At 32.4% G+C, this 144,179-nt stretch overlaps 4 protein-coding genes and 1 long non-coding RNA gene across 7 annotated transcripts; 3 read left to right on the forward strand and 2 right to left on the reverse strand.

The window, feature by feature from the left end:
• Positions 1–3,994: 3,994 nt before the first annotated feature.
• On the reverse strand, positions 3,995–64,059 carry LOC134680818 (WSCD family member GA21586-like). Its single transcript, XM_063540056.1, has 9 exons — positions 63,819–64,059; positions 60,855–61,193; positions 59,945–60,184; positions 59,025–59,351; positions 18,132–19,917; positions 7,301–7,384; positions 5,936–6,037; positions 5,146–5,247; positions 3,995–4,096 (listed from the first exon to the last, which is right to left on the reverse strand). The coding sequence occupies exons 2-5, from the start codon at positions 61,138–61,140 to the stop codon at positions 19,904–19,906; spliced, it is 867 nt and encodes a 288-aa protein (XP_063396126.1). The 5' UTR covers positions 61,141–61,193; positions 63,819–64,059; the 3' UTR covers positions 3,995–4,096; positions 5,146–5,247; positions 5,936–6,037; positions 7,301–7,384; positions 18,132–19,903.
• LOC134680815 (uncharacterized) lies at positions 21,996–26,750 on the forward strand. The gene is made up of 2 exons (XR_010100519.1): positions 21,996–22,574; positions 25,893–26,750. It is a non-coding gene; the product is annotated as an uncharacterized LOC134680815 (long non-coding RNA).
• On the forward strand, positions 26,787–46,350 carry LOC134680816 (G2/M phase-specific E3 ubiquitin-protein ligase-like). Its single transcript, XM_063540052.1, has 11 exons — positions 26,787–27,255; positions 28,593–28,691; positions 31,346–31,408; positions 32,018–32,098; positions 32,878–32,981; positions 34,771–34,854; positions 36,156–36,460; positions 37,596–37,771; positions 38,797–38,969; positions 41,359–41,579; positions 45,733–46,350. Exons 1-11 carry the CDS (start codon positions 26,929–26,931, stop codon positions 45,972–45,974), a joined length of 1,875 nt encoding a protein of 624 aa, XP_063396122.1. The 5' UTR covers positions 26,787–26,928; the 3' UTR covers positions 45,975–46,350.
• Positions 50,468–56,353, reverse strand: LOC134680817 (uncharacterized). Of its 3 annotated transcripts, none has more exons than XM_063540054.1 (2): positions 56,141–56,353; positions 50,468–52,030 (listed from the first exon to the last, which is right to left on the reverse strand). In XM_063540054.1, the coding sequence occupies exon 2, from the start codon at positions 52,025–52,027 to the stop codon at positions 50,501–50,503; it is 1,527 nt and encodes a 508-aa protein (XP_063396124.1). In that variant the 5' UTR covers positions 52,028–52,030; positions 56,141–56,353; the 3' UTR covers positions 50,468–50,500. The 3 variants fall into 3 exon arrangements, with proteins under 3 accessions (XP_063396124.1, XP_063396123.1, XP_063396125.1); XM_063540053.1 differs by lacking the exon at positions 56,141–56,353 and adding an exon at positions 55,605–56,123; XM_063540055.1 differs by lacking the exon at positions 56,141–56,353 and adding an exon at positions 55,548–56,122.
• Positions 64,060–93,741: 29,682 nt separating the features above from the next.
• LOC134727585 (uncharacterized) lies at positions 93,742–126,314 on the forward strand. The gene is made up of 29 exons (XM_063591964.1): positions 93,742–93,831; positions 97,685–97,858; positions 99,093–99,254; positions 99,888–100,070; positions 100,453–100,626; positions 101,868–102,029; positions 102,483–102,659; positions 103,314–104,835; positions 105,315–105,496; positions 105,839–106,012; positions 106,878–107,018; positions 107,526–107,650; positions 108,283–108,480; positions 109,587–109,751; positions 110,164–110,301; positions 110,844–110,946; positions 112,193–112,413; positions 112,873–113,103; positions 113,417–113,870; positions 114,380–114,516; positions 115,850–116,083; positions 117,784–117,972; positions 118,949–119,109; positions 120,157–120,790; positions 121,762–121,894; positions 122,710–122,963; positions 123,435–123,609; positions 124,981–125,436; positions 125,998–126,314. The coding sequence occupies exons 1-29, from the start codon at positions 93,765–93,767 to the stop codon at positions 126,312–126,314; spliced, it is 7,443 nt and encodes a 2,480-aa protein (XP_063448034.1). The 5' UTR covers positions 93,742–93,764.
• The last annotated feature ends 17,865 nt before the right edge of the window (positions 126,315–144,179 follow it).

Genomic DNA, 144,179 nt, shown 5'->3' on the forward strand with positions numbered 1-144,179 from the left:
ATAAATCTTTACTCATGCCAAGTATTATTTTACTTGAAACAAAGATAAATTCTGCACAGTTTTTTCAAAAGTGCAAATTTATAAAGACTATTAGGAGAAATCAATAGTGGTATACCACATTATTTGACCATTCAAAACTTGTTTATCTTTGATTATGGAACGCAAAAACTGTCTAGTAATTACTATTTTCATTATATGATTTGCATTTACCTTTAAATGATGTATACTTGTTTTGATCCTTCTCTTAATTATCAATATGAACTTTAAGCAAGGTAAACCAGTAAAGTCAATCGAATATAGATTCCGAACGTGAATAGCAATACTGAAGTTTGTCCCGCATTTAGATATACTCTTCTGTCTAGGACAAGCTATCAATTCTACATCACATTCCTCTAGCCGCCTCAATCTTTCCTACAAACTGAGACAACCGATAGATACCGATATGTGTTACGTAATAATTTCAAGATGGCGTAAATATCGTAATGACGTTACGCACGATATTGTGTGTCAAATGGTGACGTCAAATTCGTACGTTTTACGACGATTAGTGATTATTTGGGATATTTTGTTTATTTCGCTTACATTTTTTGTTTTGTACATCAATATGGATATTCTTAATGTTTGGTTGAACTGATTATGCATGAAATATTTCCCACTGAAAGTAACGTAAGCAACAAACAACAAAATATATCGTATTTGGGTAATCCATTAATCTATATGAAATGAGATATATTTGTATGATGAGTGCCAATGACACAACTTTCCCACAGAGACCAATTGACATAAGTCGAAATTTCAAGATTTTAGGAGTCAAAATTTCAAAATAAGAAAAGTAAAAATTTTGAGTTAAAGTCGAAATTTTAAGATTTGAAATGTTAAAATTTCGACCTTCACTGCCAATTTGATTTTTATATACCACTTATACGCTTCCGTAGAATGCAGAAAAAATACCAAGCCACGCCAAAAGTCTATACCAGAAAAGGTTAATGATCATGATATAAGATGCAAAGGCAAAGAACACTTGATTAATTGGAAACACAACGTCAGTACTATGACTATACTTCAAGACCAGCATCTATATTACTTGCGTTGATACGGACAATTTGTTAACACGGTCTTTGTAACTTCCGATGAACTTTTTGCGAAAAAAAAAGGCGAGAGTATTTTTGACATATCCTTGTTCATCAACTTCTTCTCAGACGATTATAAAATCTCAGTAGCTGAAGCAAGCTCTTTAATACCGAATAATTACATTAGAAGTATGCTTCACATCTCGCGTTATTCCTAAGTCAATTGCATTATACAATAAAATTATCATTCATGATGACACGAGGTCCCACAATAAAGTGCACAGGAATATATATAAAGAATTGATAATAATCGTGTTTTCATGATCCTAGCTAAAAAATGTAATTATAAGTATTGACTTCTTCTTTTTGTAACTTCATAGGGTTGAAAAGCGTTGACCGTGCACATATTTTTAGAATGAAGCGCGGAAGCGCTTCAAACAAATGGTACTTCGGTCAACGCTTTTTCAACCCAATGAAGTTACAAAAATAAACATTCAATTCTTAAGTGAACGGGGAAATGTATATTATTTATGCAGGCGTTTTTATATTCCTTTTAAAATAGAAATAAATTTATGATTTCTAAATAAAAATCATCTCGTTTGTCATAGATTCTGGTATTGCGACGACTCTGGTAACAAATTCGACCCAAGCAATGCAATTATACACAAAATGTTGAAACAGTAAGACAGTATATAAACGAAAAATAACAAATCCAAACTATTTAAAACACTGCACCAATCCACTAAATTGAGTAACTTTAATGCAGAAGAAATGTATACAAAAATCGCAATATCTCTGCAACTGATTTTACAGGGTTTTTGCTAATGATCTGCTGTATTTCTTATGAACCAGATGTGTGTAATGCGCGACCCTTCATGTGGTTATCTTTGGCTGGGGTTTGTCATATTTTGGTTTATGACCCGAGGACGCTTTACTGTGATAACAGTATGACCGGGTTGTTGGTCACCTCTGTCATAATTATTACTTTCGGGGAAAACTAGTGATAGCTCAGATAAAGTCATATTTGTTTCACGTCCATATATTTCAAACATTAAAACATAACAGAATATCAACATAAAAACAAATATAAAATACAAACTCAAAAGACTGATTGACGAGCGGAAAATGATCCAATCAAATATCTTTTTATTAAATAAGATTAATTCGCGTTTTGCCGAAAGCGGGCATTACGGATTAAAACATGCTTCATATAAGTTTGTCAAGAATGGCTTTCGGTAGTTATCACGTTGTGTCAAGTTATCTATATTCAATGTTACAGAATCTTTTATTATAAAGACGGATGTAAATCTTTGATAATTAAACTGAATGAAAGGATTATAGTTAAGTTTAACATACAAGTAACTTTTGAATAGCGTAAAATAAATACACTAATAAATTATTAAAAACCAATGAGGACTCGGAATAATATTGAATCGCAAATTTATTAAAATATACAAAATCTTAAATGTGAACTTTGAATGACTAATTGCGGGTCATAGCAGCATTCATGATGTCACTAATATTTTAAATAAAATCTGATTGGACTTAATTACGGAATTGTACAAAATTTAAGAGATAAACATAACTAATACAACAAAAGGAAACAATACAGACATAAAATCAAACCAAAAGTTCAAATTATTCAGACGAAGAATATAAATGAAAGTAAAAAAGGTGTCATCATCACTTAAGGAAAGTGTTTGGATTTTGTTGGCGAACATTTGATATATAAGGAGGTAAATCTCACCATAAGTCCATTGTATCTACCATTGAAGCTAAAAAATATCATGTAGGCTATTTAACACTGAAGCGCATTGAGAGTACCACATTAAATCAGGGCACATACAAGAGCAGACGAAAACTTCCAATGCATATTCATAATCTCAAAAAGTACAAAACCTCATACTTGAGATAAAGAAAATCAAAACAAATATTTATAGAAATATTTGTTTACTTGCCATAAGCAGTATTTGCGTTTGACATTTAAACTCTGTAATTCAGTCGAGTCTTAGAAATAGAAAACAACTTGTTCCGTGTTTTTTTTTTTAGTCGTTTAAGACATTTCTTTGATATCTTCGAATGTGGCTTTATCATCTGTTGTAAATAGTTATCAAAGGTACCCGGATTATAATTTAGTACGCCAGACGCGCGTTTCGTCTACCTAAGATTCATCAGTGACGCTCATATCAAAATATTCATCAAGCCAAACAAGAACGATGTTGAAGAGCATTGAGGATCCAAAATTTCAAAAAGTTGTGCCAAATACGGCTAAGGTAATCTATTCCTGGGATAAGAAAATCCTTAGTTTTTCGAAAATTCGAAGTTTTATATTCAGAAAATTTATAAAAATGACCACACAATTGATATTCATGTCAAGATATACAATTACTGACTCTTCACCTTATTGCACCAAGAGTTCTTTGAAGGGTGTCAATAGTGGGAAGGACTAAAACCTGAGGTCATCACAGTTTTTGCTGTTTCTCGATTTGTTCCTTTTGGTTTTCTTCCTGATCATTAGTCATATATTGTTATTGGATGCCCCTGGTATCTACAATTTTGTTTGACTGTCTTAATGTACTTATTTTGTTGAGGTATTTTATTTTTGTGTAAGTAATAGACGATGACGTCATCAATGCAATACTGTCTTTTTAGTACTCTACTAAACGATTCATGTACGTGTTGGATTATACATACAAAGTATATTTTGATTTGTGAAAATAAATCGAAGTTATTGTTTAAGAAAAGATTTGACTACACAATCATTATGTTTAATTCAAATTTGAAAGAATGCCCAATGTTTTTTGCAACGATAATGATAAAGTGAAAACAGTCTGCGCTAAAGGGGATTTTTCAACACATTCAGACGAATATTATTTCATAATACATGCACATATCTCAGTCTGTGGTTAATTAAAAAAATCAAAAGTGGTTACATATATTTTATTGTTAAATTATGTAAGCCTCGTTGCTGTCCATGTTTCCATAACCTGTCTATCTCCTTAGTACTCCTACTCCCCTAGGGTAAACTGCAGTAAAAAAATCATGAATTAATGAATATAAAACATGTACAAAATAGTTAATATCATTGATATAGGTTGAAATAGACTACCATTTGGTTGTCAAGTGTAACTTTGCAACATAGAAAACGACAGATGCCACTTGGGGAGCAGGGTCTGCTGTTTCAAAAAAAAAAATGACACAAAAAAAACCAACAGTGTACAAAACTAAACATAAAAACTAAAGATTAAAATCGGGGATGATATCAGGTGTTCCAGAAGTGTTAGCAGTTCTATGCCGAATGTGACGACTTATTGGTACACATAAATAAAGACGTTGATAAACTGTATCAACTGACTGCTCATCACATAATAGGGTATTTGCAAATGAGTTTTATATAACACTATGACGTCAAATATTGTTAACTAAGCAATCAGTCATATAAAACTAAAATCCTGCAACTGGACTTGAAAATGAAGTAAAATAAAGGGAAGACAATACCTCTAGCGGAATACACAACAGAGACTTTGAAAAAACTTCAGAATTAAAAACTACAATTACAACTACAGCAAAAACAGGAGCCCCTTGAAAACTAGGGATGATGTCACATGCTGGTGTATGGTAAGTAGATTCTACTTCACATGTGGCACCTGTCGAGTTGCTCTTTAAAACAACCATAAGTAACTTAAACAGAACAGCAATTAAAAGCAAAAAGGATTAATATGGAACAAAAAATAAATGACACCCCTGCCAAATATGACAACTCGATAGCGCGGCTGACAAGACAATTATATAATTATCTCTGTCTAACAGATGAATTTTCGAAAATTGAAACATCTATATATATTTTTGTTATATTGTTAAACAAATAACGACTTAGGTAAATAATAAATCTTTAGATAGTTTCATTCCAATATTTTTTAAATTTTTTTTATGGAATATTGCTGATTTAAAATACATGCGAAACAATTAGCAATGCAAAATTCAAAAATGAAAGTACACGAGAAAAAAAGTACATATACAGTAAGTTGATGAAAATTTGGTATCCGTTAAAAAAAACGAAGAAATAAATACTCACGATTGCAACTTTCACAACATCTTGATTGCATGTAATTCGGGTTCTTAAAGCATTCTCCACGTTTAGCCCAGGAACGACAATCTAGGTTCTGGTCGATACAACCTACGATATCAATGTGCAAGCATCTTTATAAGTAGCTTAACCAACAATAGCAATGTTACAAGTATCTTTCAAAAGTAACTAAACCATCAATATCAATGTAAAGACATCTTTAATAAGTATCTAAAATTACATATTAGGCGTTAAACAGTTGCCAGAATAATTAATATAACTAAATGCATCGAGATAATTGTGATTTGTCAGTTGTCGTCCAGCACATAAGAAATGATATACAGCGTGCTAGTAAGGGGTGAAGCAATCATATAGTGTGTCCGTCTGTTGGTAGCCTTTCAAATGAATTTCTTCAACATTCATAATTTGTATACAATTCGAACAATGTCCACAACATTTTGCATCAATCTAACGAAATTTGATGAGACTGCCATTAAAGTGAGAGGGTTAGCGCTATATAACCAGGTTCAATCCAGTACCAAGTGAATAATATGACAATTCTTGTCCATTCGTATTTGATGCGGTTTGTTTTTTTGATTTTGCCATGTGATAATGGACTTTCCGAATTGATTTTCCTCTAAGTTCAGTATTTTTGTGATTTTACTTTTTTTTTATAATATGCTTACATTTTTTAAAACGTCGAATGGAAATACAGACTTCTTGCAAGCAAGTAGTGCGATCACAAAATATCGTTTAACTATGACGTATTCTCCTACATACGATTGTAAACTGTACTTACTATTACAACTTTTACAACAGCTGACACGCATATAACCAGGGTTATTATCGCATTCTCCAATACTGGTCCAGTAACTACATTTTCTGTCCTTGTCTCTACAGTCTACAAAAGCGATAATACAACGGACATCTTGATAAAAACTGTTTACTACCAGTATGGCCTTGCAGTTTGGTACATACGATGGTCAAAGACACTTAGTACACTATGGCATTGACCAATTTACTTCAAAAGAAGGGTTATGGTTTTTTCTTAAAAACAATATTCTGATCTCCAATTTTATTAGAAAAATAAATATATTGTTGTCAAGCAGATGACAAACTACTGTTCTGATTTCTAATTTCCGAATATTGTATAATGCTGACTTCGGAAAAAATATTTTGGTGATAGCGTTGTAAATCTAAATTTGATTTTAATCGGAAAAATAGACATACCCGCTTTTTGAAGCCAAATAATAGGTCTATAAATGTTATTTTTTTTCAATACATGGACAGGGACAGTATTCTGCTGGACCCGCATGCATAAAAAAAACCTGAGTTACTAAATTCAATCGCAGTACTAATTATCAATTTAATGGCATTTGATGCGACTGTCATACAAGTGAGAGGTTTATCTAGCTATAAAACCAGGTTAAAAACGACATTTTTTTCACATGATAATGCCTGTACAAGTCAGGAATATGACAGTTGTTATCCGTTCCTTTGATGTGTTTGAGCTTTTGATTTTGCAATTTGATAAAGGTCTTTTCGTTTTTATTTTTTCTCGGAGTTCATTTATTTTTGTGGTTTTACTTTTTATCGTATGACCTGAAGTAGAATTTGTTCGTTCGGAGCAAATGATAACTTAAGTAGCTTTATGCATATGGGCAATTCTGTTTGTGTCCATATATTGAAAAAGGCAGCAGTTTTTGAAAAATATCATTCAACTTATGTCTCCAATTTTTTTTTTATAAACTGCGATTGAATCATAATGTGACACGTGACAAATCCTTATCAACACTATCAAAGACAGGAATCAAATCGGCTTTAAAATCTTTTTTTTTAATCCAAAATATATGCGTTTATGTGCAATAACAAGAAATTTATTATTTTTCATAACAGGTTATTGACAAATGAAAGAGGAAATTCATTTTTTATACACTTATATTGTAATTGAATTCATATATATCAAGTTCATATATTCGTGATCATAGCTTTCTAGAAACGGCAGATACAAAACAAAGGTTACGAAAAAAAATCAATTGGGAAATAAACTGCCATATAGTTCTTTTGCACTTTACCGTTAACCCCTTATCTGTTTCAATACCCAACCTCAATACCGTACAGTTCACCACTTTATCAATTCCATAATCACACATTAACTCCTTACCTTTACCAAGCGTAGTACCGTTAACAGCACTGCATACAACTACTACGAATAGAACAACAACAAACAATTGCATCTTGTGTATTCCTGAAACGATAGTATGCAGTACATCAATAACCGCCTTGATTTTCGAACTACAAAATCATTCACATATAGTTAAAGTACAACATCAAATCAAACAGATATGGGTTTTAACCGATGATAATATCAAATGATAAATCACTTCACATCTGTCAGTCAAAGGGAGAGAGAAAATAGAAAACAAGCGAAAATTCCATTTGCTGATCTCTTTAGGGATCCGAATACATGACATGTATATACAAAGTTTCAATAAATAATCGACTTTTCTTATATTTAAAAATACTAATTGAACTCATACTGCCGACGCTACATGCTTGAGATGGTAATGTTAACCTATGAATGAATTATATATTAAAATATATATATAAAGACATCTAAATGAATGGATGAAAACAATTTTTGAGTACTTAAATGTACGCGTTTACAAAAAACTATTCTTTGGCTTTAAAAAGACAACAATTGATTGTTTTCATTTTGACCAAATAACAAAAAAAACCAACACTGAAAGCTAAATAAGTCTTCAACACAGCGTGAAAATTCCGCACCCAAGATCGTGCCTTATCTGGTTCTTTAAGAACTAGAGGCTCCAAAGAGCCTGTGTCGCTCACCTTGGTCTATGTGAATATTAAACAAAGGAAGCAGATGGATTCATGACAAAATTGTGTTTTGGTGATGGTGATGTGTTTGTAAATCTTACTTTACTAGTCTTGCTGCTTACATTTATCTCTATCTATAATGAACTTGGCCCAGTAGTTTCAGTGGAAAATGTTAATAAAAATTTACAAATTTTATGAAAATTGTTAAAAATTGACTATAAAGGACAATAACTCCTTAGGGGGTCAATTGACAATTTCGGTCATGTTGACTTATTTGTAAATCTTACTTTGCTGAACATAATTGCTGTTTACAGTTTATCTCTATCTATAATAAAATTTAAGATAATAACCAAAAACAGCAAAATTTCCTTAAAATTACCGATTCAGGGGCAGCAACCCAACAACGGGTTGTCAGATTCATCTGAAAATTATAGGGCAGATAGATCTTGATCTGAGTAATAATTTTACCCCGTGTTGGATTTGCTCTAAATGCTTTGGTTTTTGAGTTATAAGCCAAAAACTGCATTTTACCCCTATGTTCTATTTTTAGCTGTGGCGGCCATCTTGATTTGAAAGTCGGGTCACCGGACACATTTTTAAAACAAGATACCCCAAAGATGATGATTGCCAAGTCTGGATTAATTTGGCCCAGTAGTTTCAGAGGAGAAGATTTTTGTAAAAGATAACTAAGATTTACGAAAAAGGGTTAAAAATTGACTATAAAGGGCAATAACTCCTAAACGGGTCAACTGACCATTTCCGTCATGTTGACTTATTTGTAAATCCTACTTTACTAAACATTATTGCTGTTTACAGTTTATCTCTATCTATAATAATATTCAAGATAATAACCAAAAACTGCAAAATTTCCACAAAATTACCAATTCAGGGGCAGCAACCCAACAACGGGTTGACCGATTCATCTGAAAATTTCAGGGCAGATAGATCTTGACCTGATAAACATTTTTACCCTGTCAGATTTCCTCTAAATGCTTTGGTTTTTGAGTTATAAGCCAAAAACTGCATTTTACCCCTATGTTCTATTTTTTGCCGTGGCGGCCATCTTGGTTGGTTGACAGATTCACGCCACACATTTATTAAACTAGATACCCCAATGATGATTGTGGCCAAGTTTGGTTCAATTTGGCCCAGTAGTTTCAGAGGAGAAGATTTTTGTAAAAGATAACTAAGATTTACGAAAAATGGTTAAAAATTGACTATAAAGGGCAATAACTCCTAAACGGGTCAACTGACCTTTCGGTCATGTTGACTTATTTGTAAATCCTACTTTACTAAACATTATTGCTGTTTACAGTTTATCTTTATCTATAATAATATTCAAGATAATAACCAAAAACTGCAAAATTTCCACAAAATTACCAATTCAGGGGCAGCAACCCAACAACGGGTTGACCGATTCATCTGAAAATTTCAGGGCAGATAGATTTTGACCTGATAAACATTTTTACCCCATGTCAGATTTCCTCTAAATGCTTTGGTTTTTGAGTTATAAGCCAAAAACTGCAGTTTACCCCTATGTTCTATTTTTAGCCGTGGCTGCCATCTTGGTTGGTTGACTGGGTCACGCCACACATTTTTTAAACTAGATACCCCAATGATGATTGTGGCCAAGTTTGGATTAATTTGGCCAAGTAGTTTCAGAGGAGAAGATTTTTGTAAAAGATTACTTTAATTTACGAAAAATGGTTAAAAATTGACTATAAAGGGCAATAACTCCTAAACGGGTCAACTGACCATTTTGGTCATGTTGACTTATTTGTAGATCTTACTTTGCTGAACATTATTGCTGTTTACAGTTTATCTCTATCTATAATAATATTCAAGATAATAACCAAAAACTGCAAAATTTCCACAAAATTACCAATTCAGGGGCAGCAACCCAACAACGGGTTGACCGATTCATCTGAAAATTTCAGGGCAGATAGATCTTGCCCTGATAAACATTTTTACCTCATGTCAGATTTCCTCTAAATGCTTTGGTTTTTGAGTTATAAGCCAAAAACTGCATTTTACCCCTATGTTCTATTTTTAGCCATGGCGGCCATCTTGGTTAGTTGGCCGGGTCACCGGACACATTTTTTAAACTAGATACCCCAATAATGATAGTGGCCAAGTTTGGTTTAATTTGGCCCAGTAGTTTCAGAGGAGAAGATTTTTGTAAAAGTTAACAACGACGACGGACGACGGACGACGACGGACGCCGGACGCAAAGTGATGGGAAAAGCTCACTTGGCCCTTCGGGCCAGGTGAGATAAAAATGAGTACTTGTTCCTGTTGATATTGGACATGATTATCTCGAAAACATAAAGATGAACTAATACTAAAAATCATACAAGACTAACAAAGGCCAGATGCTCCTTACATGGGACAGGTGCCAAAATGTGGCGGGATTAATCATGTTTTGAAAGATCTTAACCCTCCTCTATACATCTATCCAATGTAGAAAAACAAACACACAGCAATACGTACAGTAAACTCATTTTAAAACAAGGCCGAGTCCGATTTTAGAATAGGTAACAAAAGAAAAGAAAGCAAAACTACAATGATACATAGATAAACATAATAGATTTTTAACGTTGTTAAACAAAAACGGATGTCGCATTTGCGTTTACATTCCAAGATAACTAAGATGTCCTTTAACGAATAAGAAATTAAAGAGAGATGAAAACCATAGCATTTCATCGCAACACAATATAAACATTTCAAAAAATCATTCTTATTTTTTCTCACCTTTTTTTATCGATAGAGATTTATTGCAGGGCACTTTTTATTTTTCAAATCATATGTATTATAAGCCTGCAGTTAATATGAACTCTAAAACCTTAGGCTCTTAGGCTGATATTAAACCTTTTGATAATAATACATCTGATATATTTTTTTTATACTTTTTGTTAAATAAGTTGCTAAAGTAATAAGGTACAAAAATTAACGGATGTGATAATCTCGCTCATCGATAGAAAATTCAATGTTACAAAATTAAGGCAGGCACTCAAAGAGGGGTTTCCAAAAATAGCGAGAGAGGGAAGCAAAGTAGTCATTTTTTCAGACTTTTTGTTTTGTTTGTTTCTTTTAAAGATTTTGCAATCAAAGTCGTACACACGCTTTGATTTGGTTATTTTTGAAAAAATCAAAAATCAAAAATAAATGAGAGAAAAACAAAAAGGAATTTAGTCAGAATGATAACCGTGTTCAATCTTCTTTGAAGTGTTTCATATAATTTCCCTTTTTTTAGTATGCTTGCGTTGTAAACGATTTGAAGTATAAAGATCAATAGTATTACAAAGTAAAAGAAAGACTAGTACTACTGTTTCTGGAATACATTTAAAATTTTCAGCAGGGATAATTTCTTAATTATCAAATTATGAAAAGACAAACTTAAAGTGAAAGTTGAATATGTACAAATGCAATCATTCTAACATAATTTGTAGAAAATTTTAAATTTCAAACTGTCTACTGTTTCTGGAATACATTTAAAATTTTCAGCAGGGATCATTTCTTAATGATCAAATTATGAAAAGACAAAACTTAAAGTGAAAGTTGAATATGTACAAATGCAATCATTTAAACATAATTTGTAAAAAAAAAATTTAAAAAAAAAATTGTAAAAAGTTTAAAAAAAGAATTTGTAAAAAAATTAAAAATTAAATTTCAAACTGTCTTGGATTCTATGTTAAAACATCATTCGTCTTAACTCGGCCGATTCCGTACCCTAGAGTAGCGGATTCTACCGAGGTTTGCCGAATGTTAAAAACATATGTACGAGAAAATAGAACTTACCTTGTTTGGTCTGACTGAATTCAGTTACTTAACTAAACTTTCAGATGTTTATATATACAATTTGGTTCAGTTATTATATGCAATATCTACCATCATAAGATACTTCATGATATAATAATATTAATTATATGCTATATATATCTGTAATTAGTACATAATACCTAATTTTATGACAGTCATTTTCGTTTCGTAACATAAATGACAATCATTTTAAATGTTTGTCTCCTTACATGTTACTTAGTGATATTTTGTAATTAAGAAAATTAGAATTGCAGTTTATGACAGGTTGTTGACAAATAATTTTGATAATATTTTGGTCTAGGTGATTCTCGTTCGCACGATTTTGACATTTCAGCAACGTGTTTTGAGACTTTATATTAGATACAGAAATCTACTTCAGATATTACACCTACAAGCACCACTACTGGAATAACCATGAATACTTAAATATTACCACTACTGTCGACAATACAGAAGAGTACAGGTATGCATAAAAACTAGAGGCTCTAAAGAGCCTGTGTCGCTCACCTTGGTCTATGTGAATATTAAACAAAGGAAGCAGATTGAAAATTGACTACAAAGGTCAATAACTGCTACAGGGGTCAATTGACCATTTCGTTCATGTTGACTTATTTGTAGATCTTACTTTGCTGAACATTATTGCTGTTTACAGTTTACCTATATCTATAATAATATTCAATATAATAACCAAAAACAGCAAAATTTCCTTAAAATTACCAATTCAGGGGCCGCAACCCAAAAACAGGTTGTCCAATTCATCTGAAAATTTCAGGGCAGATAGATCTTGACCTGATTAACAATTTTACTTCATGTCAGATTTTCTCTAAATTATTTGGTTTTTGAGTTATAAGCCAAAAACTGCATTTTACCCCTATGTTCTATTTTTAGCCGTGGCGGCCATCTTGGTTTGATGGCCAGGTCACCGGACACAATTTTTAAACTAGATACCCCAATGATGATTGTGGCCAAGTTTCAAATAATTTGGCCCAGCAGTTTCAGGGGAGAAGATTTTTCTAAAAGATTACTAAGATTTACGAAAAATGGTTAAAAATTGACTATAAAGGGCAATAACTCCTAAAGTGGTCAAATGATCATTTTGGTCATGTTGACTTTTTTGTAGATCTTACTTTGCTGAACATTATTGCTCTTTACAGTTTATCTCTATCGAAAATAATATTCAAGATAATAACCAAAAACAACAAAATTTCCTTAAAATTACCAATTCAGGGGCAGCAACCTAACAACGGAATGTCAGATGCATCTGAAAATTTCAGGGCAGATAGATCTTAACCTGATTAACAATATTACCCCAGGTCAGATTTGCCCTAAATGCTTTGGTTTTTGAGTTATAAGCCAAAAACTGCATTTTACCCCTATGTTCTATTTATAGCCATGGCGGCCATCTTGGTTAGTTGGCGGGGTCACCGGACACAATTTTTAAACTAGATACCCAAATGATGATTGTGGCCAAGTTTGGTTAAATTTGGCCTAATAGTTTTAGAGGAGAAGATTTTTGTAAAAGTTAACGCCGGACGCAGGACGACGACGACGACGGACGACGACGACGGACGCCAGACGCCAAGTGATGAGAAAAGCTCACTTGGCCCTTCGGCCCAGGTGAGCTAAAAAGGCTGTGATGATTTATATTTGACACATATTCCTACTTTAGTTATTTATCCTACTATCAACACTACAGGAATACAGATTTTAAATTATTCAGAGATCACTACTACTAGCAGCACTACACGAATACAGATATCTACTTTAGATATCACCGCTACTAGCAACACTACACGGATACAGATATCTACTTTAGATATCACCGCTACTAGCAGCACTAAACGAATACAGATATCTACTTTAGATATCACCGCTACTAGCAACACTACACGGGTACAGATATCTACTTTAGATATCACCGCTACTAGCAGCACTACACGAATACAGATATCTACTTTAGATATCACCGCTACTAGCAACAATACACGAATACAGATATCTACTTTAGATATCACCGCTACGAGCAGCACTAATCGGATACAGATATCTACTTCAGATATCACCGCTACTAGCAGCACTACACGAATACAGATATCTACTTTAGATATCACCGCTACTAGCAACACAACACGGATATAGATATCTACTTTAGATATCACCGCTACTAGCAGCACTACACGAATACAGATATCTACTTTAGATATCACCGCTACTAGCAGCACTACACGGATACAGATATCTACTTTAGATATCCCCGCTACTAGCAGCACTACACGAATACAGATATCTACTTTAGATATCACCGCTACTAGCAACACTACACAAATACAGATATCTACTTTAGATATCACCGCTACTAGCAGCACTACACGGATACAGATATCTACTTTAGATATCACCGCTACTAGCAGCACTACACGAATACAGATATCTACTTTAGATATCACCGCTACTAGCAGCACTACACGAATACAGATATCTACTTTAGATATCACCGCTACTAGCAACACAACACGGATATAGATATCTACTTTAGATATCACCGCTACTAGCAGCACTACACGGATACAGATATCTACTTTAGATATCCCCGCTACTAGCAGCACTACACGAATACAGATATCTACTTTAGATATCCCCGCTACTAGCAACACTACACAAATACAGATATCTACTTTAGATATCACCGCTACTAGCAACAATACACGAATACAGATATCTACTTTAGATATCACCGCTACTAGCAACACTACACGGATACAGATATCTACTTTAGATATCACCGCTACTAGCAGCACTACACGAATACAGATATCTACTTTAGATATCACCGCTACTAGCAACACAACACGGATATAGATATCTACTTTAGATATCACCGCTTATAGCAACACTACACGAATACAGATATCTACTTTAGATATCACCGCTACTAGCAGCACTACACGGATACAGATATCTACTTTAGATATCCCCGCTACTAGCAGCACTACACGAATACAGATATCTACTTCAGATATCACCGCTACTAGCAACACTACACAAATACAGATATCTTCTTTAGATATCACCGCTACTAGCAGCACTACACGGATACATATATCTACTTTAGATATCACCGCTACTAGCAGCACTACACGAATACAGATATCTACTTTAGATATCACCGCTACTAGCAACAATACACGAATACAGATATCTACTTTAGATATCACCGCTACTAGCAACACTACACGGATACAGATATCTACTTTAGATATCACCGCTACTAGCAACACTTCACGAATACAGATATCTACTTTAGATATCACCGCTACTAGCAACACTATACGAATACAGATATCTACTTTAGATATCACCGCTTATAGCAACACTACACGAATACAGATATCTACTTTAGATATCACCGCTAGTTTAGTTTAAGAAGTTTAAACATATTTATTCATAGTGGATAAGGAAACAAGTTTTCCCTTTCGACTTTGCGGTTACCGCACTTTGCGGTCACTGCTACTAGCAACACTACAGAAATACAGATTAATAGGCAGTTCTTTTCTACAAAAGACACATCACTAACGCTCGAATAAAAAAACTAATAAAGTACCATGTTGAAGAGAATCGATTTACCAAAATCTTCAAAGGCTTTGCGAAAAACTGGTATCATGGTTATATTTTCTGTGGGTAGGAAATCCTTAGTCTTTCGAAAAATTCAGTGTTGTTAACAGTTAGTTATGACTATATCAATTATAACTCATGTCTATACAAAAATAAGACAACACTTTGTTGAATATCTGTATAATCTTAAAGAAAAATATCAAATATATGAAAGTCATATAATATTGCATTATATTGAAAACAATATGTGAGCAACACAAACAGACATAATGAATAACAATGTTCAAAATTAGGATAGAGCAGTCATCATTGTGTTTTAATCTTAATCATTACAAAACAATGAAAAAATAATGGCATATTGTCAGGAACCTCATGTTCAGGTGTTGTCATTTGTTGATGTACATTTGTAGTTCCTAAAGGTTTCTTCTTTATATATATATACAACTCGTCTAAACATCAACCCAACAATGTTAGATCTGTAAATTTGCTTTCGCAAATTTTTGGTTCTTCCCTCGCCGGGATTCGAACCCATGCTACTGTGATATCGTGACACCAAATCGCCTGCACTGCAGCCGTCCCGCCGCTAGACCACACGACCACCTGGGCTCTCAAAAAAGAGCTTACGGTGGGCACGTGTTACCTTTCCACGTCAGTTTTAATCTAGCGGCGTACTACAGTACATGATATATAAGGCATGAAGATGTTATTGTTTACAGATCAGCTAAATTATCTATAGTAAAGGATCCTACAAATTAATGTAAGATACAGTCACAGAAAATAATTATATTCATAAGTACGTCTGAGTCAGTGACAACCCTACAACAGATATATATATATATATATATACAACGAAATTTGTTTGACATGCACACGTATAAAAATTGCATTTTTTATCCAACGCAGTCATAGGTTTGAACGTAGTTTTCAATTTAGACTCGTTTATATTTTTTGTTTGGGCATGTATCATATTTTCCCTCCGGTTTATATGATCCGTTCATCCTATATATTGACTCTTAAAATTCAAGAGTTAATCTAAAAATGAGGGTACTTTCTCCAAAAATGAGGGTACTTTTTATATGGCCTTCCAAATACCGTTTCGATCCCTAACATCACTGAAGAGACATTTATTGTCGAAATCCGGATATGGTGTACTAAAGAAATATTGACACCGAATGTTTGTGGCACAACATCCTGTCCACAAGTTAACAATTTTTTTTCTTTCTGTGACGTATTAAATTTATATTAAGGTCCATTTTGTTACATCTTGTGATCAATTTTATTTGGCAATCGCCAATGGCAGTCAGCAGGGTTAAAGAACATCAGTTGTTCGACCTGTTAGTCAAAAGCGTTTTGTTTAAATATACTTTTTCACTCTTTTGGTCTTTTGGAAAATGTTGTTTGTGCTGTTTTTAGACCCTTCTACAACGAAATTTGTTTGACATGCACACGTATAAAAATTGCGGTTTTTATCCAACGCAGTCATAGGTTTGAACGTAGTTTTCAATTAAGACTCGTTTATATATATATAAATATATAACGCAATCATAGGTTTGAACGTAGTTTTCAATTAATATTATAATAAAATTATTTCGGAGGAATAGTTATAGTGTAGGGTTGAATCCAAGTTGTATTTATTGGCTACAGACATTTTATCTTATTTGCTTTAGGCTTGACATGCTTATTTTTGTAACTGTTGAAACATGTTTGCAATTGCTTGTGTCCATTTATATGAAAGTGCATGCTACATTAGGCCTTTGGTCTTGGTATCGTCCGAGGAACAAGGGATGGGACGTTCTTTGACAAAACCTTGGTTCATTAACTTTCTGCTAAGATACTTGGGTCCTTTTATAATGTCTGAGTAGCAGCTGTTTGCTCTTAAACACCGACAAATTATACATAAATACTTGTTCGGCTTTATATCTTTTTTTTATCTGAGCGTCACTGATGAGTCTTATGTAGACGAAACGCGCCGTATTAAATTATAATCATGGTACCTTTGATAACTAATGGCACAGTATCAATGACAAAATCATAATGATTAAAAACAGACAACGACAATCCCAACAATTGTTCAATTTTAATATAAAATGAACCTCTCTAGCTGAATTTACGGGGTTTTTTTTCTTATGAAATGATGTAATATACCAGATAAAAAGAATCATTTTCAAACATGTTTTATCACGCCACGTTTTAATGTGAATGTCTCTATGAACGATTTTGTTTTATGTGGTTTGCTGTAGCTACTGTCTCTCATATTTTAGTGACTTAGTCAGTAATTATTTTAGTGTGTGACCTAGGGACGCTTTACTGTATATAATATGATCGATTGGACGAAAATATGGAACTGAACAAATCAGAAAAAACGTTACATGCTACATTTAAAGGAAACAAAAAAGACATGAAATCAAACTTAAAAAAGTAATTCTCCAAATAAGTATAATAAATTCAAGTAAAGAAGGTGTCATTATATCATCCGTGTCAAATTGTTTGGATTTTGTAGGCTAAGTTGTTAATACATGAGCAAGTTAAAATCACTGACAGGTTTCATTATATCTTACATTGAAGCTAATTATGATAAATTATGCTATTAGTAGCTCGAGTGCTGTAAACGTGTGTTATCGACTGAGTGTAACTGGAAATGCAGTCTAAAACTTCCAATGGGGAAAGTAGACACAGTATTATGCTTGATATAAAGAATGGCAAAAGAAATATATCGCAAAAATTACCTGTCAACAAGTGGGAGGTTCAGCGCTATAAAACCAGGTTCAATCCACCATTTCCAACATTTGAACATGCCTTTACCAGGAATATAACAGTCGTTGTCCATTCGTTTAATGTGTTTTCCCATTCGATTTTGCCATGCGAGTAGGTACTTTCCGATTAAATTTTCCTCGGAGTTCAGTATTTTTGTAATTTTACTTTATACTCAATTTTTAGAACCATCAGTCTTTAGCAGTCAAATTGTGTGCATTATTTTTAGCTATGATAAAAAAAACTGATACATGGTTAGTTTTTAACTCTGTGCTTACGTCTGAATGCAACAGATATCCTGTTGAAGGACAGTATTGATTGTAGTTGTTTATCATGATTCAGACTAATGTGTTTCTAATTTTTTTTTTTTTTAAATTTGTCAGTTCAAAACCTAACCTTTACGGGTTTTGTCTATTTTTGATGGTCGTAATAAGGTAACACAGTTGTCCTGTTGTTTCTAGCGGATAATCATTTAATTGGCAGTAACTCAGCATTCCATTCTGTTTATACTAAATGTTTTTTTTATACATATACGTCTAAAAGCTATAGGAATCTTTCAATTTTTTTTTCTTTCAGATTATGAGACGTTTGGATCATATATAACTTCAGTCATTTCTTTTTTTTACCATTAAACTGCTCGACCCTTGCTGTTATAGCGAAACATCAGATTGTGGCTGTTTTCATTTGTATCAAAATTATAATCAGAGTACTTGTTTTCCTCTAATAATTGATAAGTTTCCCTCGGTTTTAGTTTGAAACCCGGACTTGTTCTCTCTCAATGGATTCAAAACTTTTGAATAGCGCTATACTACTGTTGCCTTTATTTAATGGTGACAACATATAACTTTTATACATTGTACATATATATACGGAGACGTGGTATGAAAGTCAATTCGAAAACTCTCAATCCAGGTCAACATCTGTACAAGTAAACCATTATAATTCAAAGTAAGATATTCAACACGGAGCCCGGGCTCTCACCGCACAGCAGTTGTTTTTCCCGTTAGAATGGTTTTCACAAGAAATTTTAATGGTCCTTTATAACTTGCTGTTCGGTGTGAGCCTAGGCTCCGTGTTAAAAACCGCACCTTGACCTATAATGGTCTACTTTTATAAATTGCGACTTGGATGGAGAGTTGTCTCATTGGCACTCATACCACATATATCTATATCTATAACATATAAAGATCCTCAATGCTCTTCAGCTTTCTATTTGTTTGGCTTTATAAATAGTTTGATATGAGCGTCACTGATGAGTCTTGTGTAGACGAAACGCGCGTCTGGAGTACTGAATTATAATCCTATTACTTTGATAACTATATAAAGAATAGAGAAACATAGTACCAAACATTTAAAGAATGGTGAGGTTCTAGAGTATAAAGAATATAGATTGATGGACAGAACGTTTAAAGGATAGATACAAATGGCATAATTGTTTTTACAAAATACAAAAATGGTAACTTGCCCCTCGTGTAAATGTTTGAAACAAATTACTTCAAAATTCATGGATAGGTCAATTATTGAAGTCGAATTTTGAACTTCGTGAAATTGTTCTGGAAATATTTTCTACCCAGTTAGTCGTCCGAAATATGTATGACGTTACGCAATGAACAATCAACCAGTCTCTAGTTATCAAACTCTGAAGACAGTTTAAACATTTAAAGTATTTGAGATGCATTTATCATAGTCAATGCATTTTATTGATCCGTACGTCTCTCCGTCCGCCTTGCCGTCAGGCATGTTCTTGTTATCGCAACTTCTCTGAAACCACACAACAGAATGTCATGAAACTTTGTAGATAATAAGGACATACTATGTAGATGTGAATATCGACAGAAAATTATGATTCAATTTCGTTTCTTGGAGGTACGCCCCTTTGAACTTATTTGTCTTAATATTCTATTGTAATAGTGTGTCATCGCAACTCCTCTTAAAATACACAAAAGAAATTCATGAAACTTTGTAGATAATAAGGACATACTATGTTAATGTGCATTCTTCGGTTATTTAAGTTTTAAAGTAAATTTTTGCTTGTTCGTCTTTCGCGTGTTTGCACTAATTGTACTTTTTCCACCAATGATTTTTTTTTACATTTGGAATTTTTTCTTATATACTATTAAAACTTTATCCATATTGAAGTTTCAATATTGAAATTGAAATATCCCCTTTTGTCACAGAAGCGAAGAGTGTATTTTAAGAAAACCTATTGAATTTCAATTAAAAGTCAAATTAGAACTTATCTCAGTTTTAACAAAATTAAAGACAAAATGGTTCATATACTTTGAAATTGAAAAAATAAATAAATATATCAATATGTCAAAACCAATCGACGCTATTTAATTCACTTTATCTCTATATACTAATATAAACCAAACTCCATAAATTGGAGATGGGACCATTTCCAACTTAAAATTTTAAAACCCCTTTGACCCGTTTGATTATCAAACATGAAAGTTAAAATTGTTTAGCCAAATTACCCTGTTTGCCTTTCACTACAGCTTGTCACTTATTAGTATTCACAATCAAAAGAGTATCCCCAGTAAGACCTCTTTTTGTCCCAAACTTTTACATAGTTGTTATTTTTTATAAAACATAAACCACTTTTAATTAGCTATTCATCGGAAAGAAGAATGCGCTTGTTACAGACATATTTCCCGGATGTTTACATAACAATACACATGCGTCAGATATTACTAGCACTATTAACTCATAATTAATGAAATCTTCACCTTTTAGCTTTGTACTAATTTTATTATGTTTTTGTTGTTGTTTAAAATGGAAGCTTGGAAAAGAGCGTCTTTAATGATCAAATAAGTTCAAATCTTTTAAATAAACTAATACACTAGTTCAGGGAAACAATGCGCATGTGCAAGATTGATCGGGATTTTGCGTTATCGACTAATTAGATACGAGATTTGACGAACTGGGGGCATTATCAGTAGATCGGCATCGTTATTACTGTAGTCAGATTAATGAATACTTTATTTCAAGAAGCATATACATGCTATGGAAAACGAAAATATATAATATATGACAAAAAAAAAAGACAGCAGAGAACAGAAGTTACAGAGTATACAATAATATTATGACAATATATGTGATCTAATTTTCCAAGCTGCATTTAAACAGAGACATATAGTATATTTCAAAACCAAATACTAGTTTATATATAAAGTTTGTCACATTTTGTAAAGCTGAAGATTACGCTGACATATTAAAACAGAATATTTTGACCGTTGTGTTAATTAATCTTAAAAACAAAAGGAACGGTTTGATGTCACCTGACTTTGAGTGTTACCTTCACGCAAAAATGGACAGATTCATGCTGTGATGTTCACAATGGTTCACTTAGCAGATTGTCTATATATTCAAGAAGGTACGGGTGCTATATCTGAAGCACTGATCAATCAACACCTAGGGCATATGGTATCATAAAGTTTTACCTTAAACTATTAATCTCACCAGGCGACAGTTAGCCTATGATACAATTACTATACCCTTATAATCATAATTATGTTCTGACAATTAGGTACCATTAAAATATATGTTCAAAATATATAAAGCTCTGATTGCATGCTTGTATTGAATTTACTTAAAGTTTATTGTGCTTAATTCCGAAATGCATCAAATATTGACAATTTTTTATAGGAGGGGGGTCCGGGTCGTTCATCATTTTATTTTGACATATTGTAAAGCATATATAATATTGTATACAGAATGTCTAATTAATTTCAAACAGAATAAAAGATCATTTATATTTTTTTGTTGTTTCTCAAGTTCAGAAAGTAAATTTTCACACATATATATAGTTTGGCATTTGATTATGGCATGGTATTGGTTGCAAAAATTTGATATTTTTCATTCAAATGCAATATTTTTCATTTAATTGGTATATTTTTTCATTTATATGCAATATTTTTTCATTTATATGCAATATTTTTTCATTTGTATGGTATATTTTTTCATTTATATGCAATATTTTTTCATTTATATGCAATATTTTTTCATTTATATGCAATATTTTTCATTTGTATGGTATATTTTTTCATTTAAATGGTATAATTTTTCATTTATATGCAATATTTTTTATTTTAATGGTATAATTTTTCATTCAAATGGTATAATTTGTCATTCAAATGCAATATTTTTTATTCAATTTGTATAACTTGTCATTGTAATGCAATATTTTTCATTCAATTGGTATAATTGTCGTTTTTTTATTTATATGCAATAATTTTTATTTATATGCAATAATTGCATTATGGGAAATTGTTTGACGTCACAAGGTCAAATTTGCAACAACGTTTGTGATTGGTCGATATAGTCGGGCAGCCCCTGCTTGACTCGCATGTTGAAGTTGGCACGTTCTCTATGAACTCCCCTGGTTTGATTAGCTGTTGATATCTATATATGAGAAGGTAACGTTTTGTATAACTGTTTGCATTCCCCCTTTCTTTCTCAACACGAATGCATGACCAAGAATTAAAAAAACGCGTCGCCCCACTAACTAAATCTTGCGTTCATGCGAGTACGGCATTGCAGGCTGATACTGTTAGTGTTACTGTTAGGATTATGTACCCTTGTGTTGATTCAATACTAAACATATGGAAAGTTTATAGAAAATCCATAGTCCAAATAATTATGACGTCTGGCAAGGCTATTTTGATTTTTTTCTTGGACGCCTTCCTGCGACCAAAATAGCCTTGCCAGACGTCATAATTATTTAGACTAGAACATGGATCCACAGCCTTTTCTTTTTAATCTTGTTCCCTCAAATAAGGCAATTTAATGACTGATAGATATCGGAGTATTGCTCGAAATTTCCTCAAAACAAGTTTATTACTGTAGTTATAATAATGGTTAAAACAAATAAAAATTTAGCTCAAATTAAGTAGTGCACCTTTTAGGGTGCACTTGACTGGCTCAGCACCAGATGTTTGGGAATTTATAGGTTGCTTATATTTTTTTGTAAACAATTAATAAACACAAGGATTTATATAGTAGTCCTACTATATAAATCCTTGATAAACACAAGCACATTTTAGAAAAGCAAGTGAGTAATCTATGTTTGAAATTTTGTGGATTTTCTATAGAAATCTTGGTTTATTTGCCACAAAGTGCTCGCTTTGTTTATAAAAAATCCGCAAACCAGAACTGGAAGTTGACAGCAGGTTCATCAGATGGAAACACTTGTTGGAAACAGTTGGGGTACATCTAATAACCAATGTAAAAAAGTGCCGAAATATGCACCACAATGGCCGTTTATGGAAAAATTGGAATGTGTTCTAGTTCCCATCTCTGAATCCCCGAAGTAGATTTTTTTTCAACGCCCCACTGTGGTTAATAATTACTATATGTCTTTGCATATTTCAAAACATATTTTTCTTCAGGAATTGTTAGCTCTCTAGAACTTTTATTTGTCAGCATATTTTGTTCATATTTATACACGAGCTATATATTATTCATAGCCTCTCATAGGACAATTTTGAATTTCAGCCAGATTCACTTTTATTTCAAGGAGAAATTGCCCTTTATATGATTGAAAATTTGTCGTTTCCAACTTGTTAGCACTGATTAGGATTATACCCCGCTTTAAAAAAGGGGGGGGGGGGTATACTGTTTTAACTCTGTCTGTCCATCCATCAGTCCGTCCCATGAATATTTTTGCATTTTTACTCAGGAACTACAATACAATGATTTCTGAAATTCTGTTTCAGGGTTTATGTAATACAGCTATACCGTTTGATGTGTTTTCAGATTCATCACTCAACAACTTCCTGTTTACCGAATACTTGTATGATTTTACACATGTCTTTGATAGCCAAGTTGAAAATTTTCATCACATTTTTTCAGGAACTACAATACAATGATTTCTGAAATTTGGTTTCAGGGTTTATATAAGTCAGCTATACTGTGTGATGTGTTTTCAGATTCATCACTCAACAACTTCCTGTTTACCGAACACTTGCATATTTTTACACTATTAATATTATCCACTTGCGGCGGGGGTATCATCAGTGAGCAGTAGCTTGTAGTTTCACTTGTTTTATATTTTGAATGGATTAAATTTATATTTACATTAGGAAAATGGGGAAGGGGAGGGGGGAATTAGTCCTTTAATATACAAGTAAATATTCCAAATTGTATGTTGAATGTGTCACCATCTTGTTGGTGTTTTGTTCTCCATCCATTGATTTTCTCTCTTTATGGCACCTCGGTATGGATACTTTTGCTTAAAATGCATAAGCCCAAGAACAGGATTTATGGCTCTTTGTTTGACAGAAAAGTGTCATTTTTAACGCCTGTCTAATACTGGACATTTTATTGTATACCATTGTCTGTAACTTTCAATTGGTGAATTGTTTATAACACATTCTGTTTCAACTTGTCAATATTCTGATTTTGTCAAATAGGGAGAGTATGCAAGAATCTGCTTAATAACACCTCCTTAAAATTTAGATAACTGAGGTTTCTCCCCATATCTTAGAAGAATTTGACTCCTGTTGATGCAAATCGTTGTCTTTAAGTATTTTCAGCTATTTTGTGAGAAGTACACGATTGCAAATGTACATATACTATTTTTTTAGTCTGAGGATTTCAGTCCCTTTTTTAATATATAAGGCACAATGGGTACTTGCTTCCATTTGTGTAATCTGAAGCTGGATATACTATTTTTTTTTTAAATAGGACCATGCAGTAACATATATGCAAGAAGCCAGAGAAAACAGTACAACAATATTTTATTTAGCATGTTCAAAAACAAAATAAATGAGAATTTACGTTTTATTCAAACTGTTAAATTGTGACTAATTTTTGATGAAAATCTATTTGTCCCAGTTATCTGTATACCAAAGTCATGACTGAATTCAGTCATCTTGCACTACAACTTTCATCTTAATTTATTAATTGAATATTCAATTGATAATACATTAAAAATTGGAGATTGCCATCGGGGTCACCCCTACCCCATCATGTTTGAACATATTTTAAATGGTTGAGATCCCCACCCCTAAACCATTTATTCTTGTATGTGACAATAAAACAAATAAAACGAAATATTACATGTAGGGGATGTCTATGGGGAGCACCCCCATCCCCTTATGTTTGTTAAATTGTAAATGGTCAAGATCCCCACCCCTTAACCATATTCTTGCATGGGATAACAATGCAATTCAAATGAAATATAGGTAAAGTCTGTGAGGGTCACCCCCGCCCCCTCATGTTTGATAAATTGTAAACGATCAAGATCTTTGTACCTAGACCATATATATGTTCTTGTATGGGACAATAAAACAAATCAAATGAATATGTGACCATAGGAATTGCAAATTAAGGGAGCTTTGTTTGGGAGACTTCGTAAGTTCGTAACAGCATCTTGTTACAATTACTTCTTGTTATAAATGCCATTATGGGTTTCTTGGGCACTCAGATACATTGTAACACAGGCCCGTGGTTGCTAATTTTTATAAAAATGGACTATTCTTACTTCCCTGTATATCTGGCTGGGAACCCAAGTGCCTGTGAAATATAAATAGAGAGGAGAGGATAGGGATATACATGTATTAGAAAAAATATTCAAAATCAATGCCAATGGAAACCAGTATTATATGCACAAGTGAGTTAAAATAGTCCAGTTGTGTTCCCAAATTTCAAATATTTGGTGGCAATAGTCATGATATTTTAGGTGAACGATTCAGGCTCTGATCAATAATTGGTTTCCATATTTCTGTTTTTAGGTTTATATGATGTCAGGTCATATAAAGGTTTCACATAGTGAACTTTGTTATGATGCTGAGGTCTTATTGCCACTTAAAGAAGATGTTTTGGAGAGGGAGACACTCAAATCACAGTTTCCTTCAGCAGTGGGTTTGAGGTACCATGTAGGAGGGGTGTTGAAAGCTGTTGCAGCTGATACAAGAGGGTTTTCTTCTCCAGATGGAGGTTGGGGAACAAGAAGATATATTGTTGTAACAACAGCAGAATGTGCTGGTATGTACATTCATGGTTGGTAGAAAAATCAATTATTTTTTTGTACAACAGAACTACAGGATGTACAGGTGCTGAGCTCTTTGTATTGATGAAACTCAACAAAAAACCTAATAGCTTGGCAAAGATCAGTTGCCCACTTTTGTTGCAGATTGATGAAAAAAAAGTTCAATGAATTATGTCTCGAACAGGCTCTTTTTAAACCTATATATTTTGAGCAAATTCTCATGAATTTTTTTTGCAATACTATCGAAGGATTTAAAAGTATTAGTTGATTGTTCTTTAGGAACTTTGAAAATAAGATATCTGAGTACTATACGACGACTGTGAGTGATTTTGAGCTTTCTACTGTTTTGGAAAATAAGGGTTGAAACAGATGATAAAAAGGGTGAAAGGATTTTTGATACCTAATTTAAACTTCAGTACTTTTAGTTGAGTACATGACGGCCAAAAAATGTGTTGAAAAATTATGGTATGATACCGTCTTCATCTGTGTCTTTAAGTTGGGATACATGTACCTGAAGTAATATCTTTCCAAATAATTGTTTAGTTTAAAATTTTGTCATGATAATCGCCAACTGCTTTAATTTTATCTTTTTAATTTTACTATGATAATATTTACTTAATATAGGACAAGTAAGAGATATCATTGGCAACAGGCCAAGTACAAGTGGATTGGCTCAGCAGATTACTTCTGTGTTTAAGTCGTCAAAAGCCACTTCACACCCAAGGACACATTTCTCACCAATACAGGGAGCTGCCTCCAGAAAAGACATTAGACAACAAATGAAAAAGAAGAAGAAGTTATTTGAAAAGTCATATAAAGTTGTTTTTATTGGAAATATAAAATTGCCAGGCATTCTGTGTGCAGATATTATCCTAGAAGAAGGATTAATTAACATAAGTTCGGAGGATACAGAGGACACTATTAAAAACAAACTACTTGACATATTTGACAGCACTGACAAAGATCCCACCAAGATCATTTTTTTATCGTGCTCACACAAAAAATTATCCAAACCAAATGTACCATCAACATTCAAATTTGATGGAATAGGGCTGAAGGCTCTGATTGGTCAAGGGAAGCTTTATGTTCTCGTCGAGGGCCCTGAGGTTTGTACATTGTATTTTATCATTCATTGTACAATATTTCCAAAAAAATGGAATTAGAAAAATTCTGGTAGATTCAACACAAGAAATGAATATTGATATACAAAAAATAGTGTCCTGTGAAAATATGGAACAAGTGAAAAACTACAGACTTTGATTAAGAATATTACATGCAACTTTAATTCAGAATTACTGGAAAATAACATGAACAGTTTAAAGGAAAATAACAAACTCTTTCTTTTATACAAAAATATTAAAGTCAAACAAGACCAAAAATTTTATCTTCATCCAAATTTTTGAAACAAACTAGACATTTATTTACAAAAAGTTAGAATTAGTTACCATAATTTGATCATTGAAGGGCAGATAATCTAAACATACCTCAAAACAATAGAACGTTACGTCGTGTCCAACTTGTAAAACCTTAGATGAAAATCACTTTCTCCTCCACTGTCAAATCAATAATGCTTTACATATAAAACCTTTTAATGCCATGGCAATAGATAATGCTATGTTTCCAAATCTATCTGATACTGAAAAACTAGTAGTCCTACTAAATCCGTCAAATATAAACCAAGTGTCAGAAAAAACAGGTTCCTTTATTATGTTTTTAACAACAGTCTTTTAAGAACTGAGGACAGGGAACTCTTAGTTAGTTTTACTTGTGTATATTTAGATATGTGTGTGTTCCACTCAGTTATTTTATTGTTGTTGTTATTTTTGTTTATGTTAAAAGTATAATGTTACTTATATGACAAATACAGTTTAATATTGTATAACTATACATGAAGGACAACTACACATAAGCATTGATCACAAAGTTAACTGTTACCTGAGAAAGTAAACAGTAAAACACCTACTTATAGTTGTATGACAAAATATGGGCCGCAAAATATTTATTAAAGAATTAATAACATCAAAGAGGGGGGGGGGGGGGGGGGGGGGCAAGAGGGGGTCCAATAAAAGTTAACAAAAAATACATTCTCACAATAACAGATAACAAAAAAAGTAAAAGTCCTATAACAGCAACAGAAATAGTCAATAACAGATAACAGCATTTTTTTTCTTCAGAATAACAGATAACAAAGATTCAAATTGGCCCATAACAGCATAACAGTTATACCCCTTGCCCCCCCTCATCAAAATGTATTATGAGTCTTGAGGGAGTTGCAATATCCATTTAAAGGAAAGAAATATAATTTAATGTAATGTTCTTATTTTAGGTGCAGATTTTTACAATGTTCGTTAACACACATAAAAAGTTTTCTAATTAGTGACATAGTATATTACTGCAAAAATATTGATAGCTAGTTGTTTTACAAGTATGAATTCATTTTTAGTTTGAAAATGATAAGGACATGATGGATCAAAACAAATTAGATGACACAGACATGACAGACGAGGAACTTCCAGTATTCGGCAAGACACACTCTTTACAGGTAATTATGCAGCATCATAACATTTTAGAGCTCAAAACCATAGAACACAGGATATAACACATGTAGTTTTAATCGACAATAAATCAAACGTTTCTTAGTGGTGGTCGCACTATAGTAATCAGTCTACAGCTGCCACTCAAAACAAAATCATGTCTAGCATGTACCTAAAATTTGTGATTTAGGCTTTTATTATTTTGCATGTGGATAGATCACATGAAGGTGATAAAATCTGCTCTTGCTACATGTAGGATGATGGTCTTTTACCTTCAAGTTAGATTAATGATTTTTGGCTGGATTTTGCGAGTTGAAAAATCAGCTGAATTATAATATGTGAATGTTGGTCGCAGGGAAATACTGTATTTTTAATATTTATCTCAGGAACTAAAAATCGCAGGCTCTTCATATTTGGTATGCAGCTTCTGTATGGGCTCTCACATCAATGAGATGTGATTTCAGAGTGAGGTTTGTAACTCTTCTTCTTGTTTTAACAAAAACTGGCCCTTTCTGTCTTTGACCCATTTCAATTTTACATGATTCATGCTTTCCTATATGATGTGTTCACTGTTCATATGGAATCATTTTTTTTAAGAATGTCTTTCTGTAATTCTGTTTTGTATGAAAAAATAATTTGTACATTTTATAAATACAGGATAAAAACAATATTTGTACAGTGGCAGAAAATTGTATTCGTACTCGACACACAACAGGTATGAAATGCTTGGTAATCCTATCATACTCACTCTATGTACCTATAGATTAATATTCTTATCCAAGTGCACTTCATGTATATACTGATACATATAATATATTTTTATGTCGCCTGTTTTTTATATAGGGGTCACTTTGACAAAATCCATCTTTCCAAAACCTTTGCTGCATGCACCGCAATGTTGTCACACATTTTCATTGCAGTTTTCTTAACTACATGCAGCAGACTTTTAATATTTTGGAGAATGCTTTATCTGGAAGTACTATGACGCGTAAAGCATTTTCATGGCTTTGCTTAATTCCTATTTAATACCAAAAACTTTGATATTTAAGGCATGCTGGTCAAATATGTATGCAAAATTTCATTGCAGTTTTCTTTACAACTACATGCAGTACAGACATTTGATATTTTGCATCTCTATGCTTTATCCTTTAGAATTGTTTTTCATTGCACTGTCACTCAACTACATCCTGTTTATCAAAAACTTTGAAATTACACATGGTGGACTGCGGACATAAATAATGTGTGCAATGCTATCAATAAAATGCAGGCGACATACAGGTTCCCTTGAAGACAGTACAGTCTAGTTTGTAATTAACAATTGTGCATGTAACACTAAATAGCAATCTTGTGACACATTCAGATAAATGGACCATCATGATGATGTTAACGTTAAGCTTTTCATGAAATAAATTTTATATCTTTTGCCCCTACAACAATTTTTTTTTATATAGATCGATTGACTCGCTGACGTTCATTCTTTTATAAAACATATTTTCATGACCACACTTTGTTAGCTAAATTCATGCATTTTTAAAAATGATTTTTTAGTTTGTTTATGGTTGTGACATTTACCATATTAACACTTTTCAGAAGAAAAATGACACCTTTGCATTAAAATTATGAGGGGGGATGTCTAGGAAAGGGAAAGAAAAAATATTGAGTATCCAAATTGTCTGAAAATGAGCAAACAACATAGGGCCATGTGAGCTATTGTTGTCACTGAGCGTCCGTCCTTGTCATAAATTTAAATAAAAATCTTCTCCCACTCTGATAATAACTGAACAGATTGGGACCAAACTTGGCAAAAACATTATCAGGGTTTCTATTTAAAATTGTAAGGAAAATTTTGATTCGTCAAAAACATGACTGCCATGGCTAAAAATAGACCATGGCATCCAACACCTGGGTTTTGCATGTATTTACTTAAAAACTGTTACAGATATCAAAATTCTAGTATAAGATTAAATTGATAAGTACATAATAAGATCTACCCATACAGACATTTTAAAGTCAATCTGATATTAACCAGTCCAGGTGGTATGGCCTTTTATTTAATTTTTCTCTTTTGTGCACTTGAAAACTGCAAAATGAAAATTGCAAATTGTTCAGCTCATTAAGATCTACAAAAAAGTTAGCAGGGGCAAAATTGTCAGTTTTATTGTACATGTACATGATGTGTACATGTACATGATGTACATGATGTATCTCACTTTAAATACTTCAAGTTTTGTATTCTTCGCATATTTTTGCTTATGACTCTGGAAAACGGTACATTAGCTAGATCCAAAAAATTGCAAATTGTTCAGTTGATTTAGGGCTACAATGAAATCATCAGGGGCAAAACTGTCAGAATTTCACATGTTTTTGCTTGTATCTTGAAAACCATTACACAGTTTTATAAGCACTAAATTAATGTTGAGCTCATCTACTAGAGCTTTAAAAAGTCCTCACAACAAAAAATGAAAAAATAACAAACAATAGGTCTTAGCAGTGGGGTACAGAACAAAATAAAGGGGTCAATATGCATTTATTTGCTTATTTTTGCATGTAAACTATTGTATCAAAGTCAAAAGCATATGAAAGCTATTTTAATGGTAAACATGATATTCCGAGTTGAATTGCAATTAAATGTACACTTCTTTTTTCATGTGTTAATATGCAGATACCCCAAGCAGACACAAATGCAAGTATGAACAGTGACCAGGAAAATACAGGCTCATCCGCAGTTAGTATTTATGATTTAAGTTTTAGACTTTTTGTTGTTGTTTTTTTGTGATGAAATGAATAAACACTCATGGAAATATACAATATGGTTATTGTTGGGCTCCACAACATATGCTTTATTTAAAAAAAAAATGGCATTTGCTTCAATGACAGTGTTTATGTTTAATGTAAATCCAATTGCAAACAGCATTCCATGATGTGCTATAAGTTTTAAGTGTACAGTATGAAACTACTTCCCGAACAGCTCTTTGTACATGTTGTATGCAATAAATTGAATTAGTGTTCAGAGAGAGTCATATCTCTTGCACGTAAAAGACACCCTTGTAGATTTCGAAAAAAAGAGCAGGGTAATGCCGCTACAAGCAGCACTAGCACCTGCAAGTGGAAAGGGATTAATATAAGATGAAAAACTTGTTTCCCAATCCAGTATAATTAAATATGTTTAAACTAATAAATTATTATATGCAGTATTCTATGAATTTAGTGCTAAATATTACTTCAATATTTTGAAGTGTATGTTTCTGGTGTGTATTTTTGACACACTCCTGTAGGATAATAATCCTGAAGGAATTTATTGAACTAGGATAATATAGTTTTATGAATATTGTAGAAACCACAAACAGACATCACCAAAACTGTGCAAAGTCAAGATATAGTGGAAGGTGATCCGGAAGATACAGGCACACCGACAGTTAGTATTTACATGTAACTTAGCTATTCCATTAGAATGGATGTGAAAAGGTTTTATTATGAAATGTGTGTCATGCATCTTTTTAACAAACTCATTACATTATAAGTCTTTATCATGACCTCAAATGTTATTGCTTTTTTAAGATCCTAGATTGATTGTCATATGCAAACAGAACTTCAAAATTTTCAGTTTGTTTCATCCTTGTGAGCACTGTGGATTTAATATATTTCAATGGACTTTGATTAAACTAGTTACAGAGTATTCTACATGTTCTAGGAGGCACTATTACAAAATTTGCATTTTACATACAACAAGTACTGAAAATTTGTTATTGCATTAAAAGAAAGGCCCCAAATTTATTTCAATCTCTTGTTCTAAATAGCTCTTTACGCCACAGGTGATCAATTTTGATTTAAATCTACCAGTATCAGTTCTGAACTGAGTTTCTGTAATCTTTAGTAATGGACAATTCAGATATTTCAATGCCTGCCGAAACTATTATTAAAGAAATGTCAAAAAGAAAACAAAAGTGGCTAGGGAGATTTCATTTCAGAAAAATGGCAGTATTAACTGAATCTGTAAATAGTGAGCAGTAGGTCTTAGAAAGTGAAACCTGATTTAGATGACAAGCAGTATACATTTGTTAAAAAATCAAAATGAATTAAAATAACATGCATGTATGATACGTTGAAATGCTATATGTGCTGACCAAGAATACTCTGCAATTGTTTTACAATTTGAAATTGGTTAATTTTAAGACGGATTACCCTGTTTTATAGATAACATTTCATCCATCGTGCTTAGAACGTAGAGAGCGTAGATCTCGATTAAGCTTGCGGTCATCTACTGGTAATGATGCTCTGGCATGTCCTTCAACTTACAGGTATTTTATTTGTAGATAATCTGGACACAATTTCTTGATATAATGAATCACTGTTACCTATATTTTTTACTTGACCAGTCAGGGCTACTTCTTAAACAAGTGATTTCAGGATCACCTTTAAAAGTGATTTCGCTATTGAAAAATGAAAAATGTTTACAAAATTAGAAACAGACTTTTTAAAATCACTGAAATAAGTGATTTGAGATGTAAACATTAAATCACTTATGAAAGTGATTATAACATTTTCTTGATAATTTATCCACAAGCTAGATCTACATTGGGTTTAAAAAACAACTATTCTATTGAAAAAACAACTGAATACATACAAAAATGCTCTTTTGCTAAATTAGTATGTCAGTTTTAACAATTTATTTGGATTATGCTTAAACTGGAATAATCTGTAGATAAGGTCAAAACCTTGAAGTAAATCATTCTAATTATAAAGAAAACAAATCAGGTTACATAAATGTGTTGACTTTTATGTTATTGATAGAGTAGTTAATGAAAATTTGATTACAGAAAAATTCCCAAGGGTTCTTTTAAAAGCTTCAGCACACTAACTTACTGCCCCAGCGCACTGATGAAATTGATATATCAAGATTAAGATATTTGATCTATGTAGACAAATTACAGAAAAAATTGCCATTTTATGGAAAATTAGTGAAATCAGCATTTGAAGATCAAAGAAAACACCAAAATCACTTAAATAAGTGATTACTGAAATTTGAAAATCACTGAAATAAGCGATAATGAAATCACTTGTTTGAGTCATACCCCTGACTGTTGACTGACTTACATTTAAGTTTACTTCAAAGTTCACATCTTTCTTAGTAATACCAATTCACATACAGAATTTTTTTCTTATAAATGCTCACAAATCTACAAATTTTTTGTCATTCACAGCAAGCATTGGAATTTAACTCTTAAAACAACTCTTATACATTCTGCTGATCCCTGATTTGACATGTCAAATAATTTTCAACAAATGGCTGATTGTTTTTAGATAACTTCATTCGTAAATAGCTCGCCATCCAGTCTTAGTCATTTGTAAAGCATTGTTAACTTAATGTAACAACACAAACACTATTCTTAAAGAATGGTGAAAAGTCTTTTGTGTGTAATTGAATACGATTGCTTTATGAATCAATTACAAATGATTGAGTATAGTTTATAATTGGTTGGCCACAAGTTTAGGAATAAATTTAAATACTTTCTTGATGTATATGAATATACATTTCCGATTGTTTTGGGATATATTCGAGTACTTTGCAAATGTATTTGATATTGATTTAAGATTTAGGTTTGATTGATTGGTTAAGGTTTAATGCCCTATCAGCAGCTTGTGAAAGTTTTATGAATCTGGTAAAGTTTTGAGATTCGTAAGCAATCGTAAGAAAAATTTGTGTATGTGAAGTGTTATAACTATACATGGTAGATTCATCTAACCTTGTATTTGCATGCATCCTAGATAGTAGATTATCATCTAGGCAAAGTCATGTGTTTCGCAGTTGAACACTCAGACAATATTAAGAACAAGACAAACTAAGTGATAGTTGATTATTTATATTTTTGTCAAAGATTTGATACAAAAATCCAGCATACTTTATATGTATTTTTTCAATTGAATATCCGTATTGGTGACAAGTACCTAACCTGGAGGTTTCAACGTAAGTTGTGTCATAAATGTCTAACTTCATATAAACATTACAGACATAAAAAATAGCATTGAGTAAAAAGGAAAACAGAATGAATAATAGGTTAATCAAACCAAGATTTATTTATTACTTAGGTCATATGTCCAGCTGTTTGAAACTGAAATAGTAACAGTTGATGACTCCGATGATGAAGGTGACAAAACCATACCAATGGATGGGTACGTATTTGAAGATTTCATGTTTATTTATGTATACTTAAATTGCACTAAAATTGGGATTGATTTTGGGAGTTTTGGTCCCAACAGTTTAGGAATTGGGGGCTAAAAAGGGCCCAAATAAGCATATTTTTTTATTTTCGCACTATAATTTAAGTTTAAGTAAATAGAAATCTATGAAATTTTGATACAAGGTTTATGACCACAAAAGAAAGGTTGGGATGAGTTTGGGAGTTTTGGTCCCAACAGTTTAGGAATTAGGGGCCAAAAAGGGGCCCAAATAAGCATTTATCTTGGTTTTCGCACAATAACTTTAGTATAAGTAAATAGAAATCTATGAAATTTAAACACAAGGTTTATGACCACAAAAGGAAGGTTGGGATTGACTTTGGGAGTTTTGGTCCCAACAGTTTAGGAATAAAGGGCCCAAAGGGTCCAAAATTAAACTTTGTTTGATTTCATCAAAAATTAAATAATTGGTGTTCTTTGATATGCCTAATCTAACTGTGTATGTAGATTCTTAATTTTTGGTCCTGTTTTCAAATTGGTCTACATTAAGGTCCAACGGGTCCAAAATTAAACTAAGTTTGATTTTAACAAAAAATGAATCCTTGGGGTTATTTGATATATGCTGAATCTAAAAATGTACTTAGATTTTCTATTATGGGCCCAGTTTTCAAGTTGGTTCAAATTGTGGTCCAAAATTTAACTTTGTTTGATATCAACAAAAATTGAATCCCTTGGGTTCTTTGATATGCTGAACCTAAACATGTATTAAATTTTTGATTTTAGGCCAAATTTTCAAGTTGGTCCAAATTGGGGTCCAAAATTAATCTTTGTTTGATTTCAACAAAAACTGTATATATGGGGTTCTTTGATATATGCTTAATCTAACCATGTATTTAGATTTTTGATGTTTGGGCCCGGTTATCAAACTGGTCCACATTGAGGTCTAAAGGGTCCAAAATTGAACTTTATTTGATTTCGTGAAAAATTGAATTCTTGGGGTCCTTTGATATGCTGAATCTAACCATGTATTTTGATTTTGGATATTGGACCATAATAGGTAATGTCCAATTTAAAGTTTTTAAGTTTAAGTTCTTAGACCACATTCATTATGTGTCAGAAACCTCTGTTGTGTCAACTATTTAATCAGAATCCAAATTCAGAGCTGTATCAAGCTTGAATGTTGTGTCCATACTTGCCCCAATGTTCAGGGTTCGAACTGTGCAGTCGTATAAAGCTGCGCCCTGAGGAGCATCTGGTTATCCCTTTCATTGGTGATACTTTTTTGTTCATTTTAGTGATATCAGTTTGCCAGAGTTATTAATAAAGTTACAGTCACAGGTTGACCTGGAGAAGATAACGAAATTCAATATCAACAGAAACCTTGTTTTAGATGGTGCTCGGAGAGCCATCAAAAGGAAATCCTTCTGTGCTAAAAGCAAGATAAGTGTGAAGTTTACGGACGATGTAGGAATCGCAGAAGGTGCCGTAGATGAAGGTGGACCAAAAAGAGAGTTCTTGAGAATGCTGATGAAAAAGATCCAATACCTGCACATTTTTGAAGGTCCTGAAAACAGAAGAATTTTGGCCTATAGTACATCAGGTGAATTTATATTGTCTCATCTTGGTGAAAGATTAAAAAAGGAATTTCATGTATTCTCTATACAGTTACATTTTTATGTCTCCCACTTTATAGGGATGGAGAGGTATTTTGTCATGTTTAATTATCAGTCATCTGGGTGAAGGTTTGCAATTGTTTCTCCATAGGCCGTAATGGTAACGTTTTCTTCTGTTGCTCAGTCCATATCGTTAACTTGGATATATATGATGGCTCGTTTTGAAGCTGAGAATTTCTTATTTGTGGTTAAATTTTCAGGGTACGAAGTGAGATTACTTTTTCTGTAAATTAGCAAACCCAGAGTATTCTTTTGTGATGCGGCTCCTTGTGGTCAAAAATCCCTGTTTTAACACAATAAGTTCTTTGAACTTTTAATAGCTCCATAGTTTTTACACATTTATTCTATGTCCCTCTACTTTCCTTATCACCACAAATGGTTAAGCTCAATCATTTGTAAAAAATAGAAACATGTCCAATATCAATACACAGAGATTTCTTGTACACATTACTTGGGGTTCCTCATCTAGAGCTGGTGCATTAGGGATCTTGACCCATCTCTCACAATAACCCTCACACCATTTACAATAGGGGACACTTTGGGGATCTAGACACTTGTTACGGTTTTAAAGGGAAGGACCATTTTTATGCCTCATTTATGGGCATTATGTTTTCTGGTCTGTTCGTTCATTTGTTCTTCCGTCTGTCTGTCCGGCTTCAGGTTAAAGTTTTTGGTTGAGTTAGTTTTTGATGAAGTTGAGGAAACTTAGTATACTTGTACCTTATGATATTATCTTTCAAATGTTAATGCCAAATAAGAGTTTTTACCCCATTTTCACGGTCCACTAGACAGAAAATTATAATGCAGATGGTGCATCCATGTATTAGGGACACATTCTTGTTTCCCTCATTTTGGTTCTGATTTCTGGAAGGTCTGTGAAACACAAAACAAACATGATATATATTATATCACTGAATCAGGGATTGATAATATATAGTTATGAATAGTAAAATTTATTCTTTGACATCTATCATGTCTATTAAGGCCTCTAAATGTTAAATTTAATATATCTTAAATCTTTTATCACATTTTAGCAAAATATTTAGTTTTGTTTTATTGTAGCCCTAGAAGACAATCTGTACAGAGATGTTGGATTATTCTTTTCCCTATCCATTGTACACGGAGGACCATCACCAAAATTCCTTTCTCCAGTTATGTACAATGCGTTGGTAGGACAAGCTGGAGAAAGGAATATTGAAGATATAGCAGATGGTGACTTGAGAGGAGAAGTTCAAAAGGTAGTATTTAGAAAGTATTGGATTGATAATAAGAATTGTTATAGAAAATAGGGGTAGAATGCAGTTTTTGGCTTATAACTCAAAAACCAAAGCATTTAGAGCAAATCTGACGAGATTAAATTGTTAATTAGGTTAAGATCTATCTCCCTGAAATTTTCAGATGGATCGGACAACCGGTTGTTGGGTTGCTGCCCCTGAATTGGTCATTTAAGGAAATTTTGCCGTTTTTTGTTATAATCTTGAATATTATTATAGATAGAGATAAACTGTAAACAGCAATAATGTACAGCTAAGTAAGACCTCGAAGGCTAGAAATAAGGCAACATTTGACCAACATGGTCAATTGACCCCATAAGGACTTACTGTCCTTTATAGTCAATTTTTAACAATTTTCATAAAATTTGTAAATTTTTAATAACATTTTCCACTGAAACTACTTGGGCCAAGTTCATTATAGATAGAGATAATTGTAAGCAGCAAGAATGTTCAGTAAAGTAAGATGTACAAACACATCACCATCACCAAAATGCAATTTTGCCATGAATTCATCTGCTTCCTTTGTTTAATATTCACATAGACCAAGGTGAGCGACACAGGCTCATTAGAGCCTCTAGTTTTGTTAATTAGCTTGAAGATATTGATTTGATTATTGGTTACAGATCAAGATCAAATGTTGTTCTGGTTTGATGAGATGTTGAGCACAGTTATGGTCGTTGGATAGTTTAAACTTTTTTATTCTTCAAGCTTGAAGAATTTGACTTGATGCTTGTTATATACTTTACACTGTTACAAGTTATAGATCATGATCGCATATTGTTCCAATAAAATGAATTTTTAACTGACTGTATAATGTCATGCAATACTCACAGAATGCCTGTTTTAACCCAATTTAAACAAATTAGCAGATAATTCTATTTTCTAAATATATATATATGTAGTTCTTGCTGGCTATATACCTATGTGCTAAATGTCACCTGACACTTAGATTGTTGATAGAGTTTTAATAACCTGTTTTTCTTTTTTAGTTAAAAGATGCATCAAGTTTGCAAGACTTGAACAAACAAATGAATGCAATGTCAACCCTGTTGATAACAGCGGGATGTTTCAGGCCTATATTGAACATGCAACAAAAAGATAAATTAATCATGGATATTGTCAGATTTTTGGTCCTGGAAAGAACCAGTACTCCTCTTCACCAGTGAGTAATATTTTATTTTTGATTGGAAAACTGGGGCCCTTTATAGGTTATTGTTCCGTGTTGAAGGGTGTACATTGACCTCTAACGGTTTACTTTTTTAAATTGTTATTTGGATGAAGAGTTATCAGTTGGTTATGTCATTGGCACTCATACATCATCTTCCTAAGTATTGTATGGTATTAGAGAGACAGGACTGACACTTCCATTCAACAGAAAATGAAATACTCTGGACTGAGTGCCCTTATGGAAATATAAGCCCTCTGGCACATAGTTGCGGCAGCAGTATGGCTATGCTGCGGCTTTGTTGCTGCAAACTGTTGCAGCTTCGATGCAGCGATAGCATATTTCGTATGCAAATTAGTTTTCTGGCACCATAATTGCGGCTATATTCTGGTACCGTTGCGGCAATATTCTGGCATCATGTTGCGGCACTGATGCGGCTATAGCGTATTTCGTATGCAAATTAGTTTTCTGGCATTATTATTGTGGCGCTGTTGCGGCGCTAATACGGCTATATTCTTGCATCATTTTAGTGACAAAACATGTGAATAGGCCGTGCTTTGTATAAAATGTATTGTGCCAGCAAAAACAAGTTGTCAATGCATATATATGACATGCATTCATGCATTATAAATTTTCATGCACAGGCACATAAAATAAATGTCAGCGGTATCTGCATAAAAAATAATGAAAATTTTTAATGTGCCCTAAGTTTAGCATATAATATTGTGTTATTTACCAAACTACAAGTATGCATTTGAACTGCTGCAAAAAAAACAACCACAAACTTCACCGATACATGTATAGTGAACTCAGATGAGGCCATATTATTGAAATACACAATGCAAGATTGATCTTTTCTATACATGCAATTACTTGATATGTGTTTACTTACAAGTCTTCAAATCTTCCAAAAAAAAAACCCAGCTAGAACACAAAATTCTTCAATACAGTTATAATCACAAGCAACATGGTTGATTTCTAACACACTAGTACAGGGAATAGCTTCAAACGCAGGAAATGACATCATCAAATTTTCTGGCTATATTGTGGTGCTAATTAATTTTGAAAGAAATTAGTGTCGCAATGATGCCAGAACAATGCCGCTAGCAGCATCATCCGGCACTACTCCGGCAACAATCCTCTGGCAACCTGATTAGGTTGCAGCTATAAAGCCGCAACGCTACGGCAATGCTGCAGCAACATTTTCAATTTCATAAGGGTGGGTAAATTATAGATTAATATCTCCTTAAAGGAAAATGTCATCAATACATGCAATGACATGAAAAGTGGAGGGTATTAAGTATAAACTCTTTTTAAAAGTCATCAATGAGAAGTTTTTCACATGCAATCATTTCTGTTGAACTTGAATGTATTACAAAGCATCCTTAACCTGATAACCTGTTTCATCTAAAAGACCCTGCTGAAAATGGAAATGGTGACCTGAAGATGTTTGTAAACTATATAGCTATTATGAAACTTTTAACTTAGGTTTTTTCAACAACATTAAAGTCTTGTTGCAGGATATAATGTGTAATTCTTTTGTGAACAGTTAATATAGATGTCTCTCTTTCAAAGAATGAAGACATATTATTTAAGTGTGAATTCCTCATACAAAATTTTATCCATGTCATGACTTTTTATGCCCCATGTTTTCTGGTCTGTGCATTTGTTCATTCGTTCGTTTGTGCATCCGTCCGTTTGTCCCACTTCAGGTTAAAGTTTTGGTTAAAGTTTTTGGTCGAGGTAGTTTTTGATGAAGTTGAAGTCCTTATGATATGATCTTTCTAATTTTAATGCAAAATTAGCAATTATCCCCCATTTTAACGGTACACTGAACATAGAAAATGATAGTGCGGATGGGGCATCCGTGTACTGGGGACACATTCTTGTTTCTCTTTTGAAGTAGATATCTATAATTTGGTACATGGGTGCATCATGTCGAGGACATGTGTTGCTAACTAGAGTCAGTAACGAATCACAGTAACCTTTGACCTCGAAGTCAAATACATTCAAAAATTTGTCTAGGCTATAGGCTTTTGGTATTTTGTATGTGAGTATATATCACCTAATTTAAAAAAATTAGTGACCTTGACCTTTGACTTTAAGGTCAAATAATTAAATGAAGTCTATTTATGTCCCCAACATCTTCAAGTGCAACACAAAAGGGATATATGCATTTTCTTCCACCAAACAAATAGTGAGATGAGGTGAATTGTCTGTCGTGTCTTTCACTTATCATTCTCAAGATTGCCATTTAAAGATTATCACAAATATTATTCTTCTAATAGGTTCTATTTTTGTTTAATTCAGCTGAATACAATGCATATCTTAAATATGTTTACATGGTTGATATGTTGGTGTTTAATAAACTGGTATACAATTACAGGTTGCGTGATGGGTTACAGACACTTGATGTATTAACGTACATTCAAGAGCATTATAAAGCATTTAAGGATTTGTTTGTCTGTCAAGGAAATGAAAAATTGACCGCTGAAATGATGGAGGTGGTGTTTATGGATATCAAAATGTCAGTTCCAGGCAGCAACAGAAGACGGGACGAGGAGAACATTGTTGGATATTGGAGAGATTTTTTAATTGACTTGCAAGGTACTTGTAAAATATATGCCTCACATCTTCTTTTTATTATATAAACATAAAATTTGATTCAACACCACCACTTCTGGAAGCACATATTCTGATCTGGAATTTTAATTTTTCTATATGAAGGCTTAATTTAAAACATAAGAATGCTCTTGATCTTTAATACATGTATATTTTAATTCTTAACCAAAATTAGAGTTTCCTGCATTGCAATATTGTAAGGGACAGTCATTAGAAAGAAACTTATGAAACCAAGCATTATCAGAAACAGAAGAAAGTAAATATTGTTTGTTTGGATATATAGGGTAAAACTACCCAAAAGGACTGAATAGCATTCTTATATTTTCTATACATGTATGCCCTTTTACAAGACTTATGGTATAACGTTTACCGTCCGTCTTCAACATTTCCGACATTATCTCAAATACGCTTTAACCACTATGCATAAAACTGTATTGAATTGTTATATCTTTTGATTTGAGCTCCCTTTTGTTTTTTTACAAATTTCAAATTTACGTTTTCCAAGTATTGGGAGTTTTACTAAAGGGGTGATTTTCCAGTTTTTGGACAAGAACTTGAAAAAAAAATCACCAACTTACTAGAAACTGTTTAATTCTATTCACATGTGCTCCCTTTTGATTTTTATACGACTGCAAAAAATTTGCGTTCGTATATTGCTATCACGTCTTCGTCGTCGTTGTCGTCGTCCGTAGACAGATTGGTTTCCGGACAATAACTTCAGTTTAAGTGAATGGATCTCTGTGAAACTTAACCAAAAGGTTCAATACCACAAAAGGAAGGTTGGGATTGTTTTTGGGGGTAATGATCCCAACCGTTCAGGAATTATGGGCCAAAAACAAGCATTTTTCTAGTTTCCGGACAATAACTTGTGAATAAATTTTTGATTGCTCTGAAATTGTACCACAAGGTTCAATACCACAAGTAGAAGGTTGGGATTGATTTTGGGGGTATTTGCCAAAACCGTTTAGGAATGAAGGGCCAAAAAGGGGCCCAAATCAAGTATTTTTCTAGTTTTCAGACTAACTTGTGTTAAAGTTTATGGATATCTCTGAAATTGTACCACATTTTACAAAAATAAAATTTCTTAACATTTTTTTTTTGTGGGGGGGGGGGGGGGGGGTAAAAAAAAAATATTTGGGGGGGGGGGGATTTTTTTTTCTTCAAGATTAACGAAATTACCCTTTTTTTGGAAAAAAAATTTGGGGGGGGGGGTGGGCAATTTTTTTTTTTTAATTTTAGGATTTCTCACAATTTATTTTGCTTTTTTTTTGTCTATAGTCTAAACACAGGTATTGCACAACAGCAGTGTATTGCGCAACAGCAAATTGTATTGCGCAACAGCATGAAATCTTCAATTGAAAATAAATTCAAATCATTTAACCAATTTTAAGTTCTTTGACTACATTTATTCTGTGACAGAAAACTATTATGTGTCAAATATTTAATTAAAATCCAAATTCAGCCTCTATCTCACAATGCATGTTAATATACCGAAGGCAACCAAGTTGCGAAGGAAATGATGTTTTTGACTTGTCCACAGTCAATCCCAACTTTTTTTCAAAAATTTGCAGATAAAAGTATACCATTCTTTCTGCTCTGCTGATTTGACTGAAATTATGTGCCTTCAACTTTGAAACTTCACCAATTTCACAGTCCATTGAACATGGAAAATGATAATGCGAGTAGGGCATCCCTGTACTTAGGACACATTCTTGTCATTGTTTTTATCTTTAAAAAAATTAGGGACCAGTGATATAATAAACCATGTAAAGACAGACTTTGTTTTTTTAAAGCAATTGCCAGGCAAGTTGCTTTATTCTTATGGGACATAGCCATTTTGACCTACATTACATAGTATAATCCCGTATAATCAAGCCTATCAAGATCAAGATCAAGCCAAATTTTAAACAGATTTTTCATTAAATATTCTGACAAAATCCTACTTGTCTTCTTCTTACATACATAAAGACAAACATAGACAAACAACCGTTGTTTTGTGAAGTTACAAAATATTTTCATGAAGATGCATTTTAACATTTAAGTTGCCATTTGTTTTCTCTAATTATTTTGAAAGTCCGCATGGAAAAAGTGCGTTTTTTACCCCTGATATTTCGTTCTCATTATGTTTCATATAAATTTTAAATCATTTTTGTTGTTGAGTTAATATTGATTATTTCAATGAATTATTCCTTATACGATTTTATTTTGATTGTTTCGTGTTTTTATTTGCATGTAGTAAATTTTCTCTTTTTCATTCATAAAACTATGGTTCATTCATAAAATTGTTTTAAATTATTACGCACGTTATAGTAAAGAAACCGATGGTTATTCACTGTTAAAGAAGCACAATGTTCCCGTTTTGATTACATTGACACTGAATTTACTAACCTAATTGTTCAATTTCATCTTAGGGGTCGTTAAAATAGCCCCAAAACACGATTTGTTCAAATCAACTCCCACGAAAATATAAATAGATTAACACGGTCTCACTAATTAGAGACAAGAAGCGTCAACAAGCGACTAGGAAGGGCAAATAAGCAACAATGAAATGAAATTGGCGACAAGAAAATGGAAATAAGTTACAAGATTGCAAACATATTTTCAACTCGATTGACCCTTGATTTGATTTCTTGTTGCTTATTTTCCCCTTTGGTATCGCTAATTTAATTTCCTTGTCGCCCTTTTTTTAATTTCAAAAATCGCCTTTTTAGTCGCTTGTTGACGCTTTTTGTTTCTAATTAGTGAGACCGCTTTCATCATAGATCTGTGAATCACCGATTTGCCGAGATTTTGAAATGAATCCTCTGTTTGCACGTCGGAAATATATCAAACCCTGATTTTGGTGGACGAATTTCAAGTTGCAGGATGTCCCTTGCGTCTCATTTGATTGGAATTCGTGGTGAAATTACGACTTTTGAGGAAAAACGATTTCGTCAATTATGAGGGTCTTGATGGGGGGGGGGGGGTCTGTTATTCTGTAAACATTTAATTTTTACCCTTTTTTTCTCTAATCTTCAAAAAATTAGTCTATTCTTCAAAAGTGATTTTTTTACGCATTATTCTCTAATTTTTTCCCCAGTTTTCTTTGATAGAAGTATCGGAAACCAGTTCACATTGACTGAATCCTATAGTCTGTTATCACGAAACCAAAAAAAGTTTACAGAGTTTGTTTTCACTTTTATATTTTTACAAATTTCTTTAAATTTTAAGAAGGGAAAATTCTGTAAACACTTAACTTTTAGCGTTTTCTTTTATTAATTATTCAATATTCATTATATTTTTAGACCACACATTTCTCTAATCTTCATTTTTTTGCCCGTTATTCTCTAATCTTCATTTTTTAAGGGCATTATTCTATAATCATTTAACCCCATCCAAACCCTCAATTATGCCTTTGCAAAACTTAGCCGACAACGGAATGTGAAATGTAGTTGACACAGACAGTTGGAGCTTAATGTGTTTTTTTTCTATGCATAAAAGAACATTGCAATTTCTTCACGAGAAAGGAGAAGTTGCGATCGGGGCACGTTCAAAACTCTGTCACAGTAACTTTGACGCACGGTCCGAAGTCGTACGTGGACGTAAACAATTAGCTAAACATAGGCGGATCCAGGGAGGGACCCTGGGGGTCCGGCCCCCCTTTCGTGGGAAACATTTGGTTGATTATATAGGGAATCACTGAAGCATGACTGGAGCTCCCCCCTTTATGAAAAATTCTGGATCCGCCACTGCTAAAACAAGGAAACTGTCAATAAGATGTTTAAAAAAATGTTAACTACTACTAGTATACAGCAATTGCTTTTACAGCCTTTAAGGCTTTGATTTCATATTGGGACCTCATTGAGATGTGAAGCATAAAAAATATTGTTCATGTAGTAATATGAAAGTTTATTGAGTGAGGTTGTTTAGCTTTTATAGCCAACTAAAGTTCAACTTTGTTACATAACATTTAATGAATCAGTTATCCTCTTTGATTTTTGTATAATTATGACTATATGGACATTCCCTGTGATCAATCTACTACCAGCTTGGCTGTTGGTTTTGGTCGATCAATTACTTACCTGGTTTGTATAAACATGAGTAAACCTCAACTGAAGTCAACATTTTGTATAAAGTTTTAATATTTGTCTTATTTCAGAAGATGAGGATGGTGAAATTACCTTAGGTGATGTTTTATCATTTGCAACTGGAGCAGACTGTGTACCTCCATTAGGATTTGATCCATCACCATCTATTACTTTTCTTCATGACTCAGGATTGTTTCCAAAAGCAAACACATGCTCAATGGAGTTGAAGCTTCCAGTTTCAGAAGATTTTAATACATTCAAAAAAAACATGACTTTTGGAATTGCAAACTCACCAGGCTTTGGACTGGCATAAACCATTCATGGGAGTCTTTAATTTTAATACTCTTCCATACTTCATCTTCATTTTTTGTCTTGCCTGGTACAAAGGTTGTTACAAATACAAATTTGAATATTTCTGTATAAATATATTGATTATATAAATTCTTATACAAATGGTATCATGTTGTCGTTGTCCATAGACATTTGGTTTTCACACAATAACTTAAGTATAAGTAAATAAAAGTCTATGAAATTTAAACACATGTTTTTTTTACCACAAAAGGAAGGTTGGGATTGATATTTGGAGTTTGGTCCTAACAGTTTAGGAGGAAGAGGCCAAAAGGGTAAAATGTTAACTCTTTTTTTTTTTTTTTTATTGATTTCATCAAAAATTGAATTATTTGGGTTCTTTGATACATGTGTATGTCTATTCTAATCGTGTATTTGGATTCTTAATTTTTGGTCCTGTTTTCAAATTGGTCTACATTAAGATCCAAAGGGTCCAAAATTAAACTTAGTTGATTTTAACAAAAAAATAATTCTTGGGGTTGTTTGATATGCTGAATCTGAAAATGTATGAATTTTTATTATGGGCCCAGTTTTCAAGTTGGTCCAAATAGGGGTTCAAATTAAACTTTTGTTTGATTTCAACCAAAATTGAATATAAGGGGTTCGTTCTTTGACATGCTCAATCTAACCATGTATTTAGATTTTTGATATTTGGTCCCCATTATCAAATTGGTCCACATTATGGTCTAAAGGGTCCAAAATTGGAACTTTATTTGATTTCATCAAAAATTGAGTTCTTGTGGTTCTTTGATACGCTGAATCTAACCATGTATTTAAATTTTGGAAAATGGACCATAAAAAGTGAATGTCCAATTTAAAACTTTTCAGCTTTTAGACCCCATTCATTCTGTGTCAGAAACCTATGCAGTGTCAACTTTTTAATCACAATCCAAATTCAGAGCTGTATGAAACTCGAATGTTGTGTCCATATTTGCTCCCCATTTTCAGGGTTCCACTTCTGCGGTCGTGTCAAGCTGTGCCCTGCCAAACATTTTATTATGTTATAGTTTTGAACAAGTTCCAAAAAGAAACTTGGGTGCTTTATATGTTAAATTGTTGTTTGACTCAAACTGCACAGACATCTGAGTTTGATTATTTTGTAAAACATGTATAACAGTTAGGGAAACTGATGAGTTGTTGAAAATAAAATATTTAGATCTAATGTTATCATAATACTATGAACTTTTGTTTTGCAATTTATGGAGAACATAACTGTCAGGTTTATTTTCATTAAAATGTTTTATTAAAGTATGTGTTATGTGTATATATAGGTCCAAGTGCAAAAACCCACATTCTTACATGTATGTTTTTGGAAATTTATAATAAATTTTGAAGATTTTCATAAACACTTTTTAGCTCACCTAAGTAAAAGTCCAATTGCCATCAAGTTATGACCATCATTTGTCATAAAGTTTTCACATTTTCATTCTCTGAAACCTCTTGACAGATTTTAAGTAAAAATCGCATGAATGGTCAGTGCAAGGTCCTTAACAAATGACCCTACTTTGTTCTAGTCCAATGAAAAACATGTCCGCTAGAGCAAATCTTAGATTCTGTTTGGCCAATTTTCAAAGATTGTCTCTGAAACTACTAGACAAAATGGTTTGAAACTTTACATAAATCCTTATTTTGTTCTGGTCTGACGAAAAATGGCCACAGCCAGGGTTCAAAGTTTACATAGAAACCCTACGGGAAATCATATTTTTCCAATTTCTCAAGTACAAAGTAGCTGATATATGAACAAATTAAACCATACATATATTTGAATATTATAAAGCTCTTAAGATAGACCAAAAAAGGATTGCCAAAAGGGCTACACATGCAGGGTCATTGTGAGCCTCCAATTTTCAAAAATCTTGAAACTTAAGAGTCATGATCTATGACATGTCCTGAACAAATGGTCTTCGTTTTTCTCTGGTACGGAAGTACTGTAAAGGTGAAAATGTACAACTGGCAAGTGTCATCTGTCCTTTTTTTTTTTTTTTTTTTTTTGGTGTTTTTACGCCTTTTTTAAGCACCCCTTTTGGACTATTTCGTGGCGGTCAGTTTTTATTGGTGGAGGAAGCCGGAGTGCCTGGAGAAAACCACCGACCTTCGATAGGAAAACTGACAATCTGATCTTGACCTTATTTTCATGGTTCAGTTGTTATTTTTTTGTTGTCTTTTTTCTTTTACTATATGGAATGATTGTAAGGTGTCATCTGACTTTTACCTCATTTTCATGGCTCAGAGATAAAAAAAATTATTATTTTTTAGTTTTAGTCTTTTTGTAATATTTAATTGTATATGCAATAGGTCAACTATATTTGATGCATAGAAATATTTTATGATCTATGTGTCGGTCTCACAGGTTTTATTTGACCTTTACCTCATTTTCACTGTTCATTGCAAGGTGTTTTGGTGTAAAACTATAAGCAATAGGTCAAATATGTCTGTTGTATGGAAGTATAGTAGGCTGTAATTGTCTGCCAAGTATCGTTCATGTGACCTTGACCTCATTTTCATCGTTCATTGTTTAGTTTCCATAGTTCAGTCTGTTTCTTTGAAGCTATTTATAAGCAATAGGTCAACTTACTATATTTAGTGTATAGAATGATTGTAACATGTACACGACATAACAAGAGGCTCTCAAGAGCCTGAATCGCTCACCTTAAATTATTTGCTTAAATCTTTCATCAATGATTATTTTGGCTTTTCAATTTATATAAATATTCTTGAATCTGGTCATATCTTCTTCAAAAGCAAAAAAATGCATTTTACCCCTATGTTCTATTTTAGCCATACAGGCTTTCTTGATGACAAGGAAATAAAATATAAAATTTATACTTGATACTCTGAAACTCATTCAGCCTAAGTTTGGTGAAATTGATTCAGCAGTTTCAAAGGAGAAGATTTTTTAAAGTAAGCTAACAAGTAAAACAAATTAAGTAAAATGTCTTTAAAGGGCAATAAGTCCTTTAAAGGTCAATTGACAATTTTGGTCATATTGACTTATTTGTAGATCTTACTTTGCTTAACAGTTTTGCTGTTTACAGTTTCTCTTTATCTATAATAATATTCAAGATAATGAGCAAAAACTGCAAAATTTCCTTAAAATTACCTATTAAGTGGCATCAACCCAACAATAGGTTGTTTGATTCCTCTGAACATTTCAGGGCTGATAGATCTTGACCTAATGAACAAATTCACCCAATGTCAGATTTGCTCTTTATGCTTTAGTTTTTGAGATATAAGCCAAAAACTGCATTTTACCCTATGTTCTATTTTTAGCCATGACGGCCATCTTTTTTGAGGAAACAGAAAATAAAACACAAACTTTATTCTAGACACCCTAATGATCATTTACCTTAAGTTTGGTTGAAATTGGTTCAGTAGTTTCAGAGGAGAAGATTTTTTAAAGTTAGCAAATATGATGAACAAATTGTGTAAAATTTTCTTTAAAGGACAATAACTCCTTAAGGGGTCAATTGACAATTTTGGTCAAATTGACTTATTTGTAGATCTTACTTTGCTGAACATTTTTACTGTTTACAGTTTCTCTTTATCTATAATAATATTCAAGATAATGACCAAAAACTGCAAAATTTCCTTAAAATTACCAATTAAGTGGCAGCAACCCAACAATGGGTTTTTTGATTCCTCTGAAAATTTCAGGGCTGATAAATCTTGACCTGATGAACAATTTTACCCCATGTCAGATTTGCTCTAAATGCTTTAGTTTTTGAGATATAAGCCAAAAACTGCATTTTACCCCTATGTTCTATTTTTAGCCATAGCGGCCATGTTTTTTGAAGAAATGGAAAATAAAACACAAATTTTATTCTAGATACCCTAAGGATCGGTTGGAATTGGTTCAGTAGTTTCAGAGAAGAAGATCTTTGAAATAGTTTACGACGACGACGGACAACGGACAACGGACGACGACAGACAACGACGACGGACGCCAAGTAATGGCAAAAGCTCACATTTCCTTTCAGGAAAGGTGAGCTAAAAATGAGAATGGAAATGGGGAATGTGTCAAAGAGACAACAACCCGACCATAGAAAAAACAACAGCAGGTCACCAACAGGTCTTCAATGTAGAGAGAAATTCCCACAGCCGGAGACATCCTTCATCTGTATTTCTTGATTGGTTTATATGACCTCATTTTCTTGGATCATGTGTGATAGTTATAGTTAAGCTTTATATTTAGGACTTTCAACATAATATCAGTGAAAAGTAAAGCAGGTGAGACGTTTCAGTGTGTACTCTCTTGTTGTACATTTTATGTTTTGTATTTATCTTTTTATTTCACATTTTGTAAAGGTTTGTTGTCTCATACAATGTATTCAAATGTACATGTATGTTATACATTTAAAGTAATTTTGACTTCACAAATATAATTTAACATGAATAACATCATCTTAACATGGGCAAGTACAGGGTCAGTGTACAATAATCTACATGTACCAGTGAAAATAAAAAAAAACAGAGTTTTATTTTTATCTAATTCTACACATCATCATGTCGTACAATCTCTCTTGCAGCAAGATAAACATCAACTCCATGTTCATTACTTGGAATAAGAGGGTCAACCTGACTCAACAAGTTATCCACATCTACAATTACATGATCTGGTTGCATATTCAGCATGTCCAATGAGCCAATATCTTCACCATGTGTTTGAACATCATTAACTTGAGGGTCTATTCCATACTGCTCAATTCCATCAATTAAAATATTTTCACTATTCAGTTCAGCTGAATGAATGTTTTTTTGAATCATGCTGTTCACCCAGATCTTTTGTGGTGACCAACAACGTTCTGTTCTTAACCCATGACTATTATATGCCACTACGAATTGAGAGAGTGCTTCGTTGATACGAGGTATAAACACATAATGTAAACACAGCAGATCCTTTTGATTATCAACATCTAGCAGATCATTTCCTTCTAGATAGTAAAACAATGAATAGAATGTTTGAATTACAGCATAATAAACATCTCTCCAAAGCCTTTCAATTCTGCTATTGTGCACAGATTTTCCTGCTATAAAACTACCACGATCAGAGCCTCGCCTTTCTTCCATATATCTAGCAACTAAAACATTTTCACTTCCTTGATCACCTCTGACTCGAGATGGTAATGAGTACGATTCAACTGCTTTCAAAAACGAGTTCAAAACAGTGACCGCCAAGTTGTTGTTCGAGCATTTTAAGAACACTATTAATCGCGAAAAACCATCAATACCTCCATGTGTTACTAATTTCCAGCGGATCAGCGCATGGTGTCCATCAATATGCCATAGGTCATTAGGCCCTGCAACTGAGTATTTCCTGCGAACTGCAGTTAAGCCCCATCGTATCAAGGTGCTTCCTGGATCAATATCACGCAGAGTTCTCCTTACACGTGACTGTTGCACACTTATACCTTTTGCTTTTAAGTGGCCAATCATCATACTCACACCAGTATGTGGTTGACTGTTAACGATTTCTCGCATCACTGACATCAATTCTGAATCATTTATCATAGTATGTCTAACCAGATTCTTCTCCTCATATTTAAGTCGTCTCCATAGTGTTGTTCTGTGCACTAAGAACATTCTGGCTATTTCACCTATCTTAAAACCAATTTTAAACAAATATTCCACTTGGTCGGTGCATATAAAAGCAGGAGGCCTTCCCAGCCTATCAGTCGCTGAAATACATCCTGCTCCATCAACAATGCTCAAGAAACTAGATGGCATAGAAAAATCTATCGTGCTCCAATGTTCTCTCAGGGGCTGAAGACAAGATAATAGGGTTTGAATTTTCTCAATTAAGCTCTGATTAGCTCTATTTATAACTAAATTAAATTCTAAACAATTTAAGCCATCCACTGCACTTTTCAATCTGTTGCGAAAGTATTCTATGTCACAATTTGGAGGGTTATCTGGGATATTTTCACAATATGATAACGTTTCGTCCAAGTCTTGGAAAAAAATTTCAAAAATAGACTCTTCTTGCTCTTCATCATGTTCATGATCTGGGTATGTTGCCATCTTCTGCAAAAAAAAGAAGAATGTCATTAAGCCATCAAACCTATCACATGAGCCAATATTTCACAGCTAATATCCATGGTGTTGCATTTGTAGCTACAGCATGTATAGTATTCTGCAATTTATCAGATTTCTATGTATAAATCAGTGATATTTTACACTCTGAACAGTCAAGGGTATAACTTAAATATTTTCATTTCAGAGAAATAAACATGCATGTGTGAATCTGGATCTAAGCTAGGATTTTGAGGGCTTTAGTCACTTTTGAGCGCTATATGAAAACCCACCAATGTGTAATAGCAAGGGACCAAGGATGTAATTTTTGTAACTTACTAAGCTTCATCTTTGACTTTGTCAGATTTTAAAAACTTTAGGCAGGATTGGCAGTCAGTATTGTATTTAATTTTTAACTGTATTAACCTTTAGGTAGCAGTCTTGTATTACAACTCCAGTTTCGGGTGCATGTCAAAACATGGAGGGGAACAAAATAGTGCATTTTTTTCTGAATTTTTTTCTGAACTCAATTTTTTCTGTTTGATTATACATGTAGGTTTATGCTGAATTGAAACATATATATAGACTTGCATCTTTTGGGGATATCAATCCATGAAAGTGGAAGGATATCATGTTTACTGGAAGTGGTGCGGCCTAGTAAAAATAGCAAACAGAAAGTAGGAAAAAAATGTTTTGACTTCAGGATTGCGTCACTTTTTATTCTTCGTGGCAAGAACCCCCTTTTTTTCGATTAAATCACAATTTCACATTAGTACATACATGATATGAACATGAATTTTTTTTTATATATAGCAAAATTAGGCTAGCATTTTTTATTTTTTTATTTTTTTGTTTTCAAAGATCAGCTGTTTTGCATGTTAGCCTATGGAGCAGTCAATTTCAAGACTGCAACCTTTATTATGAAAGATTCTGACATGGGATGTGGAAACTTAGTTAATTTCTCACACAGTGTGATTACACATGCTTTCGCGAGTTGTCTCCTCTCTTTTTATTCCTAATAGTTTAGTAACACATGTTTGTTATTTGTTGACCAAATATTTAATATTTTACTTTTTATATTAATTAGGCACTTGAGAATTTTTGAAACTTTGCGCAGAAACTGAATACATGGACTGAATAACTCATTTTCTAATTAAAGTAAATCATTTTTGATGAACCATACTAAATCAATAGGAAAAGGCTTTAGTTAGCTTTAAAAGGCATATAATTTAGATACATGTTCTTACAGATTATCATTGATCATCTCAACAAGATTGATTTTCTCGCCTGAGATGATATGGCTAAAATGAGAAAAGCAATCCAGTTGAGATGACCAATTGCAATGATAATTTGTTGATCGCTATTTGTAACTATGACGACATTGTCAGTTTCATTAGGATCCATGTGCCTCATTTAATTTAGTTTCTTGCCATCATTGTTCATATCACTTGTCTTGACTCCTGCTGAGAAAGGAAATCACCAGTCAGCAAGATCAAAGGAAAATTTCCTAAAATAGCGATAATGCTTTTTACATGGGACACTTTGGAATTACTTGCATGACTTGGAAGCTTGCATAGTACTTCATTTCATGCTCTGGTGATTATAAATCATAAAATGTATTCATTGATGCGCACAGTTTGTTTGTTTTTGATTTGTTATGTGTTTATCTTATATATATTATGCATTTTTCTAAGTTCATGGTAATAACTTAAAGAAAAATGCTTATTTTGGCCCCCTTTGAGTCTGAATTCCAAAACCGTTGGGACCATCATCCAAAATTAATCCCAACCTTGTGGTATTGAACCTTCTAAAAAAAAATCATATCTAGATCCACACTTAAACTAAAGTTATCATGGTTATTGTCTAGAAACGTAATGTGTCTAAGGACAACGACGCAGACAACATGGACAACAATTACTTCATCATACCATTATTATGATCCTAAATATATTTTTGTGGTCGCATAATAAAACAAGATTGTGTCTGATGACATGGATCCTCCACTGGCAAAATGGATTGATTGTCATGCTTAAATAGGTGGTGAACAAGTGCAAATTGGAAAAGACATAACTCAGAAACAGTCAAAGTGACACCACCTGAATTTGAACTTAATCTTAGTTTTATGTTACTTAGCATTATTCTAGTCAGTGCTAACAAGTTGGAAACAACAAATTTCCATTCATATAATTAAAGGGCAATTTCTCCTTGAAATAAAAGTGAATCTGGCCGAAATTCGAAATTGTCCTATGACACCGTGTATCATCAGTACACTGGAAATAGGTACTAACCAAGCGGGCATGATCAATTTTGACCTTACAAGGTAACGGAAATCTTTGTTTTGCTTTTTCATTATTCAATGTACATTTCTCAACATTTGAAATTCCTGCTCCCAAATAATTTTTGCATCGATTTTTTCCTATTCATAAAAAAACTTTGATATTCAAATAAGAACAAATAACATGCGCAAATAGTTGTGAAAGTCAACACCCACTTTCAATTTCGATACAGTTGTTGAGACATTTACATGTTTTATCTGAAAGAAACCTATTACAGGGTAACAGTAATGGTTACCAATCATAAAGCTACCTGTGATTACTCATTCTTTGAAACTGTTTGGGTAATAAACGAGTATGAAAATAAAGTTTTTGTGTACGGTGTACAACAACTTAACTATGCACCGTACATAAGGATGTATGTGGTCAGCCAAACACCATACACAAGGCTTCTTTAGGGATAAAATATCGAAAAGATTTCAGTGCCAATTATTGAAACAGCTATATATACTTATTATACACACACATTGACATTCTATCGGATGAGACGAGGGCCAACTTCTTTTACAAGTATTTGCACATGCTTTTAGTAATCCCTCTTGTTTTGGGAAAATAATGAGACATCTCTAATTAGTCAAGCTACGATCAAATCATTTCTTAAAACAGCAATTATGTTTAGATTGAAGTAGTCACATTGATATTATGTGAACAAAAGAAAGATTTGTCGTTACCGTGTAAGATCAAAATCGCTCACGCCTGCTTGGATAGTACCTATATTCGCTGTAAGATGATACAAGGTGTATGAGAGGCTATGAATATATATAGCTTGCATTATGTGTATAAATATGAACAAAATATGCTGACAAATAAAAGTTCTAGAGAGCTAACAATTCCTGAAGAAAAATATGTTTTGAAATATGCAAAGACATATAGTAATTATTAACTACAGTGGGACGTTGAAAAAAAATCTAATTCGGGGATTCAGAGATGGGAACTAGAACACATTCCAATTTTTCCATAAACGGCCATTGTGGTGCATATTTCGGCACTTTTTTACATTGGTTATTAGATGTACCCCAACTGTTTCCAACAAGTGTTTCCATCTGATGAACCTGCTGTCAACTTCCAGTTCTGGTTTACGGATTTTTTATAAACAAAGCGAGTACTTTGTGGCAAATAAACCAAGATTTTATAGAAAATCCACAGCCTTCAATACAGAGATTTTTGTTATAAAATTTCAAACATAGATTACTCACTTGCTTTTCGAAAATTTGCTTGTGTTTATTAATTGTTTACAAAAAAATATAAGCAACCTGTAAATTCCCAAACATCTGGAGTGGTGCTGAGCCAGTCAAGTGCACCCTAAAAGGTGTACTTAATTTGAGCTCATTTTTTATTTGTTTTAACCATTATTATAACTACAGTAATAAACTTGTTTTGAGGAAATTTCGAGCAATACTCCGATATCTATCAGTTATTAAATTGCCTTATTTGAGGGAACAAGATTAAAAAGAAAAGGCTGTGGATCCATGTTCTAGTCTAAATAATTATGACGTCTGGCAAGGCTATTTTGGTCGCAGGAAGGCGTCCAAGAAAAAAAATCAAAATAGCCTTGCCAGACGTCATAATTATTTGGACTATGGATTTTCTATAAACTTTCCATATGTTTAGTATTGAATCAACACAAGGGTACATAATCCTAACAGTAACACTAACAGTATCAGCCTGCAATGCCGGACTCGCATGAACGCAAGATTTAGTTAGTGGGGCGACGCGTTTTTTTAATTCTTGGTCATGCATTCGTGTTGAGAAAGAAAGGGGGAATGCAAACAGTTATACAAAACGTTACCTTCTCATATATAGATATCAACAGCTAATCAAACCAGGGGAGTTCATAGAGAACGTGCCAACTTCAACATGTGAGTCAAGCAGGGGCTGCCCGACTATATCGACCAATCACAAACGTTGTTGCAAATTTGACCTTGTGACGTCAAACAATTTCCCATAATGCAATTATTGCATATAAATAAAAATTATTGCATATAAATAAAAAAACGACAATTATACCAATTGAATGAAAAATATTGCATTACAATGACAAGTTATACAAATTGAATAAAAAATATTGCATTTGAATGACAAATTATACCATTTGAATGAAAAATTATACCATTAAAATAAAAAATATTGCATATAAATGAAAAATTATACCATTTAAATGAAAAAATATACCATACAAATGAAAAATATTGCATATAAATGAAAAAATATTGCATATAAATGAAAAAATATTGCATATAAATGAAAAAATATACCATACAAATGAAAAAATATTGCATATAAATGAAAAAATATTGCATATAAATGAAAAAATATACCAATTAAATGAAAAATATTGCATTTGAATGAAAAATATCAAATTTTTGCAACCAATACCATGCCATATTTGATTACATACTTTTAATGAACAGTTCTGTTATTTTATTTTTGTGTCAGAAAATTCACGTTAATATGTAGAAAAATGATACTAAATGTGAGAAAAAATTGTTATTTGTTACAATTACTATAGAAAAAAGACACACACCCTCCCCCTATAGACAAAAAATCAATTATTGTCGTCTTGAAGAAAACACGGAGGTCTTTAAGGTTTATGAGTGAAATAACTGCCTACTTGGATCTTTTGACACACAAGCTTCTTTTTGACAAGTTTCGCGAAAGCGATACTTAGCGATCTTAGATTCCGCCGACTACTTCAGCATTAAGTTCAGTCTGTGGTTAAAGATTTTGTTTTACATCAAAATCGTTGTCAAACATGATGGAATTTCGGGAAATTTGGGATAGAAGCTTCTTTATGTCCAAAATACAGTATCCAGGGCAAAATTTTGCAAATATTTATGTTTATTTTTCCGTATTATACTACTAGATGGACTCCGTTTTTCCTGAACAGTTAATTTCATGTTTTGTTTGAGGTTAAATATATTCCCGCAGTCATCAATAACCGTTTTGTTTAAACGTCCAGTTGCATATCCATGCAGCTCAAGATCATGATAATGATATTTGAATGTCGAAAATATTTTGTTCTACATTGCGCTGAATTTTCACTCGTTTGTTCAAAATGCAACAGTCAGAGTAAAGACATTGTATATATATCTTATTAGTGGGTGCAGCTTTTTTGCTAAGAGTTTAATTCCATATGACGACCTGTAGCTGTTTGATTTTATGGGAACTTATTTTTTATGGTTTGAACAAGGAACGTATATACTGCTCCAAGTTTAAGCTATCAGATTTTTTATACAATATTGAAAACATAACATTTATGAACCCATGTTTATTTTTTTATTGAAGACATCGCATAATATCATTCATTGCGACTATGTGTGATGACCAGCAACAACTTTTAAAAAAGCTCCGTATTACAAACAATCATAGTATTTAGATTGTTTATCTATATTTTCCAGACAAAAGCTAAAGAGAATATATAGTGTAGTGTCACCATTGTATGATATACTGTTTTGGCAATTAATGCCATTACGCCAGCATGTTTTAGGAAATTATTCAGATCTCATTCGCCAAAAATGATATTTCTTCACATAAACTTCCTCAAAGTTCGAAACAGCCTCCAGTGACTTGAAGGATCTCGTTCCTTCTTTATCAAATTTTTCGTTTTGGTTATTTGCAAGCCGTAATTTCAAATTTCTTTTCCAATTTTCTCCCGTAATTTTCAAACACCATGTCTCGAAATTTTTCAAAATATTTTTATTTTACTTTATTTAATTTAAACATAAACAAACAAAAAAACAGATGACACTCAACGACTTCACAGGTAAACGGGAAAGCGGCGGGCGTCCTAATAAACGCCTATTAAACATCGAATATTGATATGTACCATATATGACTTTGCCCCCAGTTCGTCCAAATCTCGCATATTCTCGTATGAATTTTAATTAAACGCTTGACCCACTCAGAATTCTAGGTCGCGAACAAGCTTTCCCTGAACTAGTGTATTGAATCATTGTTTGGAGTAGATAATTCCGTCTTTAAAAAATGTGAAAGATCTTTAATCAGATGTACTTTTAGGCAACAATTCGCACTAACCAGACATTTTCCTTTTCCTAAAATGAACTGCTTATTCCGAATGTACACTAAATTTTATCATCTAGAAAGTGTTAGTCTTAGTTTCATAGTATAAATGTTATAGTTTGCAAAAAACTACTCTTTAGAGCAGATACACAATTTTGTAAAGGTCTTGCTCATTCTTTATTTCTTTTATGTAGTGTTTAATTTGTTCTTTTTTCCGTTCATCTTTTTTTTCTTGTGGTTATTTTGTCATAACGTTGTACTATTTTTCTAATTTGAGATTAATTTTGCCCCATTATTCGCTTCTCCGCCGTTTTACAAAAATCAGGATACAGTAACGTAGCGTAGCAAGGACGATTACTATTGTTTTGTGTTTGGTTTTTTTTTATAAACCCTTTACATGTGGTCATACAAGAGGCAATTTCAATGCTCTTCAGATTTGTACTTACCTGGCCGTTTTTTTTTTTTGTTTTTTTTTATATATATACTGGTATTCAAGCGCCATTGATGAGTCTTTGGTAGACGAAATGCACGTCTTGCTTATCAAATCTATTTTCACGGTATTAATATCTTTCAAAACAAATTATCACGAACACATACATTTTATTTCATAAAATATCTTCAAGAACAGCATTAGGTTAACAAATTTTACAAACCTAGCTTCTTTTTATGGGCTAACATTGTGATTTCTCTCCAGTATGCAGCCAATGTTTGTTTAGTTGATGGTTGATACAACTTCTGACCTGAATAATTATGATTAGTCCCAGGTCGTTTGAAATGACCGTCAACATTTCGGACAACACACAACAATTCTTTACTAGACACGGATATGTTTAAGAATTTCAATAAGGCCGCAATCTCTGCTGAGGTATTTTGTATCAGCTCGTCATACTTCACAACATGTAGTTTTTCTTTGAATGTCAGCCATCTTTTATTAAAATTAAACCAGTTGTCCATTTCCTCGAAGAAAAATGGCTTCCATTCTGTAAAGATTCAAATTGAAAGAGTTCAAAGATAATTCATTTTAACAAAAATATGGGAATCAAAATAACATAAAGAAATATTTAAGTTATGAAATATCAAAACTCTAAAGTCCATGACATTGTGAATATGAAAAAGGAATTTTGAAATATTCTTACTATTATATTTTCAATATGTTTATCATGAAAGCAGGTGGAGCCAATTTAATGCACACACACTCAAGTTTATAGCTTGTGAAATCCTGCTGGAAACTGAATATGAAAGATTCGTCCGTACATGTATATCAAAGTCTTAAATCATTTAAATACAAATACTCTTTAAATCTACGCGTTTCTGTCAAACGTACATCAAAGTACCGGTGTGTCTCTAACCACAACTAAAGTTATTGTTGTCTTAAAGGACTTAAAGCTTAAATTCATACATAATGATATTTGATTACCGGTGTTCTGAAATTTAAAATTTTAATGTCTTGTGAATATAAATGTAGATGTATGGGCTTTTTTTTAAATGGTTGACAAACAAAGGTCACGTTTACATATCAAAGTATCCCGCGTTCCACGACACATAATTTGTCTTTATTTTGCTTGATAAATACCTTTCTTAAAATGCAATTTCTGCGCATGCCCAAGATGACCTGCATATCTTCTGTTGAATTCTGCTAAAAGTGCCTCTTCCGGTGCTCTGATTAATAGAACAGCTCTGTCATATTTCATCAATGTTGTATTTCCATATTCATGAGTTTTGACAACCAGAACAGAAGAGTTTGTTATACCTTCCCCTAAAAATCCATGATATTTCAAGGAAAAGTCCACATATTCACTTCCTGTTGCTATGCCTACAATAACAGAAAGGACGAATACAAAAAGACATTAAATGAAAACAATTACAAAACATGTCTGGTCCCAAGTCGGGAATCTTTGCCTTTGTCTTGTTTTTATTTTTGTTTTGGTAAATTTACATGTTTCGAGGTTAAGTTAGTGTGGCGTCCATTTCGCGAAATTAGTACAATGTATTATACATTATTGTTTAGGAGCCAGCTGAAGCTCACCTCCAGGTGCAATATTTTCTCGCGGAGTTGGAAGACCCATTGGTGGTTTTTGGTCTGTTCTTTGTTCTTTATTTGGATTGTTGTCTCTTTAATACATTCCCAGTTTTCATTCTCAATTCTATCAGTAACAGTTATAGAAAAATATTGCCAACACCTTTTGGAACGTTCAAAACTTCCACTTACATGCAACATTGGAGCAAACGTTAAACTACTTACAGAGTATATGAGTGTTGTATTCCAAACTCCTGTAACTATTTCAATATGCGTACCTTCTGCCTTTTGCTCAAAATGTTGCAAAAATTATATTTTTATTTTTTTAACTGAACAAAATGGTCAAACTTAAACCAAAACCTTGTGGGTGTCATTTAAGTTATTCTTAAACGATTTATTCAAATTACAGTTTAATGATGAACACAAATCCTGCGCAGGTCCACTGGAAGGTCTATAATCATCTTACCTGTCGTCTGCTGAAGTAAATGACGTAACCACGAATTTCCAGATCCTGGATAACTAGCCAAGGCCGTTGATGGCAGCGGGATCTTAGAAAATAGCACTGGTTTGCAAGTCCAGTTCTTAAATGTTTGTAGATGTCCTAGGTATAAAAGTCCATATTTGTGAACAAAGTAGTTTGGCTTTGATTTAGACAAGTGATACAATGTAAAAAAGTTGCACGCCAAAATATAGGTCACGGCGATCGCAACTGTAATCACAAGTGTTTTTGAACAACGTTGACGTCTGAACATGTGGTAACATTTCCGACACTTCAAACAGTTAGATAAGTGATAGATCTCATTCACTGAAATAAAAAGTAAAAGTTGATTTATTCTGTATTCAACATTATCAATTTAAATCATGAAAACATATATTTCCTCGTTTTACTAGTTTAGAACAATAAATAGATTGTTCTATATCATGTTGCAATTTTCAATCTCACATTACGCATTCATTTATTGGACAAATATATTAAGTTAACAATACATTTTGTTTTTCATTTTATTGACTGGCATGCTATTATGGTCATTACGATCTTAAATTCTATACACCATTCACATCATGATGGAAATTATTTATCAGTTTAGAAAATCATATACTAATGTTACATAATTCGTGCTAAAACTCTTAACATAACACCAATTTATAACACCGTACACGCGTTTAAAGTGCAATGGCTGAATTGCTACTTTTGTTCGGAATCCCAATAGGGATATAATCTGATATTAATTTAATAAACGCAAGTAACTCACACTATTTGCATTCATTTTAAAACATATATCTACAGTAAGTTATTATGAAGATTAAGTGAAATTAAATGCTTTTATTCTTACATGTAATATCAATAAACAAGGATGTGTCCCCAGTACACCGATACCCCACTCGCTCTATCATTTTCTATGTGCAGTGGACCGTGAAATTGAGGTAAAAACTCTAATCTGGCATTAAAATTAGAAAGGTTATATCGTAGGATAGGGAACAATGTACTAAGATTCAAGTTATTTGGACTTCAACTTCATCAAAATCTACCTTGACCAAAAACTTTAACCTGAAGTGGGACTGACGGACGAACGAATGGTCGGACGAATGGACGAACGGATGCACAGACCAGATAACATAATGTCCCTCTACTACCGTATGTGGGGCATAAAAATGAAATATCAAACTGAGAGTCAATAAAATTTCAATTGTTTTACAAGATATAATAATAAATTTAACAATTTAAGACGTTATTTTATGAAAAATATGGTCTGGTGTTTTTGTCTAGCCAAGACCTAGACTTTACATGTACATCCTATTTTCGAACCATACGTTACACAGCAGTTAGAGTATGGTGGAATTTGTATAGAAGTACGCTTTTTTTATATATAAAATTCATGTATAATATATAAAACTTGAGTACATACAGGAGCACGGTGTGTGATATCTAAATAGCTATATCATATGTACTCTGATTATATTAAACGTGTACTATAAGTAAGTATAAGCATGTGTTTTTCTGTTGTGGTTTGTTAAAGCAGGTGCGAACGTGACTGGTATCAATATCATGACAGATTGCTGATACAGAAGTTCAACGTGCTTCACATAAAGTCATTAAATCTACTTTTACCTTTAAATACAATAACTAATGTATAAACATGTGTATAAATGTATCATTGCTGATACAGGGATTACGATAAAGTAAATAAAACGACTGACTGTGATCATGGTGATATCTGATTGACTGATACACTTGTATCAATGTTTAAGACTGATAAAAGATTTAGGATATAGTCCATGTGATCAACGATGTAGGAGTCTTAAGAAGCTCCGGGTACGGGATTTTTTCGCTGTGTTTAAAACTCACTGTTTGCCTTATACTGTGTTTTTTTCCCTCTTTGTTGGGGTTGGTATTTCTTAAACACATTCCCTATTTCCCTTCCTATTTTTATTATAAGTCATGCAAGCTATAGGCAGAGACATATACATTTAGTATACATGTCTCTGCTATAGGCTAATGTTTTCCTAGTGGTTTGGATTTTTGGCCTGTTGACGTACCTTAACCTTACAGTTGAATATAATATGGTTTTATTGAGATATATCATGGTTTGGATACAAAACTAACATTAAAATTTTGATGTAATTGTGTACAGTGAAACTAATAATTATGAGGGTCTGGATCAAACGCCGAAACAGCGGTTACGTCCTCTTTACTACGCTAATGACTTAAGCGAAACAGCGTCACCACTGTTTCGGAGTTTGGGTCTGGATTGGATTTACAGAATTTATTATAGAGAATGGTGCAAAAATGGGACAATAAATGAACAGAAAAGAATAGAAAAAAAATGAACAGAAAAGAATAGAAAAAAAATGAACAGAAAAGAATAGAAAAAAAATGAACAGAAAAGAATAGAAAAAAATTGAACAGAAAAGAATAGACAAAAAATTAACAGACAAAAAATAAAAAAAAAAGAAATATTGGTGCTATTATATAAGGAAAAGAGAATAATAGGCAAGGTTGAGAAAATATAAAGAAAAATGACTTGAAAATTAACGAATACCGGGTTGAAGAACCTGCCATCTAGACCCTCATTTATGATGGGATGATTTACTAATTTCACAATATTATTACGTACACACAAATTGTTTACTACTTATCTATAAATGTAAGTAGTATTATACTAGCTATAACGTGATTTCGTTTTTTAGATACATGTACTTGGATAGATCGACCAGAGGACAGATTATGAATATAAAGCATAACATGCGTAAGACGCTTATCCTGTGTCGTTCCCGGTCTTGCAATTTTTGGTACTTATGCGATTCTTTTTTTCTTCATTTTTCGTGTGTAACTTTAATTTATTTATCTTCATCTATTCATGAGATGTCAACATAGATAAAGTATTCATGTAGTTATTTAGAAAGAAAAACTAAGATTACAAATACTTACAATTGCGACTGCGTAGTGGTAATTTTTTTTACAAATCCTATATTTTTGAAAATAAAATACGTAGTTCACCACTGAAATGTATATTCGTTCTGTACTCTACCAGTTTATATAAGGTTAATCTCCTAACACAGATAATTATCAAAACAAATAAGTATATGCCGATAGGCGTAGTAGATTTATCTTGTCCATATTTATAGCTTCCCGACAAAGCTTTTTATCTTCTGCATTATATGTCCTTATAGGTCATTAGTAACATGTAAATGATATATTAGTGTTATTTTATCTGTATAAGATGTATTGATGGTGTTTTTAACAAGCGACAGTTGAAGCAAGGGGATAAGTCGAGTACCACGGCATCGATTTGCGACTGATGAGAAACAAGAGGCTGAAAGCAGATTCACTGTTTAAGTAATGGCATATTTCTGATTGTTTCTGTTACAACTTTTCTATGCTTGGAACGATTTAGAGCTTGACAAACTGTATAGTGGCATGTAAAAGTTTTGCTATGGGCGCTTGATTACCTGGTTTTCAGACCATTTTATATATATATATGTTGTCTCTGGTGTCATTTTGACAGAACGAAATAGGTCAACAGAAGCAAAGCGCACTACCAACTCCCCCCAACCCCCGACCCCTTCTAAAACCAAAAAAGAGAAAGCGGCCATGATATATGATCATTGGCAGAAACAATAAAAATAGGTTTAATGTACATAATTATGTATTTCCCTTGCAAAACACATTAGAAAATGTTTAATTACAGCACTTAATTGGGAGATCACACTCGTTACATTGACAGACTAAGTCAGCAATAATTCTTATTGATAACAACCATGCAGTAAACACTTTTACGACATAGATTTACGACATAGATGAATCGGTTTGCGGATATCATTAATTTACAGGAAAATCAATTTCTACGCCTAGTATACAGAACAGTTTTTAATTATAGTTACATGATAACTATAATGGTTTTTTTTAGAATGTACATGTTATTTTAGGCTTTAAATAATTCCTCATATCGTATTAGAATGATCCATTTTCGTTTCCTTCGCAAACATAAAAACTCCCATTTACCCCGTCGCCATGCACCTTTAAATAATTCCTATTTTTCCTTCACACAAACATTTTAACAACTTCTCAATGCAATCCGCAGGAAACTTATTTTAAGTGTGTTTCTAAACGACGTTATGACTTGTAAATACCTTGCTCAAATAGGTAAGGATAATTTTCAATGTTTTCCGGCATGTTTGGGGCTAGGAAACCGGTGCACCGTCCTTGTTTTCTGATAATTTCATTTATCTATTTGTTATAAGCACTTCAGTATGATTAACATGATTGTGATTATTATACGTACTTATATGATATTTGTTACATGCTGACACGACGTTACAGGGGCGGATCCAGCCATTTTAAAAAGGGGGTTCCAAACCCAGGATAAAAGGGGGGCTGTCAACTATATGTCCACATTCAAATGCATTGAGCGGCCAAAAAAGGGGTTTCCAACCCCCGGACCCCCCCCCCCCCCCCCCCCCTAGATCCGCCAATGCGTTATTAGCAATAATCAATCAACCAACCTTAAAATGGTTAACATAATGGACCTTATTATTAAGGTAGACGTATAAGTTGAGGACTCTTAATGTTTTATTTTTATTTTTGTCATGTTGGTTGCCATCCTGTTGTCGCTTTAACTCAAAACGTCTCTTTCTCATGGTCACACATGTTCTTTAGTCATCATTGTGTCACCCATCTAAATGTTTTTATTGTTAAGAAGAAGGAGTCTAGCTGATTATGCTCGTTTTTGAAGGCCCGCGTACGGTGACCTATAGTTGTTAATTTCTGTGTCATTTTGTCTCTTGTGGAGAGTTGTCTCATTGGCAATCATACCACATCTTTTTTTATGTCGTTACTTTTCCAACATGTCAACAAAAGTTATGCTGTACTAACACATAAAAACAAACCTACCTTAAATTATTCGTTGTACGTGCACACAGTGACACTCAAGTAAATCTGCTGTAATAAGAACATTGCTCCTTGTTAATTGGAAATCTCTTCACTGAAATAATCAATGCAGGAAACTGTTTTCAGTTTTGATGGAAAGCTAAATAGATCACAAGCTTTTGATTGCATGTTTAAAAAATGCAAATTGAATTATACCAAATACAATAGACCATTAAATGTATCAGAGATATGCAAGATTATCAAGTTTTGTGAAAATTAAATCGAAATATTGCCAAAGGTATATTAATCTAATCTTGGAGTTTAATTTGTTTCCAGAAAAGTCAATTTGTACAAAAGTAATTGTATTATTGTAAATGTATTAAAAGATCTTTACTGAGATAAAAAATAATTGAACAGAAACAGTGCTGTTTTTTACCCGTCACTGCTACAAAAGCAATAGTGCACAATAAAATCATTGAAAATACTCCCCGTAAAAGACAATTATCTGAACATGATGATGAGAGTGACACACTACGTAAAAAAAGCCGAGGTGAAAATGACCCCCCTCTTGAAACACACAAAGACAATATTCTAATCAGCATGATAAGCAAACTATCAGACAATTTAGAAAACGTTGCTTTCAGATTAGAGAAAAGAATTACTGACATTGAAAGTAACGTAGAAAGAAAATTAACCGCAAAATTCAACACAGTGATAACAGACAGAGTGAAAGGGGAGGTAAGCAAAGTCAGGGACGAGATACGGTCAGAAATAGATTCATTAAAGGACAACTTTAATAAACTTGATAAATCATATGCAGAAATTGTAGCAAATAACGGTAATACTAAAGAAAGAGAGCAGAGCTCACAGACTCATAATATAGTTATTAAAAATCTAGTAGTTGATCCCAGAGAAAATTCATGCAACACCGGTGCAGTGTTAAAAGCGAAAGTAGAAACATTAATCAAGGATGGGCTTAAATTGACAAATGTAAAGGTAAATAAGGCAGTTCGTAAGGTGAGCCAACATAGGGATGTGAAAAATGACAGAAAACCAGATATAATTTTTGTAGAAGTTGACAATCTGGACAATAAACGGGCGATTCTTAAAGCAAAAGCTACATTGAGAAGCTCTAATAAATACAGAGATGTATATGTAGAAAACAATATACCCCGTGAAAAAAAGAATGTTAGACTTTAATAACAGAACCATTCTTCGTGCAATGGGTAAGGACAAAGAATATAGAACAGTCGGTGGAAAAATTACTCGTCTACAAAACCAAACTCCATCAAAATATAGGGACGACACAATAGGAACACAGCAAAATGATAATTTTAAAGGAAATGGTGGATCTTTTAATGGAAATACCAACAAAAGGGGTATGAATAATGGGCATGGAAGAGGACATGTACGGGGACGAGGTGGTTTCCATAGCAATAAACGACCGTATTAGTACAGATGTGGGTTTTGGAACATCAATGGATGGACTCGCAATGTTAACAATGAAAAGAATATTTTAATTGAAGAATGTATCAATGAACTTGATCTACATATAATCGGCATAGCTGAAACACACTTGATAAATGATAATGATATATGTATGAACAATTATATATGGCTTGGAAACAACCGCAAACAGATACATGTACGTGCAAAAACCGGCTCAGGAGGAGTAGGCATACTAATCAAAAAGGAAATACTACACATGCTTAAGGTAACAATAGAAAATGATTCGGAAGATGGAATTTTATGGGTCAAATTTACAGATAAGGAAAATTCTTCAAATATGTTTTATGTATGTGTTGTCTATCTACCCCCAGAATTCTCAGCAAGGTCTGTAAATGCGCACAACTTCTTTGATGTTCTAATGGAGCAAATTTATTCAATTCCTAAAGGAAATTCGTTCTATTTATGTGGAGACTTTAATAGTCGATTAGGTAATTATACCGATTTCATTCAGGGAATAGACCAATTATCTGAACGCAATATCACCGATTTTACAACCAATAGTTATGGTGAAATATTTAGTGAATTCTTGTCGACAGTGAATTGTTGTGTTTTAAATGGGAGATATCCTATCCATGATGATTATACATATGTCTCTACTAAAGGATTATCGGTTGTCGATTACTGTGTTGTTCCATATGAAAGTTTGTGTCATTATAAAAATTTTAAAGTTATTAGAGCCAGTGTTCTATGTAATAAAAGTGCTCAACCAGGTTCATTTAGAGCAAATCATATACCTGATAATTCTGTATTATGTTGGGAATTTGAAACCAATTTTGATAACATAAATGAAATTTGTTCTATTGATTTATCGCATAGTGCTCAAAATAGCTTGAAACAACAAAATAATACATATGTTTCATATGATGTGAAAAACATACCAAGTGATTGGATGGCAAATAATGATATATTGGATAAAATTAATATGTGTATAGATATTATACAATGTTCTAAAGGGAGACAATTTGAGGTTGATAAATTATATAATAACTTTGTTGAAATTCTTCACTCTGAAATGAATGATAAATTAGAAACTAAGGTCAAAGTTCTGAACAGTACAAACAATCGAAAAAGACGAATAAAGAAACCATGGTGGAATGACAAGCTAACAAATAAATGGAACATTGTTTGCACGGCAGAAAGGGACTATGTAACTTGTAAACAGGGTAGCTTAAAACAACAATTACGAAAATACTTTGTTGATAAACGCAAAGACTTTGACAAGCTTACACAAAAATATAAGCGTCAGTATTGGTACCGCTGTCAGGAAGAGCTGGTTAATTTAAGTGACAATGATACGAATCAGTTTTGGCGTAGGATTGGTCAAATTGGTATTGGTAACGAGAGACAGATGCGTATTCTGAATGAAGTTACTTTGGATGATGGAACTATATCTAACAATTTAGAAACTGTTTTAAGTAAATGGAAAAACAGTTTTCACAGTTTATTAAACCCAAATGTAAATGCAGATTATAATAAGGTTGATAATTGTATTCTTAAAGAAAATATTATTTGTATTGATTTAGATAAGGAAATTACTATTGATGAGGTTCATAAAGTTGTAATGAATGCAAAAAATTGTAAAAGTGCAGGAATTGACCTTATTCAAGCTGAGTTTTGTAAAAATATCTCTATTATTTCTATTTTACATAAATTATTTAACTTATGTTTCAGTTCTGGTAATGTACCAAATATATGGAATAAGGGAATTATAACCCCAATACCAAAATGTTCTACATCAGATCATAGAGACCCCTTATCTTATAGGGGCATAACTCTAGCTCCATTCACATACAAGCTGTATTGTAGTATTTTAAATGAAAGATTAGTCAAATGGTTAGATGAAAGGGAGATAATTAACGACGAGCAAAACGGTTTTATGAAAGGCAAAAGTACAATTGATCATATAAGCACTATAACATCAATAATAGAAACCAGGAAAAAGTGTAAATTATCAACATATGTAGCTTTTATAGACTTTAAGAAAGCATATGACTCAATTAATAGAGTTTTTTTGTTAAAAAAACTAGAAAATCTAGGTATAAGTTCAAAGTTTATGTATTCTTTAAAAGCTTTATACTCTAATGTAGAATGTAGTGTACGTATTAATGGTAATATGACTGACTGGTTTAATGTTGATTCTGGATTGAAACAAGGTTGTGTTTTATCATCTATAATGTTTAATATATATATAAATAATTTGGTTGATGACATTAATGCTTTGAATATTGGTATTAACATAGATGATGAAAAATTAGCTATATTGTTATATGCTGATGATGTTATTTTAATGGCAGAGAATGAAGAAGATTTACAAAAAATGTTGAATGTGCTTAATACATGGTGTCTCAATAATGAGCTGACAGTTAATATAAATAAATCTAAGATCATGCATTTTAGAAATCCAGCTGTTCTACAAACTAAATGTATTTTTTCTATTGGTGGTAATAGTATAGAATGTGTAAAATGTTATCAATATTTAGGCTTATTACTTACTGAATATTTAGATTATCAGTTAATGGCTAAGGCAGTAGCGAAGTCAGCCAGTAGAGCATTAGGATTATTAATTGTAAAGAGTAAAATGCGGGTCGCCCCGATATTCCGACACCCCGTTAGTCCGACACCCCATTAGTCCGACACCTCATTATTCCGACACCCCATTGGTCCGACACCCCAATAGTCCGACACACCAATAGTCCGACAAAGGTAAATAATCGCCGAAATATAAAGGTTAGAGAATAATTGCAAACAGTATAAAGAATAGAGAAAATTGCATATCAATTAAAGAATATCTATATGAACGACCCTCCCCAATTCCCTACACTCCTTCGTAGAATCTTGATATTTGAACTACTCTTGCTTATGAGTATATCACAGAAACAGATAATATCATGTCACCTGTTTGATATTACTATTGAAGAAGTACCATGACTACGTCCATATAAGAAATACCAAGGTCCTTGCATGTTTTGGTTAACTAATTTAAGATATGTTCTATATGGGAACACATTCTACTAAAAAATAAATGTTATCAGCAATCTCTCATCATAATGAATCGTATACACGTGATAAGGTCTCGGAGATTCAAAACTGGAAAAACTGTCATTTTACAATAAAGAGGGACTATTGATTCCAACCGTTACTATTTCGATTCATATATATACAGTACACGAACTTAAATTATCGAACACTGAGAGCCATGGAGAGTGTTTTAAGTTTATAACATCTATAATGAAATTTTCCAATCGGTAATTATCTTTCTATACAAAGAAGACTTGATTAAGGTTGAAACTTCGATATAAAAGGATGCAATGTGCTGTCAGAATGAACATGAACTGAATAGTCATGAAAGATTTGCCACTGGACATTAGACAAACATTAACTACCAATCATGTATTCAAACCGTCATATCCATGAATGATGACATACATGTATGCAACAATATTTGTAATTGCTTATTCATAAAGCAACAAACTTTCTGTAATTATATTTTAGTTATTTTCATTTGTGTTCTTTGTTGCATCTTTAAAAACACAACTTATCGGTTGTCTTTTAAACAAACCAGGCAAACATGCGACATGAAAATAAATCTAGCAACAAACTCCACTTCTCTTCACATTGACACTGTTACAGGAATGTACTTGTTTTCATTATTTCTTTTTACCAGTACATTTTTGGCTGATTCTTAACGGAGAACGCACCAAACTTTACAAAGTTCTGTTTGGTTCACCCCTATTTTAAGTGTTTAACGTATTTGCTTTAAATAATTCACTCTTCAATAAGTACAAACATTGTTGCATAAAGACAAACTAAACTTAAATATTCTTCTCAAACAAATTCTGTACACCATACCGAATCAACTTCGCATCTTACATACAAACTTTTATTCAGTAAAGCCTAATTGTAGCCTTAACTTTCTTATTTCCCTCCTTTGAGAGACACACAAAGTAGCGTATCGCCATGTTAGTTATTCGACAAAACTTCAAAAAGTACATTTAGTTTTACAAAATGTTCGCTACTCGGCATCTGAATCAGATTTTCTGTATTCGGTTTGAGTAAATATATGCCATTATTTTCACTAATACCAACCAACCTTGATATTCCTAAGTTGCATTACCTGTTCTCAGTCATTCGATGGACAAGGTCAATGAGTTTTGATATCCATTTAAAATTAAAGTGGGAATAGAATTATGGTCACTTTTGCCTTTTTCCAACTATCAGTAAATCCTGGGTGCATGGGACGTCCGTTTGATTGGTCGAGGTATATAATTTTCCACAAATGTCAAAGTGGTGACGTTTTATCCGATGCTTCGTGGTGAGAGAGTACCACGCTCTCTGCAGGTTAAGAAACATTGCAACAAATCTAGGGATCGTCGGTAGCCTTTTGTCTGAGCCTGTTGCAAGGCAAATGGTTGTCCCTATTCAATATACGTTTATCATTCAGCAGCACTCCAAGTTTCATTGACCTTTTTTCACCCCGGATGGTATCTATTACAGTACCTACCTATTGTATTTATTGTTAAATTGTTTTCGCATGTAATATTTGTCACTGGACATTAAGCAAAATTATAATATTGTAAGTATGTACTTCATGAATTATGTTATTATAATTATGAGGACTCTCAGGAGGATTAGTTTTAACTAATGATATTATTTTCTTGAAATGAAGATAATGTATTTCTTCGTTCATTTTTCCTAATGTGCTTTGTCTATTATATGCTTTTTAAGCTCATCTGGCCCATCATTTGGCGTCCGTCGACCGGCGTCGTCCGTCAACTTTTACAAAAACCTTCTCCTCTGAACCAACTGGGCCAATTTTCAAATTCAACCAAATTTGGCCACAATCATCATTTAGGTATCAGCTAGTTAAAAACATGTGTCCGATGAACCGGCCAATTAACCAAGGCGGTGGCTGGCAAGGTTAAAAATAGAAAATAGGGGTAAAATGTAGATTCTGGAATATATCTCTAAATCCAAAATCCAAAGGATTAAGAGCAAATCTGAAATGGGTTTAAATTGTTTACTAGATCAAGATCTATCTGCCCTGAAATTTTCAGACAAATCGTACAACCCGTTGTCGGGTTGCTAAAACTGAAATTTGTAAATTTTAAGGAAATTTTGCAGTTTTAGGTTATGATCTTGAATATTATGATAGATAGAGCTACACTGTACGATCTACAAATTCAAACATGACCAAAATGGTCAATTGGCCCCTGGATTTTTCTTCTCCTCTGAAACTACTGAGGAAATTTTAACCAAACTTGGCCACAATCAGCATTATGATTATGGTATCTAGTTTTAGAAATGTGTTTGGTGACCCTGCCATCCAACCAACATGGCAGACATGGCTAAAAATATAACAAAGGGGGCAATTGCAGTTTTTGACTTATATTTCTGAAACTAAAGCAAAAGAATAACGGTTGCATTATTTAATGCATCAATTATAAATAAAAATATCAGGAAAGCGACACAGGCTCCTTGGAGCCTCTAGTTGTGTGTCCTTGTTACATGTTTGTTGTTATAGAGATTATAACTCAATGTTGACTATTGTACCCCTATTTTTGACATTTTTACCTATTATGTTTGTTTTAATTTGTTCACATATTGTTGTCAATATAGTGGAATTGTATACGACTGTCATGCAAGGGAGAGGTTCAGAGAATATGTACATTATGTAATGAGGGAATAGGGATGAGTTTCATATATTGTTCAGCTGTAAAAATGCTGATGCAACTGCTCTTAAATCAACGTTTATACCAAATTATTATGTTATGAATCCAAGCAAGAACAAAGGAGTAGGTCCAGTAAGACCCCTTTTTGGCCCGAAAATATAGCAGTTTTACAAAATTGTTAAAATGTAAACTTTTAGTTATTTATCGGACAGAAGAATGCTTCTGCTACATAAATATAGGCTTGGCAATACAATGCTCATATATCGGGTAGTAGCACCATTAAGTCATGCTAAATTTTATCATTTTAGTTAAATTTTAGACGGTTTCCGTGTAAAACGAAAGTGGCCGCATTCGTGCTCATCCTTAATATTGAAATGTAAGTTGAAATTGATGATAATACATAACATATATAAAGGTTGAAGATGAACACGGATGCGGCCACTTTCATTTTTGACAAAAAACATCTGAAAAGTGACATATTTCGGCATATTTGAGCTTAAATCGGATCGTTTTTCATGACTAAATCAGTTAAAATCTTCCACTTAAACTAATTGAATCAAATGAAATAGACACTTAAGTGTTTAAAAAGTGGGCAAAATCTTTCGTCAGATGAACCTGAAATTTGAGGCCAAAATCGGTCCTTACCGGACCTACTCCTTTACTGGCTTGCTGTCTATATGTAACGTACAAGTTCAAAGGAAATTATCAATTTTCGTGAAAAAATTATGAAATACTTTAACTAATTTTACCAATTTTCCTTTATAATATACTATGTATTTATGTTTCGTCTGTCCTGTCTCGCTATGTATTATCTCATGTCTGTATATATTGTCCTCTTGTACACCTGTATGAGTCTGAGGTTATGAATAAAATCTTGAAAATCTTGAATCTTGAAACTTTATCTATGAAACCAGATTTAAACTACCGTTTATAAGGAAATGCTTTTACCAAGTCAGGAATATGGCAGTTGTTATCCATTCATTTGATGAGTGGGCTTTTGATTTATCCATTTGACTAAAGACTTTCCATTTTCTTCGGAGTTTGGTATTTTCATATTTTACTTTTTATTATAATATTGTTCAATTATATCCGTGTCGGACTGATGGGGTGTCGGACTATTGGGGTGTCGGACCAATGGGGTGTCGGAATAATGGGGTGTCGGACCAATGGGGTGTCGGACTAATGGGGTGTCGGAATAACGGGGCTGCCCCGTAAAATGCATGGTGGTTTCCAGCACAAAATTTTTTCTAAACTGTATGATACAATGGTATGGTCAGTTATTAGTTATGGCGCAGGTATTTGGGGAACAAGAGACTTTTCCTGCATAAATGCAGTCCAAAACAGGGCCATGAGATTTTTCATGGGTGTTGGCAAATACACACCAAATGATGCCATAGCTGGTGATATGGGCTGGAAACCTCCATGCGTTAAACAATGGTCAAGTGTCTTGAGACATTGGGCTAGGTGTTCCATAATGGACCCACACAGGATAAATTTTAAAATTTTTAAGTGGTCTATACGAAAGTGTAATACCAGAATTAAAAACTGGAGTTTTAGAGTTATAGAAATGTTAAAATTGTATAATTATGAGCAATATTGTAATTTTGAATCAAATGTATTAAACAAAAATTGTATTAAACAAATTGAGGAGGATGTATTTGATAATTTTAAATCAAACTGGTGTACAAGAGTTGCTGCATATGCAGAGGGAAGTAAATTAAGAACTTACAAATTGTTTAAAAATAACTATTGTACTGAAAATTATTTGCAAAATATTATATCTTTAAAGAACAGAAGTTCATTTGCTAAATTTAGATGTGGGGTAGCTCCACTAAAACTAGAAACTGGAAGATATGAAAAGAAAGAAGTCCACGAGAGGACATGTTTTAACTGTAGCTCTATTGTTGAAGATGAAATGCATGTCATTTTAAAATGCCCATTATATGTGGATCTAAGACAAATCATGATACATGAAGCTTTACATTTTAATGAACATTTTAACCTTTTATCAGATAATGAAAAATTTATATTTTTATTTAGTAATGACAATGTTGCTGCTATAGCTGCCAAAACCTGCAACAGCATTTTATTAAGAAGAAATAGTATTCTATTTCACTAGTTTTTAAAGAAACAAATGTTTTAATATCATTTAGTAAAAATGTATATTGTGTCAGAATTTTTAATTCTAAATGTGTAAAAATATGTTTATATGTATATAGTATATCTTAAAAAGTCTCTCATAAATCTTTTTAAGATTGGTACATGCAATGCAAATGTTTTAATGTTTTAAATCTATGTATGTGAATCTCATTTTATGTTTGTATGTGGTGAGACTATAATAAAATATTGAATCTGAATCTGAATCTGAATCTGTTTTTCTGTTATCATGAAAATTAATTCAATACACAATTTCATATAAAAAAAAAGAAGAAAAATGCATCTTTCAGTAAAACGCAAAAAGGATCTATATGCTCATAAGGGTCTGGACTGGGTTTACATAATAGATAATTTCGGACTTAAAGTGCCGAATAATAGACAATAATATATATATAAAAAAGAAGAAGAAAAATAGAGTGCTATTAAAAGTATAAAAAATAGGGTATATAAGATAAAAGATAAGGCAACCTTTAAGTTGCCTTAATGTTTAAAGTCCAGTGACAAATATGTCATGCATGTGATCAGTTACAAAAATAATTAACAGCCTACTGACAAATGCAAGTTGCCCAGAAATTACAAAAACATAATTTCCTAGTAATTATTATTTTGATAGACCTGGACATATAAAAAGAAGCAGATAAGGGCACTAAACATAAATCTAGAACTTTGGTGGGATGAAGAAACTTAATAAATTGTTTGTAATTCCATGGCATTTTATCCTCCTTTTAAAAACGTAATGTAAACCTGAAATTTAGCGTGAAATTGTAATTATTTGTCCAAATATAAACCATGCTTAATGCACAAAAATGACGGTTTCCTCAGATTATAAACTGATGCATCCCCTTAAGGCTTGAAATTCAATCACGTTTAATTTTAAACTAAGAATGAAATGTTTTTCATTTAGTTTAACTTTAAACTATTATTATATAGTCACAATTGTACGGAAGCCGATAAGGGCCATTCAAAAAAAATAAATTATGTCGTTATTACGACAAAGCATGTCGTAATTTCGACATAACATGTCGTTATTACGACATCGCTATGTCGTTATTTCGACATAATATGTCGTTATAACGACATCGCTACGTCGTAATTTCGACATATCATGTCGTAATAACGACATCCCTATGTCGTTATAACGACATCGCTATGTCGTAATTTCGACATATCATGTCGTAATAACGACATCACTATGTCGTTATAACGACATCGCTACGTCGTAATAACGACATCGCTATATAAAAAAGAATATGCATTATGATTGCCAAGAGACTAAATGACACAGAAATTAACAACTATACGTCATCATAATGCCCCCAATAATTAGAAAAGCCCCCGCATAGTCAGCTATAACAGAGGAAGGAAAGATACCAGAGGGAGAGTCCCCGAAATGCTGTGTTGCAGACAGTGTTATTATTTAATTATTAGCTCCCTTGAAAAAACTCCAAATTTCATATTTAATGCATTTTATTGTTAAATAATTTACATTAAGCTTAATAAGTATATATTTGTTAATTGCATAGCTTTTGCTATTTGAATTCATTGGTTAAAGATATTGTAAAGTTTAATATTTGCATCGTCGCAAAATCTTTGGATACCTTCTTTGGATACCTTCAGTGAGAAACTTATATATGTTATAAAAATCCATTGAGGATAGTAAATTAATGGTTGTCGAATGACTGTACAGATAGAATTAATAAAGATAAAAAAAAACTGCACAGATAGAAAACCTGTACAGATAGAAAAAACATATGATACTAGCTTGCCAGCAAAGCATCCCATCTCCCTCATAATAAGCGCATACTACAGGGCTTCTTGTAATAAGGGTGAATTAAAATATCAATTGCTCTAATGTTACTCTAAAACGTTGGGCACGATCCTACAACAGGTTACACTTAAAATGCAGCGTCGAAGAGGGTCTTTGACTTATATTAATTTTTGCAAGTTTTATTCGGTTTTTTATATTGTTGGTTGATTCTGGTTCTGTTCGTTTTGTGATGTCATTTTATCAAAGAGTTGTGGAAATCGATATAATAATGTTTACCCTTTAAGTTATTTCAACTAAAAATGCAGTACTGTCGCAAGTAATGTAGGGCGGCAGTACATGTATACGGTTTTCATATTGTTTTTATCATAGGATGTTTAACTTTCAAGTTGCATATCATCTGTCATTGTAAAATTTCTATATCTTATTTCATCCCCAATACAAATATATCTGACACTCTGCAAGTAAATCGAACATATTTACCCTTGGTTAAATTTGAATAGAATTGTATTTTCCCTGGCACATAAGTTGTCGAAATACACCCCTTTGGCTTGAGAATTATTTCCCAAGTCATCTTCAGATATATACATTTTAAAATATAGTAATCTACTCCTGGATCGTCCGCGAAAACGGCAAATAAAAATATAATCCCGGTTTTTTTTAATTCGATGAAACGGGTTTCGTCGCTGTTTGGGATTCGTCTTTCAATTACCTCCATTTCATGCACAAGTTTATATTGACGAAAAGTTCCGGCTTCGTTAGTACAGGAATTACTTTCATCACGAAATAGCAGAACAAATCGCGAAGTAAAACATTCCGTGAACTGGTATTAAGTGTTTTGATATTGGTGATTGCACCTAACTGAAGTGACGACTTTAAATGATCTATTTAGGAGTACTTCTGTAACATAAATTTCAATTTATTTTATATAATGGGATTTTCCCCCCATTTCCAAATTCTTTTAAATAAATCGTTAAAAGCTATACAATTAATAAAAATTGCAAAATTTAACCTGTGTCGAACCTATTTCCCCGGGCGTAGTCTATAGCAACATGCACTATTCTTTTTTTCGGCAGCAATCATCAACATCTTTTTCCAAATTTCATAACACGATTTGTTTCAATTATCATAAACATTTAATTGAAACTTTAGCACATTTAACGTCGGAAATTAGCGTCTTTAGGATTTTAGACGTTTTCAGACGTTTGTAAAAATTGGCTACTGTTTTGTAATGTATGGAAGCATTTTATTCCTTTAAGACCCAAATATGTAGTTAATAAGGAAAGAATCTTGGCATTTTTACTCTTCGTATATCTAACTTTTGTTTTGATCAATTATAAAAAATACGTGTTAACTGCTTTGAAAAATGAAATATCAACTTTGACAAAATGGCTACCGTTTGAAAAACGACTGTGTAGAGAAGATTTTATTGAATCAGCAATATTTGAACTCACATGAGGCAAATATAAGTACTTTTGTTAGATATTGTTATTGTCTTACTATTTTATTAATTTTCTGCTATAATATGCAGTCGAGTCAAATGAAATTTGGTAAAATAACATGTCGTTCAGTGTTCCTGTCAAGAATCAAGAAGATCAGAGAATAAGAAATAGGATCACTATACATAAGGGTTAAAACAGTTTTTCATAAATGTAACGTTGGACGGGGACATCCGTTTCTTTTTTCATATAGCTTTCTTATTTTAATCCTCAAATATACTAGATATTACTTAGTATATGATCAAGAGCTGTAAAAACATAATTCAAAACATATATTGAATTTGTTTTAATATTCAATTTGGTTCGTTTTTTCTAACATTTTTATTTTGTTTTGCGGATGAAATTTCGAAGATTCTGTTTTAAATCCTAGGGGTTGTAGGAACATCGCTCGTGCCCAACGTTTGAAAGTAAAAATAGAGCAATCAATACGTCAATACACCCTTATATATGGAACGCCATGACTGTCTTCTGATGTTGATTGTTTAATATGTTCGGTGCTTTATCCATTATATTTAGTAGTATATATATTATGTTCAGTAGTATGTATATTATGTTCAGTAGATATCCCATTATGTTCAGTAGTTATTACATTATGTTCAGTAGTTATTACATTATGTTCAGTAGTTATTACATTATGTTCAGTAGTTTTGACATTATATTCGGTGCTTTGGTTATTATGTTCAGTAGTTTCATTAATATATGCAGTGGTATCTAAATTATGTTCGGTACTTCTGACTTTCTATTCAGTACATTTTTCATTATGTTCAGTACTTTTGACATTATGTTCAGTAGATTCAATATTATTTGCAGTACATTATGTAATACCTTCAGTAGTCCCGGTTTCTTTATATTCAGTAGACTATTCATTATGTTCAGTAAAAGCATCGGTATTATATTCGGTTCGTTCAACTTTATGTTCAGTGGTTGTATCATTATGATGATGTAGTAAAAGTCGGGAAGCCAATAACGGAAATTGTCGGAAAAAAACGAACGCGGATATTTTTGGCGGACGTTTTTTTCATGAATACCTTTACGTGATTGAATGAAAATGGAAGAAATAAAAGCAGTTTTAAATCGTTGTGGTTTACGTTCCCAAGTTGGCATTTTCCACCAGGAAAAAATAACTCCTGACTTAATTTGTAAGTTGTCGCTACAATATTTCGCATATTTAGGTATGAACGACAGGAGAAAAATAATGGAATGAAGAATTGCTTGTGTACATTTCAGCAGCAATATTTTGACTAAGAATTATAACAAGTTTTTCATTCCCAAAGAAGCACTGGAATCCTTGCTTGAAATCGATTTAAGATCACTTAACTGTTATGGAAATTAGTGAGATGTTTAGTGTATCGGAGAGTACAATTTATCGGAATATGAAAATGTATAATTTGAGTAAACTTGAATTTTCTAACATTTCTGACGAGGATTTAGATGCTGTTATTGCAAAACAGGTAGTGGAATTTCCTTGCTGTAGAGTGATTCTTCTAAAGCAGATATTCGCCCAACAAAACATTAAGGTTTATTCCAAAACCCCAGTCCTAAATTGAATATTTTTAAACACTAGTATGTTCCTGGTCCCTTTCCCGGCTTGACGATGCGGTCATCCCGCCGATGTTCAGTACTTCAGTAATTTGATTAAAGTTCGTTATTACGTTCTTACTTGTGTTGTACTTTTACATCACAATCTCATGTTAGGGGAGGGTTGAGATCCCCGCGCTAACTTGTCTATCCGCGTCGTATATTCTGTATATATGATAATGTGTCTGTCTTCAACCATGAGCCTGTAATTCATTGGTTGTCGTTTGTTGGTGTGTTACATATTTGTTTTTCATTACTAATACGGCATTAGTTAATTCGTTATAATTGTTTTATAGCTGAATTGCAGTATGGGCTGTGTTCATTGTTGAAGGCCGTAAGGTGACCTATAGTTGTTAATTTCTGTGTCATTTTGATCACTCAGTGTGAAGAGTTGTCTCATTGGCAATCATACGCAGACATCTTTGTTTTTACATTGACCATTTCAGTGGTATATGGCCGTGTTTTAGGCGACACGTACATACAGGTCATGCATACATTAACTATTTGAAAGAAATCAAATCGTTAACTACTAATGGGTGCCGTAGGTGGTTTACCGGAATTTTCTTAGCATGTTAGAGATAGGGTGTTTATTCATAGAACAGACAAGGAAAGTGTCAAATATTTCATGTATATTTACATAGAGAGCCTTACCTCGGCAGCTTTGCCAAAACAAACCTTCTTTTTTTCTGGTAGGTGCCTTCGGACTTTGTGTTTCGAACTGTAGTTACTTTTTCCATACTACGTATTTAGTCTAATTCAAGCTCCATGTGATACAGGAAAATAGTATCTTGGAGCAAGGCTATTTCCTTCTTTTTGGGTTTGGGGGGGGGGGGGGGGGGGGGGAGAGACTCCTAGCAAACAACATGTTTATAATGGCATTGTAGATTTTCTGATTAAATAAATGATAAAGTTGCCGATCCGGTACATAAATAGATCGGTTAAAAAGCATTTTTTTAAATTTTAGTTGGAATGGAAAAGCTTAATACGAGGGTTAGAAATTGCGAGCACAAAAGGGGGGGTTCCACAGGGTACTTTTTTATCTTATGAATTCTACATTTGAAAGGTTAATATACTACATGTATTAGGTAATTAAAAGAGAGAAAAAAACAAATGTGAAACAAATTGTGAATGGTCTTTCTTCCATGCCTAGAACTTGCTTCCATTGAAATTTTGCAAACATCCCAGAACAAATCACATGAATGATTAATATTGACCATTTGGTATAATATATATTCAAATATGATGTAACGTGTTCCGAAATCTATGCAATTTGGGAAACCGCCTAATCCGAACTTTCCGCATCTTAATTATGTTGTAATATGACCCACACACAGGCGGCAAACAGAGGTCTACCCGGGGGTTAACTTCACTATCAAAATACAAGGGGGAGGGGCACTTTAAATTTTAACCCCCTACTTGAAATTATTCAGGTCATGTGAAATTATTGATAACAACTCATCCAAAGCAACGAAAATTCTGACCTAGAATTATCAAAAAAAGATCAGGGGCGGATCCAGCCATTTTAAAAAGGGGGTCCTAACCAAGGTCAAAAAAGGAGAGGGGGTTCCAACTACATGTCCCCATTCAAATGCATTGATAGTCCAACAATCACATAAGTCAATCAGTTTTTGATAAATGAAGCGATCTTGCTTCTTTCAGAACACATTTTAAGCATACTATGGCTAATAATATCTGTACCAGATCTTTATTTGATTTTAATATATTGATAATGTCAACAATTCCAACTAAATCAATGTTGATCGTATCAGATATCGTGATTTTCAGATCTATTTTAAATGTCTGTAATTATCATATCCACATCGTCAAGCCTGGAAATGGATCAGGAACATACTAGTGCTTAAAAATATTCAATTTAGGACTGGGGTTTTGGAACAAACCTTAATGTTTTGTTGGGCGAATATCTGCTTTAGAAGAATCACTCCATAGCAAGGAAATTCCACTACCTGTTTTGCAATAACAGCATCTAAATCCTTGTCAGAAATGTTAGAAAATTCAAGTTTACTCAAATTATACATTTTCATATTCCGATATATTGTACTCTCCGATACACCAAATATCTCACGAATTTCCATAACAGTTAAATCGATTTCAAGCAGGGATTTCAGTAATTCTTTAGGGAATGATAAACTGGTTATAATTCTTAGTCCTAATAATGCTGCTGAAATGTACACAAGCTTTTCTTCATTCCATTATTTTTCTCCTGTCGTTCGTACTTCAATATGCGAAATCTTTTAGCGACAACTTACGAATTAAGTCAGGAGTTATTTTTTCCTGGTGGGAAATGCCAACTTGGGAACGTAAACCACACCGATTTAAAACTGCTTCCATTTCTTCCATTTTCATTCAATCACGTAAAGGTATTCATGAATAAAACGTTCGTCAAAAATATCCGCGTTCGTTTTTTTCCGACAATTTCCGTTATTGACTTCCCGACTTTTACTACATCATCATAATGATACAACCACTGAACATAAAGTTGAACGAACCGAATATAATACCGATGCTTATACTGAACATAATGAATAGTCTACTGAATATAAAGAAACCGGGACTACTGAAGGTATTACATAATGAACTGCAAATAATATTGAATCTACTGAACATAATGTCGAAAGTACTGAACATAATGAAAACTGTACTAAATATAACGTCAGAAGTACCGAACATAATTTAGATACCACTGCATATAATAATGAAACTACTGAACATAATAACCAAAGCACCGAATATAATGTCAAAACTACTGAACATAATGTAATACCTACTGAACATAATGTAATAACTACTGAACATAATGGGATATCTACTGAACATAATATAAATACTACTGAACATAATATACATACTACTGAATATAATGGATAAAGCACCGAACATATTAAACAATCAACATCAGAAGACAGTCATGGCGTTCCATACTTATACCAAGAAGCCATGTAGTTTGCGCTTATTTAATGATATAAGGGAGATGGAAAACATGGCTTGACTTGGTTGAATTAATTCAGTCCTGATATTTCCACATTTCATTCTTCCTAACATGTGTGACTGCATAGCTACTCTACGACCGGTAACTTAATAACTAAACGTCTTTATCTGGCTGGTTTTTTTTTTTTATCTTTATCCTCTTTATCTGGCTGTTCAGCCAGAGTACGATGGGCAATGTTTATCTGAATTGGTATCTATAACATATATAAGTTTCTAACTGAAGGTATCCAAAGAAGGTACCCAAAGATTTTGCGACGATGCAAATATTAAACTTTACAATATAAATAAATATCTTTAACCAATGATATCAAATAGCAAAAGCTATGCAATTAACAAATATATATTTATTAAGCTTCATGTAAAATATTTAACAATAGAATACATTAAATATGAAATGTGGAGTTTTACCAAGGGAGCTAATAATTGAATAATAACACTGTCTGCAACACAGCATTTCGGGGACTCTCCCACTGGTACCTTTCCTCCCTCTTTTATAGCTGACTATGCGGGGGCTTTTTAAAATTATCGGGGACGTTATGATGACGTCTAATTGTTAATTTCTGTGTCATTTAGTCTCTTGGCAATCATAATACATATTCTTTTAAATATAGCGATGTCGTTACATAGTGATGTCGTTATTACGACATGATATGTCGAAATTACAACATAGCGATGTCGTTTTAACGGTCTGTTATGTCGAAGTTACGACATAACAATGTCGTAATAACGACATGTTATGTCGAAATTACGACATGCTATGTCGTAATAACGACATTAAATAATTTTTTTGAATGGCCCTTATCGGCTTCCGTACAGTTGTCTATTAATAGATATGTAAATTGTAAACATTCGTAATTATTGATCATTGTATGATCAACGTAAATTTTTTAAAACTTATTTGGCAGTACTTTTTGTAAAGAATTTAATTAAATTCTAAAAATATATAAGGGGACGACGAACTGCATTTTGATTGCTGTAAACATGTTTTGCGTTCATAAATAACCGTCGTGTATCAGATCTTAAAAATTACGAGTAAAAGAAAATGTTTTGAAAAAAATTGGACATTCGACACAATGTTGACTGAAATACGTGTCATGAGAAGGGAGGTTTATGGTTTACGACCACATGACACTAACCCAATGAAAAATAGATGAAAAAAATAACATTTAGAGTGCAACATACTGTTTCAGAAGAAGTCAAGCTCCTAGTCGTCTCGATTCAATAGTAGGTGTGGAAATTTAAAAAAAAAATCCCATTATAGAGTTCATAAATTCATAGAGTTTGCACTGCTTTTTACGTACATATATAAGACATATATTTCAAACTTAACTACGTTAAAAAGAGTGAAAGGTGACTTCGTTATTCGTAGAAGTTAAACTCACCAGCCTAGGCCTGTAATTCAGTAATTGTCGTTTGTTAATGTGTTACATATTTGTTTTCGTTCATTTTTTTACATAAATAAGGCCGTTAGTTTTCTCGTTTAAATTGTTTTACATTGTCTTATCTGGACCTTTTAAAGCTGACTATGCGGTATGGGCTTTGCTCATTGTTGAAGGCCGTACGGTGACCTATAGTTGTTAATGTTTGTGTCATTTTGGTCTTTTGTGGATAGTTGTCTCATTTGCAATCATACCACATCTTCTTTTTTATATAATCTAAATTATTTTGATATTTGATTGCATGGCTTTCATATGTTTGGTTTGAGCGACCCAGATGGTGAGTCACGGTAAATCCAGAAAACAGCTCGAACGCACGAAGTTAATAATGCGTTATTTTCATTTAACATTTAAAATTTTGCTTTTCTTTTCCTATTTTATACATAATAAAAAAAAATAGTCTGCACGGCATTCATATGGAAATTTGTCTTTATACTTATTCAGCTGCAAAGTATTAAGCAACAACATACATACAATGATATTGAGTGTGTCTTAAGAATGGTAACATTAACTTAAAACTAGCGAGATAGTTACCTCAAATACGGTCACCGTGGTAAAAATACAAGTATAATATTTATATATCATAAAGTTACCGAACAGAATATCAACAACACAAACAGAATAATGGACACAGATGACACTTGCATATAACGTTATAAATAACACAACTCAAGAATGGTAAAATTGACGACACTTAAATTGGAACTAGATTTCAGTTTTGTGGAATATTTTTGATAGCATTTCGTTGCGAGAGACTAAAGTTAGAGAACGAAAACAAAATCGGGACGTACGGACAATGTCTCTCCCCTAGGAACTACTAGGTATAAGTTAGTCATGTTGAAAGATTAATTTCATTAATACCAATTGAAATGGGATTCCAGGTTGATACTTACTGCATCAAACATATATATACAAAAACGTATAATCTATGTAATATTACACTCATTTTTTTCAAAATGTTTATATTGCAGCGGTTCCATGGATCAGAAAGACGATTCAATGGGAGTTTGCATTTTATAAATCTTGTTTATTTTACAACAGTAGGATTGGTAAATTAACCCCAGTATATAACTTTTGTTTGATACAATTAGCAGCTGTAGTCCTTTGTTCATAAACTTATTCCGTTAAGAATAATCTATAATCACTACAGGATAATCTATAATCACAACCGATTATACCGTATATGTAACTCACAATGGTATACACGTTTGTTTAGATCGATTCATTAATAAGTCAGCACCCTATGATGATGAATGATTCTCGACGTTTGACGAGCTTGGTACTTGTAGATTCTTACATTGGTACCAGTGGATTATCGGAATCATGTTAATAAGTGCGCAGACAACATAAAAACCACTTTAATTGTCAGATAACCGACCAAGTGTTTCATGAAAGATGTTTCCTGATCATGCAACTGTTTTCTTGCTTTTTTTTAATTGAAAAACACTATTTATTACATTACATGAATATTTCACAAGAATCCTTACTTTTCATGGCTGACAGCAACAACAGCAACAGCACGACTTTTTTTCTTTTCGATTCAACGCTACAACGATGCATAGAAAAACAAGCAAACGCAAATGATATAACTCATTATTTAATGGTTGCATGATAAAATGTAGTATATAAAAAAAATGATTTTATATGGTAGAAAAAGTGTTGATCATGTGCAAAATATCTGCGCTGCGCCATAATGTACTTCCGAATATGTTAACGCCTTTACACCTCAATAAGGAGCTTCAAATTCTCAACTCAGAATTCTTAAAATACTGATCTAAAATATAAACAAGCTGAAAAAGTCAAATGTATGCGTAACCCATTCATAACCTAAGGAGTTTTAAAAATTGCTGGTAACATGAAGGTTTCAATCAGGTCAAATTATTCACTTGGAAGTGAACAATTCATCCGCGCTGTTTTCATTTTTTTTTCATTTTTTTTCTCTCTAAAATTAACCAAAACTGGCTGCAACAAGGTAATTATTATTTTACTTTTTGACTTTCATTTATGATGCATGGAACAAATAAAAACATGTTTTGATTTTTCGTTTTTATCTCGTAGTTAATTTCCCTGTAAAATTGACATTCTAAAACATTAATGTTCTCGGAGTTTTTGTCTGGTTGTAAAAAAATAAAACTTTAAATCTAAATAGTGTTAGAACCAATACTTACAATTATTAATAAAAATATTAATAAAGTACTCATTATGACTTTTATGACTGAAATATTTTGTTGAAAATAACCAATGTGCGACAACCTTAAATTCTTTATTTTCGTGGATATTCAATTATATTAGATAATGTGTTGAACATCAAATGTGTGGTCCACATGAAATCAACGAAAGTTGGTATCCAAAAAAAATGCTGAATTGAAATGCTGTAATTAAAAAAGACATTACAAGAAGAAAGAATACTACAGTGCAGTTGAATTCAACAATAAAAAAAAATGAAAATCAAGAGATGACTGAGGAATCACAAATATTATGAACAAATGGGCCATCCAAAGACAATATGAAACAACAGTGGCTGATTTTTTTCAATAAAGTTTTTAAGAGTCGGATAAAAAAATGTTATATAACCACTTTTAAATCATTGGAAAAACACACATAACATGAATTAAAATTTAAGATATTAATGTTGAATGGATATTTCTACAGTTCAGTGATTACTATAATTAAAAGTGAACTGATTTTGACATACATTGTGCAATCTGTTAATTAGTGTATATTTTGTTACGTTATATATTAACACTGATTTAAGGATAGTTACAGTTAGCGCCCTTTATTTTATCTCATTTAATTTTTTTTGTGCATACAACATGTAAGACATATTTGAGCTAGCTGAACATAAAAAGGGTCAAGAATATTGAAAAAAGTGATATGCAAATAAAAACAAAAAAGTTGGTTCTTCATACAGGTATATTTTGCAAATTATAAAATATTAAAAGACCGCATGACATTTTCAATGCAATAAAAAGCATAAATGTTCTTCATTGGTGTTGTAATCATACCTAATAAAGGTTAACTGAAGGGAGGAGTACCCGATGGACTGTGGAGCCCACAGCCCTTGAAGGAGTAGAACTGCTGTACGATCATAGCCATTTCTGAAGTTTTGTTTGTTATATTGATATTTAAGAGAGGAATTAGAGCTATGTGTAGGAGTAAGGGTTAAGAGTCTTCTAGGGAATGGGAAATGATAGGGTGAGTTTACTGTGGCAGGGGTAGCTAGGGTTATGGTCAGGTGGTTACGGGTAACCATATTTAGGGATATGTACGGGTAGACAGGGTTAAGGGTATGATGGTAAAGTTAGATAAGGGCAAATACCGCTAGCGATGAAAAAAGTGAAGAACGAAGGGTGTTAAGGATTGGGTGAAAAATCGGGAAGTGGATGGAGGGGATAGAGTGTGTGGAAAGGATGTGAGTGGACACATTGGTAGGAGAAGATGTGAGAGGAGAGAGCGTGTGAGCAAAGTGTGTGTGAGAGGAGAGAGTGGGTGGGTGAAAGTATGAGTGTGTGAGAGGAGACGGAGTTTGTGAGAGAACATAGTGTGTGAGTGGTGACTGTGTGAGAGTAGACAGAGTGTTTGAGAGGAGAGAGAGTATGTGAAAGGAGAGTGAATGTGTGAGAAGAGTGAGACCAGAGAATATGTGAGAGGAGAGTGCATGTCTGAGAATAGTGAGTGTGTGAGAGGAGAGATTATGTGAGGGGAGAGATTGGTGGGAGTGGGTGTGAGAGGAGACTGAGTGTGTGAGAGGAGAGCGAGTGTGTGAGGAGAGAGAGTATGTGAGAGGAGAGTGAATGTCTGAGAAGAGTGAGTGTGTGAGAGGAGAGAGTATGTGAGGGGAGAGTGTGTGAGAGGAGCGAATGTGAGAGGAGCGAGTGGTGGGAGGAGAGGGTGTGAGAGGTGAGAGTGTGAGAGGAACGAATACTGAGAGGTGAGAGTGTGAGAGGAACGAATACTGAGAGGTGAGAGTGTGAGAGGAACGAATACTGAGAGGAGAGAGAGTGCAGTCATATTATAGTATGTGTGTGAGTGAGAGGACTGACTTGAATGTGTGGCTGTGTTATGGAGAGACTAGGGAGAGAAGAGCAGGTAGGTGTTTGAGAGGAGTGAGTGTGTGAGAGAAGACAGAGTGTGTGAGAGTAGACAGAGTGTGTGAGTGTGTGAGAGGAGACAGAGTGTGTGAGTGTTTGAGAGGAGAGAGTGTGTGAGTGTGTGAGAGGAGTGAGTGTGTGAGAGGAGACAGAGTGTGTGAGAGGAGATAGTGTGTGAGAGGAGACAGAGTGTGTGAGTGTTTGAGAGGAGAGAGTGTGTGAGTGTGTGAGAGGAGTGAGTGTGTGAGAGGAGAGAGTGTGTGACTGTGTGAGAGGAGAGCGAGTGTGTGAGGAGAGAGAGTATGTGAGAGGAGAGTGAATGTCTGAGAAGAGTGAGTGTGTGAGAGGAGAGAGTATGTGAGGGGGGAGAGTGTGAGGAGAGTGTGTGAGAGGAGAGGGTGTGAGAGGTGAGAGTGTGAGAGGAACGAATACTGAGAGGAGAGAGTGTGAGAGAGAGTGCAGTTATATTATAGTATGTGTGTGAGTGAGAGGACTGACTTGAATGTGTGGCTGTGTTATGGAGAGACTAGAGAGAGAAGAGCAGGTAGGTGTTTGAGCGAAAGAAAGAATGTGAGAGAGTGATGATATATTGTGGACAGGGAAAGACAGAGGATATTAGAGAGAGGAATTACAATTTTATAACTTTTTTTTATGATATAAATAACTCACACTTGTAAATATTCAACATCAATAATGTGTTTATAATGACACATATGGCCTACTCGCACTACCATTTTCTATGCTCAGGGAACCATGAAATTTGGGTAAAAATTCTAATTTGGCATTAAAATTAGAAAAATCATATCTTAAGGCTCACGTGTACTAAGTTTTAAGTTGGTTAAACTTCATCAAAACTGCTTTGACCAAAAACTTTAAAATGAAAGACAAAGACCTTCAACCTGATGCGTGACAGACGGACGAACGGACAAACAAACCGAAACACATAATTCCCATAAATTGGGCATAATAAACATAAATAATGAGGTTAGCACGTGTATAGCATGTGTTATATTAAAATTTTGTCTTTGGCAATTCATAATTTTTCTATAACAACTATGTACAATAAGGTATAGTTTATTTCGAAGACGGATCTGCCAATTTGTTTTTACACTTCAAACTTGCGTATTGCGATCACCGGATTTTTAAGTGATATGTAACGCTGAGGTTTCTGTATGACAGATGAACACGGGAAGCCATCAATTAAAAAAGTACCTCTCTTCCAAATATGGACAAATTGAAGAAAAAAAATTTCAAAAAAGGATTTGTACATTAGTGTTATAACAAAAAGCAATTTAGTTATAAAAAAAACCCCATCTGTATCATTTCTGTTTAATATCAAGTTTCATATGACTTTGATATATATACTTTACTCAAAATATTCCATGGGATAATGTTGAGGCTCATATCTAAAAATTGCTATTAATCAAGAATAGGAAGATGTGGTATGAGTGCCAATGAGACAACTCTCCATCCAAGTCACAATCTATAAAAGTAAACAATTGTAGGTCAAGGTACGGCCTTCAACACGGAGCCTTGACTCATACCGAATAACAAGCTATAAATGGCCCCAAAATATCTAGTGTATAACAATTCAAACGGGAAAACCAACGGTCGAATGGTGAGAGTACATTGACGACCTATTAGATCTTCAAGGTCATACGGCAATAAACATATGGTTTTCAAAAATAAAAGGAAAAAGACTTACCTCTAAAGTAAACACAGTCAGTATCACAGAATCAATTGCATGGTATACATGGTATAATACATTGGAATACTTAAACGTTACATGTAATAGCCATGCAGCTGATTTTATTGGTTTTTCGATAGAATCTTAAAAGTGTGTGTTATGGAAAAGCTGATTAACAATCATCATTAATCAAACTTACAATTATAAGTACACACGTGTTCTGTTTCATACTTAATAACTTACAATAATAAGTACACACGTGTTCTGTTTCATACTTAATACAACTTTTAAAACATATTCTGAGAGCTGGAATTACATCGCTTTATCGTTTTTATCTATACCAAATTACGTAACCCAATGGTTTGCCTGTTTTCTAACACAAGCGTCGTTTGTTGCATATTGTTTGTCAGAATAACCAAAATCTAAAAGTAAATCTATGCTGATCCTTTTCAGCATGTCTGTTTTAGTTCGCCTGTTGACAGGAAGTACGTATTATGATCTTTCGTTATTCGTCTGTCTGTCTGTCCGTCGTCAAAATATCGGACAATAACGCTTTAACAGTTTTGTATGGAACTTTTTTTTTATTTATAACTATTGACGTAAGCTCCATTTTGATTTTCATAAATTTATATTTGAACTTTCCGAGTTATGGTATTTTATTCGTATGTTTGTATTGATTTTTTTTTAATTTCTGATTGCCCCATCGCATCTTCCTCTCTTTTTCAAATCCAATTTTTGATGCAACACATCTTATGATTGGCTGAAAGTTTTTAGTGTATCAGCTGACATAATTTTGTCATATGATCGTGACGTCATCGACGTTTTTTCATGATTAACTCATCAGAAAAGCAATTAAGAAATTACTGTAAAAAACATCTGTCTATAAATTGTATTCCAAATAACTTTTAAAAAATGTAATGTACACTTTTAAATAAGCCGCTTCTACTTTTTTATGTTTTTTCTTCATGAACGGAAAAAATACAGTTTTCTTGAATAGATAGGAATATGGAATCTTTTCCCATATTGATTTTTTTTTTGAAATCTTTTTATGCTATGTCAACAATTTGCACGTGTTTGCAATGTCGATTGACCAGAGTAAGTATTATATTGATAATGATAATAATACTTCAATGATTGACCTTTGTTATTGTCAATATTCAATTTGTTTTGACAAGATATTCAATCAATTATTTTATGAAATATTATTGATACAACACGTTCAATGAATTATGTGATCATTTTAAATTGAAAATAATTTGATTAGCGAAAACTCAAATATTTGAGTTAAAGCTATTGTTCTGTCCACTTTAATATTTAAATACGATGATGAAATAGACGTCAACGAAGCATCAAACAGAAGAATTAAGTACAGAATGGCGAAGATCTGACGTCAGTACCAAGAACAGTTAATTTAGATAATACATGGATTCTTATTTTGTAAAATCTAATTTTGTCCGGAATACTTTAAAATAACTGATGTCTCCGACATTTATCCTGGACTATTCACTGTTAACCCTAGCAAAATTAATCCTATATAACATATCCAAGTATACAATGGTAACTACTTTTCCTTACATCATTTTCCTCACAGCTCTTTCACAATCGTACACTTAGTGGCTAGGCATGGTGTTCATATGTAGACATTAAACGAGGTGGGGGGGGGGGGGGGGGTAGTTTGTTTTCGCCAAGGCGGTGCCATTTCCATTTTAGTTTTCGAATATCCCCGCATTTTGGTAGTTTCCATTTTCCGCATCCTTGGTTTTCCCAAGGTTACGTTCATCAATTAATTTATCTTAGTACCCTAATCACAAAGACTGTCAACATGACTGAGCTTTTTCAGTTTGAAATCGACCTTATTATGCAAGTGCATGTAAACATGTACAAGTATAAGACTTATACCGATTTTTGAAATTCAAATACGAAATGGAAGATAAATTTTGGACAATTTTGCAAGGTACTTATTACAAGTCAGTTTTACAGTTGAAAACGTTCCGTAGAGATTTTATGCCCCACCTACGACAGTAGAGGGGCATTATGTTTTCTGGTATGTGCGTCGTGTCGTCCGTCTGTTGTACCGTCCGTCCGTTCGTTCGTCCGTCTGTTCGTTCGTTCGTCTGTCCCGCTTCAGGTTAAAGTTTTTGGTCAAGGTGGTTTTTGATGAAGTTGAAGTCCAATCAACTTGAAACTCAATGTTCATGTTCCATATGATATGATATTTCTAATTTATTGCCAAATTAGAGTTTTATCCCAATTTTACGGTCCATTAAACATAGAAAATGATAGTGTGAGTGGTGAATCCGTGTACTATGGACATATTCTTGTTTACACCCGAAAAAGGTTAACAGATGCATTGATTCCTATCCGATATGGCTCAATTGTCATACAGTTGGTCCGAGTACACAGTTAAATTGTAGAGCATTTCTTTTAGACAAAAATTTGTAATTATTATAAAAAAATCCCATCTGCGCTTTCTCAAAAAGATTTTCACAGTGTGGTGTACTACTTTTGGGACAAATTATATAAAAATTATAGAAATCTTCATCGGCTCTAACACAAACTATGGACAATTTTATCTTCAGTCTTGAAATCTTCTGACAGCTTCCGAAATTCTAATTTTTTAAACTTTTTTTCAGCTGGACGAAATCACTACTTTAAATTAAAATTCATAAATCAATATTTTTCACAGTGTAATTTTATCACCCTACTATTTGAGGCATAAAACATGAAGAAATAAATTTGAAAGGGGTATAAAAAGAATTGACAAGTAACACACTGTCCACACTGGAAATTTCAAGGATTACATTTTTTTGTATATGCAAACTGCAATTACAGTATAAGTTATACACGTAAAAGGATCTTACAGAGATAGAACAATGCACAAATAAAATTATTTAAGTTAAAAAAAAGTACAGATGTGAGTACGTTTAAAAAAAGATATAAATACTGAGAGATAAAAAATGGCACACAATTCAAGATCCCATATCCGACTTACTTCAGTTTAAACATGCGAACATTAAAAGAACAAATGGACAACAAAAGTTTGAGCAATATGACCTTTTTCCTTTAAAGACAGGAGGTGTTGTCATGATCCCAGGACAGATATTACCTTATGTTATCCATTTTAGGAGTTTTCCAGTATGAGAGGTAAATTTTCAAAGAGCAAATGCGCTTGATCACGTTTGTAAAGTTCTGAAATTTGGCGGGATCCTTCGTTTCTCTATGTACATAAAGATATACATGCTTGCGTACAATGAATGGGCCAACAAAAGACTGAATCCTCATTTTCTGAACACGGATTTTTCGGAACACCCCTTTTAAGCTAAGATTCTATTAAATTCTAGATTACAGTTACAAAGTTCTCTTTTCTACTCTCACTATTGCACTTTTATAAGTACATTATTTGTGTTTCGCTAAAATTATATGGTTATGTTGACAGAATCAAAATTTAATTATGTTACTTTTCAATTAGGCTTCAAACTATAATGAAATATTTTTAAAGTGATTTCGATCTTTATTAAAGGTAAATAAATACTTGTATTATTATATGCAGATGTCAACCAATCAGAATAGACTCTCCGTGATCGCCAACTCTCCTCGTGAATATAAGTTTAATGTTAAACTTTTCCCTTCATAATGGTTCAGCAATGAGGAATTTATTTTTCATGGGTATTATTTTTGGTAAGAACGTATATTATTTTATTATAAAAACCGTAGAAATTATAAAAGTAATCGGTCTTATTTTGAAAATACTTTTGTGTTGAATCGTGCCTTTTTGACCACCTTTAAATTTATACTAGTCTTTGCAAACAGCTACATTAAAGGCATGTATATTGTAGGCGACGTGACGTGACTTCCGATGAGACTATAGCACATTACTATGATATTCAGGTTTAGCCGTCTTTTGCTGCATGCTCCTTTGGTGCATATATGTCTTCACAAATCGATTAAATTATAATATGAACGTTGTACGGGGTATTAGACACTGTTCGCGGATCGTTCTTAAATTGAAAAGCTCCGTCAGAAAACAAGACAAAGAGATAAAACTGTGTCAAGCATGTGATGATTTGCATCTTTATGCTTGTTGATGACAAATACTACTGCCAGCAGTCTTGATGTGGGTTTTTTCTGCAGCCAATACTCTATTTAATTAACTTAAACTGATAAGTACTAACTCTTTATTATCTTTTTATCTTATCAACTTGATGTTTTTTAAACTTAATTGCTGTGAATATTTTTGAAGCTTGCCGAAATCTAATGTCTGGCCAAGCTTGATATTGTCGGGACGAAGTATTCAAAATTATGGTGACATTTATACAACTCTTGAATGCCAATGAGACAAGTCTCCACAAGAGACCAAATAACGCAGAAATTAATAACTATAGATCACCATACGGCTTTTAACAAATGAGTTAAACCAATACCGCATATTCAGCTATATATAAAAGTCCCCAAATTTGCTAAAACATTTAAAACGAAATCTTACGGCCTGATTTATGCAAAACATAATAATGATCATTATAGTTTGACTTATAGAAATGGAAGTAAATTAAATACAACTTTGAATTCTCTCATTGAATTAATAATTTTGTGCCAATTACTCGTTAGGTGAACTGTCCGATGCTGCAGGCAATTTTGATTTTTCTAAACAAATTGAATAATTCTTTACTCGTTAGTATAAATAAACTTATTTCATAAATTAATACACAAAACGTGACAACGTATGTTCCTATGTGTGTCTTTTGTCGAGCCCGTGACATCGAGACCTGCTGACCTAGTTTTCGTCGTCGGCGTAAGCGGCGAAAAAAAATTTGTTTCAGTCTTGTCAAACTTTAATGGAATTCTACAAAATTTGGACATACACTTTTATGTCGGACCAAAATTTTGAAGATATTTTTTACTGGTAAATATAGGGTGTATTTCTTCTAACACAAACGATGCAAACGACTTAGCGCGCACAAGTTTTGATCATTTGTTTCTGCAAAGTTTACATAAACTTTAATAAACTATGAAATAACTAAAGATGCGTCTACAGTTTGTCGTTCGTCGCTTGTTAGTACAAACGCTACATTTTTTTCGAACTTGAACTTGATTAAACGATATATGTTTTCTACGTTTGTAAAAAATCTGTTTGCCCACAACATGTGCATGCATAATTGAAGAGTTCAAACAGGGTCAGTAAAGACTTATTTTAAAAACGTTATATTTGTTTATACTTTCGTAGCGTTTAGAAAACAACAACAAACGCCACACAGCGTTTACAAAATTTTGGTTAAAAAGAAATGCAGCCATAGACTTCGAATTTTACAGGAAACATTCAAAATTAGTTTCAGTATAAGTATGATTATAAGTATAAGTCATCGATAAGTTTAATGGATTTTATGAACTTTTGACAGGAAATTTTTTGACAAAAATGTATATTTTCATTTTTCTGTATTACACTGTTTGATGTGTTTTTGTTCACATTTAACAATAAGGCTCATTCTGCGGTATAAGTTTTTCAGTCCTCAAGAACTTTGTCAGACCTTCATGGAATTTATTTGAGAGAATCTTGTTAATGACCAATATAGTATCCAGATCAAAGTTCTGAAAGTGAACAGTCATTTGTTTTTGTCGTATTTTACTGATAAATGGACTTAGTTTTTTTTTACAGTTAAGAAGTAGATACTGTACAGAGTATACTGCCTGAGGTTAAATTTTTTGGCACATCAATTACTTGTCAACCAATCCGTTTTTTTTTTTATAAATAAGGGATCATGTCTGAGGTGAACTTAAACATATTAAATGTTTAGTTTCAGTATTTTTCTAATAGATGGACTTAGTTTTTTCCCAGTTAACATTTGCAGACAGCAAAATTGGGATGAACCCATTGACACACTAAGTTGGTTAACCTTCATGGATTGAGGACAAACAATGCCAAAAAACGAAGTTTGAATTTTATTTTCGATTCTGTTTTTTACTGATAAATGTTCTTATTTTAAGGTTATTGCATGTATAACATTACAATTTTACACCGAAAACAGCAATCGTAGACGAAACACATGGTTACTCGAAACCCCTTATGGTGTTTGCTACAAAATGTATTACTAAAGGGAAATTGTAAATTCATGTATGACGCGAGTCAGTATTTTGTTTATACAAGTATTCATCATCCCACATATTTTTTGAGTTTGTACTTTAATTCGTTGGTATTCATTGACGAAAAGTCAAAGGTTTTTAACTGGTACTTTTAAAGTCATTGAAGTTTCAGTACAATTAACTGTTACGCTGCAAACTTTCTAATATCTATCTATTTGAGTATGATGAATCTGTCCGTAAGTTAATTTTGACTTGAAATTCACAGAAGAAAACCAATATGGCGGCGCGTTTGTTCTGCATCGATTTAGTTTAATCCGGAACTGGCTACGGCGTTATGTCAATAGCTATTAAAACTGTCCACTTACTTGTAGATTTTGTACTTTTGCTTGCTAATTGAATCGGCATTTGAAACATAAACGATAGTAAGCTAAAGTACATTCGTCCGTTATCAAACATTGTTTACGATGTGAAGTTATAATACAAGATAAAACTATATGATATTAAATCCCCCACCAACAGCAAAAAAAAAATTTAAAAATTTGCAGCTTTTATGATAAGTTTTTTTTTATTATAACTGAACCTCATCTTCTTCTTGAATAGTTTTTGCTAGATCATAAGACCATATTTTTACACAATATACCTTGTAATTACTAAAAACGTTGCGATTTTCTTTTATTAAGCACATTATAATTGCAAGTTGCATCCTTCGACTAGCAACTACTTTTAAAGCTTAAAATCACATGCCTCATGATGCTATTAAACTCACCATACTAAACATACGTTATTGAATTGATTAACACACAGCGGCAAATATTTTATGCCTATTTTGGATGATATAGGTTTTACATGATTTAAAAATATACAGGGATGAAAAACTTCAGAATATTATAATAAGACTTCATTATACTTTACATAAAAAGTACACAAGGATATATATAAGATTGCACTATTGTATTTGTTTGCTTACATGCAGCACAGCTGATCTTTGATTTTTTTTAAAACTTTCAATGCTACATAAAATTAATTTTTCATATACATGTCCTGAATGTAGTTATCTGAAATTTTAATTTAATCGCAAAAAAGGGGGTTTACGCTACGATGAATACGAAATTAGTGAACCATGAAATAATTTTTTTCTACTCTCTGCTTGCTGTTTCACTAGGCCTTAATGTTGCACCTTTTTTTGGGAGTATTACACCAGGAAAGTGGTAGGCTAGCATGTTTACTGTTAACAGGATAGCCTACCACTTTCCTAGGATTTTTTTTAATCTAAATATATTTTCAAATTTAGCATAAACTTTAAATCAAACAGGAACCAATTCAGAAAAAGGACCATATTATTCCTCCCCATGTTTTGAAGCTGGAGTTGTAATACAAGACTGATACCATAAATTAAAATGCCAGAGTTGTCTTTCTTTCATTCGAACGTTCTGTAGTATAATGTGATATTTTGCAGGAATAACCAATGCTGGGTTTATATATTTTAATTGGACTTCCTGTAAAAGAGAGGCTGGTAGTTCAGACCGGAACTGTATTGGGACACGGACTCGAATAGTACGATTTGTCAACGACACAACTGGAAGGATTGTAAATAATACAGTTGAAACAGAATCATGTAATCTGACAACGTGTAAGAATTCTATAATATAATAAGGTTAAAGTTTACAGTCCATCGTATGTCTTTCATAAATATCGTAGATTTAAATTTAGGTCGATGCCTCTTCTGCTGGACTGTTAGTCCCCGAGGGTATCACCAGCCCAGTAGCACTGGCATGAAAATACGGATTTTTTCTGTGTTATTAAAATTTGCTGTTACAAAATTTAAGAAATTATTATAAATTAAGGAATGTATCTCCCTCATGCAAAGCTCTGATTCTTTTCACGGATTTGGCTTTACTTTTTGGACTATTTGGATTATAGCTCTTCATCTTTTATATAAGCTTTGGATTTCAAATATTTTGGCCACGAGCATCACTGTAGAGACATGTATTGTCGAAATGCGCATCTGGTGCAGGAAAATTGGTACCGTTAATGTTATTATTACATGCATTATATACAAAAGGGAAAATTGTCGAAATTCAACCTTTTATATCTTATTTCAAATCAAGGGATATTTGTTTAAACATATTTCTTTGCACTGTCATTTATTTAAATTAATATCATTGTTTTATTCTGCACATGATTTATCATTTATCCTATAAAAAATCACTGCAAGCTTTTGAAAAAATTAATTCTTGATTCAATAGAAAAGTAAGACATTTAGAATGCATTTTGAAATAATGAATTGTATAGCTTCTATTCAATCTTGTGTGTTTTTAGGTTCTTGTACCTCTACAACAGCTGTTAATAGGACATTCAATCAAGTAATGCAAACAGAAATATTGCCATTTGAAAAAATATCCGTATGATCTTCAACTATGACGTTATATTAGATGACAAAATAAAAAATCTAAATAAAATCATATTTGAATATGTTTATTTTTAGAAGCACTATTATAATACTAGTGCCATATACCTCTTGAAATCCAAAACAAAACCGCATAGTCGACCCCATATATCCCCTTAATTCTGAAAAGAAAAACATTAATGCAGCAATAACCAAGAATTCGTGTAATACTGTTTTAATCTCCTTGCAGCATTGATAAAGTTTAAATTACACCAGATTTTCCTCTTTTTGGTTTTGACACGGATTAGTCTTCGCTTTAAAATCGAGTTATTACTTATTAACAGCGGTACATATCTGTTGTCTTTTTTTATAGATTCAAATCATTACGAATCAATTTGAACATAACGGAAAATTAGTTCTAAGGTCACAATTGTTTTTGCGTTCAAACTTTTCCTAACACTAATTATCTCCATTATAGCTGTTATAGATGGTGGATATACCACGTGGACTGCATGGGCTGATTGTTCAGGAAACTGTAACGGAAAGACATATAGGAGTAGGACTTGTCACAATCCTACACCATGTAATGGTGGGAACGATTGTCAAATCCTGGGAGCGGATACACTTGAAAAACAGTGTGGTGAGAACTTACAAAAACATGTACCGATATGGGATCTCTTAAAAATATATATGATATCAACATCACATATATAAATACAATATATTCTTGTAAAAGGTGAAAAACAGTAAGCAAAATATCAGGAAAAATAATTAAAAAAGCATCCTACCTGTCTATGATATTTTATTGATGAAAGATTGCACTCACGCATCTAACATATTTAAACAATTAATTTTATGGACCAATAGCGGAACACATGATATGTGACATAGCATCGCACGTATTTTGTCAACTATAACAAGTGTGGACACAGATGAGTGTGGATAGTATGTTTGGATGTTTGACAGTGTCTTATGACAAAAGGAGTTCTATGTTTTTCCTTTATGGTGTTATTTTTTTGTCTATCTGACGAGTTAAGCCTTTTTTAACTGATTTTTATAGTTCGTTCTTATGTTGTTTGTCAATTATAAATACAAATTGCAAGGTGTTACACAATTTAAATTATTTGTATTCTTTATTTTCATATCAATTTTTTCAATAAAAAAATGATATACACACTACAATATATATTTTGAATACTTGATAACTTATAAATATTAAACACTGTATTCAACAAAATATAACTGTTATTTCAAGACTTTTTTCTATTTACAGGTCCTGTTGATGGGCAATGGGGTAGTTGGGAATCATGGGAAACTTGCATTAACCCTAATCCTGATCCATGGGACATACATGGAATTGGTATTCATATACGCCGACGATATTGTAACGATAACGCGCCAATTTGTGGTGGAGCTGACTGCATAGGACCGGACACTGATTCAGAAAACTGCACAGGTATTATAGACATCAAACATTTTGTAAAACTTGAAACAAATAAAGACTATCAGATATTTTCTAGTTCGTTAAAAAAATTGCGTAAAATCAAATCATGGGTTGAAAACCCACAACAGATATTTTGAATCTTACTTTTCTTTTTTTTTCTTTTTGTTTTAGGATATTTAACAGTTTAAATTTGTTAAAATTCAGGTTATTATTTTAAGTGAGATTTAAATTCTGTAGAATTCATTACAAAATTAATATAATATGGAGTGTTATAACTCCCATTATTCTACCAAATTTGTTTTCAAAAGTACTATTATTTGTCATAAAATGTTTCAGTAAATACAAGAGTTGTTGTTCTTTCATTCATTTTGTAAATGAATGTGATGTTTTGCAGTTATTACCAATTTAAGGATTCTACATCATCGTTGGGGTTTCTGTGAACCAGAGGATGGAGCTAAAGACCAAACATGTGCTGGGACACGAACTCGACTAGTACAACTTTTCAATACTAGAACTAGAGAAGTTTTAAATAAAACAACAGAAACGGAAGCATGTTTTATAACATTGTGTAAGAGTTCTATAATAACGTTATAAATTTTAATCAATGAGGATGGTTTAAAATACAGACCACCTTTCAATAATACCTTATAAACATGTGTTACAAAAGATTTGATAACGGTCATGATTTTGAATTTCTAGATTTTTTTTAATCTAGGAGTCGTTTTACCATAACATGTTTTTATAATATGTTGTTTATAATATCCTTGAACCTATTTTTTGTACTTAATTTGCATTTTATTCCAACAGAAAAAAAAACCATTTGAACAAATAAATAGCAATTTATTTTAGAGAAAAAAATAATTTTATTTTCTGTGAATCAATTGGACAATTGTAATAAAAATACAATAACATAAACGGTGTCCATCAGATGTGTATTTTATCAAGAAATATCTCTTAAGTAATGCTTGAGGCCATACTTTTTCAAATCCTTACCTTAATAAGATATGAAATGTATGAAGACCTGACAAACCAATAAAAAAACTAAATATAGCAAAAAACGGCCAATTAGAAATAACTTGAATTCTGAAATATTCGTAGTGCTGCGTGTACTGTTTCAAGTAAACAGCACAACTGCTATAGTTGTTCTTTGTACATGTGATCAGGCAAACTGTAAGTACAATATCAACGAAAGCTTTTTAAGAAAAAAACTGTGTTAAAATAAATAAGGACAGTCATTATACCAGCTGAAAAATCGAAGTCAAATAAAATCAAAGTATACTGATTTTAATAAAATACAATGATACAAATGAAATAGTGCCTGTGAAATTGAAATCAAGTCCACGCATTTTGTGCAAAATAAGGGCTACAGTAAAATATCGCTTTTCAATAGTCGTAATTCGACTGAGCAAAAAACAAATCCAGTAGGCAAACTAAAACAAAGGGATATACATCAATTAAAACCAGGAATACAAAAATTTTTACTTTATTAAACCAATTATAGGCCCATAAAGGACACACTGCATATAATAATTTCAAAAAAGTAAAGTAACTTAAATAACGAATCCGAGGAAAATTTACATCGGAAAGTCATTTATCAAATCACAAAATGAAAATCTCAATTAGATCAAACTAATTGAAAACAAATAATTTCTTCCTGAATTGGTACAGGTATTTTTGTATGTAGAAAATGATTGATCAAATCTTGTATATATAAAGTACTTATAATATTTAACGGCCAAACGTTCTTGACAAAGAATTCATTGTTGTCTTTATGTTTTTCCTAACGTTGACTATTCCCCTGTTCTATAGCTGTTACTGATGGTGGATATACCATGTGGTCTGCATGGGCTGATTGTTCTGGTGACTGTTATGCAATGACACACAAGACCCGGATATGTAACAACCCTACACCATGTAATGGCGGGAAAGATTGTCATGACCTCGGCGCGGATAGACTTGAAAAGCAGTGTGGTGGGTACTTACAAAAACATGATCATATAGTATCTAACCTTAACATAAATGATGTCCATGTGAAAGGTGAAATCTATTAAATACAAATAGATCAGGAAAGAAAAAATAAAATATTTCCTTATTGCGTCTCATATTTCATCGAAAGATTGCACTCCATGCATTGCAATATTAACAGGTTTTAGCAATAGATTCGTTAATTGAATTGAGCAATTATACCGCACCCCCTGTAATGAATATATAAAAACAAGTTTTGATGCTTATATACTACAATGTAAAGAATATTCTTTAAGGGGGAGGAGCGTACATATGGTGATTGATTCACAAAATGTTAGATAAACAATCGAAAACCTTCCCTTGAATACTTTCATTTTTTTACTTTCTTTTAATATTTTTGAATTAATATAATCTATAGTTAATACAACTACATTAGTTATTTAATTTTGTTTATGCTAGGTCCTGTTGATGGACAATGGGGTAGTTGGGGATCTTGGGGATCGTGTAGCTATCCCGGTTCAGCTTCAATATACGGAACTGGTACCCATATACGCCGACGATATTGTAACGAAACTGCGCCAATGTGTGGCGGAGATGACTGTATAGGGCCAAGCACAGATTCAGGAAACTGCAGAGGTATAGATAGAAAAAAAAAGAATTAAACAATAGTAATTATTAGCATAAAGAATATCCGAAATGAAGTAAGAAACTGTCCGTTTGGAAAAAAAATGGAACGATTTTTGGATAGAAAGCCTACACATGCTTCTTCTAAATCAAACATATATAAGTATGCTAAGATTCATATATGACATTAAAATCCCTAAAACCCTAAAATTTATTACAAATTAAAATTTACCAAAATCCAGAAATAAAACAGACTTAAAATTGACATTTTACATAAACAACCTGTCATCGAATCTACAAAAGATGAATGCCATAGGGAGATAACTCCCCAAAAGATATTTAGAATTTATTTTCCAAAAAAACTTGATAACTTTCTATCAAGGTAAAGCAGTAAATGCAAAATATAACTCATTCCTTTCATCTGTATCCATACTGCAATTGATGGACAACGATGATCATTGTAACCTTTAATGGATTTTGAATGCAGCAATACATGATAATTTGACAGGACGGATTTCAGTGAAAAAGTTATAAAAAGTAAAACGGTGGAAAATTTCAATTTTAATTTTTTATTATAGTAGTTTTTATTTTTAATTTACAAAATTTTTACACAATCAAGTAAAATTGTAAAAGTCAACTTAGTTAATTCCTTTTTTCATCATACAGTGGTTCCTCCATGTTTGACGCCTAAAATTCTAGATGAAAGATACTTACGAAAAGACTCTCCAATGGTTATTTACACATCAGCTCGCGTAGAAATTTATCCATTAACTAGGAACAATTGTACCCAATCAAACATTCTTTTTAACTTCTGGAATCTATTTCTGATTGATTCGACAAATGGAAACGAGACTCAGATCGGTAACATGACGTATACATTAAATTTCCGAATAGATTCTGAAGCAGGATTGTACAGATTATATATAAAGATAGGATACCCTCAGAACATGCTTTACTGGATGGAAGAATCAATGTATATACAGATTGTTCATCCTCCGCCTCATGCTTCTATCAGAGGAGGGGATGGCAGAACTATTGGTAAAGGTTTAATTGACTTTGATTCGTCTTCAGTCTCTTACAATTTGATTAATGGTCCAGGGGATCCGTCCGGGTTGACGTTTCAGTGGAAATGTTTAAATTTTGTGACTAACTCGCTGTACACGTTGATTAAGCTGAATATTGACCAATTAAACGCATTCAACGACCAGATTACGGAAGAGGAAACAAAATGGTATCAGACTGGGTTTACAACATTTGTTGAGGAACAAGTACCTTGGATTAATGCTTCTGTGTTGTACCAACGAATCAAATATTATGGAAATACCTATACCAATTGTTCCGATGCTGGTGCGTTTTATGTCAAAATCGTCTTCGATAATAGCACTGACAGTAACGTGACAACAGAGCAATATTTCGAACTTGTCCAACTAACTCAGATTTTCAATATCAAATATATGAATGACATGAAAAAGAACCCGAACTCGACAAAAGATAAAACCGACGTTTTTCCTTTACCGAGTTATGATACACTGGTAAAGAATGAATTATTGACATTTTTAGACGTATTGTTTGACGCGTCTGAACTACATTCTTATACGACAAACTTCTACAGTATGTTATCATCCAGTTACCTTACACTTCAGAGTATAATGCAGCTCCAAAATTTGGACGGACTACCACCGTCGGCAGACACAAATTTCTTCAAAGATTTAACAATATGGCTCAAGACAGCTAAGCGAGGAATAGATATATCTTATCAAATACAGGAAGTTTTAGATACTTTTGATAACTATCTGAAATATGTTAATCATGGATTGAACTTGACAGATTTCATTGGTATAGATGGTTTTATTCAAATGAGCATAGATAGTTCGAGAAATTGTTGGCTAGACTTTCTTACTGAAATTACAGAAGGATTTACAGAAATTAATTCTTATGATTGGTTTGATATGAAAGAAAAGGAACGTTTTTATACAGATTGGATTGAAAATGAACTATTTAAGTCGAGCTCATGTCCAGGGTTTGTTGGGTCAGTTAATGGAACTGGTAGTCTAAACGTGTCTGAGGTGGATGTAGATGCTGGCATGGGATATGTGTTGATTGTTCGAGTTGATTTTGAAGGATCTGTATCTTACTTTACCCAGTTTGCTCAATCTGTTAACGGAACTCCTCCATTAATTGAAGTAGAGTGAGTGGTTTTGTATGAGTTATACATATTTACTAGAAAAAGTAAACTATTTATAAAAAAAAATTCTTTATCATCTATTTCAACAGGATTTAAAATCGAAGGATTGGCTAGTATCGTCAGCAATTAGTTACATACTATATCGCATTATTAGCATTCCCTTTACAAGTTCTTATATTCTTTAAAGTCTGAACTCATATCAATTGTTTATCAACATATCTGTTCATGGTGGTATCTAAATATATTTGATCTGATTAATTTTACTGTCACTTTTTTGTTGTGAATACAAGCGACAAGAAATATATATACGTTAAAAGACAAAACAAATCAATAATGGTTAGATGAACTGCTGTCGATATCGAAATTCCCTTTCAACACCCCGCATATTATATTTCTCGGAAAATACTCACACATTAAATATTTCAACATATCAGTATGGAAATTTTAAAACATGTGTGATAATTTCTTTTTTATCAATCTAGATGCAGATTTAACTGTATGAAGAAGACAGCTCTGACATCCATTATGTCATTAAAATCTTCCTGCCCATTTTGTACAGTTGACCAACTTCGTGGAGCAATATTTTGGTGGAATGTCAAAGATTTTGATACTCTTACCAGATCAGCTGATGACAATAACAATTGGCAGAACTGGATGTTGTCAGGTGAGAAGGTCTGCAATATCACTTTGGTCCATTCGTATCAATAATGGACATGTTCAATATTTTAATCACACTTGTCTCAGGAACTACAAATCAATGCCTCATGAAATAGTATCATGCTTAATCGTATGATGCCTTTCAAATCCACTGCTAATCAAGGTTCATTACATCGAAAACATTAGGTATGGATATAACTTGTCTGAGAAATTGCACATACACCTCCTCACATATCAACTTTTTCTTGGAAAATATTCTGAATAATTAAAAAAAATCGCTCTTGTGAATTTATTCAGGATTGAAATTTCGAAGATGTTTAAAATCAATATTTCTTAATTTTATTTTCAGAAAGAAATAGGCGACAGTTTGTAATGAAAGCTGATGTATTAACAGCTAATACTGGTTATCTTATAGAGGCTTATCTACAGCTATCAACAGGAACTGTGTCAATGGCAATTTGGTCAGTCACAACAAATATACTTCCGTATGGTGGATCATGTGAGATTGAAAATGCAAATTGGGGTAATATAACTAAACAAAACTAATTTTCAATCTATATGTAATAAATTATAACAAAAGTGGGATTCGTGCAAATGATAAAATTATATAATGTTGTCTAGTTGTTCTAAACATACTATTTGCTTTGATTCAAAGAAAGACGGATTGAAACGGAAGTTTTTGAATATTATAATTAGTGTTCTTGTTTATTATTTTTTACCCAGTTCCATATAACTTTTGGTCTGTTTTGAACTATGGCTCAAATAGAAGAATATATAGTGATAAACAAGGTTGTCGTATGATACATAAGGTACAGTTGGACGAACTATTTTGAATTTCACCGATAGGTTTTTAACCATGAAATATAGGTCATGCTCAATATTTGCAGTTTTTAAAATTTTCTGTAAAAGAACATGATGTGAACCGGGGTAACTGTGGTCACCAGATCACCTACTTATGGTTATTGGTGTCACGTTTATTCAAAGAACACAATTTATACACATTAGATTAAGTCGAACTCGGATAGTTCGGTTAATTGTTAAAAGGACCACAACTATTACTTCAATAATATAAAGACCTCTGAACCTTGTATGGTTGATTATTGGACTTGGCAACAAATCAAGGGGTGTGGTTACAGATATCAAGATCATGCGGACTGGTAACTGATTAGTCAAGATCATTGGCATAGAACAAATTCTTTAACAATCATTGTTCATATTCATCTACGTTCCTTTGAGTAAATACCATTTTAATGAGAATTTCGGTTGACGTTTTTCTTTGACTCCTAATCATGATAACTTGAATCTTGAGTTGAAGGAATCGATGTATTTGTGTATTGCTCAACCACGATAATCATTTACCGTTGACATTTGTTCTAATTTTTTTAAAGGAGAATTCAAAATAACAGTTTCTAACTGGAAAGACGAAGGCTTCCGAAGTTTGACGAATCCATCTCTAGATTGGAAAGAACAAATACATTATCGCATAGTTCAAATAATAGAAGGAAAAGAAGTCATACTATACTATGGATGTAAGAAATATTTAATGTTTAAGTTTCAGAAGTGTACGACAAGAATGCACTAAGTGTTGACAAAATGTCAAAAGTAAGTAAGGACTTATGATGAACACTACTTGCAGATGAGTACATATAAGCAGAATGATTTTAAAAGGAAAGCAAACAGTTTCTACATTTTCAAATACCTGCACCAAGTCAGGAATATGACAGTTGTTGTTTATTCGTTTGATGTGTTTTATCATTTGATTTTGCCATTTGGTTAGGGACTTTCCGTTTTGAATTTTGCTTGGAGTTCAGTATTTTTGGGATTTTCCTTTTTACAATGAACAACCTTTCTTTAAATTAAAGTCTTGCATCCTTATTGTTTTTTTTTTGTTTTTGTGGTGGGAGAAGGTGGTTGAAGGAAGATTGACGTTATAAAACATAAATGCCATCATTCCTCTACGATATGCTATTAGAATAGCGATTTTTAACTAGATTTTTTCATTTATTACCTCTGTAAGTCCATATTTATATATTCAGTTGAGGAAGAAAACTACGTTACTCTTAAACCGGGATTAGAAGTTGATAATTACACAATTGCAGTCCGAGTTCAGATTTTTGACATATTCGTTGATTTTGCTGAGTGTACAGTGGATCCTGGCAAAGTACGTATCTAAATATTGTACTCCTTAAATAAAATAAAAAAAATATCTTTTCTAAACGGAAACACATTTTATTTAATTCATGTGCTTATTTAAGGCTATACTAATATTTATGATAAAAGTTTATTTGCACAAGACGACGTGCATTCGATAATCAATATATGTCTATTCCACGTTTCTCAGGAAAACCTAAGGATTTTCTAATCCCAGGCATATATTACCGTAGCCGTATTTGGCACAACATTTGGGAATTTTGGTTCCTCAATGCTCTTCAAATTTGTACTTGTTTGGCTTTATAAATATTTTGATATGAGCGTCACTGATGAGTCTTATGTAGACGAAACGCACGTTTTGCATACTAAATTATAACCCTGGTACCTTTGATAACTTTTTTCTCAGGGTCAAAATATTTAAACGTCAAAAACTTTTTAAAATTTCAACAGCAGATAAACCAGAAAAAAACATAAGAAACAGCCAAATCTGGGTAATGAATCATAGCTTTGCATGAGGCAGTCATACGTAATGTGAACAATTTCAAACAGTTTGTATAATATTCGAGTCTTAATTGGTATAATAACTTCTGAAAAAAAACATTGTTCTTTAGACTGCTATAATTGCGTCATTTTTCAATACAGGTCTTCCCTAAATATACTACAATGGATTCGTCAAGTATATCGGCATACCTAACAACAGCTGGAGAAAACATAGATTATTACTATAATTCAGGAAATGTTAAGCAGGTTGCTATGAATACTGAAGTTGCAGCGACATCCGTTACAGATTTGGTGAGTACTAAAAGAGAAGCTAGAGATTCCAAAGTGATATTTAAACTCGTTAGTCGAAACTAGACTTACGATGCCATAAGGGACAAAGGGAACACGATCAAAAGACGGACATCAGTAAACACTACTAACTTATTGTTATTAGCAGCAGACCTGCCAATTATTCCGATTTTAGCAGTATAATCCCGATTTTCATGCCTCAAGCCGAATCCCGATATGGGGATGGTAAAACAAGTCAAAATTCCGATTTGCACCTAATAAACCCGATTTTGAACAGCTGTTAAAGTTTCACTGATCAATTTCTATAAATCTTTAATTTTACCTGGCAACGTGTTTATGACAAGTTGACGACCCTTCGTTAATCATATGTCACAACAGGTGTTATAATGTGTTGTTACATATAATCGGCCCATCCGATGGTTATACAAATATTCGCTTGGTATTCCCAAAGTAATGCAATTTTAACAAACGTGTTAACACAAAAGTATCAAAACTCTAAATGTTTTTATAATGTGTAATTATTAAGTAAGGTGATAGATACCAAAGAGACATTAAAACTAATGGCACTTCACATACACTGATCAACACGAACCACACCAAACGTCAGGTGCTCCGAAAGGATGCGCAGATCCTGGTCTACATGTGGTATCAGTTGTGTATAAAAAAAAATCATATTGTACTGTATATATTCAGAAACGATTTGCTGGGTATGCTTCAATGGCTTCTTTTTCTTACTTTTCAAAAGCTGTTCAATGTCACATACTGCTCATCTAAGAAATGCGCAATATCATCAAAACATATCACTTTAAATCAATTACTAGTAATTATTAGTAGTTTGTATTATGTGTGTAATTGTGAATCAACTGTTTGACTAGTCTGTCAACACTAAGATTCTGAGTTCGAACACGGCACGTTAAAGGTGTGTTCAATTCTAATCTTGATTAACTAAGATTTTCCTACTTGGCTATTTCTTAATGCACTACGACTACTTCCATCTTTAAAACCTGGCCATTACAATAAAGTACAAATTGCCAAAATAAAATTGAAATACCAGCAATCAATTAATCAATCATATACAATATTTAAAGATCTTCAAAGATTGCCCAACAATGATGGTTAGGTCATTTTACTCAATTGTTTTTTTTTTGTTGTTGCAGAAATTACCAATTACTATATTCGACACGGACCCTTCTGATTGGATAAACCTTGGTGTCGAGACTTCGAGTAATGGCACAACTGAAAATTTAACATTTGAGGATTTATGGAATAGTTATGAGAATCCTGATCTAGGAGATGTATTGGCGAACAATGAAATCATGTCGGTAATTATTAGTATTTTCTTCAATCTTATCAATATTGCATGAATGTAACTGTAGTACAGGCGGAGCTGACCTGACTTGAATGCATCAAAACGTTTTAGATTTAATTAGACAGATTTTCAAGTTTCAAGAATTCTAATTATGGTTGTTGAAAGCATTTAGCACTGCAAGTGACTATCGCTGGTTTTGAAATACATGTGCTCCTTCAATTTGATAAGGAAAGTTTATTGAAAAGACACTTAAGTTGATCTTCCAAGTTTAAATTTGAATTTGAATTTGAAAATATTTTAGTTTGCGAAATGAAACTGAGGTGTTGAACAGATATATAATTTAGAATTGATCTCTTCCTTTAGAAATAACAAACATACATAATCTATTTATTTAAATCTTAATGAGCGTTTTATTATTTTTCCAGAAACTTTCAAGCTTCGTTGATACATTAAATTCCTCAGCAAATGCGTTTTATGGCACATCCACCGTCAATATTAATCAAATGGCAAACAGTTTTGGTACAAATATCAATAACAAACAATTTGTATCAAATACATCTGCTGTAAGTACATGAATGTATCATTAATTTAAATAATTTTACACTATACTAGTCTTGAAAGAAGTAAAATGACAATTGTGCCTTTTACATCTAACCTTTAATTCCTATCACAGTTATTTATAGTAACTATATATGGTCAAAATCGAATATACGTTTAACTGCAATGAGACAACACGGTATCAACACAGGTCACTTTAAGATACATAGAAGACAAACTCGATTATCAAACCAGGAGTACGCATTGACCTAAACAAATATGTTTCCATGACATTTTCCTTTAAAGAAAGAAAGCTAACAGTTCATTTGTTGGTGTTGTTATAAAGTGACGATTCTGCCAATTCGTCAGTCTTAATGTTCGATTTCTTAAACTATGAATACATTCTATTGATGTCATTATCTATTTGGAATTGAGATGCACATCGATCATTTACCTATTTCACCATACTACATGCGAATTAGAACATTATCATAATGATGCGCTTGCCTATGATTTCTAATGTCTTCTAGTGGTTGAAAAGATCCCTGACACAACATTTCTGTTTCAGGCTACAGCTTTTAGTGGAAACCAAGACCTTCTAGACAAATTAATACTTCTTGCAAATAATGAAACATATCCTAAATATGAAGACTATCTATTGGTTTGTGAAGGTAGGAAAAATACTAAAATGCTACTCACATATAATATGTTTTTGTGTTGTTTTTGTGTGTCAACCAATTCGATCACTATATGTGATAAAAGTAAAGTTTATTAGCTTGTTACCTTATCGGTAGCTTTTTGAAAATATGACACAGTTAACATTAATTGCAAAGGCAAAACATCAACTTTCCTTCCACTACTTGACGAAAAAAGAAATGTTCATACCAGTAACAGTGAATCAAATACTTGTTAAAATTGTAACAGTTGTTAAACTTCACTGTTGCAGTTATTTTGTAACTGATTCAACTTTAAAAACGTTTACCTCTATCATAATTCAATTGCAACAAATAGCTGTCACATTGATTAGAGGACTGATACAACTATTTTCAAGTTAGAACCGTTGGTGTACAACATGCCTTACTCGATAAATGTTGTAACAGTCATAAATAAACTGTTTAAACGCCAAAAACAAATGTCACAGATATAATACGACTGCTGCATTCATTTGAAAGTTATGACAGTTTTTTGATAAATGGCCCAAAAAGAAAAAAAGGTGGAAACAGTCATATATAAATTGTTTAAACACCGGAAAGGTTGTTACAATTGAAATATGATAGCTAGAACTATTATATATCCATAGCTTATTTATAAGTGTCACAGCTTGCAACCATTGATAGTGATTTTAAAGACTTAAAAAAAACACGGATACAAATTGTCTGACAGTCCAGAATAGATTGAAATATTTGTAATACATGGAAAACCAATATTTTTATTACCAATTTTCTAGCCCTCTTTTTCCATTAAATCTAATGATGAATATTACGTGTGTCATTGTTATTTTTTTAGGATTTGATTCTGCTCTTTCAATATTATTTTCATTGCATTAAAAATTGAAGATTGATTGTGATATTGACCAAATGAATAGACTTTTTTGAACTGACAACATTTTACAATTCATTTGATTTCAATCTAAGTTGGTTCAACAAAAGAGCATGTAAACACTAAGCGTACATTCGACACTTTAAAGTATAAGTTTAACGGACAACGCGAAGTTGAAGACCAAACAACAAAAGAAAAATATATCAACAAAATACTACATAGAATACATAGACTGAAACATAAACAACCTCTTTCTCGTAGTATCTTATATATATATATCCGATATTCTGATTGTAATCTTTTTTGTATTCTTGTACTTTACGTTCAATGTCATTAAATATGAATACAAGTACAATATGCGCTTTTTGTTTCTTGTAGCTGTATTACGTGTCTTGAACAATGCTTTAGAAAGCATGTTACCAGTATCATCAGCTGACACACCAGATAAAATTGATCTTCAAAGCATTATGGACGTTCTCTCTGACCGAGAAAAAGTTAATCCACAGTTAGATAGTGACTTAACGTCAATGGAAAAAGCATACATTGTTTCTAAGATAGCGACAAGGAATGATGCCGAATTTCAGAGAAGACAGGAAATGGTAATGTTCCTTCTATTAAAAAAATGTCACCTGATAAAATAAATTTATGACAATGTATCGATCTTCCATCTTTCGACCGTTTAAGGGCTGTATAGCCAGTAAAGGTCGTTAAAAACTTCCATATATCATCCTTCTGTCAAGATTAAATTTAGATCAGTTGGGTTTTTTTTAATTCTGATATTTATTATTTGTATTTCTTGCAAAAACTACTAACAGCATAATGATATATTTTTATAGAACACGTTAACATGCTTTAATTAGGCTTGTGTATTGTTCGTCTATTTTTTATTTTTACCATAAATTAATTTCAGATCAGTAAGATCAATAAGTGTTACTATTTTTATATTTATGAAAATAATGCGTTTCTCAATTTTATCTTGAGGCTCCTTTAACCGTTATGACTATACCTATGAACTTCCTTAATACCTTAAAATGCCAGTAGTTTGGCTATTTCAACAGATGCAAAAAGAAGTTACCAGCTTACTAGATGCTATTTCATCCCTTGGAACTATACTTGAAATGTTAAACTATCGAAAACAACTTCCAGTATATGTACAGCATGGTCATATGAACTCAACACAAGATAAAAAGTATGTTAATGATTTGGTAACCAGTGGATTTTACAGTGATGACGTTCGAGTTACCTTTATTGAATCAAACACACCTTCGGCAAAAGAACAGAACGTCAAGGTATGTTAAATGCTACTTATTAATAAGTTTGAATTCACAGAAAGAAAATGAATCCTAGTAGAATATTTCAATAATTTGAGATGTCAATGGACACATGAAAACAATTATTGTTAATATCTTGTTGTAATGTATTAGAAGGAACAGTTTATTTATGAATTATTGAAGTAGATTTATTTACATAATTACTTTGTAGAAACTGAGCAAAACACTATTTCCTGATATTGTAGATACGAATTCGATAAAATCTAAACTGTTTATTTAAACACTACTGGAGTTGTTCAAATAGTTATTTTACTGAACATTATCTTTGAAGGTAACTATTTATGATCACACACCGTTTTCCTGGGATACAGATTCAAAATACATATCATCTAAAACTGTGAGCGTAACCATTGAAGACGAAGACGGCAACAACAACTCGGTCATACCATCAGAGATAAAGATTAAAAATTCGGACTTAAAAACACCCATAAAATCTGTTCAGATTGCTATCAACAACAACGAAGCCACGTCACAATTGATCGTGTACAAATTATATTGGAATAATCCAGAGGATAGTTTGATATTTTTCATAGAAAATGTAGTTTCGGATCTCAATCATATTTTGTACATAAGCCAGCAAAACAATCCTTCAGAGGGGAATTATGACTGGAAGAAAACATTAAATTCTGGAGACCTAACATCTGATAAACTACAAGTCATTATTGACGAAAAGTTGTACTTACAACCAACTCTCATCTATGTTGGTGTATTAGTCCAGTCAGAAGGTATTCACATATTCTACCCTGCAAGAACAGGATGATTTCACTTGTAAAAATTAAAATATGCACATAGTCGTCGGGTCAGATTTGTTTCATGTATTAGTGAGGCAATGAAAATGTGGTATGCTTGCTAATAGAATAACTCTCAACTACAGATATAATGGCATAGAGGTAAACAATGTGAAAAGCCCATAACTCATAGATACTAGTAGTTGTAACAGCTTACAAAATGACAAATATAAAACAATTTCAAACGAGAAAAAATCTGGATCTGTTAGATGTTCAAAACAATAAACGAACAACACATATATGATATAAAGAAACAACAAAATTAACATCAATTGAAGTTAAGCGTGTACAAAGTAGTGCTTTTATGATCATCGACCTGGAAAACACAAAATTCAAAAAAGAAATATTATCAATCTTCCCCTATATTCGGTGACTGTGTATCTGAATGGGTACTTACACTGAAATATTGAAATACATTTTGTGAACTTATATTTTACTTTTCCAAGGTAATGGAACCATAAGCAGAAAGAGACGTTCTGTTAATGTATCAACGTCCATAGTGGAATATAGTATAGTTGGTATAACCGTTGGATGTAGAGTCTGGGATGATTCCAAACAAACATGGGACAAGTCATCATGTACAGTAAGTCAATAATTGTCATGGCTCCTGTTAATGATTGGTTTCTTGTGTCGTGATCGAATAAGGCAATTAAGTTTTACATGCTATAACATTAATTGATAAAATGTAGAGTGTGCAAAACGTTTTCATGTTTTGGGATGAACCTCAATAGAAAGATATTCCGTAAAACACTTTCACACATTTTATTGATCATATGGTTCAGTATTGTGTTGAATGTATTAAACAGGTAGAGTTGGCACAATATATACAGTTTTATAATGATGCTTCATATATTCATATGCACTTATTCTATATTTTTTTAAATTGTCAAAAAACTTCAAACAGCAACCTTTAACTTTTGTAACAATTTCTAATATGTACTGATGATTTCTCTGACTACTCTCATTATGCACATGATTGATTAGGGTAGAAAAGCATGGTGCAATTAGTTTGATGTCCGTATTAAGACTTATTTTAGTCATAGTTTTACATTTGTGGGATATACTAGTCATGTGTGTAGAAAACCTCATTGTCCCAAATTACTTGATATAATATATGAACAGTAGATTTACAGAACAAAATACAGTTATATCAATGATATTATTTGTCAATACAAAAATAAAGGCAACAGTGGTATACCGCTGTTCGAAACTCATAAATCGATAGAGAGAAAAAAAAACGGGTTACAAAGTGCTGATTACTGGGTTGATGATACCATCGGGACGATACATCGACAAGCTATTACATCGATCTAATTGTTGTAAAAACTTCTCAAAGATATCAGGCTGATAATATTGGTATTCAACACATGTTCTTCGTCCACATGATAAATCATCAACAACACTTAATCAAAACAGTTGGAAGAACAAGTCAAATATAAAGTTGAAACTGCCGAAAATTTACCATTGTGGCAACGACAAGGTATATATGCTGTTTCAATAATTCCATATTTTATAATCAAAGCAAATATACTGTCTTCCCATCATATTCATTTTGCAAATAGAAAATACAGGCATACATCTAGCACATGTATTAAGGTGGTACCTAACACTACAGGGAGATAACTCTGTAAAATCAGCTAAACGTTTTAATTACGTTGTGTAGTAAAGGGAATATTAAGCTTCTCAATGATCAAAATTGGTGTTTGTCAAACTGCTATATAAACAGTGTAATTTTTCTGACAAAACGGTTGGTTCAAATTTTTAAAATTTTTTATATTTTTATTAAAGGGTAAAAGTAAATTTTTTGTCAAAATTTTATGAAAATTAAACGAGCCAAATTAATTTTAGTGAAAGTGTTAGGTACCACCTTAAGAAGAGTTGATGCAGTTTACATTTGTCGCCTTACTGTGTTTTAGATTTCAAGTGCATCCACTATCAACGACACTGTCTGTCTTTGTACGAACCCACCAGGAAATAGCTTTGCAACAACATTTTATGTACCACCAAATACAATTGACTTCGGATCTGTATTTGCAAACTTTAACTTGAATGACAATGCAGCTGTGTTTGTAACTGTCATTTGTTTGTTAGCTGTTTACATGCTTCTCTCTGTTTGGGCATATAGACAAGACAAAAAGGATCCAAGTAGGGTATGTTTTTCTTTTGTATTAAAATAAATAAACGTAATCAGTCATGTCGAATTAAAGAAGAGGAAACAAAACGAATAATGGCACATATCTAACATAAGATTCCAATGTCATGAGATGCGGGATATGACAGTTTTGCGCGAACAATAACAAATAATCCAGTCAATCAAATTTTACACATTTTGCGCGCTTCGTCAAGTTGACGTACACTACCATTTAAATGATAGTAACTTTACATTAAGTCAAATCTATGTAGGAAGGGAAATGTTGTATGGAACACAAACCCTAGATTATTTTATAAACAGACACCTATGAACGCATATCTCTTGGAAAATCGGCATTCATAAAGAGACAAACGAGAAAGGACATGTCAAGAACTGGAGATAATATGTCTATAATGTACAAGCAAAAGTGTTGGCATAATATTTACTACGATTAAGATTTGGCTTTTTAACAGTAAAATGAGATGCAACGCAACATACGTTAACAATAGATATAGGAAGATGTGGTGTGAGTGCAAATGAGACAACTCTCCATCCAAATAACAATAAAAAAGTAAACCATTATAGGTTAAAGTACGGCCTTCAACTAGGAGCCTTGGCTCACACCGAACAACAAGCTAGAAAGGGCCCCAAAATTACTAGTGTAAAACCATTCAAACGGGAAAACCAACGGCCTAATCTATATAAACAAAACGAGAAACGAGAAACATGCATATATATATTACATAAACAAACGACAACTACTGTACATCAGATTCCTGACTTAGGACAGGTGCAAACATTTGCAGCGGGATTAAACGTTTTAATGGATCCAAACCTTCTCCCTTTTTCTGGAACAATAGCATAACATCACAACATAGAAAAACATACGATACAATATCAATTAGCAGACTTAAGTCAATCAAACGTATGATTACACAATGAACGAATAAATTTGATCTGCGATATCTGAATACAAATGCACAGTTAATTAGATATTAGAGACAAACATTCATGACCAAAAAGCTAACAAACAAATTCAAACACAGAACATCACTGAGAAATATTTAACCAATCAATGTTCACTTTAGAAAATAACCGGTTTTTTATAATCTTGAAGTTTATACAAATGTTGTAAGAATAAGTGAAAAATTGAAGATATTATAAATAATCAAAGCTGGTGTACAGACAAGATCCATATAAATAAAAAGTAACAAAAAAGCATTATAAACAGTATCAACAGGTCGAATTAACAAGAAAATGCGATTTGAGAGTACTCACAGTTACTGACAGCTAGTTAAAAGCCAAAACCAATTAATAATAAAAAATCATGCATCAGAGACTAAAATCGACTAAAACACATCACAGGGATTTAGTATTTTAACGTCATTAATAGTCAAAGAAGACATGACTTGTGCAATGCCAAAAAACAATGTTTACTTATAACGTTTACTGTATAAACGTAAACGTTATAAGTAAATAACGTTTACGTTTATACTGACAGCCAAAAAACGAATATTTCATTTTATATTGTCATTATATTACGATACGAAAGAAATACTTATTATAATAATTTTTTAAATAAATATATGAACAAATGTAACATGTTATTATAATTTCGTGTATTTCATTGTTTTATGCATTTCATTGACTAGTCAGATTAAGTGAACTCTTCACGGCTTCGGTTTGTTTTCATCATAAAAACACATTTTCTTGTTTTAGTGGGCAATTTCTTATCTATCTGATAATGCTCCATATGATGAGTATTTGTATATAGTAACAGCTTACACTGGATTACGTCGACATGCAGGGACCACTTCTAAGATCCGATTTATGTTGGTAGATGGGGATGCTTTAAAGAGCAAAAAGGTGAAAACCAACATCAGATGTTTAGACGATTTTAACCACAAGGTAATTACAGTTTCTCAATATTTAAATGGATCTGCAAACTCCAGAACTACTACAATAGGCAAATGACTTACAAGAGATAAACAGTCAGGAGTCGGATACTTTGAGAATTTTCGATTTTACCATGCTTAACAAAAAATCCTTTATAAATTATTAAAAGACGGTGGATTTTAATCCCACACACTGTCCCAGGGTCTTAAAAAAGTATTGTTGGGAAGAAAGCTAGATTTTACATTTATTTAAGATGCACGTTTGATATTGTTTTCGCATATTACATCACTTCAATTTTATACCATGTTTTAAATCATACAAACAACCTTAAAATCCTAATAAAATGCCAGATCTATTGTGATCGCACGAATGAACAAATTATTTAAATTAAAACCAACACTCCAATGTCCAATCGACACATTATCATGATTATATCAGTATAATGCCACTTTTGGCACAAAATATTTCGAGTAGGAGTTTGCATTATCGTTTAAATTTGATAGCATCAATGAGTTCTTTGCAATTTACCAAATTACTGTAACTTTTTTTCTGCTATGTTATAAATGGGCTCAGCTGAAAAGTTCAATATTTTATTTTTACTTTATTTCGTAATTTGATAGTCAATAATCTTCTTTTGTATTATTCAAATGAGACTTTAAACTTTTTACTGCACATTGTCGTACTTGATTACTTCAAAATAAAGACACTTCCATATCATGCATATATACAATAAATGTATAAATTCAATTCATTATCTAATCAGATTTAAAAAAATGAATTCATTTTAACAGAAGGAAAAGCAAACATTCATAAAAAGACAAAAACACATTTTGGGGCGAAAATACAATCAGTTATAATTTTTCTGTAAAGATAATCTCATTAAAGAGACAAGGCAATTCATTGTGTATGCCAAATATCGACTGTTTAGTACGTTCTTATCTAAACTAACACATGTATATGTTTTTTATGATTCTTATTAAAATGACAGGGTTTTAGTACTGGTAGTGTTAGAAGATTTGTAATGAGTATGTCAAAGCGTATTAACGACCCAGCAGTGTTGAAGATTTGGCATGATAACAGCGGTATCGGAAAGCATGCGTCGTGGTATCTTAATAAAATAACATTGGAAGATATTCAGACTAAAGAAAAGTAAGACATGCAATACAAATTATTGTTAACACACCACAGATGATATATTGCAATACTATTATATCTCAATATCTCTGCTGAAGTGAATTTTTATATCTTTATTATTTATACTCACTTATTTTCGCTTTTTATGTCAATTAAAGGCAATGCAGTAAGATAACCAGAAATAATATATTGATATAAACTATAGGATATATATATATATTTGCTGTAATGAATTTAAAAATTTCAATTATTTACACTCAATATATACGTATAAGTTCAATTTAAGGCAATTTACCGATCTGACAGAATGTGTTGCTACTACATGTATCTATGTTAAGCTTATTATATTAACTAATCTCTATAAAGGTTAATACACAATTCAGATATGAGGCACCGATATGAAAAAATATGAAACAATTCGATTGAGAAAAAACCTAGCGGGCACATTATTATAAACCAAGCTACGAAATATAGCAGACAAATATATGTTAATATTGAGGTTGTAAGGTCAAATCTGGATAGTCACTTTACCTACAGAAGGTCAATTGTACTCATTCCGATTTACATCACGAAATAGTACAAATATAGTGGTTTTAAACACTTATCTAACAATAAACTGATTGAAACTATTTCCTGTCACCCTCGGCAAATGATTGGTAACTACTGCAGGTTAGATTGATGTTTACAAGAATTGGCAAATATTTAGTTGTTTTGTGAAATAGTTCTCAAAGGTACCAGGATTATAAATGAGTACGCCAGACGCGCGTTTCGTCTACACAAGACTCATCAGTGACGCTCATATCAATAAATGTATAAAACCAAACAAGTACAAAGTTGACGAGCATTGAGGATCCAAAATTTCAAAAAGAAGATGTGCCAAATACGGCTAAGATAATTTATGCTGGGGATCAGAAAATCCTTAGTTTTTCGAAAAAATTTAACTTTTGTAAACAGGAAAATTATGAAAATGACCACATTATTGATATTCAGATCAGCACCAAAGTGTTGACTACTGGGCCATTTATAAATGTTTCATTAACACGTTGTTTATTTTTCTTTTAGGTTTAACTTTGTGTGTAACAATTGGCTATCCCTCGATCATGAAGATGGAAACATAGAATGCGCCATTCCTGTCTCAGATAAATCTGACACTGAAACATTTTCGTTTAATTTCAACGAAAAATCAAGAGAAAATGTTACTGATAGTTATTTGTGGTTATCAGTACTCTTACGACCAGAATCGGGTGTATTTACAAGGATCCAAAGACTGGCATGCTGTCTCACTTTGTTATTTCTAACTATGATTACCAATGCTATGTTTTATGGACAAGACAACGGAAGTAAATTATCAATTGGACCTCTAAGCTTCTCTACGACAGGGTTTTACATTTCGTTTATTAGCGTTTTGATTGCAGCGCCCCCGATATTTCTTATAACGTACCTGTTCAGGAATTCTAGACAAGGCTTGAAAAACACAATTAAGAGAAACAAAGAAGAATATAAAACAACGTCGGACCTTCGATTTCCTTTTACAGGTGTATTGATAGCTTGGATATTGATATTTATAGCGGTGTTCCTCTCAGGATTTTTTCTCATATTATATAGTATGGAATGGGGAAAATCAAAATCAGAAGAATGGCTGTTGTGTTTCTTTTTGTCGTTTTTTCAATCTATATTTCTGATAGACCCACTAAAAGTAAGTTAATCCATAATTTATATAACAGACTTTATATTGCGTTTAATATCTTAAGATAATAACTATTTTTTTTTATATTTAATAACATTTTCAAAGAATCCAGGCCTGACAATAAAAACGTATCCGCTAGTAAAACTTCTCAACGTTCATGGGGATTGCAATTCAAAATTCGAAAGGGCAAAATCACGCCAAGGTTTCAGAAAATCTCAGGATTTAGTAGATTTAAAACATTTGATAAAATTTGTTTTTCTTAAAAAAAACTACCGCATCTTTTTTACGTTTGTGTGTTTCAGACCAAACGATTTGACTACTAGCAAATATGTGTGTACTATCCTCGTAACTAAAGTTGTCACCGTTGAAAGATAAATCAGATTTTAAAAAATGCACACAGTTGTGCCACATATTGATTCACAATCTTCGAATTAAAAAGAAATGATAAGATTTTTTTTTATAAAAACACTGAGTTTGGTAACTATATTTGTCTCTTTTTTTAGATTCAGTATTTTCCGCATATGACTTATACAAATTAATATCAGAAACGCTATAAGTGTCTGCATTATTTGAGAGACTAAAAAAAAAGAAAATACCTAGGTAGCATTTGAAGTTCATAAGTTTAATCGAATAGATAAAACGATAGCCAAGAAGAGAATTAACGTCCAGAACATTGAATAGAAAACATATGGGTGGCTTGAACAAGCCTAGCAAAAACGGAGTTCAATTAAGGTGCTTCGAAAGAGTAATTACTCGCTTTCCACATAAATGAGATTAATTGTTTTTCAAAAGCAAAAACTTTAAAACTGTCATGTGCTACTAAACTTGCTTCAAGGGGTCGCATGCTTAGACCCATTTTTTTCTTCTGGATATTGAGAATAAAATCTAAAAAAACGATAAAGAATTATATATTATCTGTTTAAATTTGTCAATTTTAGGTAACCAAAGACATTAAAAATATACAATGGTGTTAATTTCAGATTATAATTATGTCAATCATCCTCTCGTGGATTGTTCAACCACGTGACAGAAACGCCAACTATAATATAGACATGCTTCGGTCAGAAACAAAGAAACATGCCATATCGGCAGTGATGAATTGGGATTATAACGGTAAGTTTTATATTAAGACAAACATTCAGACAGATGATTTTTTTTTGGAAAATACCTGCACCAAGTCAGGAATATGTCAGTTGTTTTCCAGTTGTTCAGTTGGTTGACATATTTTTATAATTTAACTTAGTTTTTGGTATTTTGTTAGTTTCCATTGATTTTAATAGAAACGCTTACATGATAAATATATACGGTACAACAGAAAACTGTAGACAATGTTATCGAAATCAGTTTGAGCAATTCATTGAGATAATAAGTGTAACCTACTAATAATAGGTAAATATAGTTTGTTTTTCATCAATTCATTACCTATAAATCGAAAAAATCGTTCGAAGAGACTAGACAGCTACGCAAATCTAATTATAGTTACTGACAAAGCTGAGAAACAGCAACACAAAATATTGGTTATTCAACACGGTTTTGTTTGTTTTAAATCTGAATTATAACGTATCAGGAATTTTCCCCCTTGTTTTGATAGTATGTATTTAGGTTAATTATAATCTTAATAATTGAAAAGTTAAACAAAACATTTTTTTTTCTGCATAAAAATTTAAATTAAATGTTTTATATAGATGTTTAATACTTTCAATCGTATTTGTATTCGTTTTAATGAATTCACCTACATAGATACATATATCATATTCATGAAACTGACGATAATCTGTTGAACGTTCATTATTGTTACTTTGTATTTATATAATGTAATGGTATATCTTTTGTTGTTGTCAAACTAGTTTGATATATATCTTTTAAAACTTGATGCAGAATTATTCTCGAAGTTAAATGGTTAAATCTATCATGTCTATCAAATGCAGACGTTATTGAACCGGCTGTGAATCCTCTAAGACCGGAGCATGTACAGAAACTGAGGAAGAAGCGCCAACTTCTTATGCAAAGCAAAAATACTATAACAGAGTTGATTTTATATGTGTTATTTCTGGCCATTTTGTACGTCATCAGTTTTAGTAATAGAGATCCATTTTGGTATTATTCTAAAGAACATATTGATCAACAGATTATAACAGAAACCAATGTTACAAAAACAGATGGACCAATCAAATTCAGTCAGGTAAGATTTGTTAGGTAATAATTTGCAGGTGATGCTTGTCAGGTAAGAATTGGCCTTACATATTATCAGAAACATGTGTGTAAATACTCTAATCATAGATACCAGAATTTTCGTGCGCTAGAAGCTAGGTCGTCTAATAAAGATTCATCAGTTACGTTCTAATAAAAATATGTTAAAAAACAAATAAAGAAGAAGTTAAAAAGCATTGACGACCAAAAAATCCTGAACGTTTTGCTCAATACAGCTAAGGTATTGTAAATTAACGCTTTACATGCCAGGGTGTAATGTTAATAGTCGACAATAAATTAAAATCTTACCTTACAAGTCCTCTTCATTACTTGCTACAATTATTAAATAAACATAACCTTCAAATTGTACGGATACGAAAAAAAATTGTGAGCATGGCTAGTTTATAAATGAATAAATGATAAAGACATGTGATCATCTTTGACAAGTTCTTAAACTTTACAGGTATCAACAGGCGAACAGTTATATGCATTCATCAGTTCTACTTTACTACCATTCATGTTTCCAAAACTCTCTATTAATAATGTTGGATTAAATGCATATGCAAGATTATTCACACAAGATCAAATACATTTTAAAGTAGGACCGGTGAGACTGAGACAGCTACGAGTCAAAGAAGGTAAGTGCTTCTTCTTTCTAAAATGTGTATTAGTAACAATATCTCTGATTTAAATATTTTGTTAAGCCAAACATTTAAAATGTAAAAATTCTAGATCATCGATCTTTTATTAATATCCAATGTGATTAACATGATTAAATTTATAACCAACTATAGAATGATGATGGTTGAATCTAGAATTTAAACAAAAAATGATATATATGTTTATCATGCTAATAAAATCAGATTCAAAGTAATATGAAACTTCGAATTCGTGAAAAAAAAGTTTAATATATTTTGTATGTACTTGAAGTTTTATTAAAAAGCAAGTGTACATTTTATAAGAATGTTCATAAGTGCACTGCGATTGGGTCATCGTCTTTCTGAACACTTAACATGCTAAATAGTCGTTATTTTCCCAATTCATTTATCTGTTCTACGAGACATAGTGTAAGAACTTAGACAATAACACGCATGCTGTGCGTTGGAAAAACCGTAATGAAAGAATGTTATCAATCTTGCACTGGAAGGTTAATACTTATGACTATTTTTTCAAGAACAAATTAAATACAACAAATCATTTAACATATTATAGGATTAAACACATTTTTTCTAGAGGTTATTGATGTGTAAACCGGGGCGGTTAACTCACAAACTGAATAAAAGTCCGAAGGACTTTTATGTCAAGTTTGTGAGTTAGAGACCCGGTTTACACATCAATAATCTCTAGAAAAAATGTGTTTAATCCTTATAATTCTTCAGCCAAACATACGCGATTATTAATTTACATTATTACTTTGATGGCTACTATATGTACCATCAGAAGCACAATGGCATGTCGTAACCAAGGAGTACGCCGCCATCTTGACTTTCTAGAAATTTAAATGTTCTATAAATGCAACAGAATCTAAAATGAACTAGCACCTACCTCAAAAACTTCATGTTGATTAGATACTATCCGAATTTGAAGCGTACAAGTAACGAAATAATCTTCCGTCTGGAAGTTTTCAATCGTATGACGCCGTGTTTTGCCATGACGTAAATTCGCCAAATTATTCGTGAAATTTCCCGGAAATTTATTCAAATTTTATTTTTATACATTTTCGAAGCTCAAGTGCATGTATTTTATTTCTTCTTTTTTTTATTATTATATATGCATTAGAATAGAAACAACTGTTATGCAATTGTTTTATAATCTCAACTTGCTGAAGATCCCAGTACCCCTGCAAGAATGTGTATCGCGCCTGAATAGCTTACAAAAGTAGTTTCGGAAACATGGTTTATCGAATTGTAAACCAAGAGAAAAATTCTACTTGACCAATGCAATTCAAGTATTTATAGATATTCAAATGATATAAGAATTATACACAATTGTTTTGATTCTTGTTTTAGATTCTTGTCCTGAGTCCGTCTTGTTGAACGTTACAACCCAATGTTATGATAAATATTCGCTGGTAGCCGAGGATGAAGACAGTTATTGTGTTGGGTGGAAAGGTCCACCGTGTGCAGCTGACGAATCAGTGTACAAAATATCGTCTGCTTCGTGGAAACACGTGTCATCTTCAGATATATGGGGTCTCCCAATTACGGGAAAGCATGCTGTCTACGGTGGAGGCGGGTTTATAGCTGACTTGAATGTAAACCTGCAGATATCCAATCAAATGATTGAGGAAATATTAAAATATTCATGGATTGATCGCCAGACACGAGCTATTTTCATTGAGTTTACACTGTTTAATGCAGACGAGAATGTGTTTATACATATAACTTTATTGAATGAGTTTCCAGAAACTGGAGGAGTATTAACATCACATGTTATTAAACAGTTTAGACCTTATCAACATGTCGGTAGTGTCGGAATATTAACTTTCATTTGCGAAATCATAGCTGTAATTGGCATTTCCATATTTTGTGTTAAGAAAATCATCTATTTACATCGCACTGGAAAGAAATCATTGCAGGATATATGGAATATATTAGACATAGTCATTATTTCACTATTTATCCTATGTACAATAGCATATATTGGAAGATTGGTAAATATAAGCCTTTCTATGGATAAATTTCAGAGAAACAAACTAAAATTTGTAAATTTCAGTCATATTGTATTATGGGATGACCTATTTAATATTTTCTTAGCGTGTGATATATTTTTCATTACGCTTAGACTGATGAGAATACTGAACTTCAACAACAGAATAAACCACATGGGATATATCTTTTCTCACGTGAGCAAGGATGTATCAGGTTGTTTGTGTATTTTTGTTGTCGTACATCTAGCATTTGTGTGTTTTGGTTATCTTATCTTTGGGAGACATTTGGAAACATATAAAAACATGTTTGTTGCTGCAACGACGCTAACAAATGCCATTATTGGTAAAAACACCATTAATGATTTGTTCGTTATAGAACCCATACTTGGTCGCTTGTATTATTTCATGTTTGTGGTTTTTCTGTTATGGGTCATAATGACAATGCTGAACGCAACTTTAAATGTTGGAATATCTAAAGCGAAAACCAACTTTATAAAAAAATCTTCAGTTCTTAATGCTAAACATATGTGGAGTTTAGTTGCGGAAGCGATAGAAGTCTTCATTCCATTTGACTTGCAACGTAAGAAAAGAGCTAACCTTAATCCATATAAAGTAACAAAGGATGCATCGTTTATAGCTGAAGAGATTATACAAGAAAATCGAGAACCGGTTATATATTTTGATAACTATTAGACAGTTTTTTTTTTAGAAGTGCATTTAGATTTAGTAATGAGCTAACCTTTCACTTCAAATGTGCAGTGCTTATCAACATGATTCTTTAATGACTATCTATGGACTGTAAAAATTGTTTTTGATATATTTTTATGTAAATACGATATGTGTTTTAAAACTGTTTGAAGAACTAATGAAACTGTATATAGATAAATTGATGTACAAAAAAACAATCTATGAAAACGCAATTAATGAATACATCCATACAGAAAGGTACATCAGGACCCTTTTATCGCTACGACCACAATTGAGAAAAAGAATCGCATATAAGTGGATGGATTGTGACCCGGATTTGTTGCAGTTAAATCAATTCATGACAGCGGTATACTACAATTGTTTTCACATCGTTAGCCTAAACTGTTTCTATAAATACATTCAAGATATTTGGATGATGTCATAAACACACATTTTTAGTAAGTGCTTGCAACCATAAAACCAACAAAAACTCTAAATTATTACAACTACTTTAACTGTAATGTCTGTTTGCTATCTTAAACAACATGACACAGATGGCAAACGTTACGCACCAATCAAAGAGAAACGTAATGTTTTCAACTTTTTTAAAACTAACTTTTCAGTTCTCAGAAGTAACACATACTCTACGTCATTCTTTTGGTGTTTACCTGTTGCATTGTATAATGTATTTGTTTGCCTTGTTCTTTGTAAAGCTATGTATCTCTTAACTATGTCAACTTCAACTTTTTTAATAGCTAGCCGACACAAAATATCTTGTTATTGAGTAATGAACAAGACAGTTTGAAAACAACACTGCATATGTTGTACTGTCCTTATCAGAAATTGGTTGACAGTTTGGATGTGTCTGTATCTTATTGATATCGACATATCTCTCTGTCTTAATACTTTAGATACCAGAGTAGTCGGCCGATCTGTAGATTCATCGATTGTTTTCTAATCTTGATTGTGACATCTTGGGTACTGAGTGTTCGAGTTATGCGCGTATGGCAGGAAAAAAGAACCTTATCAACGCACTTAATTTTGCTCCTTTTGTTGAGTTAATCCATCTCTGAGTATTACATTTTTACCTTGTTTGTATCTTCCTAATCGACTGATTATTTAGTATTGGTTAACTAATTTGGTTTCTTATGTAATAGTTATAATACTGTCGTCGTCATTGTCCAATTGACAATATATTCTCCTTTTAGTCTTCTACCGGGCCTAATACTAAAGATCTTAAAGATCATCATTGGAATATCTGATTTTAGAAATGAGTTCGATGACCCTGATTGCCAACCAACTAAAAACTTATCGTAGGAATTGCAATTTTGTTCTGTATATCGTCATGAAAGCTGCCTAAGAAAGATAAATTCCGATAAACATGATGAAGAATAAATCAAATTTAGATTGTTAGGAGTTATTGTATTCTAATCACCAGCTTTAGCAATTATTTACGTTTTATGTTTATTCCATGTTGAACAATTTAGAAAATAACAACCAACTTAAGATAAAAAACAAAAATCAGCAAGACACGATCTACATATTAGTCAACTTGACCTCGACACCTTCAATAATTACCCCCAAATAGCTTAAAAACTATGACAAATTGGTAGAAATTATACTGACCAAAGGCGTCCATATTTTCTTATCATTCATTTCGGACACCGTTCTTACAATTGGTACACAAATGATTAATAAAATCAAGGTTTTTTACCAATTAGCATAAAAGTTTTAAAGAAGATATTTGTACATTTTAACGGAAGGCCAAGAACGACTACGGACGATGGGCTCGTATTGATGAAAATAACACATGTACACTAGACCCTTCGTGTTCGTTGGCTAGGAAAGAACCGTCCAAATATGTATTGCAAACAAATGTAAAATGTTTTAGGTGCATGAGTCGAAATTGAAGACATGCAAAATAAACTCCTCATACATACCAGGATTGAAATGTTATATTTGCGCCAGACGCGCGTTTCGTCTACTGAAGACTCATCAGTGACGCTCAAATAAATAGAAAATGTTGGAAAAAAGGGTATTCACTGTGTTAATTAAACGTGAAAAAATTGACAAATAATATTTCATTTCTCTGTTTAGGAGGGAATCAATGGTGACCATATAAAGTATATGGGATCACCGATGTTTAAATAACTTTGCAATGGGACTTTAATCCTTTGCAAGAAAAATATAATTTAGAGCACTGCCAAAACTATATCCATGATAACATTTCGATTTCCTACTTACAGTTTGAACATGCATCATCAACATTATAATCTTAAACCCGCCACGGAATATAACCATAGTGTTGACAGGTTAATGATACAGTGGATAAACCTCTTAAGAACAACAAGCTAGCATGGCTTCTAAAATAAAGAGAGATATAGAGTAAACGTAAAACTTTTACAGCAGATTCCAACGAGTATGAAGCAACAGGTAGATTCTTTGGTTAGCTTCCTTGCTAGCTCAACCATGAAATGATTATCACTTAAAATTGAGAGGAGCATACCACCAATTCATCATCCAATGAAAACACTCATATCAATGGTTGTTTATAATATGTATGTTTCATACAAACAGGTTTACCTACATGTAAACATCTTTGCAAATTAAGTTTTATTTCTTATAGTTTTTGATTGAATTGAAATAATCTTAGTATTACAATAAATTATAAACGGAGTTACGGTTAATGTTTTGTTCAAGTATAATAATATTTAGTGTTGATTCAATGCTAAAAAAATAAAAATTCTATAGAAAATCCACAACATTTTCCCTTGTACTCTCATATTTGGCAATTTGGTACCTGATAGATGGTGGGTTATTGCAATCAGTGCTAGCAATGATGTCCTAACACAAGTTTACAAATTCAGATATTGGTTTCAACAAATATAAATAATTTGCTTATACTTATTAATACATTTTAAATTTAGATTGAAATCTGACTTGTAAAACTAGTTTTACAATGTTTATATTCTGTCACTAGTTCTGATCATTGGTTCTCTGTTTAACTATTGACTCCACCCAAAGGCTTGTGTACCTTACCTAATAATGATTTCATGGTTGAGCTAGCAAGGAAGCTTACCAAAGAATCTACCTGTAGCTTCATACTCGCTAAAGTCTGCTGTAAGATATAAATAAGTGTAGGTCAATAAGACTGAAACATGAAAAATGAATAATGAAAAGAAATCTAGAACGCAATTTTTACTCATTAACATTATAAAGATGTTTTTTTTCTATATACATTTCAAGGTCTAGATTGTCCCGAATGTAATAAATTTAGCCTAAAAATTTTGACCATCAATAGAAATTCTAATTTCATTTAGATGCATGTACTATAATATAAAAAAAAACTTCACTTTCTAACTAAAAATATATGATTGACGTCGTAATTGAGTTGTTATTAAACTAAGAAAACCATATTACTTATTCAAGCTCAAGATATGTAATTATTACGTGATTGGCAAATAATTTAAGTAGCCACCTGTTTGAATTGCTTTACACTAGTACTTGTGTAGCCCGTTAAAGCTTGTTGTTCGGTTCAAGCCAAGGTTACGCGTTTTAAAAAAATCATACTTTAACCTTTAATGGTTTGCTTTTTACACATTGTGACCAAGTGGCCAAGTAAGGAAAATGCCAGTTTTTTTCCATTCGCTTGATGTGTTTTATCATTTGATTTTGCCATTTGATGAAAGACTTTCAGACACTAATAGTTCTGATCGTTGTTTTCTATTCGTTAGACGATGTTGAGATTAAGATTTTGCATTGGATTAGGGACTTTCCGTTTTAAATTTTCGGATATTTTTGTTATTTTAAATTTACTTTTGACTAGGACTTGATCGATACCACACTTGGTGCACTTTTAGTCCCTGAAAGCACTATCAGCTCAATTATCGATGCCTTGGCATTGAAATAATTAATATATATTCTGCCATTCCCCTTGCTAAAAAAAAAGAAATTATGAAACCAAGGTTCAAGTTTCATATTAGTTTAAACAATATTTATTAATAAACAATTTCAGGACAAATATTACAATGTTACATAAAGTACAAATATGGGATTCGGAAACAAGTTTGAAAAAACTTTTATAAATCCGTCTCCCTAAAAAAAACAAAAAACATCTATTTAACATACAATATTACGTGCCAACAGTATATTCATTTTATGGTAGCATATGATACATTGAATAAATGAACACACACACACACAAAATAAAAATACAACAAATAAAATAAAGGAAAAAAATAAAAAGTGAGGAAAAAAAACAACAAAAAAACCCAAAAAAACAAGAAACAGTCATCTCTTATTTACTTTTCTAGACAGTCACTGGAACCAACACACACGTCCGACCACAATCAACTACACCGGGCAATCCACTCGATTTTACATCATATTTAAAATTTAAAAAAAGTCTAAATATATAATATATATACATATAATAGATTAACTTTCAAAACGTTTTGTTTTATTAATGTATTCAGAAACTTTATGAAATATTTGCATATTGTCCTCGTCAGCTTTTAGACTATCCCCATATAAAATAATCTTAAGATTAGAACAAAAGATTGTCCCGATAGTATCCCTTCGAATTTCATTATATTTTGGACATTTGAAGACATAATGAGAGGTAGTTCCTACTCGACCACAGGAACACAGTGAGTTCTCGATTAGATTTTTTTTAAATAGATGGTCCCTTAGAACATTACTCTGGAGCCTTAGTCTTGCTAAGCATATCTGTTCTCTTCTACAGCCGAAGTGAAAATACAATGGTATTTTATTAATATTTTGAGAAAGATAAGTTTTAAAACCCGATTTTGATTGGTTTAGACGAATGTCGTCAGGAATATTGTTCCAAAGGTTTACTACGACTGGTAGAAATGACTTTTGATAATAGCTTGTTCTGCATAATACAGTTTGTAAATTTGAAGACCCCCTAGTCCTGTGGTCGTGTAGATCTAGTCTCTGATTTGGAACGAACACAGAAAGATAATCAGGACAATCTCCGTGAAACATTTGATGAAATTTTAATAACTTATGTTTATCACGCCGAGACTGGAGAGTTTCCCAACCGGTTTCATCTTACAGCGACTGTCTCGATGTTACCTTAGTACCACCTGTAACGATTCTTGCTGCTTCTAGTTGTAAGTTTTCCAGAGATGTTTTTGAATAATTAGGTATGTTATCCCAGACAATGTCCCCATATTATAAGACTGGGCGTATGATAGATAAATAAATAGTTTCTAAATGTTTCCTTTTAAGTTTAAACTTTAACTTTCGAAATAATGCTAATCTAGGAATAGCCTTATCAATAATCATTTTTGCATGATTATTCCAGCTTCCATCTTCATTTATAATTACCCCTAAATGCTTGTGCGACTCAACTTCTTTTATGATATTATTAAGAAATAATTCATGGGGGCTTGAATATATCGTGATTTTACCACGGGTTGGCCCTTTATGACAAATATAATATTTTACCCTGAGCGATAGCGAGGGGTAAAATATCGGCATAAAGGGACAACCCGTGGTAAAATTTAGATATATTCAAGCCCCCATGAATTATTTCGATTCTTATAAGACAAATACGGCAATTCTTTTGGATCGAAGCGCTCTAGGTGGAGGCAAATGTTTGCCGTTCCCATAAATTAACGCACTTTTAGATTGGGGCTAAAGAACGGAGGAAACAGAATTAGTCACATGCTCAAACTATTTACAATAACATATTAAGATAAATTTGGATGAATTTTAATGATAATTTACCAATATATCTTCTATGTATATATAAAAAAGGGCTTATACCACATTTTAGCATCGTTTGTTTACGTTTCTTTGTTGTGATGATTTTTGGTATCAGAAGCGTGTATTTTCCCGTAACATGCTTTAATTATTACGTCATTATTCTATGACGTCGTATAATTCATTCATAAACAATCATGTGACGTGGGAGTACAATCGTAACAGCCCAACCAATATATTCATATTTTACCACGGGTGTGTACTCAAAGCGTTTGAAGGACGCCATGTTAGAATTATTCATATACACTGGCGGGTGGTGGGGTTTATGATGCGTTTTTGAAATGGTCATTATTTCTGTTTTGTTAGGGTTGAAATTGACAAGCCATTGCGTAGACCAATTATGTATTTTCTCAATACCTTTATTTAGCTTTTCTGCCGCTTCATATTCGTTATCAACCACTATATAAATTGAGGTGTCATCAGCAAAATTTTTTATGTCACATTCGATGTCATTAACTATGTCATTTATATTAATCAGAAATAAAATAGGACCCAAGATAGACCCTTGGGGTACCCCAGCTGAGACATGTTCGTTATTGGACGTTTCTCCACCAATGACAACCTGTTGCCTTCTTGAGTTTAAATAGCTTTCAAACCAAAGTAACAAGTTACCATTAATTCCTATTTTTCTAAGCTTGTATAGTAAGCCTTTATGCCAAATTTCCATATTACGAGTAGGACACAGGAAATTTATAAAGTTCTATAGTCTATATAAATTTATGAGAGATAACGAATAGTTATGCCATGGATTGTCTCAAAATATTATTTGACTAAACGTCGCTTTTTACTTGTTTTTAAACCCTGTACAAATAAATATTATGATTGTTCGTGATAAGCATAGTTATCAAATGTGTTTAAAATCGTCAAAATTCGATACATCACTCAAGATAAAGAAACTAGCAAATTACACAAATCCCAACAGGTAATGTTGTAGCTGAAAAGTCCAACATAAATCTATATTTGTTATCTATCCAAGGCCTCCTTCGTTGTTCTTATCACACTTCAAATACATCTACTCGATGTGGGATATTCAGGTATTTGTACGAATTGTCATAACTCTTATTAATAAAGTTATTTACATTGGCCACGATTTAAACCACTACAAATGCAATGTTGTAGACAGGTTTATTTTGATTACCTAGTTTTTCACATTTAATTATTTTGTAATTCCGAAAATCATTTTTTCACAATAGATTACCTTTTCAAATAACATTTTTTTGTTCCTTTTAAAAAAGAAAAGGTTTTAAAATTTTGACATTGTTGAAAACCCTTTGTCATCTTCAAAAAGTAAAACCGATGTGTATTTATGAATTACCGTTCACAAGCTAGGAAGCAAACAAACAAACACACTTTGAAAAGCGTCATATATTCGTAAATGTTATAATATAAGTTTTTTTTATTTAGAAACCAGATGTTGCACATACTAGATGTTTTGACCATACTTACACACTGACAAGAAAACATTTTTTTTTTTTCGGAATAGTCTGTGGAACCTTGAAAGGAGCACAAGTAGTTGTTGAATTCATGTTCATCGATTTGACTCAAATTTTGATATCAGATTTATAACAGTTTAAACATTTATCCATATTATAAAAAAGTCAAATTTCAGGACATGGGCTCGATAAAATGTAGCTTCGTTTCGTGCGTTTTTATAGTCTTTACGCCATCTAATTAACCATTGAGATGACCACGAAAAGAACCGACGGTCACATCACACAATATAGATAAAAATATTAATATAATAAATATAAATATATATATATGAACATAGTGCAAATGAAGTTTTCTCTGTCTGTTTGATTATAAGTTTAAGGTCAACATAAAAGTTAATTTTCGATTTCACATGTGTTAGAATGATTGTTTATGAATCGAATCAGTTTATCAAATATTTGACCTTTATTTCACTTTTAATGTTGACATTCTTTTCTTTTAATAAGCTAACACGCGTCAATCGTGCATAATCCATCTCTACCTAAGGGGTTGAATTGAAGTTCACATGAATTTCGTTTCAATGAGGTCGAATTATTCAATTGCAAGTAATAATTCATCAACGATTTTTCTAAACTTATTTTGACAAAAGTGAACCATACTGGCTGCTAAAAAACTAAAATTATTTTACTGCTGCACTTTCATTTATGATTGAACCAAAACAAATCTCAATTTAATTTTTTATGTATTTCGTAGCTAATGTTCCTTTAAATGAATAGCCTGCTAGTTTTTACTATATTGAATTATGTATACCTGATCATGTTTCTACAGGTTTTCAATTTATCTTTTACAACAATAAAATTGAGAATGTAAATGGGGAATGTGTCAAAGAGATAACAACCCGACCATAGAACAAAAAACAACAGCAGAAGGTCACCAACAGGTCTTGAATGTAGCGAGAAATTCCCGCACCCGAAAACGTCCTTCAGCTGGCCCCTAAACAAATATATACTAGTTCAGTGATAATGAACGCCATACTTATTTCCAAATTGTACCCAAGAAACTAAAATTAAAATAATACAAGAACACATCTGTTGAAAACATGTAGGTAGGAAGAATGTACAAAGACACTGTAATATATCCATGGTCAGTTGTAACGCAGTCATTATATCACGAACACCTGCATACTATATATAAGTCCGTAGAACTTTCTTTATCTTCCATGTATAAGGCAGCGTTCAATCAATGGCATGCTAATCCAAATAATTTACTGCCTACTTTGCTTTCCTTATTTTTATCCTAACAATAAATTCGACTAAAGATTAAGGAACTGTTATAATCCTGACTTGGTACGGACATTTCATTAGACAGGAAATGTTGGATTAAACCTGGTTTTGTGTCTAGCTAAACCTCTTTCTTGGCTCGGTACTTAAACTTCCCGTCAATGTGTTTGTATTGTCTTTCATTTTTTGCTAGTGTGTTTTGTATATGCGACTTTTTGTATTTATTTGGTTCTTATAACGTGACTATGTACTTTAAACGATCCCGTCAGTATTATATATTTCTATTATGCATTACAAAATACGTTGAACCACACACGTCAAAATTATTCAATCGCGTAGTGGAATGAACTTTTTTAGGATTCTTATAAGTTCTATATAACTTTTGGACTATTCTGAATCTCGGTCTATTTCTGAAATTAATTTTACATACTTTTGATTTTTTAACCCTGTATGCTAACATTGCCTAGTATGTGAAATATTAAAATTGTTTGTATATACATTGAACGACAAATATATGTGACTTACAAAATTTTCTGACGTCAGACATGCGAATCAATGAATGTGTTTGTAGATAGATGTTTTTGTGTTCTGTTAAATTGTTCATTTTAAAATTGTTACACGGTGATGACTGCTTTACCCATATTTTTACTATTTTATTTATTATGTCTGTTTAGTTCACGCATCGTTGTAAATATAACGGAATATGACGAGACTGTCATCAAAGTTATATGGTTAGAGCTTTAAAACCAGGTTCAATCCACCATTTTCTACATTTGAAAATGCCTGCAATAAGTCAGGAATATGACAGTACTTGTCCATTCGTTTTTTATGTGTTTTGAATTTTGATTTTGCCATGTGATTATTGACTTTCCTCTAAGTCCAGTATTTTTGTGATTTTACTAGTTTTAGAGTTTTTCTCATTGGCATTAATACTACATTTACTTATCTATAATTAAAGAATTAGGGAATACCCTATCTATTAAAATTTGCTTGATATCTTAATACACATATGATATAAATTACACATAAATTTGTTGATGGAAACTGAAAAGTTATAGCTCTATTCGGTATTGAAATAGAATAGCAATTAGGTAAAATCTGTACATAAAGGGGTCTATTGAGGAAAAACGAATAGTATTTACATTAATTTGTTACTCCTGAAGTGATTGATAATAAATTCCTAAAACTAAACTGAAATACTAGTTTTCGTACCAAAATGGTTTTTAATCTTTTATTTGTAAGATAAATGTCACTTACATAGAAGTAAGAGGTTCAGCAAACTATAAAACAGTTGTAATCCATAATTTTCTACGTAAGAAATGTCTATACTTAGATAGATTTATGATAGTTTTTTTTGTATGACAGCCGTATACATTATAAGTAAAAATGACAAAATAGCAGTCAATTTTATTTCATGAGCTTAATCAATATAACAACCATTCATGAGCTTATATAAAAAAGAAGATTTGGTATGATTGCCAATGAGACAACTAATCAATATAACAACCATTAAATGTGTAAACAAAACAGAAAGCAGTGCAGAATGTCTGTTAAAAATGTTGTCATTTCAATCATCTATCAGGTGCCTTGATACTTGTATCAAATTAGTAATACATTTTAATTTTTAAAGGAGGTACCACATTATAAAACGATACTTTCTCTAGGGTGGCAACTATATTGAGATTGGTTGAAATGAAACAAGTTAACTGTACTGAAGATACCAATTTGGTATTAATTACTTATATTTCAATTTTTGGAAAATTGCTGAAAACAATGTTTGGACTTTAGTAATCTGTAAAGTGTATTTGCAGATTATCTCAAGTATATTTTTGCACATTATAAAAAAATTAATTTAGAAAAAAACAAAGCTTCAGATACTAGGAATATATAAAGATTCTTTGCGTCTGGCGCAAACATAAGATTTCAATCCTTGTAACTATGATGAGTTTATTTACTAGCACTGGGTATAAATCCAACAGGTTGACCGTAAGTTTCATAACTCAGGTGTAAAGGTATTGATACAATATTGGGCTTTCGTTTTTAGCGTTTACGGTGACCCGCTTGCAAACAACGTAAGAAAGGAGCACAACTCAAGACCAATAAAAGTGACAGCATACAAAACTGAACTTCTGTGCTTTGTATTAATAAGCATTGTATACAAGTATCATAAAATTTTACAGAGCCTAACTTAACTGAAAAACGATAACCATTCTCGGACGGACGGACATAGGTCACACTAAATACCTCTCCGGTGACTTCAGGGGCATGAAAAGCGCTTCAGGCAAATGCAATTATAACATTGTATTTGCATTTTTTCACATGATTAAAAATAAGGAGGTTTGATGCGATTGACAATGAAAAGCGAGTACATAGTATATAATATGTGTTAAAACACAAAATGTGTCAAAACATTTAACTAAGGCAAACTTTGTTTCTTCGTAAAATTTATTAAAAAAACCTGTGTAGTCAGTAAAATGATAATGCTGTAAACATTCCTGTTCAAAAAGAAAATATACACATATACAAATGGTGTTTATTGCATATATTGAATTGATCTCCACTTTTAGTTTCATATTCATCAAAGAAGTAGAACGCTTATGATTCAACAAGGAATTCGTTTATCATGTTTATAGGACAACCTGTACCTGATTTCGGAAAACTTTTAGTCCAAAATAAATCCCGCTAGATATTGTATTGGGAATTTTCTATCAAAATTTATCTATATAAATGCAACGATAGATTAGTCAAAGTAAATTGAAGAACTTGCAATATTGAGGAAGGTAAGACATACGTGAGTTGTGTTTATTGTTTCCTTCTTGTTCATTATATTGTGGGTTGTTATTAATATTCGCGAGAGAAACACTCTCGATTTAAAGTGAATGGAAAAAACATTTTTATATAAAAAAAGAAATAACGTTCGTTTTTTTTTTTGTTAACCTAAAATGCCATGGTAATACTTTATCCGAAGCTTGTCGAATTAAATGAAGATCTGTAGTTCAATAATTCACTGTACATTGCAAAATCATGTATATCGTTTTAATGTCTCTTCGTGAGTGCAGATAAGCATAATGAAAATTCAAAAGGTCCGTAAAAAATCGAAAATATCTTATACAAAATGAATACACATTTATCGAAACTTTTTATTATTGAATTATTTATATTAATCATTTGATGATTGTATTTTTATATCTTCTGCTTTGTACTTTTCAGAAATAACCATTAATAACACAAAAAAACCACGAAGACATACACAAAAGGACCATACTGATGGAATAAATTATACCATTAGATGTAAGTTTCTTTTCATTATCTTACCATATTTGAACCCTGAATTTATCGATTTGTCATTACTGTACTCAGCACTGTACTCCGTTTTAGATTCGCAAAAGTTTAACAGAAATTTCAAAGTAGGTACTTGCTAAATATTTCACACACTTGTCAGTTAAATATTTTGAAAACACTGTTGAGCTAGACATGAGAAATATACAATTCATGATCTACAACGGGGATATACTGTAAACCAATCGATTTCATGTTATAGTGTATGGTTTTTTAATCTCTCATTAATTCATTTAACAAATTTAATCTCCGACCCAAATAAGATCGCTTACACATTTATATCTTGACAACTTTAAAATCTTTTTTTCAAATATGTCAGTTACTTTAGATAAACTGTGTGTGTAAAGAATTCAGATACAAGATAAATATGTTTAATAAAAAAAAATTATTTACCTGGTGCACTCGAAAATGAAAGTTAGGGGCATATTATTTTTCCCTTTTCGTCCGTCCTTCCCACCGTCCGTCCTTCTATCCGTCCTGCCCATTAGGGATATATAGTTATTCCGCATAATTATTCATACAGTTTGAATCCGAGGAACTTATCACTCTGCCGTCTGTTTGTACATATATTGAAGGTGTGCCTGTGGTCAGGTTTTTGTTTTTAATTTTGATTTGTAATTGTTCTTTTGTGAGATAGTTGAACTTTGTCAATTTTTTAATAATATTTATTCGGGTAAGATAAGCGTTTCCAGATAACTCCTCCTACAGTTTGAATGCTAGGAAGTGTTCATTCTACTGGTTGTTTTTGCATATATTTAAAGTGTGCCTGTGGTCAGGGTTTTAATATTTGCTCTTTATGGAAATACTTGAAATTTTGTCATTTTTTTTTTTTAACTATTTCCTTGCTTAAGAGGATCTTTCAATATATCTACTTTGATAGTTTGAATGCTAGAAAGTTTTATTTTGCTGGCTGTTTGTGCATATGAAGAAGGTGAGCATGCGATCAGGGTTTTGGAATTTAGTAATATAAATAGATGTGCTTTAACATGCCAACATGACGAGTGCCATATGTGGTAATTGTTCACACTTCAAGAGCATCTGCGATTAGAATTGCGTAACTCAGTATTTAGTGGTTCTTCTAAGACTGTTATTTGTCTTTAAATAGTTTTCTGTCATGTTATTGTCATTTTGTTGTCGACTAATGGGGTTGAATATACCTTGATTATCTTCCGCATTTAACTTGTCTTATGTACTGGCTTTAAGGTTCAACGTTTGTAATATTAAGTGCAACTCATCTTTAACTGTCATAATAGTCTCATTTTGAGATCTTGTATATAATATTGAGATATGAAAAAAGCTTTCCCGTAAAAGAATTCGTGTAATTGTAAGAATGAAACAATGGTCAAATAAAATATTTTACTTTTTGTGTAAAGCGCTTGTTCAAATTTATTTCCGACATTTTTATGAAATAAAAAGGAATGTGTCCGAAATTTGGGTCAAAATTTATAATGGCTTTGGTCATACTTCTTCTTTGTATTTGAAATATACATAAAGAATGGCATCAGTAGTATACCTTTGTTCAAAAACAGGAGATAATGAATAGCTTAGATTGCATTCATAATGTTTGATTGGAGAAACTGAACTGGTAATGTTTTCAATATGGTTATGAGCACCAAATCCTCCTTTTCACCAAGGATAAAAAGTGTATGTCTTTATTGTATTATTAATACAGATATTACTCATTTCAAATGTTTTCTGTCTGAACATGTTTTGGATGAATTAGCTTGGTCGTTGGAAAAAGATTTAAGTATTTTTCAATTTGTATTGAAATCCTATACAAACATTTTAGCCACTAAAAAGGATCATGTTGTATTGCTTATTCGTACATGTAGCTGTTTGCATATGCGATGACGGGGGTATTGAAGTTAAAGACCGCATATACCAGATCATTTTTTGCATTTGATAATCCTTTCTTTATATGATAGAAACTTTTTTTCTTAATGGATAAGCGTCAACTCGAATTCAATATTGAACAAGTGAGGAAAGGCATATGGCGATGGTGTGAGAAAGGCGAAAAATTCCCTTTTAATTTCCAAACGTTAATGGATAAACAAATCGCCAAAATCATTGTTAAAAAACAAACATGAAAAAAACCAAATATCTTCGACATAAATATTGGCCGATTACACAATATTACCCACTCCAACTATTCCTCCCCAAAACAACATGTGGTGATATCAGGTGCTTCGAAATGGTTACAGCTGCCATGTTGCTCATCTGCACATAATTCGATAATATTTCTAAATCGAGGACGTCATATTTCAAGATCAGATGATAGAATTGTTGTTATGTATTCGTCGTCTTTTCTGACTAGAGATATGTCGACTGTGTGCTAGAAAACACTCAACTCAAATATAAAAAAAATACTATCAATAAGAAATAAGTCTATTTGATGTATTAATAGAAACTTATTATTATGAGAGGAATGGTTATTTAACATTGTATTGTTTGTCGATACCTAAAGTCAACTATTTTTACCTTGGAAGTTAGATTGCCTTTACACAAATTTTGTCAATTATTGACAAAAAATCTGTCCGAACTGAAAGAGGGTTTTCAGAAATACTGTGAAACTGTTTACTCGTATAACCATATGTGAATATAAAACAAATCTAAAGAAGGTCTAGATAATTTTCTATTTATATCCGCCTCTGAAATTAGTACTATCTAAACTTTTGTTTTTCAAACTTGTATATCACTAATAGAACCCCCATGTGCAGTTCACAAGTTTTCTAATATAAATAATTCATAATGCTTTTTAAAATAAAAATGCTTTTTCAACATAAAAACGGTAGCACACGCTATAGATTTAAATTTTTGGGAAACAATACGGCAAATTTTGTTATAAGTGAACAAAAAGGTAAACAATGTTACACAAAGGAATAAGTGATCAGTAAGCAGGAGTATGTTTAATTTTTTTAATTTTTATTCATCCAATTGTCAGCATTTCTATGGGAACGAACTGCACGCCTCTCTTTGTCGACCTCCTCTTCTTTTCATATGAGTCGGAGTTTTGTCTGACACATGTCAAATTCAAGATAATTAAATATGTCGGATTATTAAGTTTCACTTTCAAGTATTATATTGATTATGACCTTTCTTTCAACAATTCAAACGTTTCTTATTCGGGTCCATTAATGTGTTCAAAACATAAAAAAAACCAGACACGACTTCATCGGTTTCATTTTATCATAACTTAGACCTCAAATTTGACATAAGTGCCCATCTCAGTACAAAATTCGATGACAAACGAGACGATTTTGATTTTGAAATTATCAATGTCCCTTTATTTAATCACGCAGCGACCAAACATAAAAAATGAGCGAGTGCGGGGATTTAATTTTGATTATATTGCAGTTTCCCCACCTTAGTAGAAATATACCAACCTCACCTACATATTGGATAATCATGTCAAAACTCTGGCGGTAACTAAATATCATTGGAAGATACCAAGAGCTTGTTGATAAATAATCCTTACGAAATTCACAAATGATACACGATGGTCTTGAAGTTTATATTCTAGGTACTTATATAAAAAGTTATAGTTATCTAAATTGCGTGTTATAGTATTCTTGTATTTGACTTTATAAAGTATCACTTGTCTTGCTTATATTATTTTGAGCGCATACATGTAGAGCTGGAATATTATAGGACCTAAATATAAGATATCCTTGTACCTCGTTAAAGCATCCTTATTCACAAATGACGTACAATCATTCTGATTATTTTTTCTAAAAATAAAAAAATAATGAGACCTGATGTGAGCTGGATCCTTATCGTTATGTTTCAGATAAGCTGTGTGAAAATAAATGCGATTCAAAAATAGAAAAAATTACATTGGTAACAAATGATATTTATATACTTTGGAAAATCTAATATATTAAATATAGCTGTTCTGTTTGTAGATGTTATGAAACATCACATGTTGTATTTCTGTTCGCCTTATACCAATACATGTTTTATTCATGACACTTTTTCATTAAGATAAAATATGTTTATTTTTTCTAATCGTCTCTTTTAAGTGTTTGTCATAATCATACCACTGTGTACATCACACTGTCTGTCTACCCGGCTGTCTATTGGTCTGTTTGTACGTTAATACGTGAGTTTGTCTGTCTGTCTTTCACATTTTTTTCCTGACAATAAATAGTGGTCTTTACATTGAAACAAATGATTAATGAAATATTTAAAACCACAAATAGGAGGCTCAGTCTGATTTTCAGTGATAAGAATTATGAACTTTTTATATAAGACAGAACAAATGAAAAGTTGTTAAATATAATAAAAGCAAAAGTCCTTACTTACATCAATTAAAATTTTCATTGAATGATTTGACCACTCAATACATATTTTCGTAGTTTTCACTTTTATCTTTCCAGAGTTATGGTACTTTATTGTTGAAAATTTAAAAAGGTTTTGTTTCTGGATTAATTATGCAGAACTTTTTTTTGTAAATCCTTGTGACTTTGTAATTTATTGACAGGTAAATTTTCAGGTTTATCGTTTCAGAGTAATTTAATATGCGTTTTTTGGAAAATTTCAAATTGTCACGTTTGTAGAAGATCAATGAAGAACTTCGTTTTGAAATTTTTCAATATTTTAATGGGATGTGTACAAACACTTAACATAGAAAAAAGATACGATTTCGCTTCAATCAGACAAGGGCATATGCGATCCCCCTTCAACCACACTAGTTCGTGCTCCCAACCTTGACGGAAACCACCAACCCCTTACTCAGATTCTGTTGGGTTCGTTTATCGAATGTTATGTTTTGTTTTTTCGATGTTGTTTTGTTTTGTTTTCTTTTCTTTTAGATTGTTAGTTTGTGTTGATCGTTTGTCTATATTTCATTTTTCAGGTGAGCGTCTGATTCTATTTGAAATTCAAAAAAGTTCATAAACCAGGTAAGATCTGTTTGCTCATTGTTAAAGGTCGTGGACGTTGATATATGGAATCTATAGTTTCTTGCTGTATTGAAGACCCATTGGTGGCATTCGGGTGTTTTCTGCTCTTCGGTCGGCTTGTTGTGGCCTTGACACATTTCCCATTTCCATTTAGAGTTTTAGTTTATAACATTTTATACAATTTGATAATGGACTGTTACATAGATATAACCATTACTCTAGTATCTTGTGAATGGGGATAAAAGTCTCTAGTGAGAAGGAGTATTACTTTTGTGGTTTGCTCAAAGTTACATTTTACAACTTCAAGTACAAATAAATTATGTTTGTGCCCTTTCCAAGTCCGGAGCCTGTCTTTCAGAAGCTGTCTTTTGTTAATGTGCTAAATTTGTTTTTTGTTCATTAATATGTAGTACTACATAAATAATGCAGTTTTCTCGTTGGAATGGTTTTGAATTTGTCATTTCGGGTTCTCTTATAGCTGACCATACGGTATAGGCTTAACTTGTTGTTGAAGGCCGTGTGGTGAGCTATAGATGTTAATTTCTCTTTCATTTGGTCTCATGTGAAGAATTTTTGCATTGGCAATTATACCACATCTCCTTTTTAAACATAAGTAAAAAAATAATAATAATAATGAAAAAAGAAAATATACATTAATTCCAGGTCAAGACACACGAGTTTATACACAATCTCGTCTTTGGGTTCTGCTTCTAAATGTATACAGACAATCATTATTCTTTGTAGTGGTATCATGGTTTTGTAATTTTAGTAAAAAATAATAGTATCATCTCAAAACAGAACATTTGCATTGTTTGATTGGATAAAGATAAATTGAAAAAGACTTAAATGATGTTATAGAGCGCCTGAAGCTTTATCCTTCAAAACCTGTGATTTTGTTACAAAACATTGGCTCGATGGAATATAACTGAAAATCAAAAAAATAAAGCATTTATCTCATTTATCATTTGAAATATTACTGATTATTTTCTTTCAAAATGGATGAACATTTGTATAGAAAGCTCATTAAATCTGCGAAAATCGTCTAAAATCTGTCTTAAAATCATAATATCTCTATTTCTACTCCACAGAATATTCCTTTAAAAACTTATGTTCTTGACACATAAACTTCT

The sequence above is a fragment of the Mytilus trossulus genome, chromosome 8, assembly GCF_036588685.1.
Source record: "Mytilus trossulus isolate FHL-02 chromosome 8, PNRI_Mtr1.1.1.hap1, whole genome shotgun sequence".
In the NCBI taxonomy this organism is placed as follows: Eukaryota; Metazoa; Mollusca; class Bivalvia; order Mytilida; family Mytilidae; genus Mytilus; species Mytilus trossulus.

What these genes read in the sequence shown, in the direction of transcription:
- LOC134680816 (XM_063540052.1), top strand. Translation starts at nt 26,929, where the DNA reads ATGAAAAAGAAGAAGAAGTTATTTGAAAAGTCATATAAAGTTGTTTTT. An exon ending in TTCTCGTCGAGGGCCCTGAG is followed by an intron (nt 27,256 to 28,592) that starts GTTTGTACATTG and finishes ATTCATTTTTAG; the next exon opens with TTTGAAAATGATAAGGACAT. An exon ending in GCAAGACACACTCTTTACAG is followed by an intron (nt 28,692 to 31,345) that starts GTAATTATGCAG and finishes GTTAATATGCAG; the next exon opens with ATACCCCAAGCAGACACAAA.
- LOC134680818 (XM_063540056.1), bottom strand. Translation starts at nt 61,140, where the DNA reads ATGTTCAGACGTCAACGTTGTTCAAAAACACTTGTGATTACAGTTGCG. An exon ending in TTTACTTCAGCAGACGACAG is followed by an intron (nt 60,185 to 60,854) that starts GTAAGATGATTA and finishes CTGTTATTGTAG; the next exon opens with GCATAGCAACAGGAAGTGAA. An exon ending in GAAATTGCATTTTAAGAAAG is followed by an intron (nt 59,352 to 59,944) that starts GTATTTATCAAG and finishes GAATCTTTACAG; the next exon opens with AATGGAAGCCATTTTTCTTC.
- LOC134727585 (XM_063591964.1), top strand. Translation starts at nt 93,765, where the DNA reads ATGTTAAACTTTTCCCTTCATAATGGTTCAGCAATGAGGAATTTATTT. An exon ending in CCTCCATTAATTGAAGTAGA is followed by an intron (nt 104,836 to 105,314) that starts GTGAGTGGTTTT and finishes TTATCAATCTAG; the next exon opens with ATGCAGATTTAACTGTATGA. An exon ending in GATATTCAGACTAAAGAAAA is followed by an intron (nt 119,110 to 120,156) that starts GTAAGACATGCA and finishes TTTTTCTTTTAG; the next exon opens with GTTTAACTTTGTGTGTAACA.